Source organism: Mizuhopecten yessoensis, unplaced genomic scaffold, assembly GCF_002113885.1.
Source record: "Mizuhopecten yessoensis strain PY_sf001 unplaced genomic scaffold, ASM211388v2 scaffold3229, whole genome shotgun sequence".
NCBI classification, from domain to species: Eukaryota; Metazoa; Mollusca; class Bivalvia; order Pectinida; family Pectinidae; genus Mizuhopecten; species Mizuhopecten yessoensis.
This window is the reverse complement of record NW_018404940.1, coordinates 2,598,416-2,723,233: the sequence shown is the minus strand read 5'-3', so window position 1 is coordinate 2,723,233 and position 124,818 is coordinate 2,598,416. Positions and strand designations below refer to the sequence as shown.

General features: G+C 35.4%; 3 protein-coding genes across 10 annotated transcripts in view; 1 reads left to right on the top strand and 2 right to left on the bottom strand.

Moving 5' to 3' along the window:
• Nucleotides 1–4,401: 4,401 nt before the first annotated feature.
• LOC110447179 (vascular endothelial growth factor receptor 1-like) lies at nt 4,402–57,975 on the bottom strand. 4 transcript variants are annotated; one of them, XM_021492701.1, is made up of 26 exons: nt 57,673–57,975; nt 41,023–41,216; nt 40,000–40,177; nt 38,509–38,808; nt 37,444–37,592; nt 35,677–35,748; nt 33,915–33,950; nt 27,288–27,474; nt 26,596–26,752; nt 25,535–25,659; nt 24,068–24,364; nt 21,038–21,218; nt 20,037–20,185; nt 19,482–19,674; nt 18,628–18,728; nt 17,965–18,107; nt 17,071–17,200; nt 16,532–16,636; nt 16,032–16,151; nt 13,494–13,777; nt 11,759–11,881; nt 10,581–10,651; nt 10,036–10,076; nt 9,417–9,516; nt 8,620–8,725; nt 4,402–7,608 (listed from the first exon to the last, which is right to left on the bottom strand). In XM_021492701.1, the coding sequence occupies exons 1-26, from the start codon at nt 57,731–57,733 to the stop codon at nt 6,964–6,966; spliced, it is 4,248 nt and encodes a 1,415-aa protein (XP_021348376.1). In that variant the 5' UTR covers nt 57,734–57,975; the 3' UTR covers nt 4,402–6,963. The 4 variants fall into 4 exon arrangements, with proteins under 4 accessions (XP_021348376.1, XP_021348377.1, XP_021348378.1 ...); XM_021492702.1 differs by lacking the exon at nt 33,915–33,950; XM_021492703.1 differs by lacking the exons at nt 33,915–33,950; nt 35,677–35,748.
• Nucleotides 57,976–58,205: 230 nt separating this feature from the next.
• LOC110447180 (proteasome maturation protein-like) lies at nt 58,206–65,214 on the top strand. The gene is made up of 6 exons (XM_021492706.1): nt 58,206–58,295; nt 59,988–60,085; nt 61,072–61,132; nt 62,082–62,183; nt 62,987–63,080; nt 65,050–65,214. The coding sequence occupies exons 1-6, from the start codon at nt 58,230–58,232 to the stop codon at nt 65,115–65,117; spliced, it is 489 nt and encodes a 162-aa protein (XP_021348381.1). The 5' UTR covers nt 58,206–58,229; the 3' UTR covers nt 65,118–65,214.
• A 1,735-nt stretch (nt 65,215–66,949) lies between these two features.
• Nucleotides 66,950–124,818, bottom strand: part of LOC110447174 (neurobeachin-like) — a 294,693-nt gene continuing 236,824 nt past the window's right edge. For 4 of the 5 annotated variants that reach the window (XM_021492692.1, XM_021492695.1, XM_021492693.1 and 1 more), the window contains 19 exons: nt 84,616–84,733; nt 83,623–83,725; nt 83,092–83,207; nt 82,324–82,436; nt 81,806–81,946; nt 81,361–81,480; nt 80,873–81,025; nt 80,517–80,589; nt 79,940–80,034; nt 78,756–78,845; nt 78,312–78,353; nt 76,605–76,782; nt 76,197–76,277; nt 75,153–75,308; nt 74,500–74,667; nt 73,952–74,056; nt 72,412–72,608; nt 71,827–71,978; nt 66,950–70,708 (listed from right to left, as the gene is read on the bottom strand). In XM_021492692.1, coding sequence (XP_021348367.1) covers nt 70,618–70,708; nt 71,827–71,978; nt 72,412–72,608; nt 73,952–74,056; nt 74,500–74,667; nt 75,153–75,308; nt 76,197–76,277; nt 76,605–76,782; nt 78,312–78,353; nt 78,756–78,845; nt 79,940–80,034; nt 80,517–80,589; nt 80,873–81,025; nt 81,361–81,480; nt 81,806–81,946; nt 82,324–82,436; nt 83,092–83,207; nt 83,623–83,725; nt 84,616–84,733 — 2,292 coding nt within the window. In that variant the 3' untranslated portion in view covers nt 66,950–70,617. The remainder of the gene's footprint in view (nt 70,709–71,826; nt 71,979–72,411; nt 72,609–73,951; nt 74,057–74,499; nt 74,668–75,152; nt 75,309–76,196; nt 76,278–76,604; nt 76,783–78,311; nt 78,354–78,755; nt 78,846–79,939; nt 80,035–80,516; nt 80,590–80,872; nt 81,026–81,360; nt 81,481–81,805; nt 81,947–82,323; nt 82,437–83,091; nt 83,208–83,622; nt 83,726–84,615; nt 84,734–124,818) is intronic. The other variant, XM_021492694.1, reaches the window with a different exon arrangement.

Sequence of the window (124,818 nt, the reverse complement as noted above, 5' to 3'; positions counted from 1 at the left end):
AAAAAAAAAAAAAAAAAATACAGCTACAGGCAGAATATCAGTGTTTGATTAATAAGAACCTATTAAAAGGTTTAAACATATGACCTTGAATGTCGAACAAGGACATTGGGTTGAACAGAGTTTAGTCCTCCAACCCAGCATGCTTTTGGGAAAATATCAGTACCCTGGACCTTTTGGTTATACAGAACAAGTCATTTAAAGATTTAAACATATATTGACCACTGTGACCTTGAATATGGGCGAAGGTTATTCATTTGAACAAACTTGGTAGTCCTTCATCCCAGCATGTTAATGGCCAAATATCATTACCCTTGGCCTTTTGCTTATTGAGAAGTTGTTAAAAGGTTTTACACAAAGTTGACCCATGTGACCTTGAATATATGTCAAGGTCATTCATTTGAACAAACTTGGTAGTCCTTCATCCCAGCATGTTACTGGCCAAATATCATGCTCCAAGGCCTTTGAGAAGAAGTTTTTTTGAAGATTTGAAGACAGTTGACTTCTGTGATCTTGAAAGTGGGTCAAGGTCATTCATTTGAACAAACTTGGTAACCCTTCATCCCAGCATGATACAGGCCCAATTTCAGTACCCTGGGCCTTTTGGTTATTGAGAAGAAGACGTTTGAAGATTTTAACATATTTGATCCGTGTGACCTTGAAAGTGGGTCAAGGTCATTCATTTGAACAATCTTGGTAGCCCTTCATCCCAGCATGATACAGGCCCAATTTCAGTACCCTGGGCCTTTTGGTTATTGAGAAGAAGACGTTTGAAGATTTTAACACATTTGACTCCTGTGACCTTGGGAGTGGGTCAAGGTCATTTAATTGAACAAACTTGGTAGCCTTCATCCCAGCATGCTACAGGCATAATATCAGTACCCTGGGCCTTTTGGTTATTGTGAAGAAGTTGCTTAAAGATTTTAAGACATTTGACCTCTGTGACCTTGAAAGTGGATCAAGGTCATTCATTTGAACAAACTTGGTAGCCCTTCATCCCAACATGCTAAAGCCCAATATCAGTACCCTGGGACTTTTGGTTGTTGAGAAGAAGTCGTTTTAATGGAAAAATTGACGACAGACGGACGACAGCCAGATGGACGCCGCACCACAGCATAAGCTCACTTGCCCTTCGGGCAGGTGAGCTAATAATGCTCCTTGACAAGAGAATCATTCTACCTTTACAAGAGAATCATTCTACCTTTACAAGAAAATCATTCTACCTTTACAAGAGAATAATTCTACCTTTACAAGAGAATCATTCTACCTTTACAAGAAAATCATTCTACCTTTACAAGAGAATCATTCTACCTTTACTAGAGAATCATTTTACCTTTGCAAGAGAATCATTCTACCTTTACAAGTGAATCATTCTACCTTTACAAGAGAATCATTCTACCTTGCATAAAAACAGAAAATAATTACAACAAGTGGTAGTTTGGACACGTGAAATACTAAAGTATTTAGATATTGTCAACACAATATTTTCAATTCTCTGGACAGCCTATCTGATACTTTGTATGTGTATAGTGATACAAAAAATACAATTTATTACACAATAACAACACTGTCAACTCCAGCAACAGAACAAAAGTACAAAGATATATATATACACTTTATATCAGTTTAACAGATTGCAGGTGTAAATGAAATTTTGGACATTTTAGTTAATTTCTTGCATAAAAGTGTTGCATAAATAGAATTTAGGAATTCAGAGAAACTTTTCTGTAAAAGCCCCATTCCACCCTAAAAATGAACTTTATATAAAAAAAAAATGGAAAAAAAACAAAAAAAAACTTGCATATCTCCACTTCGCTACAAAAAATGGAATCAATCCCATGATACAGATTTAGAGACAGCATCAGCCATTCTTCGAAGCTTATAATGTTTGATCAAGTTTTTTTTTTATCAATATTTGACAGGGGGAGGGGAGGAGGGAGGGAATAACCACTCATCCAACTTATTTCATGACAACACAAAGCTATTGAAGCTATTTGGGGCCATTGTAGGGCTCCAACTCCTTGATCAAAGGTACAGATCCTGTGAGGAGTAGTGGGAGGGGGTGTCTAGGGTCAAAGGATGGACAGGAACATTCAAAGACATCGTATATCAAGTTGGATGAGCTCATTTATATGTTAACCCTTGATATAACGGCCATCCTTGTTTCCTCTACCGCTTTATAGTGTAAAAATTTCTCTCGAAAAATGGTGGCAGTACATTAATTTTCTTTCAATTTCAATATAATTCATCACCATTTAGAAAGGTCTGAGTTTCAGCAAGTTTTACTTTATGAAATATTTTTAAAGAATGAAGATTAATGATTCAAATGAATTAGAAGATTTCAGTATGTACGTATGTATAAACTACTTTTGAACATCTTCTCAATTAATATATACATACATGAACGTAAACTCACAAGAATTCGTAACAAACACAATCTAATTTTAAATAAATTAAACATTGATACAAATTTGGCACAGATTTCTTAAAATTTCCAAAATATACTTGATCTGAATGTTGAAATGACCACTTCTCGTTTCTGAAATTTCACAAATTTTGAATGAGGTAGACTGGTTATATATTATATTAACTAACATCTGACCGAATAAACATCGTAACTTAATATTGTAACTTGTAAATACAAAAATAAATTTGAGGACTTACAGAGAAACATAACTATGGTCAGAAAAAGATCTAGTATTTTCATTGAATAAATTCTGTAAGATTGTTTTTGATTTTTTTTCTCTTATTTTTTTTTTAAAGGAATTTTGGATTTTAGTAACAATAGTGTATAGTGCTACATGTACCAGGATCGGTCAGCTGAGAGGTCTCAACTATTTAACCCCCGTGTGCTGGTAAGCATGCACGGATTAAACAGCCAGCATCGGGCAAAATTGTAATAGACCTCTAAACCAGACCTTAAAATAATTGTATAGATATCATTTAAGGGCAGTGCGTTGAGAAAATATCAATTGCTCACATCAAATTTCACCTTATAAGTTTGCATGTGATATAAAATATGAAACAGTTAGAGAGATAAGTCTTGTGAAGTCACTGATTCAAATAGTTACATGTTATGAAAAAGAGAAAAAAGAAAAAGGAAAAACATGAAAGAGGTTCATTCAATAATTGGTGTATATAACGGCTGCAAGGATATATCATGTGACCATATATCGCAATATTTTGAATACGGTACGATGCACAATATTTTTTGGGAGGTTACGATACACCTGCAATGTTTTCCGGATTTTGTTTTTTCTGAGTTTAGTCTTCATATATCCGTTCCAACATGGCAAGTGACAGCTCCAGCTCCGCAAGCAAGTTCAAAGATGTGAAACTTCAAAGCCATGGCCAGTCTGTTTCCAGTTGTCATATCGCCATTAAAAATTTGTAACATATCTTTTCTCTTTGCTTGATTGATTGATAGGTTTTACATCCACTTCACTACCACGTAGTTTGGTTATCCAGCAGATCGAAGAAAAGACGGGAAAATGAGTAGCAGGGATAAAGTATGGAGTGAAGGAGAAGAAAAGGGATACAGAGGAGAGAAGGAGCAACTGTTACTATATGTATAGTGATACGTATCATATCGTGACCACAGTATAGTGATACGTACCATATCGTGACCACAGTATAGTGATACGTACCATATCGTGACCAGAGTATCGTGATACGTACCATATCGTGACCACAGTATAGTGATACGTATCATATCGTGACCACAGTATAGTGATACGTATCATATCGTGACCACAGTATAGTGATACGGATCGTATCGTGACCACAGTATCGTGATAAGTATCATATCGTGACCACATTATCGTGAAACGTATCGTATCGTGACCCCATTATCGTGATACGTATCGTATCGTGACCACATTATCCTGAAACGTATCGTATCGTGACCAGTTTATCGTGATACGTATCGTATCGTGACCACAGTATAGTGATACGGATCGTATAGTGACCACAGTATCGTGATAAGTATCATATCGTGACCACATTATCGTGAAACGTATCGTATCGTGACCAGTTTATCGTGATACGTATCGTATCGTGACCACAGTATCGAGATTTGTATCGTATACTATCGTCATGTTGATGTATTGTTGCAGCCCTAGTGTATATAACAGGATTACAAAAAGTATGTGTAACATTTAGAAGATATTTTCTCACACAATTGCATAGATAATAAATAATCAAACCAGTCGGTTGCGACCTTCGAGGAGAGTTCAAATAAGGGAGGCTACTGATGCAGGTCATAGATAAAGGTTAAACATTTATTAGGGAAGACAGCTATAGGGTCATAGAAGACAGGTGGTCCCTTAAAACAGGTGGTTCCTAAGGACAGGTGGTTACTGCAGAAGAAAACTTACCTACTTACGAAGAAGGCTTTAGAACAAATCTTGTTAATATATTTATTCGAGACATAAAAAATATCTTCAATATTTACAGACCAAGCTGGTAAATTCACTCATGATTGTCAAGTAATAAAATTTAAAATAAAAAGATATTAAATAATGACATATCTTTCATTTGATAATTTTGGCAGAATAATATTTAAACACATAAAACCACCAATATGGCTCGGTGACTATAAGTGATGATGTATGGACCGGTACATGGGGTATACAGTGAATGCTGTAATAACTGACTTCAATACTGATTTCCAGACTTAATAAATTATGGCAAATTCATTTTTAACTTCACAACCAAAGTGTCGCTGGCAAGTTCTTCATAGGCAAGTTGTGAAGGCGATTGACTGTGGCTAGCAAATCTATCCTTGTCAACATATGAACACAATACTATTATCTTATTATATATATATAATAAGCCAGGGAGAATTTCTTTTTAGCTCATTTGGAAGAGCTTCAGACTAGTAAACCAGAAGTCCTGGGTTTGTCCACTAGAAGAGTCATTGAAAAAAATATATAACATCTTGATATAGGTGCCTAGAAAAAATTGAGAAAATTACTTGAAGATGCATGTACTTTCACAAGAATCGCTATAACCCTTGTTAAGGACATTTACAATATTTTTTTGATAAACATTTTTTTTTTTACCAGAAGTCAAGATCGGTAAAAAGTCTGTATTGTTTATCCAGAAATTTGCTAATCCAGACATTTGCCCGTAGAATCAAAGTGTCCAGATTAACGAGGTTCGACAGTAAAAGGTAACAGGGATTTAAAAATTAAGCGTGCTCTCATGTCTGGACAATTATTTTCTTTTTGCAATTGATTTTTCTATAAAAAAATAATAGTAACGACAAGTACTAGGGCTATGTTTTACACAATCTCCATGGTGATGTAAACAAGACAAACAGAAACTACAGTACAATGTATATTATTTGGTCAACACTGTTATCCCTATCATTACGGTCAAGGTTGACTGGTCAAACTGTACAACTCAAATCAGCAAAAATTATGATAAAACTTAAACAACACTTTCTGTACACAAGTTATAACATGTAATAGAAAAATCATAATAAAATAAAAGTTCTAAATGCTGGAATGAAGTAAAGCATTTAATCCTTGGCAAATTATAACAAAAAGAAATTGTTAAAACTTAAAATAAAAACAATATTACAGAACTGCAAGTACTACAAAACCCTAACCAATATGTTCACAAAAATATTTTTCTATTCAGTATGTGGTACAATGTTTTCTTCTAAAATCAAACTATTCAGTTTTTACAGTTACGATAACTTTCCTACATGACAAATTATCTACCTTAAAATTTATTTTACATGATTACTTGGCATGCTTTGAATAATCTTTTTTGTGTGTTATAAGTTCATTTTTGTAAAAAAAGGTTTGGTCCCAACTATAATCAGTAAGTAAAATATCAGTGCTTTTTTAATGTCTTTCAAACTTGATAACATATTTCTTAAAAAGCATCAACAAAAAAGTTACAAAATCAAAAAAAAATATCAAACAGAAATCAAATTATAAAAAATGAGCAATTCATATGACTAGTGTCCAGTTTGAATTCAAAATTGAAATCGATGACCATGATAGATTTGGGTATAACAACCATCCTAGTGAAAGAGATTACATTCCTTTTTTAGTCCACATAACACATCAAACAATACTGTTCCTTACAGGTGTACTGCAAGCATTTGTGTGAACGAGATATTTTATAATCTAATAATCATACAACCAGGATATTAAATACTTTTACAATTAAATTCAATATGGTGGTACTGCAAGCAGCCCCGTAATAAAGATTTAAGGATAGATATATACCTTCTTTAAAAATAATTCCCCTAAAAAACCCTGAAAAACCTCTTTGTGATTGGTTATTTGGACATGTTTGCAGTGATACCATATCTGATTCACCAGGATGCTGAACTAATATCACCCAGAAAAGGTTTGATTATTAGATGACACGCATTACAATAATTTAAAGGGACATAACTCTAACACAAACCACAATTTATAATGAATATGATAGCATATACCTTAAATTCCATATTAAAGAAATTTGGGACACAATAACAATTAACAAAATAATTACAAAATAGTTTGTTAAACACAAGGCAACTGTGGTGAGGGTACGACAAATTAGATTACACCAATTACAATCTACAATCCATATCATACAATACTTTAAACCTACATTAATTAAAGTAAGAAATAAATTGTACAAAATATTCCTATGAAACTAAATTTTTTAGTTAATAAATGGACAACATAAAAAGAAACATTTTTTACAACAATAATACAACAGATCTGAAATGCCATTAATTTTAACTATGATGTGAATTTGAGTAAAATTGGAGAAAATCCCTGATTGCTCCTTAATTTCTTTATAAGTCATTAATTAGTACATGGCAAGAGTTGTTAATGTAAAATTAACCTGAAAACCCATATAATGTATTTAATGCTATCATTTTTCATAAAAATAAATGAACAACAACACAGATGTACACACGCCTTTGATATAATGAGACAGCCCTGGTTTTACCTACACTACCACGTCCCCGTCTTGTATCACGGCTGAGTAAGTCGGAGGAGGACGATCCCGGTAGTTATAATCAGAGTTCACTCCACTTGAATCCTCCTCCTTTTTTGTTTTTTTGGGTTCAACAAATTGTGTACCATCTGGTCCTGTTTTTGGTACAAGATAACCGTCCACACCGATATCGGGTGATGTTCCCGGAGCGTAAGTACTAGAATGTCCGCTGTCGGTGTCGTCAGACCGATGCACCTCTGCCCTCGTGTTTAACAGTGGTGGAGATTCGTCCCCTGGGTTTGCCTTATTCATCTTTCTCCTTAGCCTCACCTCCTCAGACTCATCCCCATCCTCACCGAGGTTGTCATCCTCAATTATAAGAGGCACAAGCTCCATTTCCTTAGCATTTTCCTTCTTTTTATCTGTCCGCCATTTGTTTGCATTAACATATCTCTCGTCCTCAATAGAAGCCTTGTCCAAGGGAATAGGAGGCGCTGGGGACATTTTAGTGTAGTCCGAGTGAAGTTTGTTTTTGGTCTCCCCATTCATCTTGTAGTAGCCTTCCTGGTCAGCAGAGCTTCCACAAGCTCCCTCGGACATCCCTGATTTTTCCAGGTCCTTCATTTTGATATATGGCTCGTTGAGGTCCAAATAATACTGAAATAGGACAGATGAAATGTTACGGTGAATTTAGGAAAATGGTTGTAATATTCTAAATATTCAGGGTAAAATAAGTCAGCACAATATTCAAAATAGTGCTTTTAAATCTGTTAAATCCTGAAACCTGTATCATCTACAGTCCAGTTGTTCAAAACCTTGCAACTTCATAAAGAAGTTAATGCAAATCTGTCTGTGTCATCTTTTATATGTTCAAATAGAAAATGTCTGTGAAATATAAATGCCCCTGCCGCCATGTGAAACTAGTTACAGTGTTTGATAATGTTCTATTAATAGTTACAACAACTTTCTATATATACTGGTAGCAACAGTGACCTTGGCCTTGACCTTGGAACCCTAACACACACAGATGTCAGAGGCATTCTCATACTTAAACCTAAACACACACTCATCTGATGTATTTGCATACTTTTGACATTTGTCAAAGAATGAAGTTGCTGAACTGTTTACATTGAATGATGAGTAGACGAACATGGACAACACTATATGCTCCTCATCTCCCCTCCATTTTATGGCAGGAACATAAAAGTATTGAAAGTAAATGAATGGGGAGTTAGTATAATCACCTGAAGACAACCAACAGAACAGACACATTTGTGAAACTAACGTTTTTCAAAAATCATATTTCAAATATCACAATTGTTTCATGCTAATGAGGCCATGATCAAGCGAGTAAGATTCTTTAACTAGGTCTAAATGTTCACATATTTACGTAAGCTTAACCCCTATGATCTTTGTTCCCTGTGATATTTTCGATATGGACAGTCCGACTGTACTAGACAGAAAACATTTAATTCGACAAAATGTTAACAGCTCAAATACATAATTCCAAGCTAAACACATATGTATTCTGACATTATTATAAGTGGATTTTTTTTCCAAGACTAAAAATACACTTCAAGTTATTGAAATTATGAACATCATGAATAAAATTCTATTATTATTGGTTCTTTTTGTTTCTTGTACGTGTCTGAAAACTTTGCTGATCACCTGTTTAACGTTAGCCTCGAGAAAGTCGCCCATGAGTGAGGCGAGTCCTGAGAACGAAGGTCGATCATCTGGGTCGTGTCTCCATGTGGCCTTCATTACCTTGTACCTGTCAACACAAAATTATTGTATAAAAGTTCTTAAGAAGTGAAACATTTATTTCACCTGATTAGCCAACACTTATCAAATTAATGAGACCAAAACAGTAAAACCTGTCTTAAAAGCTGTTTTTTAACAACCATTAGAGTGAAGCCTGTCTTGACGGACCTTTTTTCCTTAATCTATAAAAATGATTTGAAAACTGTGAAATCTTATTTTATGATAGTCTTATAATCTCTTTTCTTTATTTTTCCTATTGAAATGACTACAGTAAAACTTGTCTTGAGAGATCACCTCTTTGTAAGACCACTGCTGTTACAGTAAAACCTGTCTTGATAAACCATCTCTTTGTAAGACCACTACTGTTACAGTAAAACCTGTCTTGATAGACCACCTCTTTGTAAGACCACTGCTGTTACAGTAAAACTTGTCTTGAGAGACCACCTCTTTGTAAGACCACTGCTGCTACAGTAAAACCTGTCTTGAGAGACCACCTCTTTGTAAGACCACTGCTGTTACAGTAAAACCTGTCTTGATAAACCACCTCTTTGTAAGACCACTACTGTTCCAGTAAAACCTGTCTTGAGAGACCACCTCTTTATAAGACCACTACTGTTACAGTAAAAACCTGTCTTGGGAGACCACCTCTGTGTGATATCACTACAGTAAAATCTTCATTGTGGTGCCACTTTTTTGCTTACATTTCATCGGAGGCATAGTATGGCTTGTCCATGATATAACCACTCTTGACAAGGTCAATGAATTTTTCGTTGATCTCCACTCCTGGATAAGGGCTTCCTCCTGTATTTGGAAAAAAGTTCCAATTACTTTACCTTCTGATGGTGAGTTTAAATTTGAGATAAGAGATATGTCCCTCCTTAAGGTTCTGCAGTATTTTTGTAATTTGGACTTGGTTAATTAATTGATGCCAAATTTGATATATAAAAAAGAACTGATGATGCTAATGAAAGGTATACAAAAATTGATGACAAATTTGAAAGGTACACAAGAATTGATGACTCACTGGAAAAGTACATAAAAAGTGATGACCCATGGGAAAGGTACTCATGAATACATACATTGAAAACACTCAGACAATTCTGAATAATTAGGTAATGAAAATAATTCTAAGGGAGATAACTATGACATTTATCACAGGTGTAAAGTATCATACAGCCTTAAATAATTCTTGTGAAGTTTTCCCCCCAACCAATAGGATCATCATTATACAATAATTATACTATTCATAAGTGATGAATCTCAAATACATTTTCATTGAAATGCTGATTTAACAATGTACTTTTTCTGAAAATATCTTACCTAGGGAAAACAGCTCCCATAGAAATATCCCATAGGACCACCTGTGAATATAGAGAAACTTTATGTACCTGGTCATATACAGGTAAGTTGTATGTACCTATAGCACTATCATAACATGGGGAATAAATCAATTTCAATTACATTTGGGCGATTTTTCATTGATACAGGTATCCATATGTGTAAAATTGGAAAATTCAGCACATTCTGGAGAGGTGCTAAAATTCAGTGTAATGGCTTTTTGCAATAAATAATTTGGAAAACAATTATGTGTGACATAATAGCTATATACAACACACTAGTAACTGTATTATTGAAAGTACATTGGAGACATGTTTATGTTAGATATATATATATATCTTTGTCCTGATACTATTCAATATCTTTTAGATTACACAAAAAATTACCTTTTGACAAATAACGTAAGTGAAACATTCTCCTCATGTTTCTCCTAATGGACATGACAAAAAAGTCTCACTAATGAGACAGCATAGGGGATATTTCTAATGTTTGCTGCAAGAAAAAAAGAACAATAATTTGGTACTTACACATCACTCTTGGTGGTGTAGAGGCGATGAGTTAGGGACTCTATAGCCATCCATTTTACCGGCACAGGGCCCTGAAACACATATATAAAACTATTTATAGCCATCTATTTTACCGGCACAGGGCCCTGAAAAACAGATTTACAAACTATCTATAGCCATCCATTTTACCTGCACAAGGCCCTGAAAAACAGATTTATAAACTATCTATAGCCATCCATTTTACCGGCACAAGGCCCTGACACACAGATATACAAACAATCTATAGCCATCCATTTTACCTGCACAAGGCCCTGAAAAACAGATTTCTAAACTATCTATAGCCATCCATTTTACCGGCACAAGGCCCTGACACACAGATATACAAACAATCTAAAGCTATCTTTTTTACTGGCACAGGACCCTGAACACAGATATATACAAATAATTCATAGCCACCCATTTTACCGATACAGGGTCCTGTAACATAGATATACAAACAATCTATAGCCATCCATTTAATGGCACAGGGCTCTGAAACAGAAAGACTTTGGTAAAAATTTGTCCAAAATATTGCTCTCCCATTTCTACTGTCTTTATCTTCCTCTTTTGCTTCAATCAAGAAAGTCTAAAACATTTCATGTTTGACTAAGCATATGTAGACAGACATGATGTACATACAAGAGGCCAAGGGGTCTGAAGAAACTCACCTGATTTTATATGTGACCTTTGTTTTTAAAATTTCTAGCACTCCATGCCAACAAGCTACTAGCAAATTGTCGTTATCCTAAGCCTATGAGAAGGCAAATGTTGTTATGAGACTATAACAACATTTGCTATTGTTACATCACCATTCTCTATTGTGACATCATCAATTTCATTGTTGTCAAGACTTAATTTGCTGTTTGAAATAACTCAATAAAGCGTAACTACTCCATCAAAATGTAAATATAAATAATGAATATTTTAGCAAATATTGTTATGGTCCTATAACACACATTTCTATTGCTGACAAACTTAAATAAAGCCCTGCCAGGCTTTATTAAGTTTGTCATCAATAGCAATGTGTGTTACAGGACCATAAAAACATTTACTAAAACATTCATTGCTTAATTACTTTGATAATTTTGTTGTAACTTTTGTTTTGTTCAGGCCTAAATAATATGTCAAATGCATCTTTCCCAATTCAACGCCGTACTTACATCGCCCTTCTTGAAGTACTCTGGGTTTTTGTAGCAGTCTTTAGCGAGCCCAAAATCACATATCTTAACCACATTGTCCTCAGCCAATAGAATGTTCCTGGCTGCCAAGTCTCGATGAATGTACTACACAAAAAAATAATCATACATTAATTTGAATTCAAAACTACAGTTTAATGCATGATTAAAAGCATGTTTTTTTCCCATTCTAAAACAGATACTGCTCATTATTTACTAAACAGCTCTTTACAAATTCAATTTGTATTAATTTTGCTCATAAAGAATATAATTCTTAGAGTTTGAAAACTATGCATGTTCTATGCTGTTGCTTTGAGGACCTATTCACTTAAATAAAATAAAGGTAAGGGACAGCTTATAGTACCAGCATTTAAAACACATTAAAAGGAAGTTCAAAATTAATTGTACAAATAAAATAAGTAATCTCCAAGTAGGCATTGGTGAAAGTACCGATAGGGATTTTCTGTGTGCCAATTTCTGTTATGCGAGTGAACATGAAAAAATAATAAATGAAGAGCAATACAAAATATATCTTTTGGAATTTGCCACTGGTTTCTTGAAGAAAAGCATTATGAACTGTATTTACCTTTTAACTTTATACAGGGCAATGAAATAGCATTTGTTATAATTTCTACAGAACTATGTCTGTCATAGGTGGGCTTATTACCGGGCATGGGCTTATTGTCGAACGAATACAGTACTAACTGTTAGTCACTTGTACTCTCAGGGTCTGTTCTTCTTAAATAAAGAAAACAAAATAAACTGTACACTTAACGTACTGTACACTTAACGTACTGTACACTTGACATACTGTACACTTAACGTACTGTACACTTAATGTACTGTACCCTTAACGTACTGTACCCTTGACGTACTGTACACTTAACATACTTTACACTTAACGTATTATACACTTAACATACTGTACACTTCATGTACTGTACACTTAACATACTTTACACTTAACGTATTATACACTTAACATACTGTACACGTTAAGTGTACAGTACGTTGAGTGTACAGTATGTCAAGTTTACAGCACGTTAAGGGTACAGTACGTTAAGTGTACATTACGTTAAGTGTACAGTATGTTAAGAGTACAGTACGTTAAGTGTACATTACGTTAAGTGTACAGTATGTTAAGAGTACAGTACGTTAAGTGTACATTACGTTAAGTGTACAGTATGTAGGGTGTACAGTACGTTAAGTGTACAGATTGTTAAGTGTACAGTACGTTAAGAGTACAGTACATTAAGTGTACAGTATTTTAAGTGTACAGTACATTAAGTGGACAGTACGTTAAGTGTACAGTTTGTTAAGTGTACAGTATGTTAAGCGTACAGTACATTAAGTGTACAGTATGTTAAGAGTACAGTATGTTAAGCGTACAGTACATTAAGTGTACAGTATGTTAAGGGTACAGTATGTTAAGTGTACAGAATGTTAAGTGTACAGTATGTTAAGTGAACAGTACATTAAGTGTATAGTATGTTAAGTGTACAGTACGTTAACTCTACACTTAACGTACTGTACACTTGACGTACTGTACACTTAACGTACTATACACTTGACGTACTGTACACTTACCGTACGGTACACTTAACGTACTGTTCACTTAACATACTGTACACTTAACGTACTGTACACTTAACGTACTGTACACTTAACGCGACAATTATTTTGCTCCCACGTTGTAGAAAGACCACCTTGATAAACTGACCTTCTTGGAGGACAGATATTCCATCCCTCTTGCCGTTTGAAATGCCCAGCAGATAAGATTTTTCGTTGTTAGGGAGGGACCAATCAGGTCAGCAGAATGATCCTTCAGAGCTTTATTGACATAATATGGTTTTGAAGCTGCGGCTTCCTTTGCAGCTTCTCGTTTCTTCTCCTCCACAGGGTCGATGTAATCATCCATGACATCCTTGAATGTGTTTTTGTTCTTTAACATGTAGTTACGGAGATTTCCAAAGTGAGCATATTCCACGATGACATAGAGCTCCCCTACAAAGATAAAATACATACCTCAGTCAAACCTGTATTGAGAGACCACCCTCGGGAAGTCCAAAACTAACACAGATGGTCTCTTTATGGAGTTGGTCGCATGAGCAGGTTTCACAGTATACACAAACTGGCAATGGGTCGAACATTTCATATACCTGGAATTCTCTGTAGTGTTTGCAATGCAGATTTCGGAAATGGAATCCATTTCAAATAAAATAGGGTTCTTATGCAAAACTTGTAGTTCTCTTTGATCAGTGGCCAACTTTTTGGCATAATACTTGTTATGTCATAGAAAATATGATCTCATATAATAATCAGAAAATCAAAACATGTAACCTCAATATTGGTGCATATTTCACAAAACTTGGAAAAGATGGAAAATAGTGCTTCCTGGACCTAAAAAATCAGTAGCCAAAATAGTAGCCAGGTGTGAATTTCAGTGGCCAATTTTGTTTAAAAATAAGAATATGGAAAATGTGGTAAAAATGCAAATTCTGCCCCATTTTCTTTGAAAGTTTTAATGTCTTTCATCCCAGCTCCCAGTCCATCACCCCTCCCTCACCCCCGTCAATTTATTCTGTAAAGCAGGAAACTTTTGTCCAGACAAACATCCGCCCTTCAAGAGTAAATAAAATCTATATTCGCTCAGTGTAAATTTCGTCCCTTCCAAGGTAGTTACTATATAGGGTATGCTGCGTAGTTATATATGCTCTCATGATAAATTTGCCATTATTGCTGAAAATTAAACTGCTGATTTTTTTCTTCTGATATATTAGGTATATCTTATTTATCATGTTTATGCTACATTATACTACCTACTGGTAGCATGATAAATTCATTATTATGGGTTGTCCATATGAGAATACTCAACAAGAGTACCGCTGGGCGGCCCACTATACGCCTGTTGAATGCCATATAGTGTTATATACTTTCTTACAATGAAATAAGATCTGCATCATTCTAAGAGTGGTTAGCTGACATACTATAAAAAATGTAGGAGAAAATCTCTGGATAAAAAAAAAATAATAATACTGAAATGAACAAATGGCAATAACTTTTGCAAAAATCTTTGAATCAAAATTCTGTTAATGGAGACACAATTTCATATCATGATTATAATGTAAACCAAGTTTCAAAGAGATCTGTTGAAAAATGTAGGAGGATATTGCTGGACAAAAATCAAATACTGAAATAAACAAAGGGCAATAACTTTTGCAAAAATTGTTGAATCAAAATTCTTTTCAAGGAAACAAAACAACATATCATGATTATTTAGCCTACTAAGTTTCAAAGAAATCTGTCAAAAAAAGTAGGAGAAGATTGCCGGACAAAAAATCAAATACTGAAATGAACGAAGAGCAATTACTTTTGGAAAAATTGTCGAATTAAAATTCTTTTAAGGGAGACACAACTTCATATCATGATTATAATGTAAACCAAGTTTCAAAGAGATCCGTTGAAAAATGTAGGAGGAGATTGCCGGACAAACAAAAGTTTAAGCCGGAAAGACGGACGCTGTCATACCTGTCAAATTTGATGGGCATATAAAAAGTGTGATGGTCTCTTGATTTTATCCACGTACTTGTAATGAAAAAATTGTTCTCATCACAAACTCTGAAAATGCAGTGTGATAATTCTATAATTTCTATATCACAGCTCTAGGAAGGTTATCTCCCTTACTCACCATATCTGATGTCCTTCGTCACAGCTTTGGAAGGTTATCTCCCTTACTCACCATATCTGATGTCCTGCGTCACAGCTCTCGGAAGGTTTTCTCCCTTACTCACCATATCTGATGTCCTTGGTCACAGCTCTCGGAAGGTTATCTCCCTTACTCACCATATCTGATGTCCTGCGTCACCGCTCTCGGAAGGTTTTCTCCCTTCCTCACCATATCTGATGTCCTTCGTCCCAGCTCTAGGAAGGTTTTCTCCCTTACTCACCATATCTGATGTCCTTCGTCACAGCTCTCCGAAGGTTTTCTCCCTTACTCACCATATCTGATGTCCTTCGTCACATCTCTAGGAAGGTTTTCTCCCTTACTCACCATATCTGATGTCCTTTGTCACAGCTCTAGGAAGGTTTTCTCCCTTACTCACCATATCTGATGTCCTTCGTCAAAGCTCTCGGAAGGTTATCTCCCTTACTCACCATATCTGATGTCCTTCGTCACAGCTCTCGGAAGGTTTTTCCGTTACTCACCATATCTGATGTCCTTCGTCCCAGCTCTAGGAAGGTTTTCTCCCTTACTCACCATATCTGATGTCCTTCGTCACAGCTCCCAGTAAGTTGACTATGTTTAGATGTTGACCCACATGGATGAGAATCTTGAGTTCCGAGAGTAGAGCCTCCATCTGGTCGCGGTCCGTACAGTCTGTGAAACAATAAATATCCAACTTTAAAACACTGACATCAACTCAAGAAACATGGGGAAAGATCTAGGCTGTTTTCGTTGAAATGGTTGAACCGGTCGGACCACAGTTGCTCGTTTATTAAATAAGGTTTGACACAGTAATCTGATGCTACTTTCAGGCGAGCCTTGACAAAGCCTTGCAAGGCCTGCATAAACATTTGCAGGTCCAAGATTTATACCCGAAAATGTTACATTTTAAAACGGACAAACCGGTTGTTCCGCATAAACAAACTGGCCACTACGGACTGATTACACAAGGGAGGTAGCTCTGCCTTGTAATTTTACAGAATAATTTGATTCATCTTATGATTCCAAATGTGAAGAATCAGAGATGTACCAACCTTTCACCATTTTGACCGCCACAATTGTGACATCCTCGTGCTCCACAATGCCGATGGCTTCAGCCTTTATCACTCGACCAAAGGCACCCTGTCCCAAGATCATTCCTAATCAAAACAGGAAATACTGACACACTTAAAGAATTTTTTAATGAATTGTATTTTTCTGTTATAAAGATATTTACAATTAACTGCTATTCATTATTATAACAGCAGTAATGTGATTGGATCATCACAAGAGGTTCATGGGCTTCAGTCACTCATGATGTATGTTCAAATTTAAACATAGTTGATGCCTGTGACCATAAAGCAAGTCAAGCCCATTCAAACTAAGGAACTTGATAAACTCTTTCTAAGCAAGCTGCAAGAAAATTATCACGGCCCTAAGTTGCATTGCATGTTCTATATTCATTTGAAGTTTTGTTTAACATATTTGACCTCTGTGACCTTGAAAGTAGGTCAAGGTAATTTCAATTGAACCAATCCTTGACAGCTTTTAACCCAGAGAGGTACAGGACTAATTAACAGCCTTCTTTTAATACCTTGTCGCAGCCTCTTTTTGGGAAACTCCCACTTAGGATCGTAGGGGATGCAGGTGGTTTGTTCATCAATGGGGAGGTCTGGGTTGTAATCCTTCACTGGGTGAATGAGAGACTGCTCCAGTTCTTTGTGCTGAAGAGAACAGATGGAAAAGGTTTGAAATGTCATTCAAGTATTTAATCATCTGCTGAGGAGTTGTGGTCTGGCGTCGAAAGGTTAAAAGATGAAAGGGCAAAATAATACGATAATACATCTGTACTATGAAACCTGTCTACACTGAACAATCAAGGCAGAAACAGTTTGGTTCTGAAAGAAACAGGTATTCTGATTTCATCGGCAGTATTCTGAACTGAGGAATAACGCTATCACACATTTTAACAAGCTTTAATCAAAATATTTGATTTGGTTCTGAATAAAAAGGTATTCCAATCTCATCTGCAGTATTTTGAACTAAGGGATAACGCTATCACATATAATGACCAGGTTTCATCAAAATATTAGATTTTTACTAGTTTTGTTGGTAAAATATAGAAAATGAACAATGCCATTATGATAATGCATGTACTGTATGTCGGAAATACAACCTGCGCCAGAATTATCCCTATTTGCCCAGTGTTAATTTCGCCCTTCACTTTTAATTACTGCACATATTATGCTGTTTATTAATGTTCGCTGTATTGCTAAATACACATTCATTACAGCGGGCAAAAAAGGCTAAAAATTATACTGCAGCAAAAACTTCCCGGTATACAATATAGTTTTTATAACTTCTCACAATGAGATGTATGGACATGCAAAAAATGATATTTCCTAACATTTTTCACAGATCAATATCACATTTAGAAGCTTCTTCCAATCACATTCAATATCATCTTCAGAAGTTAACCTTGACTTACTAAGATGGCCGATCGTCGCCGGTATAGACATATGAGAACCACTAACACCACGACGAGAACGACTGTTGCTATGACAACAACTGCGATGATTACACTGGGATTCTGACTTCCTTGATACACTGGTGCAGGCTTGAACAACTCTCCTGTCAATTGAAATGTATAAATCGTGATGAATACTTCTGTAAAAAACTGTTTTCAGGGCTTTGCTGTTATTAAAACTATCCTCTAATGGATAATCTGCGAATTCAAAATGATAATTTTCACATTTTCTTTACCCTTCAACTATTCGGAAACTACAAATTTAACTTTGCCCGATAATATTCAACATTAATATGAAAACATAATTATAGACATATGCAGCAGTGTTGATTCTAAATGCTCCTAACGTCCCTAAGCTGTCTAATTTACTTTTGACTCATTCACCCCTGAAGACACATTGGAACTCTTCCAATTCAAAGGTTGGAATAGTTCATCATGAAATTTCAGGGGTATATGTCAATTAATCACACGTTTTATATTTTTACATGAAATATTTGAGGGAAATAACTCTTGAGTTAAAATATCTTCTGCAAAGTTCATTCAGACTCAATTCAAAATAAAATAGCTAATATTGAAACATTTTTGACTATTTAAAATCTTGAGAGATAAATAAGTTTTGCATACCTAAGTAGAGCGACCAGTTACCGTAGATTACTCCTCCCCTGTTTTCTGCCTCACACAGATATTCTCCCTCGTGGACCTTAGATGTTTTCTTGATAGTCAAACTGTAATAAAAACCAATGAGTGTACTGTGCTGGATTGTGTTCTTTGGAAAACTCACTATTTTTTGAATGGGTCAACTCAAATAATATATTTTCATTACATGTAATCTCAATTTTCACGACAAGGATCCCTGTCCCACTCCACTGTGTTTTTTTGTATATACAGTAACCTCCCCTTAACTTCTGTTTGGATATAACTATAGGACAGATGGTCCCAGACATTTCAGTTGACTACATGCAGGTAGCTAAGAGCAATAGTATAATAGTCTAAAGTCCTGGATTCCGATCCCAGTCTAGCCCCGTTAAAGTTTTACATTAAAAACACTGTTGTTGATAGTTTGTTTACTTCATCTACATTATTCCTCATAAATGTCCTACAAAGGTATGGTTTTCTTTTCAGATATGATTTATCAAAGCTACAGAATCCAGGAACAAACTTACAAAACATACACAAAAAAGACATAACTCTACCCTGATATGGAGATTAAATATTACAAGGGAGATAACTCTCTCTTTTTTCTTTCAGAAAATAAAATTCAACATAAATTTGCGAATAATTGAAAAAAATATCAGTTGATAATAATGAATCTCAATTTGCAAGATCATCATATATTTGAATGATTTTAAAACATGCACAGAAGTGAAGGTAGAAATAAGAAGTCTATGTGTAAATCATTATATTGCTAAATGGTGTCATTAAAAATGTATGCCATTTTTTCATAAAATTATTTAGCACAAATATCTCTACAACTATACCTTTTATTATCATTGCTGATGACAAAACCAAAAGTGTTATTGCTCAGATCTATCAGGGCCCCGTCTTTAAACCATTTTATCGTTGGTCTTGGAACACCACTGACATCACATTCGGGAAGTTGGAATTTGATACCGATACGAGTTGGTATTTTGCCTTGATCACTTTCTTGTTGAAATGTTGGCGGTTCGATATCTGTAAACGTGATTAGATTGAAAGCAAAGATTAATCAAAATTCATAATAAGACTTTTGAAACAAAAAGAGATATCTGAGTAATAAAGGTAAAGGGTACCGTACAATCCACCAGAAATAATCAAGGACATTTTCATCTCAGAGCTGCTTTTTTATACTTGAAATATCAAAGCATACAGAATCAAGCAACTTGGAATTCAAGGTCACTGTGACACAATAACAGTGCACTTCACACTTAATGCAGTACCAGTGATAATACACTTGAATATAGCTATCACTTTTCATGATGTCACAATTCAGCGTGCACTGTTTCTGGCTAAACGAGAGACACACCTGTGAAGGGTAAGAGATATTAATATCATACCTCTAACTTCCAGTCTCTTCTCAACAGTCACATTGTCAGTAGAAGCATTTTGGGCAGTAGATAGCCGCACAGCAACGCATACGTAGCTACCTTCGTCTGACTTCTCTATTGGCTCAAAATCAACATGAACCACAGATGAATAAGCCGTTCTGAAACAAAAATCAGCATTAACCGAAATACATACTGTTTTCACAAGTACAAAGAAATATCAGTATACTTTGCCATATGTATAAATCATATGATATGGTGATTGACAGGAAAACTATTACATTTTTTTATTTACAACAAAACAAACATCTTGCTGCATCAAAACAGGTTGAATATAGCAGTGTAACCTTTGACCCCTATTTTAATGACGTTACACTTAATAACGTATAGGTAGACTCAAATTTCGACAAACCGATCCTACTGGCCCTGTATAATCAGACCTTAGATATTTTTTTCTTTGATTTGTTTGGTACAACAATTTTTATGGCAATTTTTATTGCCCTGGCGTGTTGGAAGCATTAATATTTCTGGAAATATAATCTCATCTTAAGGATTTATGCTACCTTATAAGTCCATTTACTGTACATGTATATCGTGAAATTTTCACCGCAATTAAATTTTTCGCTGTCTGAAATAAGGGCGAATTAATCATTAGTTATTACTTAAATGTGAAAAGCAAAATAAACACTGAGAATATTTGGATTTCACAAACAAAGGGTGAAAGTTTGATTGGGTGATAATTTCACTGATGGTATAACGTACCTCCTTTTTCAAAAGAGTTCTATGCTAAGAAATTTTTGCAGCAATTGTCATAAACAGCTATTTGGAATTATTAATCAAATCACACTTGATAAACACAGTTATGTATGTGATGATGATAGTTATGTGATTCTGAATTAGCAGATAGCTCTAATAAGTTATCAAGGGAGAGGACTCTAACACAAATCACTGGCAAAATGTGTAAAGTAGCATACATCCTTAAAGATAGGTTAAGTGGTAAAACATTAGCTCACCTGTTGTAGGACACGTAGGTGGTGTTAGTAGTTGCCAGTCTGGTCTGAGTAGAGTTACCAAACCTCCTGTAGTAAAGACTGACTGACTGGTATTCCCACACACTGGCATAACACGAGATCTGTACCAGGTCCCCCTCAATGGTCACAGGGGGCATCACAATCCCCAACCCATCTGCTACCTCTGCGTAAAAAGTGAAATTGTGATAAAATATGGGCCATACAGGGGTGCAAAAAAGTGACAGAGGTCATAATGGGGGCAGCAATGGTCAAACAGGCAGAAGTATAGTAGACAAAGAGGGTGGAATATATGACAGGTCATAAATGGGTAACTAATGTCATACAGGTTACATAGATTATACACACAACATTAGAGTATAGTAGACAAAGATGGTCGAATATGTGACAGGTCATACATGGGTACCTAATGTCATACAGGTTACATAGATTATACCTGCGTAAAAAGTGAAATTGTGATAAAATATGGGCCATACAGGGGTGCAAAAAAGTGACAGAGGTCACAATGGGGGCAGCAATGGTCAAACAGGCAGAGGTATAGTAGACAAAGAGGGTGGAATCTATGACAGGTCATACATGGGTAACTAATATCATACAGGTTACATAGATTATACAGTCAACATTAGAGTATAGTAGACAAAGAGAGTCGAATATGGGACAGGTCATACATGGGTAACTAATATCATACAGGTTACATAGATTATACAGTCAACATTAGAGTATAGTAGACAAAGATGGTCGAATATGTGACAGGTCATACATGGGTCACTAATGTCACACAGGTTACATAGATTATACAGACAACATTGGAGTATAGTAGACAAGGAGGGTCGAATATGTGACAGGTCATACATGGGTCACTAATGTCACACAGGTTACATAGATTATTCAGTCAACATTAGAGTATAGTAGACAAAGATGGTCGAATATGTGACAGGTCATACATGGGTACCTAATGTCATACAGGTTACATAGATTATACCTGCGTAAAAAGTGAAATTGTGATAAAATATGGGCCATACAGGGGTGCAAAAAAGTGACAGAGGTCACAATGGGGGCAGCAATGGTCAAACAGGCAGAAGTATAGTAGACAAAGAGGGCGGAATATGTGACAGGTCATACATGGGTACCTAATGTCATACAGGTTACATAGATTATTTAGACAACATTAGAGTGCATACAGTAGAGTGAGTAGACAGGTTAAACTAGAGGCAACAAGCAAATTCGGGGAATGTATATCCCCTGCTTTCAGGACGTATTATAGGTAAACATTATTGAGGTTAGGTTTAAACATGTAAGTATCGTGCTGTTGAGACATAATGTATAGCTTGAAACTCGAGAAAAAAAAGCCTTATCCAATATTTGCTAGAGTTATTAAGCGGAAACAGCAGATAATAGATTATACAGACAACATTAGAGGATAGTAGACAAAGAGAGTCGAATATGTGACAGGTCATACATGGGGAACTAATGTCATACAGGTTACATAGATTATACACACAACATTAGAGTATAGTAGACAAAGATGGTCGAATATGTGACAGGTCATACATGGGTCACTAATGTCACACAGGTTACATAGATTATTCAGTCAACATTAGAGTATAGTAGACAAAGAGGGTGGAATCTATGACAGGTCATACATGGGTAACTAATATCATACAGGTTACATAGATTATACAGTCAACATTAGAGTATAGTAGACAAAGAGGGTAGAATATGTGACAGGTCATACATGGGTCACTAATGTCACACAGGTTACATAGATTATTCAGTCAACATTAGAGTATAGTAGACAAAGATGGTCGAATATGTGACAGGTCATACATGGGTAACTAATGTCATACAGGTTACATAGATTATTCAGACAACATTAGAGTGCATACAGTAGAGTGAGTAGACAGGTTAAACTAGAGGCAACAAGCAAATTCGTGGAATGTATATCCCCTGCTTTCAGGACATATTATAGGTAAACATTATTGAGGTTAGGTTTAAACATGTGAGTATCGTGCTGTTGAGACATAATGTATAGCTTGAAACTCGAGAAAAAAAAGCCTTATCCAATATTTGCTAGAGTTATTAAGCGGAAACAGCAGATAATGACTCTGCCAAATGGAGTCGGATTAAAGTGATTGACAAACTTGTCTGAGCCCTTAATGCGTTGAACCCTGTTACTAAGATTAAAGACAATCGGATAACATCTGTTGCAGTTATTGCACGAAAACGGCAGATAATGACGTTTTTGGTTATTAAAGGGGCCATAACTCCGCCAAATGGGGTCAAACTTAGCTGAGCCCTTAAGACATTTAACCCTGTGACCAAATTTGAAGAAAATCGGTTAACTTTTGTTGTAGGTTTTTTGCACGGAAACGAAACGCAGCAGATATTTACATTTTTCATTATTTGAGGGGCCATGACTCCGTCAAATGGGGTCCGCTGAAAGTGGCCATCGAACTTGGTCGAGCCCTTAAGGCATTTAACCCTGTGACCAAGTTTGACAGACCCAAATTAATATCCCTCGTTTCGGTGAAAGCGGGGGATAAAAACAGATGAGGTCAAACAGAGGTCACAATGGGGGCAGCAGAAGTCAAACAGGGACCAACTCAGGTCATACTGGAGGCAACAGTAATCAAACAAAAGGTAAAATCTAACAACGATGGCCATACACATGTGGAAATAATAAGTTGTTATTATGTAAGTTCCATCAAATATTTTTACCATAAGCTATCTCTACATATAGACTTCACCGACCAAGAACAAATGTTGTTTCTTCAAGATAAATATCAACATCCAAATATCAATTTTTTTACTTTATACACAAACAACGTACGTATTAAACATGTCAAAATGTTTCAAGATCGACTGGTCCCTTTGTCAAGCTATGACATTGTGAAACGTTTAATACGTACATTGTTTGTGTATAAAGTAAAACTTTGATATTACTCAAAATATTACTCTAAAGCTCTTTCACACAAAAACTGATCAAATTGCTAATGAAAACATATCCTAACAAACCTGAGATTTTGAATTCGATTTGAGTCGAGCTGGTCCCCAATCTGTTAGTAGCTTGACAGCGAATGATTCCAGCCTCTGTTGCGACATGCTGTAGAGAGCTTCGCCGGTCAGTGATGATGTCCGAATCGTTGTGGTACGCCAGTGTTTTCCAGTTGTCCTGATGAGAGCGCCACTCCCACATTATGATGCTGACCGGAGGGATGGACACAGGGTTACAGGACACACTGTAGGTGTCACCTAGCACCATATACTGACGACTGGAAGGAGGCTTGACCGTGATGGACACCACAGGCTTATCTGTAAACATCAACACCAACAACAAGTTTGAATATTGTAACAAGGGCACCTCAAAAGCGGAACATAATAAGTCTGTCATACAATGAATGAGCAGTTGTCTGTATGGTTGTACATAAAGGGCCATTACTCCATATATTACGGTTGGACAATGGTAGCTATCAAACTTGTCTGAGCTATCATGATAATGAACCTTCCTATTAAGTTTGAAGTTAATTTGTTGAAACCTACTGGAGATCTCAAGCGGACAACGTTTTGAATAAAGGGCCATAACTCCGTAAATTACAGTAAATTATACTCGGACATGTTAATAATTGCGGTTATCAAACTTGTCCGAGTTATCATGATAATAAACCTTCCTATGATGTTTGAAGTTGCTCCGTGGAAACTACTCGAGATATTGAGCGGACAATGTTTGGGCAAATGAGTATCCTGGTAGTCATTGGTTGTAAGAATCTACAATGGAAACCTAACGATATTCACTAGCGCTTCATCAAGGCAGATAAACACAAACAATAGGGCAGATGGAGCAACAACATCAAGGTTCTGTGGTTTATTTACCATTTACATGTTTCGGCTGGTTCTGATGACACCTGCATGGCCAGCCAGCCAGCCAGTTAAACCCTTAATAAACAACAGATCTGGATATTGTTGCTCTTTCGGTCCTATGTATTAATTTTGAATATTGTTATAATATTTTTTCAAGATTGCAAGGATGCTATTTTCACAGTAACCATGTTTTGCTGTATTTTCGTATGACTAGAATGCTTTAAAAATTTCAGTGTTTTGGAAAATTATGCTTTGAAAGATCATAATAACACGACTATTAAATAGAAATTTCCATTTAAAAAATATTTTTTTTAGACATTGATACTGTATCGAAATTGAATTCAAGTAAAACACGATAGTGAAAAAAACCAAAAAATTAACAGCATTTACTTTTATTCTTGTCTGAAGTACAAAAAGTAATATCAATAATAAAATGAATAGCGTCATCTCTATCACAAATTCAAATATTCACGAACAAAACCAACAGGCATAGTTTGTCAAAAAAGTAAACACAAGTAAACAGGACTTGTATATAGAGTACAATCGTGAGTTAATGCCAGCCTCCATGTTGCCTTGTCCTCCAAACTAGAGCGCCCTGGGATAGTTATCGTGCATTTCACTTACATGCTACGACCAGCTCGACCTTTGCTGATTCTGACAGATAACTGTTCTCGACGATGACCTTGTAAACTCCGGCATCACTTTTTGACACGTTTGTTATGATGTACTGGGTGGCATCCTCAACCGTTCTGAAAACAAGCAAAAACATTAAATGTAGTCTTCATCAACTAGCAACACAGATAGAAAAATAATCATTATCATAATTCGAGGTTATTATATACCGCTTTATCACACCCTAGGTCCTAGGTCGTCTCAAATCAGTTCAAAAATTAATATCCCTGGTTATAGGGCCTTTGCAACCAGCCAATATCTTTCTCAACTCCCTGGGGAGCATACAGCCAGAGCTGCCATTTAGGCGCTCACAGCTAGCATTCAACAATTCAAGCATTGTCCAACCACGTACTCATTTACAGCTGAGTAGACTGAAACAAGCAGAGTAAAGTATCTTGTACATAGACCGTGACATGACTTGAACCCGCAACCATTTGGTCACGAGTCTGGCGTCCTACCACTATACTATCTTGCCTCCTGAACTTATTATTATATTTCTAGGTAGTATGGAATTTTGAAGTGGATCCTAGGGGGCTTCTTTAGGGGTCGGGATATTTCAATAACAACAATTATAATATTCACTGAATCAATCAAAATCCTGTGATGAAATTGGTTTCTGTCTTAAATTCAAAATTCTAAATCCACATCAGTGATGTTTCATCACAGTTTGAGGTTTATATACAGCATCTTGCCATAATTATTTCTGATTTTTCCTGATTCACTCTATGTTTGATGCATTTCATGCAAGTCAATAATTGTTCAATTGTTCAACCTGAAAGAGACCTGACCGGTACTTTTCTGACATTATTTTCATTTTTTCCCCTTGGAATGAATTGCAAGATGTCATAATAATATTCAGTGACAGGAAATTAGAACAATTAAGGGTAAACACACATAAAATGTAGAATAATTCTGGACAAATCGCGAAAATGTTTGACGCGATGCTGAACAACATTTCATGACAGCTGGTAAGCTTTGGAGTTTACAGAGTCACCTCCCTTAGACCGACTTACTCGACATTCGAAGGCAGCAGAAAGTCTTCCTTGTACCATTTGACCGTGAAGTCGTCTGGGTGACAGTTGATGGCGAAGGCCAGTCGTATGTATTTCTCGAACTCATCTACTTCTATAACGTGCTTCTCTCCCAATACATGTACATGGCAGTATGGTTCTACAATGATCAGAACATGTTAGATTTACAATTAAATTCTCAATAAGAATTCAGGAGACACCAAAACAAGGGATCAATATCGTAAAACTAAAAAAAATAAACGGAGATGAAACACAGTCCTCCGAAAGGGTATGCATTCCTTGCAATGTATTTTTCATCTATCAAAATATCTTCCATTAAATCCATGAAATCAAGACAAAGGAATGAAATATTTTATCTCCCTCATTCTGCATTTCCATTGAGTTAGAAAGTGCATGAAACACGACAGAAACTGCTTTGCTCAATTTAATCTTTCCCATTTTATGTATCAAAATAATTGTCCATTTGGTTCAGACTCACCTGTTATGATCATGACACACGCCCTGCACTAACTAGGAGATCATTTTACCACAGGAAGTAGATTTTGATTTTGTTTGTGTTTGGACTTGGATGAGTTTCGAGGGAGATTGGTAAATTTTGAGGGGGGTCTCCCTCCTAATGTGGGAGGGTTGATAGATGTAATTTTTAGAGGGGTAACAATATGGCCCTTCGGTACCTCTGATGTAGATATCTTTGGAGGCAGTCTTTTGCTGTTTGTCGTGTGTCGTAATTTGACAGGTGTATACTCCTTCGTCTTTTAGTTGTACGTTACGCACAATCAGCAACGTCCTGATGATGTCATAGTTATAAATATCACTCATATGTTTGACTGTCGGTGCTGTGTATCTCACTCGATCCGAAACCTATCAGGAAACAAAATTCATTGAAATAAAAATTTGAGTGAGACTTTAGAAATAAATTTAGATATATAAATATTAATATATTCACCCCTGGATTTTCACAGTAAACTGTCCAATTCATGGTCTTGGAGGAGTCTAAATTTAACTTCAGGGGTCAAAGGATTAATGGCATCGTTCTAAGAATTTCAATAGTGAAAACACTAAATCAATACATATATATCTTATATCAAAGTATCAGCAGATACACCGATACAATTTTTAACACGGGGAATCAAGTACTAATTCAAAAATAGACAAAGATGCTTTAAAAAGCCTAATAAGTGTTGCTGGGCTTATAAATGTGAAAACAGACAAAAGTTTATTCCGTCTTTGCGTATTGCAGAGTTATCTTCCTTTGAGAGCAGGTATTGATTGTTACGTCATTGGTTTGTGTGAGAAAATAAAGTCATTTTCTCAAAAATTGATGACATTACTCTCACAGACAAATGACATAACAATCAATACCTGCTCTCAAGAGCAGATAACACTCTGCAATACGCAAAGACGGAATAGATGGTGCACAGAAAAAACAATCTTACTTATTTACTTATGAGTGGAAGTTTTCAAGACAAACTGAAATTTAAACTAACATTTTAACATGGATTTAATGGAAAATTACACTTGCCAGAACAGTGAAGCCGTTATATCTGTTTGAGACAGTGAGTTATGTATTTTTGCTTAGTGGTATTATTCAGATGATACATGTAAATGGTATAATGGAAAATGGCTAACCACCTTAGGTCTTTGATAAAAAGATAAAGATGGCTAACATTATTTTCAAAGGGAAATTGCTAAAACTATGTTCTATGGGCATTGGCTAATGCTATGATCTCTAAAATATGGCTAATTGTATAGTCTATGGGAATGTCCAATAATATGGCCTGTTGAATTAATAACACTATGATCTATGGGAATAGTATATGGGATATGATTTGGTCTGTAATTCTTTGATAGTGTTCAGTGACATTTTTTTTTTAAATCTTGAGTGGTACAGTACTCAACAGTGTAAACTGATGACAGATAAATGTACCGGTAGCTCTAAATACTCTTGGAAAGTCATTATATAGATATTTATATTCACGAATAAAGAAAAATCGTAATTTATAATTCAATTGAATCAATTTTTAAATTACATATATGTTCTGTTTGCAAAAATTCTTTTTAAATATTTGCAGATAATTTCTGTATATTCATTTAGGACACGATTCATGCAGATTTGTTTTCACATTTATTTGTAAAAGTTAAAATCAACACAGTGTTGAACTTAAGGCTTTATAAATGTAAGATTTCATCGCCTGGGTTATAAATAAAAATTTAAAACTTCCTGGTATAGTTCATGTATTTGCGGAATTATCTCATGGTTGAAAGAGCGTTGTATAGATTAAATTATTTCACTCTCAGTCACATGAAATAAATTTAAACCCTGAAAATAATATATGTATATAAAAATCATTATATGAAATTGTGTATTCAAACAACTTTGATATGGTGGAATAATATTGATATACAATGAATGTATATATATATGCTTTGTGATAAATGATTAATTCAAAATAATACACAATCTTTAATATTACGAAAGATTGATAAATGTATGAATACATTTGGAAGGGTCTGCAATAAAAGATATTTAAGTGTTAAAAGTATCTGCTAAACATTCCTTATCATGAGAGTTTAGCCCGAGTCATGAATCACCTTTTGATGTTAGAATATTAACCTCGATACACAATTGTCTATTCTTGTACAATTTCTATCTTCACATTTTGTTTTTATTGGAAATAATGTTCAAACTCAAATAATTTTACTTTTATTTTATTTCCTATTGGTGATAATCTGAGTCACAATCCCAAAGAAGTATCGTTCTCAGCATTGCCATCCTTAATATAGTTATCTCCCTTATTTTATCATCCTTGTTCAAATATCAAAGATTTTTCTCTTTTCATTGATAGATTTATGATTTAAAAGATATATTTACAGTAAGTGCATAGACATATGTTCATATCAAAAATATCTTATATTATAAAAAATACATTTTCAAATACAACAGAACATGCTTTAAGAATTATTATATTTGCTAGAATACATACAGATTAAAAATTCAGAATGAAAAACATACTAGTAAGGTTATTCACTGAACATCGGTAAAAGTTAATTATGGCAATTTACATTCCAAATCCATTCCATCGGTGTGTTCTAGAATTACTAGTGTAGACATACGTTATACATTACAGTGAAACCTGTCTAAACCGGACATGACTGGGACTGATATATTTGGCTGATTTAATTATACAGAGTCTGGAAAATACCAATTATTTTGACCAATTTATATAAAGCCTGGTTTGTACTGAAATATTTGACAGATTTATACAGTCAGGCTTAAAAAGAGAAGACAGGGTATGGATTAAATATGGTAGACAAATTATAACTTAGGAAAATAAATACCAGAATTTAATATTAAAGCCACAATAAACAAGTGTCCAAATCAGACAGGGTTCGTCTAGACAGATTTTACTGTATATCGAAAGAAAAAATCAAAATGCATTATACAATGTTATGATATATTGTTAGAAACTCGGAAAATTCAAAATGCTTTTAACAATCTAACAAAATATTGAGAAAAAAACCCCAATCAAAATTAAAATTGGTTGTATTAAAGAAAATAAAGATACTAAAAGAAAAAATATATTTTTTTTACATTGAAGTAAGGACATCCTCCATTTGTGTATTCTGTAAGAGCTTATTTCAAGCACTTTTCAAAAATAATGTGTAACATGAGATAATTTTACACAAACAGTAATGTATTACTGCAGTAATGCTACATTTCAGTATCAACCGATACCTCTGTCAAAGGTGCTGTTAAGGACAACTCAACTAAGTGGCGTTACGGCGTAGTGCACACATTACAAGAAGAAAGCTTACACAAGGTATGAAACTAAATGTAGATCGAAGTACTGAGAAATTTCTTAAGAGTTTCTTACAGTATTTTTCTTCTTTTTCTGTCACATTTTTTTTTCAATTATTTGTAAATCATGCAAAAACAACAAAATTAAAATTCCACAGTTAACCACACACTCATGCAAAACCAAAAGCATATGGCTTTCATAAGCAATATGTCCAGTCACTGTTAATAATTTTTATTTACAGTAATGGAAATACATATCCTATTAGGAATCTGATGTCATCTTAGACATAAAATGTATGTTAGTATTATCTCTCCCTACTCATTTCATTTATTTATTTATTTTTTCAAATAACACATGTGATATTCAGAAAAGCTTGAGTTTTTCTCATAGGCACAACTTTTTTGAACTAATTGACATCAATTAATTATAGCCAAGTCTAAATTACTATTAGAAACAGATATTTGACATCTTTCATGCAGCAGAACTCTCTAGGTAAGGAGATGGAAATATGTATCCATACAGCCTTTACAAATACATAATGACCCTGGAATATTTAAACAAAATATTTGCATCAAGTTTCAATGCTTTGGCTTACAATGATTCATGTGAAGATCTTGTTTTCAGCAAAATTAGAAAAAAACTAATTTTTACAAACATTTATTAAAAGCAAAATTTAGTTTTACAATCTATTTTTATAATACATTAATAAATATATATGTACAATGACTATTTGTTAATCCCATCCACAGGAATCTTTTACTATTTTTTTTGGGGGGGGGGGGGGGGGTGTTAAAATATGTTTACTAGTTTTTTGTAAACAGTGAGAAACTATTTGTAGGAGATAAAACACGCTTCTTTTAAGGATCCCTGTCCCACTGCACTCTGGTTTTCCAATATACAGTAACCTCTCCTTAACTCTTTCACCCCTAGGTAACTTGAGTAGACTCTACCATACATTCATCTGGAAGAGTCTAATATGGTCTACAGTGATGAAAGGGTTAATTTCCACTTGGATATAACAGTAGTACTTCCCCTGACCAGGCAGCTCAATCAGTTAGAGTGACAGTATGTTTTACTTCCCCTGACCAGACAGCTCAATCAGTTAGAGTGACAGTATGTTTATCTGAAGTCTAGGGTTCAAATCCTGGTCTAGCCCCGCCCAAGTTTTACACTCAGAAACTGTTGTTAATTATATATTGTTTAGTTCATGTTCATTATTTTTCATAAAAGTCCTGCAAGGTATGATTTCTTTTCACTATGATTTATCAAAGCTATAGCGGTAATAATGAAAAAAGTTTCCAAAATTTAATAGTTTTTTGAAAGTGGTTTGGGGATCCTTAAGAATTTTTTTTATTACAATCCTCTGACCTCAGGCAGGGCATTTAGGATTATGATAGAAGAAGAAAAAACCTGTTTGATACGACATCAAGTGTCGACCCCTGGTCCTCTTGGGCCTGAAAATCACTGCTGCCAGAGACTTGAGATTCTCATACAATGTTCCAGTGATTGACGCTGATCCAAAGATTAATTTATTATAATATTATTGGCTGAAAGTTGTAATTTTTTTTCAAAAAAGCAGTAAGATAACAGCAAAGTCCAAATAAACAGCAAAAACAAAAAAACTACATCATATGCCAAGACAGCAGGAATACAGAAATCTGAAGCAACAAGAGGCCCATGGGCCTTAACGGTCACCTGAGTCTATAGTATTTATTTTTGTTGTTGAAATATGTACCAATTTGAGTAAAAAATAGTATAATGTTAACTTAACTTTGTCAGGACCATGAGCTGATCATTCCTAGACCAATTTTAAGTGAGATCGGCCTATTAGAACTTAGTAGCAAAATAGCGGCCATGGCAGCCAAATTGTATTTCTGATTGACCCGAAAAATAACAACACTTTGTCAGGACCATGATTCGATCATTCCTACAAAGTTTCAGTTCAATCGGCCAAGTAGATCTTTACTTTAAGTTTGAAATAGTTTACCAAAATGGCAGCTGTGGTGGCCATATTGGATTTCTGATCGACCTGAAAAATAACAACACTTTGTCAGGACCATGAGTCAATCATTCCTACAAAGTTTCAGTTCAATCGGCCTAGCAGAACTTGACTTTAAGTTTGAAATATGTTTTCAAAATGGTGGCCGTGGCGGCCATATTGGATTTATGATTGACCTGAAAAATAACAACACTTTGTCAGGACCATGAGTCGATCATTCCTACAAACTTTAAGTTCAATCGGTCCAGCAGAACTTGACTTTAAGTTTGAAATAGGTTTTCAAAATGGCGGCCGTGGTGGCCATATTGGATTTCTGATCGACCCAAAAAATAACAACACTTTGTCAGGACCATGAGGCGATCATTCCTACCAACTTTCAGTTCAATCGGTCCAGCAGAACTTGACTTTAAGTTTGAAATAGGTTTTCAAAATGGTGGCCGTGGCGGCCATATTGGATTTCTGATCGACCCGAAAAATAACAACACTTTGTCAGGACCATGAGGCGATCATTCCTACCAACTTTCAGTTCAATCGGTCCAGCAGAACTTGACTTTAAGTTTGAAATAGGTTTTCAAAATGGCGGCCGTGGCGGCCATATTGGATTTCTGATCGACCCGAAAAATAACAACACTTTGTCAGGACCATGAGGCGATCATTCCTACCAACTTTCAGTTCAATCGGTCCAGCAGAACTTGACTTTAAGTTTGAAATAGGTTTTCAAAATGGCGGCCGTGGCGGCCATATTGGATTTCTGATCGACCCGAAAAATAACAACACTTTGTCAGGACCATGAGGCGATCATTCCTACCAACTTTCAGTTCAATCGGTCCAGCAGAACTTGACTTTAAGTTTGAAATAGGTTTTCAAAATGGCGGCCGTGGCGGCCATATTGGATTTCTGATCGACCCGAAAAATAACAACACTTTGTCAGGACCATGAGGCGATCATTCCTACCAACTTTCAGTTCAATCGGTCCAGCAGAACTTGACTTTAAGTTTGAAATAGGTTTTCAAAATGGCGGCCGTGGCGGCCATATTGGATTTCTGATCGACCCGAAAAATAACAACACTTTGTCAGGACCATGAGGCGATCATTCCTATCAACTTTCAGTTCAATCGGCCCAGCAGAACTTGACTTTAAGTTTGAAATGTAAAATGTTAACGGACGACGGACGACGGACGACGGACGACGGACGACGACGGACGAAAACGGATAGCAATAGGTCACTTGAGCTAAAGCTCAGGTGACCTAAAAAGCTGAAACAAAATATTAATAATAACTAAAACCTTAAAGATACTTTTATTGTTTTTACGCTGCCAAAACTGAATCTTTCAATCATGGGGGAAAAAAGGATGAAATAAAATACATTCATATGAAATGTAAAATTGTGCAATGTAGTATATAATCAGTGTTGCATGCATGCAGGTGAAAAAAGATTCCTGGAGTGGAGATAATAGCTCCGTAGGCAATACAACCAGGCTACATGCGTGATGCATGCTTACCGGTGCTGGGGCTGCAATTTCAACAGCAACACCCGTCTACAAAGGAAATCATGGTCAATATATGTAAGAATGTGTCATTCCTGAGGAAGGGACTGCTGGGTTGCAGGGGTAGGGGTGGGGGCATGTCTTTTCCACTTTTGTTTGTTTGTATTAGCATCACAACAAATAAACAACATACATGCACTCTAGTAGATTATATTACTACAATCAGTAATAACAGTGCGATTTTTTAATTTTATTTTTGTAAATTTTATTTTTGATGAAATTCATTTATAACTGTCAAATCTATACACACGTATTGCCAGTGTTGTAGATCCTTTTCTTCAAGATTCACAACTGTGTACAAAGAAAATCAATTGATCATTCCTGTAACTAGTTCATGTCGGAGTCACTAGAGGGCACCAGATGTTGATATTTGATTCCTATATACTGTATGCTAATTTATGTACTGGTATCATTTTGATTTGAAACTGATCATGGGGCTGAAAGTTTAAAATATCAACAGAGTATTTGACATTACCGGGTATATCATATTATATGTATTAGTCATGAGCTGGACACATGAGATACAGGATTTGTAAGTATAGGGGCGGCCAGTATTTTTATTATTTATATAAAGAAAGGGACATAATGGTTGGATAGCAAAATAAATACCCCACCCTCCTACCATACAGCATTTCTCTGCCAAATTCTACACAATTTTACAATTTTCTATACAAATGTTCTTTGCAGATAATGTATCTGCAGAATGCATTGCAGCTTAAACTATATCCACAATTTGCTTTCATTCATCTGCTAAATTGCATTGGTGTTATATAATTTTCAAGTAATCACATAAATAATTTCCATAAATTGCAAATCTTACAAAATTTGGTTTGCATCAACACATTTCAAACACATTCACGGTTCTGAGAATCAACCTCACACACCTTGCCAGAAAAACCCATGCAAACTCTGTAACAGTATCACCAATTCGCCTGAAGTCTGCACTCAGATCTACCAGAATACATCAGCCATTTTCAAAATTAATGTCTTGATCACCTAGATGTTTGAAAGGAAAAGGGTCATCTTGCAATTGGTCTCCTAGACATTTGAAAGGACCATTAAATAGGTCAATATCCAATTTCCCTTTCCATACATATACAATGTAATTAATTCTGTATTGCCCTTATATTAACATGAACCTATATCTCATGTGCACAGCCCCAGTGGTAATAGTTTTAATCAATTAAGGATCATTTAAAATAAACCTCAACTATCTAGTTAACTCTGGACAGAAGCACTCAAAGCTTTCTAATAAAATAAAACCAAATTCTATCAAGCAATCTCTTTATATTTTTCCTTTTTTCATCAAACTTGGTTTCTTATTCTGATATTACCTAGGACTAGCTTAAAGTCAGATACCACCGTATTGATGGAATCAAAGTCTTGGTAGAGGAATTTGATTGCAACAAAAAATTGATATATTTTAATGTTAGAAGCATTCTTAATGTTTATTAGTGTTTCAACTGATTTTATGTTCTAATATAGCAACAAAAATCTAGCATCTAAAGCAAATATTTAAAAATTTATCAGAACAATAAATTAAAATAAAAAATAATTATTTAAATTAATTTTTAAATAATAAACAATCACTAAAAAAAAGTAAAAATATTTTTAATAAAAGTTAAATCTTCATGCTGTTAATTTTTTCAATTTTTAAAACCCAGAAACCAAATAGATTACCAATTACTTACTGCATGCGCAGGTTATTTTTACGTACCTCTGTGTCGTTATTGACGGCTGACAAATCAGGGGAGACAAAGTCAGTGGAGAGATCAATATCCTCCAAGGTCTACACAAACAAGAGTGGTTTATACAAACATCTACGAAGTAAACACAGGGTTACTGAACTTCAACAAACATGCATCACAGGAGCTTCCCATATTTAGCTCATGGCAGACACGAATTCCTACATCTTACATCATACGGCACATCTCTTATGAATTTCTGGTAGAGGACCTTTAAAAATTTAACGTGGCAGATTTCTATGGCATTAATTAACATACCAAAAGAAAGAATTATTGTGACAAGGTGAAAACATTTTGCCAGGACTTTCTTTTCTTGTAGAAAAATTTCTTAAAAATCAGATTCTGTGAAAGTTGCTCTTGACAAAGTTATTTTTTTCTTGATTGAACCATTTCAAAGCGAAATGTGTATTATGATGATAAATGAAATAATACACTTTTTCTTTTACTACTTGGGGTAGAAAGTTCTTTGAAATTTCAGCAAAATAAATAGGCATACATTTTTAAATAGGCCTAGGATTTTTTTGACTCGAGATATCTCATATATATAGAGAAGAATAATTTTCTCTGAAACTCCTACGAAACCAAGTTAACTTGTTCCTTCTGCAAAGCATCAGAAACAGTTCCTATAAGTATAAGGGGAATAAGTGTAGCCTTAAGAGTGGTAGAAATGTTAGATACACGAATTTAAATATAAATTGGACATTACAATTTAAAAGATATACCCATTATCAAGAGTTAAACTAAGTCAAAGCAGATTATCCATAATGACAGAGTCTATGGTTCATTTGACCTTGGTCGACCTTGACCGCCATGTGATGGCGAAACATGACAAGACAACACAGGGACACAAAACAATATGGCTGCCGTGTAATGACACAGACAGAAGGGAATATATTAATTGGATTTCAGAAGTCATGACCGGGTACGTACAAGCATATTGTTGGTCAAACTATTTTGAAAATAAGTAAGGAACAGCCACAGGATGTTGTCTTTTATTGATGGAAGACAAACTTAAGGGGGGTAGGATGGAAGTACAATAAAGAGGGAGTTTGGTATAGAAGGCAGTTGGTATTGGCTAGTATTAACATGCTCTGATCAACACTAACTTATAAAGAAAACACTAAGTTGTGTTTCAAAATCATTTTTTTTGTGAATAAACCTAATTAAAGTTGTCATGTATAAAAATCAGAAAGGTTACAGCTAATCTAAATTGGTTTAGTAAAAAAGAAATTGTCAGTAAGACAGAAACATTTCTGCTACAAATGTTGCTAATCATTCTCTTTCTGAAAAAGAAATTTTGAGAGCCACGATCTATGGCATTAATAAACATACCACAAGAAAGAATTATTGTTACAAGGTGAAAACATTTTGTAAACAAAAGATAAAAAATTGAAATGCAGTTTTTTCATCAATTTAAAAGATTTTAAAGACAGGGATCCAGTATATCAGACAAAAAAAATATTACCGAAGTTGTGCTTAATAAACAAACAGTTATGTAATAAATGTGTCGTAAAGTTTTGAGACTGACTGGTCCATTTGTCAAGCTATGACTGAGTGAGCGATTTACATTGTTTACAGTGTATAACAATGTGACAAAATTGTAAATTTCATATGTCATTGACTCGGGATGTTTTGCCTATCGACAGAGTGTTCAGACACGTCAATTTAATACTTTCAATATCAATTCAGAAACATTAGTTTTATTTTGTCGATGTCAGTTTCCTGGTGTTGTCACCTACCTCCTTTGACGTATAAATCCATTTCATGAAAATGACGTAGCCTGGATCGACCTTGACCTCACATTGAAGTGTAAAATTGGAACCCTTCTCCAGGATATAGTCTTTGTCTGATCCAATGAGTACGGGTGTCGGAGCTGACCGACTTCTCCCTGTATCAATTATAACAAGTTCTATACATTCTTATTTAAAAACAAAATAGTTAGGTAAATTGCTTCCTTATATATTTATCACATTAAAAAAACATCTAACAATATGTTGAATTCATCACTCAGGGCTATAGTTTTCAATATAGATATCTTGGGCAGTAAATGTAAATTTTCATGCAGCGAATATAAAAGCACATGATAAGAGCAATAACTCTCACTGACCATAAATTTAAAACTGAGATTTAACTCATTAACCCGTGCAGACTCATTTGAATTCCTCCAATTCAAAGGTTGGAATAGTTCTTTATGAAAATATCAGGGGTGAGTGAGTTAATTTCCTTTGAATTATATCTATGGTTTGTCGTATCATCAATGCTATATATTTACTGGTTTTAGGCAGGTACAACATAAAACGTATATAGATAAAAATAAACCAGGAGATGAATGCATTTAAAGTTCATTTCAAAGAACTAACGTAATTTCTTCGATTTCATTTGCGTGTATGTTATTATTTTGACACAAGCTTATATCTGGGCCCGTATTTATGAAACTGTTCAATATTCAGATTCTGTGCTCAAGCCCAATTTCTTGTTCAAGTGTTCAATTAGTAAAAATTCACATTCTGTCAAAATGATTCACAAGAGTTTTGGTGAGGTTTAAAGGCAAATACTGTTTTCACTGTTTACACTGAAGTTAAAATGTGTCACAAAAATTCAAGTTACAGGAACTAATTAAGGCTTAAGCACAGAATCCATACTTGAGTGTGAAAACGGTTTCACGATTACCAGCCCTGATCTCAGAAGGCTACATCAAATGAAGTATGCATTCATCAGTTCTGGTACATGTTTTCTGCTTCAACTCAGAAAGCTGGAAATGATAACATTACGGCTGAGACAGTTGTTTTTTCGTGTAGACTTACCAAGGTAGTTGAGATATATTTGTTTCGTATCTGTGTAGTTACTGTAGTTGGATCGACAGGCAAACATTCCAATGAAGTAAGCATTCGGATAATCCAAGACAAAACCTTTTTGTGGATCATAGTAAACAGCGTTTGCATCTCCGGTCTCAATAAGTTCGTCGGGGTACAATTTATACAGATCCACCTGGATTTCAGGGTGCGTAACTCTGCACGGAATGTATGTCTTCTGATAGTGATAAATTGCCAAACTGACAAATCTGTTGTTTTCCATTTTTAAAGGTGTGAGTAAATGGTCAGGATCTGAAATCATTAACAGAAATGTTTGTCAACTTAAGGTTCCCCGAACCACTGCCAGAAAATGAAACTATGCATTCAAAACTTTCATTTTTTCCGGCATGACTACAATTCTTATAAATCGTTTTTGAAAGAAAAGAAAACCTTGTGGTACTTTTATTAAAACATGATGGAGTTGTAACAAACGATATATATCCAACAAACGTATTCTGAGTACAAAATGTTCTGCGGGGCTAGACCTAGATTCGAACTCTTGACTTCAGATTGTTATACCATTGCTGAAGCCAACTGAGCTACCTGGACATTTGAAGTTTATGAGCCTGCATGTGCTACAGTTATATCCAAATGAAATCTAAGGGGAGGTTTCTCTACATTGGAAAAACGACAGTGCAGTGGGACAGGAATCCTTAAGGGGAGGTTTCTCTACATAGGAAAAACGACAGTGCAGTGGGACAGGGATCCTTAAGGAAATTTGTACCACAAATGGTACTACAAACTTTCTTTTTCTCAAATTTTATTCCATTCACTTATCAGTAAACGTTTAGCCTGTGTGCAATATGGAAAACCAATGACCATGATCATGACCTTTCAACTCCTTAAAAGGTTAAAACAGCGTTATGTATTAAACAAATAAAATTCACTTTTTACTTGGATCTTAAAGTGACTTTGACCATTGGCCAGAGGAAGGGGATACTATAAGCTAGAACATACAAAGTGGGTCAAAAATGTGTCACCTTGACCTTTTGGTTGAGGTGAACATTGTACTAAAAACGTCAACATAAAAATGATCACGAATCATAAAAATATTCATCAAATTTTACCCAATTATCTCCTGCATCACAAAGCTTATAATTATGACTGACAAAAGTGGGAGTGAAACAATATTCATAGCAGGTATGACCTTTAAACTCTGACGGTTGACCTCAAAAATTCAATCTCCACTACTTCTGTTGATAAGACCTTATTTTGACACTCCTCTTTTTAAAAATGCATTTTAGCAAAATGGTGGTTAATTAAGTGCAACAGCAACAAACTTATGCTGCTGACAAATTTTGGTATACAAATGAATGAATGGCAATATATTTGTACAAAGTGGGTCATCATATCTTATTTAAGTATGAAACACACTGGGGCATACAAATACCTTTTTTTTTTAAATTTAAAACTATATTAGATATATAATGCACGTATACTTACCAAATACATAGACATAAATACTGCTAAACAGATCGTCTCTGAATTCGTCGACATATAAACAAGTGTATTCTCCTGTATAGAGGTAAGTTATATTGCTCACAGTAAAGTTGGCTGCCGAGTTGTTGACACTTTGTAATAATCGATGCTCTTCAATATTTAGACCTGTGTAAGGCGAGTTCTGTAATGGCAACAGACAGAAGTCAATTTTAAGGTAAAAAGTATAATCAAGGTAAAATATATTATAACCACTAGTACCAACATGAGTTTTTTTTTTTCATTTTATTTTTATGGAAGTATTCAATATAAAACACAATGAGTGATGCACTCTACAGAATTAAAGTTGTTCGAAATCTGAATATTTGACATAAAGAAAAAAGAAAAGAAAAAAACACAAACAAAAATCCATGGTTCAAACTCAGGACATATCCACTGGCCTGCCTGGGCTTAATGGTCAATAATTATGAAAACAGTATTTCTTTCAGCCCAAGAAATCTAAAAAAAATCTTAAGTTTTAGAATATTGTTTATTCTTGAAATGCTATATTTCCTCATTAGGTAGCTGAAATAGTAAAATATAGATGAATTTATGCTAGAAAGTGAGGACCAGTTACCTGAATTGGATGAAATGCAGGAAATCAAAGTCAGAAAATATGAAAGGAATATTGGAAATTTAAGAATATTAGTGTTAAAATGTTTCTAGAATTTTTCTGATATCAAGCCTTGACAAGGCCAGGGCCTGTAATCATGAAACCATTCTCATGCTCGTGCATGGTTTTAGTGCTCAAGCCTAATTTCTGGTTCCAGTTATAAATTAACAATAAAAATCTTACTGTGTCAATTATTTGGAAAAAAAAATGAAGAGATTTAAAGCTGAATACTGTTTTGAATGTTTTCATCTGACTTTATGATCGTTTGACAAACATGATTTAAAGTGAGTTACAAGAAAGTTGGTTTGAGCACATCATCCATGCTTGAGCAATGGGAACAGTTCATGAATATGAGCCCTGGTTTCTGGTGTGCTTACCAATATATGGAAACTCCTTGTTAATCTCATGGTCACGTTGTAGACGCCCCGACACTCAATTGTAAAGGTTTGCTCCGGCGACAGGATGACGTCAGCTGCCTCCCTACCCCAAAGATCAGACCCCATATCTTCTGTGGAGTTGTCTCTATGGTCAGTGTAGATACGGATTGTAGGGCGCGGGTTGTTCTGTTTAGCTGAAAAATCAGGAACACTAATATAGAGTACCCAGGGTAATTTCCTTATATATATAACTTCTTTACATTTCGTTCACATGGGAGAATATATCAATATTTTTCATTTACTCTTCATTTTGCAAATGTAAAATATACTATCTATATTGTTTAATATTTGTTATATTTATTTTATTCGAATGACATCATACACATTATACCTCCAGTTTGTGTTGGAGTTATCTCCCTTACACATTATACCATCAGTTTGTGTTGGAGTTATCTCCCTTACATATTATACCTCCAGTTTGTGTTAGAGTTATCTCCTTTACACATTATACCTTCAGTTTGAGTTGGAGTTATCTCCCTTACACATTATACCTTCAGTTTGTGTTGGAGTTATCTCCCTTACACATTATACCTCCGGTAGCAGTGTACAGTAGAAATGGCTTGACCCTAAATATAAAGGGCATGTCTCACATAAACATGGATAGTGAATTCAACCTTCACAACACACCTACATATATATACATATTTATTACAGGGGTTATTCATTGTATAACAATATCACCCATGGCCATTGTACGCTACTGTACACTACTACCTCCAGTCTTTTCTCCCTTACATATTATACTTCCAGTCTGTGTTGGAGTTATCTCCCTTAAACATTATACCTCCAGGTAGCAGTGTACAGTAGCGTACAATGGCCATGGGTGATTTTTTTTTTATACAATGAATAACCCCTGTAATATAACATGTATCAAAATTCAAAAAACTAGAATAATGTCAGTGTGACATTAAAGCTGCTCACCACTTTAAATTTAATTGCTTCAGTAACACGTTGAGCATCAATATCTATTATAATACCTCAGACCTCAATCCGAGTTGCTAAAATGCTCAAACCCAGTTCACGAATTTCACCACCACAACACTCGAAGAATGCACCGGATATAAACATTTTGTTTTCAGCAATTATTTAAAGTATGGATGATGATTATTTGGAGAAGAGTATCAAAAGACTTTATGTAACCCACAGGTGAGTGTCAGAGACTCTACTTTCTATGATAACGAAACTATATAGCGGAAGCCAATCTGATTAAAATCATATCCTACATTCTCTACGTATCACGTGATACGTAGAGAACGTAGGATATGATTTTAATCAGATTGAGTGGAAGCATGCAAGAATGAATTATGCGCACACACCCCGAACGGAAGTGGGTCCGTCATTTCGTTCTTTGGACAGAATTTTTTTGGTTAAAAATTATGAGTTTTTGCATATTTTGGCGTTTTTTGACTGTACACTACTACCTTATACACATAGAAATTTATTTTTTCTGAAAAAATGCCTTTTTATGCTTGATTCAGCTTCACTTTCATTCATTATTGCTTAAAACTACACAAAAACTTTTAAAAAGCTACATATATAGGTCAATATATAGGTCACCTGTAGGATGTATGAATGGGGGTAACTCGCTCTTTTCACAGGCACTTCACAATTCATCACATATGTGTCAATAGTGTAATTTGTAAAGTTGATACCAAACAACAAATAATTCACAGGCTATCTCCTGATGCATTCAGATTAGATTACAGTCTATTTCACTCAGTTCAGCACATGGTATCCATGGTAACTAATACATGAAGTTGTATTTATTGAAAATGGGTAAAATATCTGTTCTCATTCTAATTACACTATTTTATATGTTTTTTTCCACTTGATTCAGCATACAGATTATATTAGCAAAGTCAATAATGTCAATAAATTATATTTCCATAATTACAGCTGAAGAAAACAATTTTGTTTCTAGTGAAATATGATAAATGAACAATGTCTGGGGTCACTGTCAAATCTAGTCGAAGAAAGTAAACAATGGTTGCTATGGTGTCATTTGTCTGATGTTTCAGAATATCTGACATTTTTGTGCTGTTCATCGGTTACAGGAAGTGTGTCTGTTGCTTGTTTGTTGTTGTGATGAGTTTCCTGGTATTCGTTTTGATATCAGTGAGCCTTGATGATGTCATAGATGCCCATTGATGACGTCATAGTTATGATGACATCAAAGTAACTATGACATCATCAAACAAGACAGAAACATGATAGTATCACTGTACTATTTTATTTTTCACATGCACATGATCTTAAAGCATCATATATAACCAAAAATGAAATTTTATCCATGAAAACTACAAACCTATTCAGGTTTTCATTTTTCAGATTACCTCCCTTTGTTGGTAGTTTGAGAGCAGAATTGGTAAAAATTCACCCGTCAGGAGAATTCATATTACACGGTCACTATTATAGTGAGAAAGGAAACGGATACATCGTTTTGGTTATTGTGTCATCTTCTAGACATTTAAAAGGTTTTAATTAAATTTTGGGAAAAAGAAAGAGATGCATAAGGTAGCAGTGTACAGTAGCGTACGATGGCCCTGGGTGATATTTTTATACAATGAATAACCCCTGTAATATAACATGTATCAAAATTAAAAAAAAAAAATCAGCACTAAAATTGGCATATACATGATGAAGTGGACTATAAGGGCTTTTTCAAAAAAAATAGTTGAATTTGTTGTGAGACTACAGTTTTGGGCATTTACAAATCTGTTATCTGTTCTGTTACCGAGTAGGCGATATTTAATTTCAGGCAGGTTTTAAGGATATACTCTTCTGAGGTTTCAATCACGTTCAAGTCTCGTTTTGATCTGGTATAACAGGTTTTTGTAATATAAAACAAATTATGATCAAGTTTATTAGCAAACACGCATCTGAAAAATATGTCAAACAAGAGGCCCAGGGGGCCTGTATCGCTCACCTGGTTATTTAAGCAATCATGGCACAATATTTACATTTGCTCTGTCATGCCAATTTGTAACCACTTCAGACATCATCATGTCACATGTAGGGTAAGAACTTGGAAGCGTTACTATGGAGACTTTATAATTCATAAAGAATTAAGGTTGTTATATATACTATTACTAGCACATTAGTTGGGTTGGAGATAAAAAGTATGTGATGGCTGTTCATTTGTCGAATTATCTTTTAAATTTTGCTCCTTAATGCTCAATAACAAATGTTAAAGATATAAAGTGAAAGCTCAGTAACTGATGAAGATTTCAATATTTTTGGATTATGTCTATTGATCATAAGACTACATGTAGATATGCGAAGTTGTGCAGTTTGTACCAGTGTGAGAAATTGGACTTTATTCTATCATACCCTGCAGGTAGGGCGTTAGAATTGTACCTGCTGCCCCCATTGCATGATCGTAAGAGTTGACTGAATTTGGGACACAAATATACTGCAGCCCCCCAAAACACACACTCACTCACAACATGCATGCATCTCGCACACAGGGGAGGCCATCCTTAATGGTCCACAGGCGCCTGAAGACCCTATTCTATGGGACGATCGTTTCTTCTTTTTTTAATAACATCCTCATTAATTCACAATAGTTCTAAAACTTCCTGTGGTGCGCAATTATTGGATTTCCTTATAAAATCAAATATGGAAGATCTTGCCCATTATATTTATTTACTATATAAACAATACCAAATGTTACCCCCTCCCCAAAGGCAAACGAGGGACCTGGGGCACATGAAAATCACAAAGTATATAAACTATTCGAAGACCTTTACAACTATGAGTAATATTTGATACTAGCATTTCTGGAACTGCAGAAGAAGATTTTTGAAATTTGCCTCCTTTTTCACCCCAAACCCAGCCCTCTAGGGGGTCAGGGTCACAAACATTATACCAGCAGACCTTCCTCCCCTAACAAGTATTTCTGTCAAATATGTACAAATTATTTTCAAAACTATGGAAGATATGGCCCGTCATGTCTATTTCCTATATAAACTATACTAAATTTTACCCCCTACTCAGGAGCAAAGGGGGCCCTGGGAGACATGAAAATCACAAATTGTATAAACCACCCATATGCCTTTACAGCTATGGGTAGTATTTGATCCTAGCGTTTTTATAACTAAAGAAGAAGATTTTAAAATTTTCCCAAATTCCCCCCCCCCCCTTTTTAGCCCCTAACTCAGCCCCCTAGGGGGGCAGGCTCACAAAATGTATACCAGCAGACCCTCCTCCCCTATCAAGTATTTCTCTCAAATATGAACAAATTATTTTCAAAACAATGGAAGATATGGCCTGTCCTGTCTATTTCCTATATAAACTATACTAAATTTCACCCCCTCCTCAGGGGCAAACGTGGGCCCTGGGAGACATAAAAATCACAAATTTTATAAACCACCCAAATGCCATTACAGCTATGGGTAGTATTTGATCCTAGCATTTTTATAACTAAATAACAAGATTTTTGAACCCCCCCCCCTTTTAGGCCCCTAACTCAGCCCCCTAGGAGACATGAAAATCACAATTTTTATAAACCACCCAAAGGTCTTTACAACTATGAGTAGTATTTGGTTTTAGCATTTCTGGAAATGGAGAAGAAGATTTTTTATTTTTTTCTCAATTTCCCCCTTTTTGGCCCCTAACTAAACCCCCTAGGGGGCCACCCCCTTATTTCATAAATGCATTGAGCCCCTGGTCCCAAGGATGCTTCATATCAAATTTAGTTAAAATCCAATCAGTCGTTCAGGAGATAAAGGCTTTTAAAGGGAAAAGTTGACGCCAGACGCTGCAGTACGGTATAAGCTCACTTGCCATTCAAAGTTTACAATGTGATACCGTCATCCACCAAAGATGATTCTGACCAAGTAAAAATAATTTCCAACAGAAAATTGTCAAAATATACCCAAAAGTGTTGTTTCCCTATATAAACTATAGTAAACTTTACCCCCTCCCCAAGGGAGAATGGATAGCTCGGGGGTCCTGAAATTTACAATTTAAATAAAGCCTCTGATGATCTTTCCATCCATGCAGACCATGCAGAGAAAATGACTGTAGTATAGGACTCTGAGTCTGGGGAAAAAGATTTTTGAAAAATTGGTTAATTTTCCCGTTGGGGCCCCGCCCTGGCCCCTAGGGTTGGGGTAGGAATCCCAATTTTACAATTTAAAACCAACTTCCTCCTCCAAGGATAATTCTCACCAAGTAAAAATAATTTCCAACAGAAAATTGTCAAAATATACCCAAAAGTGTTGTTTCCCTATATACACTATAGTAAACTTTACCCCCTCCCCAAGGGAGAACGGATAGCTCGGGGGTCCAGAAATTTACAATTTAAATAAAGCCTCGGATGATCTTTCTATCCATGCAGAGAAAATGACTGTAGTATAGGCCTCATCTACCAAGGATGATTCTGACCAAGTTTGAAAAAGTTCCATCCACTGGTTCTTGAGAAGAAGTTGATAATGTAAAAAGTTTACGCACGACGGACAACGATGGACGGAAAGTGATTGGAATAGGTCACTTGAGCAAAGCTCAGGTGACCTGAAAAGGATATTTCACACCGGTAAAAGTGTGGATACACCTGTCCAGGGTAAGAGAAAAAGAGAATTCTTGCTAGCCATAAGTCCATAAAAAGAAACAAGTGTTTTACCAGAGTGACAAACTTATATATACATGTATATCATCAATAAACAATCATGAATCAACGCATGTGGAAGTCAACATTTGTACATGTCACACAGGTGAAATTTCTCAAATCTGTTTTGAAATCTAAATAAATAAAATGTTTCTATATATAAAACAGTAAAACTTTATGAAGGATATAAAGTTTATGTGTCATAACCTATAAAACGTACTTGTACAATATTTATGACAGTATTCTCGAACGACTGTTTTATCATTTTAGTAGCCTGGCCCTACCATAGTCTTCTATTTATCGTACGTCTTCTATGTTACATGGGGACAAACATTACACATTACCGTTACACATACCCACATTACATTTTTGCACATTACTTATACACTTTAACTGACCCATTGTGAAATAAGATTTTAAACAGCAGACACGGCACCATTGTGAAGTCACAGTAAAGACAATCAGATAGCTCAATTTAACCCTTTCACCCCTATGTAACTTTAGTAGAATCTACCATGCATTGATCTGGATGAGTCCATTATGGTCTACAGTGGTGAAAGGGTTAAGCTATAGTGCCATGATTATGAGGTCCAGGGTTGGAATTATTGTCTGTCCCTGTTGCATATATTTACACTAGAACAGTTGTTGTTTTCATATATTAACTCTATCAGGGGTTTTTTCAGAAATAATTTATCAAACCTTAAGTAATGTAGGATAAATCTTTCCAAATTGCATAGTCGCAGTTTTTGACTGTGTTATTGAGATCATTAAGAGGGCCACCCAAGGGAAGGCTAAACTGAGTGCTTACTTATTATTATACAGTTAAGTGCCATTAGTGTTTGCTGTCTTTCACGTTACATCATTTTCCAATTAGATTCTACATGTTAACTTTTGAAAAATTGTTCTCCTGACTTCATTTTTTGTGAAAAATTGATGAAATTCAGAGCAAAGCTAGAGAATTTATAATAATCTAGCACTTCACTTGGTAATATCAACATACTTATTCCTTTCATAGAATTCTTATCATGATGGATTACTTGGCAAAAATAATATTTACGGAAAATTAAACATTGTGTCTATGGGAATGACGTTAAAGAATAAATTTTTATGCAGGGATGAACATTTAGGTGATATCTCAATAACACAGACATTGGTAATAAAATAAATACTACCAGAAGAAAAAACAGATAATTTTCTAATAGGCTGTTAAATTTTATCAAAATTGGACGTAAAACAAAGTCACAAATTTTGTTTTTAAAGTACATTAACATAGAATCCAATGGAGAAACACACTTAAGGCACATCAGTGTACATCAAAATGCTTTGTGGGGATGAGAAAATGGTGGTCTTTCTGAGAGGTGGTATTATATATGACTAAATAGGGATGGTCTCTTGAGCAGATTCAACTACAACTGTTTCTTTGTAAACAAGTGTATTTATACACACTATACTGTATACTCAACAGCCAGAGGGCAAGATGTATGATTCTATTGGTAACCTATTTTGCATTCAGCATCTCTGGGATAAATAAAATGAATATATATATATAGACTTTAATTGTATAGCTTTTTCTTTACAAGGCAAATATTCTTAATTCAGGTCAACACTATGTGTTTCTGTAAGTTGACTTTATACACTTAATGGACGACCAGAGGGACAAATATAGTTGTATATTGGCAACAGATTTACAATTCAGGATCCCCTGGGGTGAAAAGGCCCGTATATAATTAGTGGTTGAGGGGGCTATAACAATGTATGGTCTCGACCCAAACACTTGCCTTCTTCATCTCCAACGGAAATTAAAAGTGCATTATAATGAGACACTATTGTCCAGACTGGAGAATTAGTCGAAACTTGACCTCGGTCACTTCCTGTTTTAGTGGAATATATTTATTTACTTAAATTCTTAGGCTGTTATCCTTTCTAGTATAATTAACCAACCTACCCCTCCACCTAATCCGTTCCACTTAACATCTGTGTACAGAAAACCTGCAGAAGTGATAAATACGTTAGAGCTATAACACATTTCGTGACCAACACGCTACCTAAAACTTGTAAATACATCTATTTTAATACAAGCTAGCTAGGTGAAGTGGATCTCCAGACTTACATAAATCTTGTGCATACTGAAACTGACCGTTTTAGATCATTTAAACAAACTGCGTAAAGATCAGATAAAAATCATGAGGGTTTCCATAAGCCTCAAGTGGAAAAGTCTGATAATTACAAAAGATCAGGTTAAGAGATCAGGCTAAACTTTAAAGACCAAATGTTTTGAGGAGGATCTTCATTTTATCTGTGTGAAGTTAAATATTAATAATATGATGTTTGCTGACCATTCAATCGTGATCATTACATCCTGTTTACAGCTTTATAAACTGACCTTTGGTCAACCGAATCTCTAAACCTTGCTATGCTGACCCAGTGGTCACTATAATATCCCACCATGGGGTATATATGATTATTTGAATTAGCTCTACCCATCTTTTGGCCACAGGACATACTTATCTTATTAGTACTAAGATGATTTTACTATCCTGATTGTGCAATGATTTGGATGTAAAAATAGCTTTCCTGCTGCTCCCCCCATGGCCTGGTCGTGAATTTAAACTGCATTCCACCTTTTATTCCTTAAAAAACTTCAATGATTTTTTAAAAACAATTATAAAGCAATATCTCAACCCTATCCCTACCCTATTCTTTCTTTTAACATCTGTTAATAATCTTTGGAATTTGTTTGAGTACAAATATAAATTTCTATGACCTCAACTTATATTCCTACTGTCCTAATATAAGCACAACGAATAGTCCTCGCACAAAATGTTTGTTTTTAACAAATAACTACATGTCATTTCAGAGTTCGAATATTTTTTTGATGTAGTTGCATAGCTATGTAATCCAATTTAATTGTACCACTGTAAAACATTGATTAACTGTGTGCATGTGAACACATTTAAGAATTGAAAATCTCTTTTTGTGAAAAGCGATCCATTTTGCAAAAGCTACTTATCTGATATATATGGACCTTTCTCCTTGCATGTACACCCAGAAAAATTAAAGTAGACATTATAACATTGAAGAGGGATTCCTGAACAACTGTACATCATAATTAATATACGAATCACTCGTGTTTCATGAATCTATATCTTCACATTTATTTGTGAAATGCAAAGCTGAATCGCATGAATATAGAAATAAATCTCGAAAAACACATCAGTCAGGAAAATATACACTCCTGAAAATACAAATACCTTCAGTATGTGAGTACAGTAGCTGCCTTTTTAATTTTACAACGTGCCACTAAGTACACTCTATTTTAAACATCCATGAGGAACAACCTGCTGGGAGATTGATGTGGTAACGGAATGTCTACCACTGATGTAAACAAACGTAACATCAATTAACTTTGTATACACTGTGTATGCACATCCTGCTGCAGTGTATTTGATGAGGGAGGGAGAAGTTGGAGGTGTCTAATTTTATAACTGATTCATGTGTATCACTGCCATTGTAGATTGATGAGAAATCCGACTTGAGGTTAGAGATGAGAGGGAGACCTGAGGGCAGGGGTAAAGGGGTAACTTAAGCTTGAGGAAAGGAGCAATGTATAGCCCAGTTGACTTGATCGAGGATAGCTGTGACTTGAGGGTAAAGAGGATGACTTGAGGACAGAGGTAACAGTGTGACTTGAGGACACTGGTAAAGGGGTAACTTAAGCTTGAAGAAAGGAGTAATGGATAACCCAGTTGACTTGATCGAGGACAGCTGTGACTTGAGGGTAAAGAGGATGACTTGAGGACAGAGGTAACAGTGTGACTTGAGTACAGGGGTAAAGGGGTAACTTAAGCTTGAAGAAAGGAGTAATGGATAACCTAGTTGACTTGATTGAGGATAGTTGTGACTTGAGGGTAAAGAGGATGACTTGAGGACAGAGGTAACAGCGTGACTTGAGGACACTGGTAAAGGCTGACTTGAGGGCAGGGCTATACATGTAACTTGAGGGAAGGAATTAGGGGTTGACATGACAACAGGAATAAAATTGAGGACAGCGGTAAGGAGTGACATGAAGGTAGCTTAAAGGTGTAAGGGGGTAAATTGAGGGTCAGAGCAAGAGTGTGATTTAAGGGTAGAAGTAAAGTGTCATTTGAGGAAAGACTTAAAAGGTGACTTGAGGGCAGGAGTAAAGCGCAAAGGTACATTTTGTAAGAAGGTGACTTGAGGATAGAAGTAAAAAGAGTGACTTGATGGTAGCTATAAAGGTAAGCAAGGTGACTTGAGAATGGAGTTAAGTGATCATGAGTCGACTTTAAACAGAAGTAAAAAGAAATTGCAAGAAACCACATGGCCAAACTTTTCAAGAAAGTAAAGATCAGGATCCAACCTTAAATATTGTTAGCACTGTTACTGCTGATTACAATATAAAACAGGTGCCAACCCTAAATATTGTTAGCACTGTTACTGCTGATTCCAATATAAAACAGGTGCCAACCCTAAATATTGTTAGCACTGTTACTGCTGATTACAATATAAAACAGGTGCCAACCCTAAATATTGTTAGCACTGTTACTGCTGATTACAATATAAAACAGGTGCCAACCCTAAATATTGTTAGCACTGTTACTGCTGATTACAATATAAAACAGGTGCCAACCCTAAATATTGTTAGCACTGTTACTGCTGATTACAATATAAAACAGGTGCCAACCCTAAATATTGTTAGCACTGTTACTGCTGATTACAATATAAAACAGGTGCCAACCCTAAATATTGTTAGCACTGTTACTGCTGATTACAATATAAAACAGGTGCCAACCCTAAATATTGTTAGCACTGTTACTGCTGATTACAATATAAAACAGGTGCCAACCCTAAATATTGTTAGCACTGTTACTGCTGATTACAATATAAAACAGGTGCCAACCCTAAATATTGTTAGCACTGTTACTGCTGATTACAATATAAAACAGGTGCCAACCCTAAATATTGTTAGCACTGTTACTGCTGATTACAATATAAAACAGGTGCCAACCCTAAATATTGTTAGCACTGTTACTGCTGATTACAATATAAAACAGGTGCCAACCCTAAATATTGTTAGCACTGTTACTGCTGATTACAATATAAAACAGGTGCCAACCCTAAATATTGTTAGCACTGTTACTGCTGATTACAATATAAAACAGGTGCCAACCTTAAATATTGTTAGCACTGTTACTGCTGATTACAATATAAAACAGGTGCCAACCCTAAATATTGTTAGCACTGTTACTGCTGATTACAATATAAAACAGGTGCCAACCTTAAATATTGTTAGCACTGTTACTGCTGATTACAATATAAAACAGGTGCCAACCCTAAATATTGTTAGCACTGTTACTGCTGATTACAATATAAAACAGGTGCCAACCTTAAATATTGTTAGCACTGTTACTGCTGATTACAATATAAAACAGGTGCCAACCCTAAATATTGTTAGCACTGTTACTGCTGATTACAATATAAAACAGGTGCCAACCTTAAATATTGTTAGCACTGTTACCGCTGATTACAATATAAAACAGGTGCCAACCTTAAATATTGTTAGCACTGTTACTGCTGATTCCAATATAAAACACTTTATGTCATAATCACATTTAGCAAGAAGTGTAAACAAAACATCAGCATGACTGGAGATGGGCCAAACAAAACAATTGGGCCAATTTTTGTTTTTGGCTCCTAAATTTAAACAATATGGGTAGATAAAAGTAACGTTCGATCTGCAAGAGAGTGATCATTTAGGCAATCCTATACCATGTATGTTACCACATGACACTTAACACTGTAAATAACAGTTATTTAAAGACAAGGCAAGCACCCAGGTTAAGAGACTGAAATTTTGAAAATATCAAAGGTTATTTGAGAACCTATCCAATATGATATTTTTGGAAGCTGGAGGGCCAAATTCAATTATTGTCTAACACTGCATGGACAGTGCAGTGTGTTCTGAGTGAAACGTAAACCATGTAATGAAGCCAAACGAGAATTTGAATCCCGGACCTGTGATGATTACTCTGCCGCTCTAACATACGGAGCAACCTGGGCAACTGTACAACCCTGGTCTGGTTATATTAACAAGAGGCCCAATTGCAAGGTCACCTGAGTTATATCATAGATACTGGTAGCTTTATTTTATTGTTTAGATGTGATGTGGAAATCAGCATGTAAACTAAGTGAAATACAATACTTGTCATGTCATCAAAGGATAAGAATTTTAAAATATTGGTAAATTTTCCCTTTGGGGCCCCGCCCTAGCCTCTGGGGATTGGGCAGAAATCCTAATTTTACAATGTAATACCCTCATTCACCAAAGATGATTCTGACTAAGTCTGACCCCTTTGGGGCCCCATGGTTTGGGGTAGGAATCCCATGTAAAAAGTTTACCCACGACGGACGACGATGGACGGAAAGCGATTAGAATAGGTCACTTGAGCAAAGCTCAGGTGACCTAAAAAAGAATTGAATGGGAGGTTACTTCATATACGAAAAACTGTAGTGGAATTCTCTAGTGTTTTAACCTACAATTAGACAGCTGGGATCCTTTGAAGGAAAAGACAATTTTACAGAAAGAATGCAATCTGGGGCTGTGCAAATTGGGTGTACCTAAATTATTTGATGTAATAAGGGCACATAATCGAGTAACTATGTCCCCAGTGATTGAACAATTTAATTTGAAAGGTTTTCATTTTTTTTCTCCCCATTTTGGATTTTGTAAGTATGCTGAATAAAAAGAAAAGTGAAGAGGAATAATATCTGCCAATATTGTGACCAATGCAACCTGTCAGAATGATGCACCTCATCTCTTGTTATAGGGGAATTCTACTTTGGAATGGGATAAAGATATTACAGTATCTCTCTCATGATTGGAAAATAGTCAAATATTAGGTATGCTATTAAGGAAATTTTAAAGGTGCCCCATTAGTCATTAAGTGATTAACCTGCACCAGCTGGTGCCCATATTAGGTCAAGTACAGTATAAATTGTAACTATGAACTTATTCACCCCTGAAATTTCATAATAAACTATACAAACCTTTGAATTGGAAGAGTTCAAATGTGTCTTCAGGGGTGAATTAGTTAACTGTATACATGTACATGTATACGTAATAGGTCTATTGCAGCGGTCAACAATTGAACTGCACGCTACATGTATAAAAGTTCTGTGCATTATGTGTGTCACCACTTTATTAATGGTTTATGTTTGATATACACATATAGGTCAGGGATGTTTATATCATAAATGTATGTCACTTTAATCATCAAGTGTCGCATCACTCAGTTGTTGAAAGGCTTGTTCAACTTAACAGGAAACAAACATGTTTTTTTTCCGGTTATATGTCTGAAAAAATTAGGGTAGGTAGAAGGTTTATATATAAATTTAGAAACAGTGATCATGACTTTAACATGGCTTTCTTGAAAATTGCTAAAACAGTTAAGGTTAGGCACAAAAGACATGAAGGTATGAAAGATGAAACAACGAAACAACACAAATCTGCATCTGTAAGTTTCTGTTATTTCATTCAGCATCATGAGCACAAGTAGCTGTAAACTAAATCACAGCTCTTTAGTCTTCAGTCTATATCCAGTAAATACTTAAGCTGCAAAGGTGTAATAGGAAAATAACAAGGCAAAGTATTGCAAGGCAATCGATAGTCCCCCACCGGTGATGATTTCTATATTTAACGAAGAGTACATTTATGTCAGGAAGCATAGATCACAGTGAGGCCATAGTGACTTACTTCTTGCACTCCGTCATCCCAAGATGTCCATGTACACCAAATCTGGTTACTCCAGGTGAAAGAGTATAGAAGATATGCCCCCAACAAAACTTTTTGAAAATTAAAGGTCAAAGTTCAAAGGTCTAATCATACTTCAGTGACCTAATTCTTGCACTCTGCCATCCCAAGATGTCCTTGTACACCAAAACTGGATACTCCAGGTGATATAGTAGAGAAGATATGTCCTGGACAAACACTTTTAAAAAGTGAAGGTCAAAGGTCAAGTCATAGGTCACAGTGACCTTCTTGCAATCTGCACTCCATCATACCAAGATGTCATTGTACACTAAATCTGGTTACTCTAGGTGAAATTGTATAGAAGATTAGCCACAGACAAACATTTTCAAAGGTGAAGGTTAAAGGTCAAGTCATAAGTCACAGTGACCTAATTCTTGCACTCTGTACTCTGTCACCCCAAGATATCCTTGTGCACCAAATCTGGCTACCCCAGGTGAAATAGTATAGAAGAAATGCTCCGGATAAACATTTTCAAAAGTAAAGATCAAAGGTCAAGCCATAGGTCACAGTGACCTAATTCTTGCACTCTGCACTACGCTATCCCAAGATGTCCTTGTACACCAAATCTGGTTACTCCAAGTTAAATAGGACAGAAGATATGTCCCGGACAAACTTTTTCAAAAGTTAAGGTCAAAGCATAGGTCACACTGAGGTCATAAAGACCTTTTTCTTAAACTCTGCACCCCGCCATCCCAAGATGTCCTTGTATACCAAATCTGGTTACTCCAGGTGAAATAGTATAGAAAATATGCCCCGGGCAAACTTCTCGGACGGATGGAAAGACGGAAGGAAGGATGGACGGAGTGCAAACCTATAATCACCCCAGCTGGGGGACTAATAAAGACAAGCAAATTCGTGGAATTTATATCTCCCGCTTGCAGGACATATTGTAGGTAAACATTATTGAGGTTAGGTTGAAACATATGAGCATCGTGCTGATGAGTCATAATGTATAGCTTGCAACTCGAAGAAAAAAAAAAGCCTTATACAGAAGTTAGACTTTTTATTGAACATGTATGTATTACAGTGTAAATGAATTGTTTAATACATCAGATTTTACTAACCTCATTAATAATCTGTAAATATGCACAAATCACATCGGTTGGCAAACTTAGCATGAGTCGGATGTGCATACGGAATTTGGTTGAAATATCTGTACAATATCTACAGCAATTATCACACGAAAACCAAACAGTGCCCGAGATGGGTGGAAAGACAGAGAAACACAAACATTGTTATCAAGTTTGAAGGAATTTGACTAATATTTGCTAGAGTTATTAAGCGGAAACTGCAGATAATGTTCTTCGTTACTCAAGGGGCCATAACTCTGCCAAATGGAGTCTGATTTAAGTGGTTGTCAAATTTAGCTGACCTCTTAATGCGTTGAACCCTGTTACTAAGTTTGAAGACAATTGAATACTATTTGCGAGAGTTAATGAACAGAAACGGCAGATAATGATGTTTTTCGTTATTCAAGGGGCCAAACTCTGCCAAATAAAGTTCGCTGAAAGTGGTCATTGAACTTGGCCGAGCCCTTAAGGCATTTAACCCTGTTACTAAGTTGGAAGAAAATCGGTTAACATTTGTTGCAGTTATTGCACGGAAACGAAGCGTGACAGACAGACTGACAGACGGACATACCCAAATTAATATCCCACATTTCGGTGAAAGCGGGGGATAAAAAGGATACACACTGTATATGTTGAGGATCAAACCCACAACCCCATACATTGTAGTTGGACACTCTACCACTAAACCGAAGCTCTAAGTAAGGTAACTTTGACATCTCCATGTACATTAATGCATTTAGAAGTATTAGAGATAATGCAGTCTCATTTGTTTAAAGCTAAATTAGACTCATTTACATAACAAAGCAGTTAAAAGATGAGATCATCATAATAAATTAGATAAGAAAACAGATCTACATATTGATGATTTTTTTTAAATGGTTTAATTACTGACATCACTTTTAAATTTAGTTAAGCAATTATAAAAATATGAATAAGAAGCATGGATGATTCTCAAGTACTTATTTCCTGTCAGATTATTTTTATATATTCAATAGTTCCTGTATTACTTTGTATATGTAGATTGACATAATGCGATGGTTTGCCAGAATTCATGTCCAGCTGTATTCATGAAACTGTTCTAATGATGGTAAAGCATGAATTCAGTGCTAAAACAAACTTTTTGTATTGATGTATCTTGCTAAAATGAAATCATTTGATTGATTATAAAAGTAATAGAGCTAACATCAGTTGTAGGTTTGTAAGTTGATCAGTGGGGTACTTCAATTCACTCTAAAATCATAAGTCATATATGATGCGACAGTCAAAAAGTAAAGTCTAGACACAATGAGTGGTCAGAACTTGTGTTTGAGAATCAGAACAGTTTCTTGAATACTGGTCCTGAACCATGTAGGGTGCAGGTGTGGCAGGATGTGGTGGGGTAGCTAGGGAGAGGCAAGGTGACCAGGTGAAAATGGTGAGAGAAAAAAAAAGAGTTCTAAAAAGCAAGATTTTTTATTTAAAAAAATTATGGAGAGCAGGCCACAAGATCAATTTTAGGGAAAATTTAATTACTTACATTAATTACAGATCATTTAAAATAACTTTTTCCAATTTTTGGTGTTAGTATAATGAGAGGTGGTTTTACTCCGCATAGGTCCCTCAGTGCAACAATTACATGTATACGATAGAGAGGCAAACCTGTCTGGCACTGGTCTTCGGGGGACTTGATCTGGGTTAATTATTGATAATTGACGATTTAATTGACAACTACATGTACTTTCTGTATGGTTGTCAGATCTAAATCATTTATAATCCCTTTCTCCAATCACTATTACACACTTTCGAATAATTATTCATACCGTACATACAGATGCAATATATTTTATATACTGGTGTTAAGAACCCAGAACTGCAATAATGGGACATTTTTGCCAGTTGAACCAGCTCTGATTTTAATCTGTTATGAATACAAAATATTATAAACAGATAAATTCTGATATCATATCTATCTCATTCATAATGTTAAATAAAAAACGCTACATGTATATAAATATATATATATGCATATCTGATAGAAGTTCCTGAAGCTTTTATAAAGTCATCAATGATCACTTACAGTTTAGTATGTATTGTATACTTACGTATCTGGGCCGATGAAAACACCAGAAGGAGTTCTATAAACAGCCAACGGAAGCCTTCCATTACTCTAAAGTTGATAGGATAATGTATCCACAAGATGGAGATCGCAGTCTAAGATTCAGCTATCTAAAAAACTTCGAAAGAAAATTCCAAATAAGTGATATTATGTCTGATCACTTGATATATCCATTGTAAAGTCGCTTTCCAGTGGTATTCGATATCCCATGTTTGAATCTGACTCAGGCGACTTTAAAATAACTTTTATGACAAGGCTCAGAAGGTAAAGGTACTTGACATAGTTTGAGGGGGAGTTCCTGTGTTGTAGTACGGCTGTTCCATCAACTTAACAACCCACTGAAAATGAAAAGAAAGTGCATGCAAACTTTAACTTTGTTTGCATTATCACCTGTCAACTTTATAAATAAACACACATTCATGCATAACCTATCTTATGTGACAAGAAAATAAATGTCAGTGTGGTTTAAATGATTTCATTTGTTTTCTAAAAACACGAAGGTAAAAATAACATCAAGGGAATCCCCTGTACACGTCATTTCTCATGCCGGATGTGTTTCCATTCGTTTCTGCGCAAGATCGGTTTTACAGGAAAATCATGGCGAACACAGTGAGTTGACAAAATAAACCGGTTGCAAATTATGTTATTTATTCCGATTTAAAATTTAAAATTAACAAATTGATTAGCATGGATTCTTTTAACAACAATAGTATTTTTCAAGAATTTGCTGTAACGTTAGTAAATAGTTCTAAACACCAAGAGATTATAGTTTGTTGATAGGCATAGCCGATCATAACATGACAGTAATATTTTTTAGAGACAATCACATGGTGTATTGAAAACGTGTGTAAAGGATTTGCATTGATAAAATGGCCGATGTTAATAAAGGTATAATGAGAGTAGTGTCTATGTATCTATGGAAGATTAGTGTCTGCAGGCAAAATAATGTAGAAAAATCAAAATCGTTGGTAATGATACATGGGGGGGGGGGGGGGGGGGGGGNNNNCATTAACATTTCATACTTGCCAACTCTCCCTATTTTGGAGAAAGACTCCCGATTTTTGACTTTAAGATTGAGTTTTTTCAACCAATGAATTAGCTGAAATATCTTTGTTTCTTAAGATCTGATGATTACATTGGAAAGAATAAAGGTCAAAAGCTCAATTTAATAGTGTTAGTTTTTCTCTAGGTGTACAGTATATTCACACTTTTATTTTAGCCCGAGTTTCTGCTGGCCCAGTGATACTAGACTTACACATTTTGACAGATAGATGTCTTTTGAGCCCAAGTTTCCTCTGGCCCTGACACTAGACTTAGACATTTTGACAGATAGATGTCTGTTGTGGGGCCATCCAGAGCGCAATACTATATGAAAATGACAAATTCTCTGACAACGTTTGGTATCAGAGAATTTTGAGGTGCTGACATCAAAATCTATTAGCTACGACACAACACATACCTCATATTTATCGATAAATTGATTATTTATTGATCCAAACGATTAATCTGCCCTTATTTTCACCAACACTCTGTTGAGCGAACACCATTTTGTAGGTCATTGCAGTGGCTAATAAACAAACCGTACTGATCCGGACCGAAAACTGGAAATATTATTCTTGTTTAGAATATTTCTATTGTCTTTTTGTTGATTTGTCAACTAGTGATATATTATATATAATAATATAGAGACCAGATATCAAATGTAGGAACTTTGAACTCTTGAGGGTCACTCAGTTAGTCAACATTGTAGCATCCCATCCCAACCACAACCTGAGTGGCCTCTATATCTCTTTTTTTGAAGTGGAATTATGCTAGCGATCTCTGAATTATAGATTGACATTCTAACCACTTGTATGAACTAGTCGTAAGTGTCCTGACAGTAGCTAATCCTATAGGTCCGGTCCTTATACACATTTCACTTATAAGGATCTGGGCCAAGGTTAATGTTTGAACCAGGGGCCTCCAAACTCTCTAAACTTAGAGGTTAACAAATCAGTCTGATGCTTTAACCAACTATCTGATCACTAGAGGTTACCTGGCACAGGTCTGTTAGCATATAGGTTGACAATGTATGGAATTATCATGATGACTAAATATTACAAATGACCAATCATGTCCACAGTTGGTACATCACAGTATTATTTTAAAGTTGATGTAATATGTAGATATGTATAAATAAAAATGTAAAAAGTTCAACATCTAATGATGGCATTATGATTTGTTGGCACCTCCTGTAGTGCTGTTAAAAACAATTCTAACAGTATTAAAATCCAATGAACATGAAATGTATTTCCCTTCCAGCATATTTCATACCCGGCAGTCCGCCCCAAACCTGATGGGTCACAGAGGGTGGAGGTTCCAGTGGGGAATTATGGCGTCCCAGAAATGATGAAACATGGGTAAGATGTGATGTTAATCTGTAAAATGATAATATTTTTTATCTCTTAGTACGTAGTAGGTTGAATTTGGTGTGGAAAAGTTGAATCCCTAAGGGAATGCAACATTACAGCTTTCACAAAAAATATATCCATGTCTCAGTTTAGAAAGCCTTTCATTATAATGTAAATTTTATAGTCCATTAATGCACCCAAATTCAGTGCATTCTTGACTTTTAATAAATTAGTACATTTGGGAATTGGTGCATCCTGAAAATATGCAATAGAGAACAATAAATAAGAACTACAATTGGCACATTCATAATTTAGTACAATCTTTGAAGTGTTTAAAGCACCAAACGTAATTAAAAGACTAATATAAGTAATAAAATGTGTCTGCCTAAAACTAACCTAGGATTAAAGTCTGAATAGGGAAATATTTTATTTAAGAAATGTAACTCTTGGTACTGGTTTTAAAAAAATCTTTAAAAGTATGTTTTGATTTGTTGTATGCTGCACGTCGATATTTATGTAAAATATGTACACTGGCAGAAATGCAATAATCAGCACAACAGTCGACTGAATAATTAATTTAAGTTTCCAGAATTTAAAACGGTACTAAAGATGAAATTCAATATTTCATTTTTTGAAATAAATAACTTTTTTACCTGGGTTGATCAGATTTAGGTAATGTTTCTTTTCTTTTTCTGCCTCAGCATGATGGAGAATTCATTTTGGAATAAAATGTTTTAATGTATGTATGTTTAATGTTAATGATTTTCCCATTCCTTTTTATAGATTAACAGTGTTGTTTGACATTGCCACTGTTTAAGGAAATTGACAAAAACATTTATGATATGACATAATTTTGGGTATGCCTAGCTTATAAAGCTAGTAAAATAAACTGTCATTCTAAATTTTGTGAGTTATTGATATCATTTACCAGTAAATTATAGATTTCAAGAACGTAGTTTGTATTGTAAGAGTCAGTTTTATTGTTTTCCAATTAGATTTGACAAGAATGACTCCATCTCCAAACCAGTGCATCCCTTAGAACAGTCCGAGAAACAGGTAATACTTCTATTTGTCATATGTAAAATTACATCTTGACTGATCTCATGATTTGTTATTGATCTGCACTTTTAATTGCAATTCATATGTAAATAAAGTTCTTGAAAAAAATGATAGAAATCTACTCTGTTACATTATACAACTTGAAACGAGTGTTAGCACTTTATATGAATTAAAGTTGACTACATATTAAAAACAAAACGCATCTTTTTTGAAAATTTCATGAGTTTTGAAAACCTATGAAATACTGAAAGACAGCTTGTGAACTGGTCAAAGTATTTGTAGGTCCCTTTCAAGAGTGTCTTCTATCGTGATATTGAAATGAAGAAATTTTGATCTGTACTAAGGTGACAGGACCCAAATCAGATCAGTACCCAAATCAGATCACTTTTTGCAAAAATACTTTTAAATCAATAAATATGTCAACAGATCAGTTATAACCATGATGTAACCTTAGAATAGATAGCCATGCACCATTTTTTGTCTACAGATGATTAGTTTTTAAAACGTAATTCAAACTCTAAAGTCAGTGTTTTGTTTACGTTCTTAGAAAATGGCGCGTGCGACGACGATGCATTCTGTTTTGGACTATATAAATAAATTCACTCTAAAGAAAAACTTGTTTTCATATAAATTCCAAAGGTCATCATAAAATGTTAATATGCTGACAAAAACTATTTATTTGAAGTGTAAGATACTTTTTTGTAAGAACACCCATCAATATTTTTCCTTCGATACAACCATAATGAATATAATTCATCGTCAGTATTTTCAATGAGTGATTAACATGATAGTTTGGTGATCCAATTTGGGTACTGTCGTCTTAGATTCAAACAATTTCTTTTTATGAACTGCAATGATTTGCATATTTACATGATAAAAACCCCTCACCTAACACATGTTTCTATTGAATTGCATTCTATATGTCATATTCTTGGAAACTTTGCAGTGGAATGGGAACAAAATGAAGATGGACTTTGCCATGCTACGAAAGACAGAAGGCATCCATGCCCCTCTGAGACTACAAATGGAATTCAGAGTCGCCCAAAGGGTCAGTTTGTATAATGGTCGATTTGAAAGATGGACAGGGTCTTTAGGACAGACCCACAAACTGATTGTTCTAATACCTCCTCTAGCTAGGGTATCAACTAATTAAAGTATTTTATTTTCCTTTTTTACCTGCTGGCCCACAAATTGCTATTTTCAAACTGAAACATTCGTACGAGTCATTATATATTTTCAGGAGTACATACCAGTATATATTATTTTTATGTCGCCGACAGATATGGAGAGGGATGGGGACATATCTATATAGTGTTACGCAGGTCCGTCAAAGTCATGTCCAGAAGGGGTCCCTCAGTAGGTTGATTTTACAGAATTGGAAAATTAATCTAGTCTTCCACTGGAAGACAAAGTTTGATTAAAATTCTGTAAAATCAACCTACTGAACCCTCCCTCTATACATTATATATATAGCTATGTATCTTTGGTTATTGATCCAGATTTAGTGTCATTGCTCTAGTGACTTATTTAGTAATAAATATTGATCAATCTTTATACAAAGGTCAAGTATGAGAACATCTTGAATGAGTTCCGTGTTTCAGGGTTCAAAGGTCCAGACTAAGGTCACTGTTACTACTTATAGAAGTCTGTCAAACAATGACATGGGAGGTGGACATACATGTCTTACAGACATTTCCAAGTTGGTAGATATTGTTTACCACCTGCTGTTAATTTTATCTGGATTCAAACCCCATTACTTGCCATTTCCTAAATATTGTGTATATATGGTTAATTGATCATAAACTGAACTACTCAGAGAGGATTTTCTGTAATACCAAAGATTTGTTCCAGGAATTACGACTACCGGGACTAAAAAGCTCAGGTTTGATGATGGACATTTTAACAGGCAGGGATGAGATGATTGACTTTGATGATATCCTTAACAGTAAGTACAAAAATACTCATTGTGTCACGATAAATCTAACAATATTCTCTACAATTTACTGCTGAAATTGGCGATGTTATCGCCTTTGGTTACATCCTTTTGCCGTTAATACATATTTTTGGATCTGCTCTTGAATCATGTACGCAGTTGACCCGTTATTTGACACCGCGTCATCCCCTTTCGATCGAGATCTCTGACACTCGGTTTAGATAAGGATCACAGACAATGTTAAGGCTTTCCTCTATGAGAGCGTATAGAACTAATTAAATGTTCTCCATCAAATAAGTTCCATAATGATAACAGTTCGGGATTTGAAACACTGGGGCATCTCGGGGGAGAAATCACATACTTAAAGGAACAGCAATTTTGTTTGAAAATTCTTTGACAAAAGAGTAATTAAAATAAATAATTTTATATGTCATTCTTCAAAAAAATATTTAGCAAAGAATAAATTAGAACTTAAGTTATCAAATTTATTTTTAGGGGTATAAATGTAATTTTTTGTAAGAGGTTTTTGTTTCCCTTGTGATGACCTCAGAAAGCATGGAGACTGCTATGGCTGAGAGGCTAAGTACCTACTTCCGTAGATTGGGGAAGGAGTACGTTTCCTGTTACACGCTAATACGTTTGTAGGTCACCGGCTCTGGGTCTGACAGGACAGTCACACAAACATTCAGTAGCTTGTTGGTATATTAATAACTTTTCAATAAAATTATAAATGATGGTTTTTGTCCCCCGCCATGAACATAGTTTCAACTTATTGTCGGGCAGGTGGCCCCCATACCTTTTCACATACATTCACAGAATTGAATTTGACAGCCCATGTGCAGTACATGGTATATTTGTACTCTTCAACATAGATTATGCCAATTGTGAGAAAATAATCTTCACAATATGTTGTATTAATCCTGCACAAGCAGCATTATGTAATAAACATGCAAAAAAAACAAATGCCCAAAAAAATATGTTTCTTCTTTGATTGAATCCAAATGTTATGTTAAAATTATGTAAGGACTGTGTATTTGACATTGTGTCATCAGTGCGCTGGTGGGAGCTGGTTTAATTCTGGAATTGATCCTTTGCTTGAGGGCAACATGTGTCAGAATTCTGTTCAGGAGCGTCAAATAATTGTACAGACATCGGATAAATCTAGGCATCATTTGGTGAAAGCATCAATTGTCCATGTGAAATAATGGAGTGTTATGTGTTTGTATGTGAAGTGAAATAAATGTGCATTTTAATATGAGAGAAAGCTTCAAAAGTTGCTGCTGTTCAAAAGAAGTGAATAGGGCTTGTATGCATTGTAACATTGTTTTAGGCAAGTAATCTTTCCACAACACACTTAAAACTTGTCAAGTGTTTTTGTTCATTGTGTAGACGTACATGTATACTCCATCTAAATTCTACTCGTTTGAGGAAAGCAGGTTAAGTCGTATACACTTGACTTCGTGGGTTAGAAATCATTCACAAGTTCACGCTGACTTGGTCATCTGGATTGTTCCTTTATATGGTTAAATCTATGCATGTGTAGTACATGACTCGTCATGAAAGCATTTACACGTATGACTGGCCACCTCTTCAACAGAAGATGTGACACAGCTTCCATCATGAGTGTACTGTATATATACACATAATCATCCTGTGTTAAAGTAAATCAGATAAAATAATTCTATTACTTGTATAAACCAGGAACCTGTATAAACAAGACACCTGTGTAACTCTCAACTTTGTGTAAGCATGATATCAGTATAAATCAGTCTACAAGTTACAACCTGTATTAACCAGAAACCTGTATAAACAAAACACCTTTGTAATTCTACAACCTGTTTTAACCAGAAACCACACATATATAAAGCAGACCTTTGGATTTTTTTTGAAACAGAAATATTGGTCATGTTGGTTTTATAGTACATTAGATTTAGATACAAATATGTAATAAAAAAATAATGATTTCTTTTTTCTGTTGTAGATCCTTATGAATCGGAGACGATTGTTGATCATCACGGTCTGATGGAGAAGAGGCTCAACATACTATAGTGCCACCTGGTGGTGGATGTTATTTAATGGACTCTTCATATCATTATCTGTCGTGCTACTCATTTTTGTCAGAATTAAATTCACATTTTTCATGTCATCTGTTGGTTGTGTTGTATTTACCTTTGCATCGAAGAGCTGCCTTCCATTCAAAAGATTTTCCTGAAACTTCGGATATGTTTGTCTAGGACATACCTTTGCTAATATCAAGAATGGCTGTAATTGGGTCCTGTACACCAATACTTAAAAGTAATGAAAAAGAATTACGAAATTGTTTTTCAGGACTGATATAAGTATTTCAAAGGCAGAGTATTCTATTTGGTATCATCAATCCAAAGTTCAGAGGTATCAGGTTCATATTCCAGTCTGGCTGTTCCATTTTGGTGCCCAATTACACACCCCCACTGAAAGTACTAGAGTCTGATGTGTCTTTTTGTTGGAGGAATGTAGAGGAACTGGACTGGGTTGATTACTGGTGACCAGGTAGCTCAATTGGTTACAGCATTTGTACAGAGGTCTCGGATTCAAATCTAGATCTGGACCATTGTATATTTTCTTTCCTGTTACAGTCTGAAGGAAACTATAGGCCTGTTGGTCTATGCTAACAATCAGTACATCCGGTTTTAAATGTAACATTTTTGGTTATAAATCCTGGCGGACCTGCAAAAGTTTATGCAGGCCTTACAAGGCTTGGTCAAGCCTCGCCTGAAAGCAGCATCAGATTACTGGGTCAGACCTTATTTCAGAAACGAAACTCTGGTTCAACCGTTTGGATCGCAATAAACGAAAATGGCCCATGTGAATTTTCACAAAATCCAAGATGACCACTTGCCACGGGTGACCAAGTTTATGAAATATGCCCCAGACAGTGCAGAATCAAGTACTTACCATGACAATCTGATGGAATTGTACAATAACTGAAGGTCAAACCTTGATTTAGGAGGCACGGTAGTCTAGTGGTACGACGCTGGGCTCGTGGGTTCGAGTTACGGCACAGCTCTGTGTTGTATCTTTGAGCAAGATACTTTACTCTGCTTGTTCCAGTCTACTCAGCTGTAAATGAGTATGTGGTTGGGCAGTGCTAGAATTGTTGAATGCTAGTTGTTAGCGCCGAAATGGCAGCTCCGGCTGTATGCTCCCCAGGGAGTTGATTAAAGATATTGACTGGTTGCAAAGGCCCTATAACCAAGGATAATAATTTGTGAAACACTTTGAGACGACCTACGAACTAAAATGTGATAAAGCGGTATATAAGAACCTCAAACTATTATTATCATTATTAAAAGTGCTCACTCATTCTTTTTGCAAATAGCAGCAGTATAACAAGGTTTCCATTTATTAATGATATGTAGAAACATTACTTTGAGAAACCGTGCACAGACGCAGTGGCCGAGTGGTTAAGGTGCCTGACCACTATAACTCTTTATCACTGGGTCGAGGCCTACATGGGGCAGTGGTTTTCCCTTGGAACTCCAGCTTTCCTTCACCACCAACGACCAAAGCTGTTAAAAGGACTAACAAACAAACAAAATGAAGTGTATTTTGATGAATCCTTCTTTCCTGTGTAGTTAATTATATATGTTCACAAGCTCGACAAAGTGATCAGAAAATTCCATTGATTGAAAGTATAACAGTGGGACATAGTACATCTTGGCACTTTGATTTCTGACAAAATAATAGTAAATTTTGCAGATTAAAGAAATTGAATATTAAATTAAATGAAACAAAACTCCATTCAGTTCCCGGATACCTGCATGCATTTTGAATGGAAGTTTTGGGTGTGCAGATTGTTGAGGTTCCACAGTTTTATCAAAAACAAAGAATCAAAACAGACAGACCTGACTCAAAACTTTTATTAAGTGTGGCTATTGCTACCATACCAATCTCTGACCCGGTCAGTGTGGATGCTGGTCAGTATCAACGTGTCACATATAAATACACCAAACTCAGTAAAAGCTGCTCTATATCACAAACACAAGTAACAAATTCATCAAAGAAAAGAATAATTAAGAGTTTTGATATGTTTTGTTCATGAAATAATGAATTTGATATATTATCATCCAAAATAATATGTATAAATAGCCTCTCTAAAAACAAATCTGGTTAGCGATGAATACATACGTACCTGGTAACGTACACATATACACACAAATAACAATATACATAAATATATCTATAAACCATGTAATTACCTATAAGGATGGACAAATGCCCCATAGGTAAAAGCTTCCTCATTTTAAGATATTAAAACGTTGGATACAAAGACATTTTTTGTAATCATCTATCCTAAGAATTGAGATAATGACCATTGCCTTTCAAATGCAGTTATCTTTAATTTCACGTAAAATAATTTTTAATTACTGAATTCTAATTTTGAATTTCTTAATTAATTTTTTATCTTCTCGTTGCCCATCTAAGTGTTTTTCTCATCCATTACTTACTAAAGGAAATGCATACAGGAACAAATTTGGGCATTAACTGTACATTAAATTTTTCCTTTAATAAAATAAACGAAGAAAAAAATAGCAAAAGTCAAGTCTTTCAAAGCTAGAGAGGATTTAACTACAGACATCAGCATGCAAGTGAATGATTAATGAGAATCAATTCCTGAAGACTCCCCGTCCCCTTCCCCTTTGGTTAAGAATGTCCCTCACTCTATTCCTAATTAGGTACCTGTCCACAGAAAAAAACGAGATAAGTGCCTGCCCAATTTTAGGCAATTTCAAATCAGGGTACATAAAAAAACCACTTCCATTTAATGGAAGAAACTTCCATGGTGGGAATCTTTTCTTAAAATTTTCTATTTACATTAATATATAACTATATAGTATATACACCGACAACATGTCATAATCATGTTGTCTACCTCAAACAGTTAACACGAAATTGTGTTTACATCCTCACCATAATCTTGCATCATCAATACTTGAAGTGGACCCCAGTAAATTATAAAGAGGAGCAAGGCATTAAACTACCAGAGAGAAGATATATAATGTCAATCATACTATCTCTAAACTACACAATGCATAGTGCTCCATTGAGATGTTGGACTGCAAGCGTTATATCTTCTTAAAAGAATACAAAGTGATCCAAGCGTAATATTGTTTTAAAAGAATACAAAGTGATACAAGCGTAATATTGTTTTAAAAGAATACCAAGTGGAATACTTTATTTAGTAATAACAGCATACATCAACCCATTTTATGTTAGGATGCTGAAAACATGACTGTGCCAAGCTATTTTCTTGATCAACTTTTGACCAATCATTTTACAACCTACCTAAAAGTGTATGATAAACACACTTATGAAAAAATATAAAAAATCAATTTCAAAGTATTTCAACCAAGTAATAGGAATGTGATTAAAATCTTATATAAAGCATCCTATCACCTTTGAATTAATTCAAATTCAAATTCAGAGTTTGAGAGTATCCTACATACATATATTATCAAAACACTATCCTATGGTAATAAGTACCTAGTGAACAAATAAATCTCAAATTTTATAGCAAGTAAAAAATAACATCTTTACAGACTTTCCTGCTTTATAACTTTTTTTTAATTATAAAAAAGAATACAGAATGTTTCTAACATTAAGTTTTTATCAGGGTTTTTTCAACATTCATCCTCTGTCATCAGTACTGTGAATTATGAGTAAATTTTCACATCCTTTTTTGCTCCAGTGAATTAATTATCAGAAGATTATACTATTGATCCAGAGATTTTGCTTTGAGGGCAAACAGAGTATTGAAACTTTCCCCATTCACAATAGTTTTAATCTTCTGGATTTAGATCAGAGAACTCGTGCAATGTTGATCACCTACCAGTTTGCTTAGGTCATCAATGACACCAGGTGACCTTTAGACTGAGAATTGATCAAATACAACAGTACATAATTTAAACTTGAACAAATCATAAAAACACCAGTTACGTAACCACAATAACACAGAACATAACAAATTGTCGGTATAAATGTAAAATAAACAGGAGATACCACAGTCAGTAACTCTGGAATGGTAGCGGACATTTTACTGAGCATACATCTCGGAGCCACTGTTAAACTGTTGACATGAGTGTAAAGTGTTATGTACACATATGTAAACTTCATAGAATAAACCGCACATCATGCATTGGGTTTTGTTAAATCAGCAAAATGATGTCACATACTTAAGTACGTAATTTTACATCAGTATAACAGCAACGTCGTGGGAATGGATTAAATCCATGTCACAATCAAAGTAGCTTTTTATTGCAGGATAGTTTAAAAGACAAACTTTTAATTATTAAATAAGATAAATTAGTATGCACATAGCTTTTGAGTTGGTCAATATTGATTCAGACAAACGACGAAAAATAAATTTCAAATAGTATTAAAATAGTCGTCAGTAAATTTTAATATAGACTAGTGGTTATCAAGTTTTAAACATGTAACATTTGGACACCCTAACAAGGTTTAAAGGCATCTTAAGAGAACTACAAAGGGACAAAAAATCCCTCTTGTCAAACATTCACTAGCTTAATCTAATTTGCAGGCAATTTATAACTTGCTGAGTTCTTACACTATTTGTATGCTATCATATAAATAAGTGCAAATTTAAAAAAAAATTGTCTCAACCAAGTGAAAGATGCAATGAATCTGACTATAAGCTTCAGTTCATAATATTCAACAGCTATTGCCCTACAGAGCCATATGTGATAGTAAATTTGTCACAAAGAAGTAAGATTATTACAGCAGCTGTACCACAACTGGCACTGTAGGGCAATAAACTATATTGGCAGTGCCACAAATAGGGCAATAGGTTTTAGTGGCAGTGCCACAAGGGCAACAGGTTGTACAACTCCCTGTTGGCCAACAAGCGGTATAATTATCCCTGTGGGGCAATAAATAAGATTTCTTTAGAGGTTGTGTGCCATAACTTGCTCAACAAGGCAATAATTACAAGCTAGTGAGCAGAGTTACTGAAACTCATCCTACAGATCAAAAGCTTTAGTGGCAGTGTCGCATTGCAACTTGTCCTTAAGAGTAATGATTCAGCTTAAGCTGTCGTGCCATATCTTGCCCTACTTGACACGCTTTTTTTTAGTGATTCTAAATCAGCTACAATTAGTTCTGTACATTGAAAACTGTCTTAATGCATCACACAAGTCTTGGAGAAGTGTTATCCTGCAGACAGATAAATATTATCAATACAGGTGTGAAGCTGACCATCACTAGATTGCCCCTCACACACACACCAGTCTAGTGTCCAGACACACAACACACACACATGCCAAAAGGTTGCCAGCACATTGTCCCTCAGCGCCATAGTAGTCCTCAATACCACTCCTGGTCCTCATTGTGTACACAAACCACTCAAATCTGCTCCTGGACCTCATTGGTTCCACATCTTTCAGTACTGGTACTTGTGGTGCCAACAAACTACTCCTGAGTACCAATCCTGGTATACAGGATGCCAACAGACTCTTCACTACCATTTCTGATCCTCATAGTGTCCACAAACTCCTCAGTACCGTTCCTGGTACTCATGGTGCCACTTATTGAAATCAATGTTGAACACCAACAGACATCCTGTTCCTAGTCCCGCTAGTAAAAACCTGCAAATATTTCAACAAATATTGAAAAGAAACTATATTAAAATTTGAGCTAGCCAACAGTCCCCAGATGAAAACAAACTAGTTGTATGCTCGCCCTAAGATAGAAATAGAAATGCTGATGAGTTTTACTAATTTACATCTAAATTAAAATTTGACAGAAATGTTAAGAACAAACTTGTACAGAACAAACAATAAACAAACTGATATCCTTTAAGCTGGATTGTGGTGTGGCCCATCACAAAATACCATAAAACATGGCAAAACATTGACCAACTGATCTCATGGTAGCCTCAGGGAACTCTTCAGTGATCAGTTTGATGTCTAGGAAATATGTATTCAGAAACGTAATCCCCAATTCCCTGATCATATCTAGAACATTCCACTACCCTCTACTACAAGTCACCTACAACTGAACTCATACAGTTAGGATTGCCAGCACACAACAGTCCAACCTTGTTCATATGATCTTCACCCAACTTAACAACTTTCCTCTGTATCATATTTATGCTCCAATAATCACAGTAACACCTCTCTGAAAAAGTAGGGTGGTGGGCTTAATCCAGGACAATGAAATTGCATTTGTTAGCAACTTAACTGAACTTTGGTGGGCTAATTATATATATATATAATTACTAGGGCTGTCACAATACGCCAAGCGTGTAACATGATATATTGCAATACAGAATGAATATATTGCGATATGTATCCCGATTATTGTCATAGGAAGGATGTGCTCAATTTCAAAATAAGTTGTGGTCAGAATGTTATCAAACTTAATCATATATATGGATTACATAGATTTAAGATTTTTGTCAAACCAACTATCGATTTCAAAATGTTGAAATATTACAAGCCTGCTTTAAGCTTTAAATTGGCATATCTGTTAGAATATGTAGTAATTTGCAAAGTTAAAACACCAAGCAGATACTTAAAAATATGCTTTTGAAAAATATTGCGATACAGCAATATTTTTACTCTGTATTGTGGTACGATAAGGTATACCCGTGTATTGCGATATACCTGTTTTCTGATATATTGTGACAACCCTACTTATTACCAGGCATTGGTTAATTACCGGATTATTACAGTATTTTATTGATGTAGCTATCAGTACTTACTTGTGATCATGAGTGAGAGCGAGCGACCTGATCTCACTATCACAGGGCGGGTAGGCATACAGCAGGGTGAGGTCGTGTGAGCGCCACACCTCCACCACTCCATTGGAACCGCCCAACATCATGTACTGGCCGTCACGACTCAAGATCATTGACTGCAAAAACAAAGAAAACATATATCTTTCCTACCTATCAGTACCTGGTTTGTATGTGGCCATGTGCACGTGCTACACAGAGATATTATCTATATATCTCAGAACATCATATTTAAGGGCTACTCTAGAAATAAATATATATGGCAGAGCAGAAAGACACTTTTTGTGTCTCTCATCCCCTACAACCTTACCTTCAGTTTTAAATTTTTTAAAGCTAACCATTATCTTTATTATATATTAATCTTCAACATTTTTAATACAATGATAATGACAGACTCAATTACATAGTACATAAAGGAAACCAAAGTATATAAAGGATATTGCTTTGAACTTTGCTTTTGCTCTTCCCAAACAGATAGATTCAAATTAATGTTAACAATCCTACAGTACATTCCTAACATCAGTCCATATTAAATTCACTTGTGATACTCACCTGGATGTTATCCTTGTGTCGGACATTGAGAAGTAAGCGACCATTGATGCTGAAGTTGCATATATGACCCTCGTCAAACTTGACGAGGACAAAGGACTCTCTAGACATAGTGATGAGCTGAGGTGTTTGACAGCCCTCGGGGGCCTCCAGTGACCGCAGCAGATCCCCACTCAGGGTGTGCACCAGACATGGACCGTCTGAGGGCAAACACAAATATTTGATTAAGAACTTTATGTCTCAGGAATTTGTCGGTGTCACCAAATATGTTCATTATGACATTTTGTTCTAGTTTTCAATCATCAACAATTTTACCCAGAATTTGTTCTGAAATCCTTTTAAATAGACAAGCCAGTTTAAACATTCTCGCTAGCTAAGTGTTACAATCTGTAGTATGTATACCAGATCATAACCCTTGGCTAGCGAAGACGCAGTTTAAAGCACTATTCTGTGAATTTTCTACTTGATGAATTATGCTGAACTAAAAGAAACATCAACCCATTTCTATCTGATGCCTATAAGTTATAGCAAAATAATCAAATACTGAATAGAAACCACCAGTTTAAGAATATAATTTAAGTTATGTTCTCAGACATCAGGCCACCCGTCTTCCTGTCTTATTGACAGGCTGTTTTCTGAAAGGGACCTATTTTGAAAGGTAATTTTCCACTATATAACCTTAGTTTTGTATCAACTCTGACAGACAGTTTTGTAAAATTAGTTATAATATCAACATTTTGGACAGGGACATTTGAAATTCTGGCTAAAAGCCTGTCTGACATGAATCTCCTTTCAGAAAGAAATTTACAAAGCATTTTGTTATAAATGTTACTTTGGGCTTGGTCAATCAATGAGTAATAGAAAGGTGCACAAGTATACAAGCCATGATAACACTAGGGCCCCTTTCGCATAAACACAAACATATCTGGTTCAACCAGTTGAAACGGTCAAGCCTGTAAAGAAAATGACAGGTGCTGATCTGAACCGAGGCTGAATAAGGAATATTCGGCACAAGTATATGGAAGGGTTCAGACATTCGTGGCTGAAACTAAAAGCTGACTGTCGACTGTCGCTAGTTTGCATTATGTCTATATAAAACAAGGTTAATCCACAAGTATGTTTTAAGATACGTTTTATAATTACGTGGACGTGTGAACGAAGGACATAATCCACAAGTATGTTTTAAGATACGATATATAATTACGTGGACGTGTGAACGAAGAACATAATCCACAAGTATGTTTTAAGATACGTTATATAATTAAGTGGACGTGTGAACGAAGGACACATTATTAACAATATATTATTATAATTTATTCTCAAAAACTGTGCATTTTTTTTAACTCTGCCTATAGTTCGGTCCAAGTGCCTTCGTTTATCGTCGAATATTTCTGCGCCACCTGAACTGTTTCAAGCGAGATATATGAATGCGACCTAGGTAATTCTGAATCAGTGCCCGAGGTTTCTTTATTGAATGTATAATAATGTGTAAAGTAGCTACCAACTTTAACAGACTGATAACCATGTCTGTACGACCACTTACTTTGTGATCCACTCATGACTAGGCCAAGTTCAGCTAGGACGGCGACACAGGTAACCTCAGACTCATGGCCAGTCAATGTGGCCTTGGGGGTGGGGTGCTCCAGACCTAAATGTTAAACATTATGCTATAAAATGACATTTGAGAAAAAATAAATACACTTATAAATAATTACATGTACAGAGAAGCAGAAACAGTATGCAAGATGTAGTACAGATTAGCGCAGTGTAGTCTAACAATCAGTTAGTGCTCTGATCGTATCAGTACCTCCAATTCCTCAAGTATAAAACATTCTAATATCATCCAAATATTATTCACAAGACAAGGACTAAAACAATTTCAGTATTTAGACCTGTCATCCAATAGAACTTGAATGTCAGATGCCTTAACCAATTGGCCAACACGGCCCCATTTTTCCACTCTCTGCAGATTTAGCAGTGTTTGTCATCATATATTTCGAATAACACAATTATCAGGAAATATTTTCACAGACCGACAGAATTTCACCTAAAACTGTTTCACACAACAGTTGAGTAGCTGTGGTAACTTACTGCCATTGTCACCGATAATAGCCATGTTGCGGGCGGTGAACATCCAAACCATCACAGTACAGTCCTTGGAGCCGGTGATGATGTAGCAGTCCTGATTTAGGTTACACTCTGAGCGAGTCAGGCATGTCACCACGTCAAAGTGGCCATGTACCACTTGTAAGATTTTGGCTGAAAACATAGACAACAACATTCAGGTTTACTGGAAAGCAGTAGTCACTCTTAGCTTCTACATTATACAAGAGGAACAATGGGTCGTAAGCTAACAAACAGTCATTTCCTTTATTCTAGTTGACTTTAGGCAATTATTTAAATAAAATATTTTTAATACACATCTTTTTTCCACAACCATTATATATGAAATTTTGCCATGATTTTAACTGATCTCTCACTTAAATTTCAGTTCCTGTAATGCATAACAAGGCATAAAATTTAAACTCTTATTCTTTCCCCAAAAATATAATAACTAACCATAGGCACTCAAGTATTTAAATCAAGTTACACAGATGGTGATTTTCGTTTTTCCTTTAGTACTTTATCAAATGAAATGTTTTTGTTCCTGATACTAACAACAAATCAACAGATCAAAATTTTAGTCAGCAGACTTTTTGTGCTATCTATCAATAAACAACAATGTAAGAAATGGCACATTTTACCTGTTTCAGTAGAAAATAGACGGAAGCTTTTGTCCCAAAATCCACAGGCGAAGATGAAGCGGTTGTCAGCAGATGTGGTAAAAGAGGAGTTTTGTGCCTTCAGCCTCTCGTCAAAGTTATCCCCTAGGGTGCGCCTCTGTAGGCCTGTGTTGAGGGCTGCAACACAACCAGTCAATGTAAACATTGGTATGGTGATAAATGGGAATTTGTCCATTAAAGAATTTGTGAACCAAGCAAACAACACTAACTTGATATGTTGACTTATTCATAAGTCCAGAATTGTACATTAAATTTGAGCTGTTTGTCAGAAACTCGAATAAATGATTTTCTTATTTTTGTCCAACTCTGTTCAAGCAAAACTACCTGACCCTATTTATTTTCTATTGTTGGAATGATTCATCTACCTGTTAACACAACCATTTTGTAAACAAACCAAGTTGATCTACAATTTAACTACAGAGCAGAAAAGCCTTAACTGAAGCCCTTAATAAATATCTTTCTGACCATCAGGTCCTTTCGTATTTCTTAACTGAACAAATGCCAATCATATTTATAACAAGAGATCCCAGAGGGATCTTGGCGCCCACCATTGTACCATCTTCATTAGTTCTTTGTCAGTTCGATCTTTTCTCTTCTTTTCTCTAATCTGTTTGATCGAGTCATATTAACAGTAAATTCACCTTGAGGTAACTTTTGATCTTAACTTAATACTGCTGTGTATAAAAGACAACCTTCGAAGTGAGTTTGTCATTTCACATATTAACTAGTACAGTACTTTGCAATATGAGAAAGATCTGTTTAGTTCTTTCTTCAGGCATTTGTTTTTATGATCAGTCTCAAAATATAACATGCACAACGAGGGATCAAGAGGAACCTACATATCAAATTTGAGAAAGATCCCACAAGTTATTCCTGAGAAATAGCACAAAATGTCAAAAATTGAAGATGGCCGCCATCAGATGATGATGGGCTAATAAGGAGCCCTAGTAACAGTTTCACTGTTAAGAGACACCAATACAGTAAGTTCCCCTCTCGCAAACCTACCGAGCAGCTGGTCCATTGACAGGGGCAGGTTTGCCTGAGTTTCTGGCTTCTCTGAAGAAAAGCTTGTTGGTGTGCCTTGTTCTATAAAAACAACAAAAGGAAGTTCACAATATTGAAAGGAAATTCATGAAATTGAAAGGCACTTTGGTTCAATAACTTGGAAGAAACTTAGCTCACAATTTTTAAGTGAAAATCACTCTACACAGCGGAAGGGAAGTGTACTTCATAAAACTAAAAGTACAAGTGATACATTCTGAAAGTAATTGTCAATATGCAGTGTAAAGTTTTTAGTCAAAGCTTTGACTACATAAATCTGTACCTAGATGCACAAATGGCAAAGTACACTTGTACAAACTTAAAAAAATTTAAAAAATTGTGCGTGATGTGGTTATCTTTTGTGAGACATACGCTGGTAGCTGGGGTTCCACTTATTGATGGCGAAGTTGTGGCTACAGGAGATGGTTGTGACGGCGGGTACAGGGACGGCAGGGTGAGAGTTGGCAGCCACGTAAGTCACTGGCGAGTTGGACAGGAACTTCATAATCATACACACATCGTCCTGTACGGTCGAGAACATCATTGGAGTCTGCAAAACAAACATATCTCATTGTAAGGATGATTTCAAAAACATAATTCAATGCATAATTCAAGGATATTCAGAAAACAGGAAATTTCAGACTTATCAAACTTAGCACATAATAGGAATCTATCATAAGCAAGCAACCTCAATGGTAGTTTATGTTGTATATGAATTTGACAAGCAACCTGACTGTTAAAAGTATGTTAAAATAATGAAAATGCAACTTTAAAAATACATGAATCTAACATTTAACACTTGAATTTTATTGGTTACAAACTATATGATTTGAGGCAGGAGTCATTAGTACATTTCAAAATGTTTCATGTTGACAAGGTATATGTAACAGCTATAGCTTAAAATTGCAGGGCTTGTCCTATATCTAACAATGACATGACCAGCAATTAAGCTCTACAATTATAGCTGATCAAATTCTTAAAACAATTCATTTATTTTGTGCTCACAACCACCACAAAGATAAATTTTATGTTTACTGTGGAAAGAAAATAACAAATTATAAAGATGCTAATTGTTGATAAACCATTCCATCTCTGATAAATGCAAAAGAAAGCAGCACCTCTGAACTGAGACTAAAAAGAGAAAAAATTGTGGGTAAGGACATTTTCAACTAGAAAATGTCTGTTAGACATTAATGCCCTCTCTTGGATGGGACGCGACGCGACAGGGTGGGACATGATGGGACTGACATGGGCAACACTATATGCCCCCCCCCCCCCATTTTATGGCGGGGGCATAATTAAACAAGAGACACATGGGGTCTGTTCTGGTGTTCTCTACAACACTAATAAAGGAAATTGACCAATCCCTAAACCCATTTTATAACTCGATCATTTCGTTTTGTCCCTTTTTTGACAGCAAATCCTGGATGTCAAATAAGCGTCAATTTACATTCCAAGGACAGCAAGCTGTTAACTACATCAAATATTCTGAGCCCATGTTCAGTATATAAATATAAGGTAGCATTCTAGCCAGACCATCACCTGTTTGCATAGAGGGTCACAACACAAGCATAAACAAAGAATGGGAAAGGAGGAGAGGTAACCACAAGCTCTCATATCGGCCTACTGTAAACAAACAACCTAACCATGATTGGAAGTCATTCCATTCCACTAATGATAAATTAATCAATCAATAGAACATCAAAAAGATCCACCATAAAATATAACACTGTTAAATAGTCTGAGATACAAATCTCAAATTATTTGAATTTTTCATTCCTTTGGGTCAAGCCTACCTGCTTCCCCAACCGAGTTTGACACTGCCATCAGGGCTATTGTGGTTAAAAATCTACCCAACAATAAATCACTACTATCCACAGCTGGGTTTCCTGTCTATTACTTAAATGTGGTACCCATGACCCATATAAAAATTTCGTGAGAAGACAAGAGAGAACATTGGTTTGCCGAATACCAGATCTACTTATGAAATTATAGTCTGTAGCATATTTTGTTTCGATGCAAGTACCACAACCACTTTCACAACAAAGAGAAAGAGATGGATAGGATAAGAAACAAGACCTTATGTAATATACTCCTTGTTTTTTTGTATTTTTCAGTAGCCTGCAATAAAATTCGGTCAAAATGTTTCATAATTTCATAAACACCAATTTCATTTCCATTTAAACAAGCTAAAACCAGATATATATTACTTTTTATTCTTCATGACCACACTTTTCTACTTATTTTGGACTTGAAGATAAAGAGATACCAAATATACAAAACAATGTATTACAGCATTTAAAAGACTTGAAATTTTAAGAACATTAACCTGAACTTCGTCAATAATCATGGACTTGGGTTTAATATTAATTGGAGATATACATGAAAGAGGTATTAAAAGATTGACAAGTAAATTAGTTTTAAAACCATAACAAATGAGGCCTGATGTCAAGGTTAGTAAAAGCTATGTATGGTTGATTAAATCAAAAACATTAGAATAAAAAGGAATGTAAAAGATCATACCAGGTGCATCACAGAGCTCCTTGGGGGGTGAGGTTCCGTCAGTAGCTGAGTGGGCGTCTGGCCAAAACTACGTATCTGGTTCTCAATTGCCTGAAATAATATGGAACACAATCGGATCAAGTACAGTTAAATCTGTCTATAAAAGTCGCCATGGCAAGAGGTATAAATATTTGTAGAAAATTGATGCCCATTAGTATTTGACATAATGTATTCAAAAGTATTGATAGCTTGTTTTAACATACTTTTTAAATGTACCATTTTCGAGTGTAAATCCTGGTGGACCTGCAAATGCTTATGCAGGCCTCGTAACGCTTTGTCAAGATTCGCCTGAAAGCAGCATCAGATTGATGGGTCCGACCTTATTTCATAAACGAACAACGTTAGTCCAACCGGTTCAACCGTTTGAATTGCAATAAACGAAAACGGCCCATATCTCTTCTTCTAAACAATTAATGCACTTATACTTAAAACATTTGTAGAAGTTTTTCTATAAATTGACATAAATTTTAGGGTATCAAATTTAAACAGATTTAGCACATTGATAAATTGGTGCACTCACAATGTATGCAATAGGAAACAAAATACAGACACTTCAATTTAGCGCAATTGTAATTTAGCACCATATTTGAAAATTCTTTAATGTTTACAATATCAGGATTTTATTTGTTAGCCATACCTCTTTCATGACAAGCTGAGCCATTGATTGGAGGTCCTTTTATAAGAAGTTGTAGATCAAAACGAGATCTAGACTTTTTTGGTTTGGTTTAATTTTATATTGTGTATTTCCTATAAGGAATGTGCCTCCATGTGTGTTGTGTATGCATGCATGCGATTATGTGTGCTGGAGACAGGGTATGTTGGTGTAATTGCCTTCTTGTGATAGCACAGATCTGATGCCGACTTTATAGTGCTATCTCACTGAAATACCCTGCCGAAAGCACCTAGCACAGCATTTTTCCCGGTCACATTATACTGACAACAGGTGAACCAGTTGTTGCCATTCCCCTAAATGCTGAGCGTTAAGCAGCGATCAACAACTATCATTTTTAAGGACTTTGGTATGTCCCAGTGTGGGGACAGAACCATTCAACATGTTACCACCCACTTTAATGACTGTGTCGGTCACTGACAGTACAATCAACATTTGTTCATGAGAAGATCCGTAATTTTGTGGACGAACATACCTCTTTCATGACAGGGTCTGTCATTGATTCCAGGTCTACACTGCCCTCGTACGTCAGGTAATAAAATACATTGGTGGATCTCACTGCCTCGGGTCCTGTCAACACATCACACAAACAAGAGATTAGATATACTGTGAAATTTCAGATTTCTCCCTGCGAGATTTTCTACTTTTAGATAATTCCAAAGACATTGCCCTAGTGGTGAATTCCCTCTCCTAATGTTGACTTAACTTAGTACAGTAAAAGTACAAAATTTTAAGCAGATGTTTTTGCCAATATCACATTTACAAAATTGCAGTGAAACAAAACTTGCATAAAAAATCTCCATTTTCACAGTTTAGTAGCATTCCTCAATTTGTTTATGAGTTGAAATTGCCCACTTGATCAAGGATAAATGACAATAAAAGGATGCTTTAAAGCAAATCTGGTTGATTAATCATTTCTATGTATGGACCAGAATCTAAATCCCCAGGGAAAAGGCACATAGTGCCAGGCAAGCTAAAAAGTTCAAAATTATTAACAGGTAAAAATTATTGTTTTACATGATGTCTGATAGAACAATATGAAATAGGTGTACCTCTTTGTTTGTATCCAAATATCAGGTCAATCCAGTGGTGTAGTTGACAGGACACAAACTCAGATTCCAGGGCCTGAAACATTCAACCAGAATGAGTTAGAGATTCTGAAAGTCATTTTCTACAGGATGTACTTTCTCGAGAAAAGACAGCGATACCTGAAACTATAGACCACCAATGGGAGTCCAAAAGTGTTTGGGAAAATGAAAACTTAGAGACTAGTTTCACGATTATCATTTAAAATGGAAATTTGTATTAGATCTTATAATGAATATATCATTTTTACCTTCAAACAGCAGAAAATTTATTTCTGTACATAAATATGACATAATGTTGATATTCAAACAAGATTTCTCACCATCCTGTTGGTCCTGATGAAGTCCTCAGGACTCTTCGCCCAGGGCGGCATGATGACATCCTTCACTTCCAGTCCGTCATCCTGTGTGCCGAGATTGAAGCCATTCTCGTTGACCAACATCTCAGGGAGGAAGAAGTGCTCCGGAATCAACTCCTGTGTACACAATAAAAATAACATCTATCGATTTAGATTGAAATCATCCTTATCTACAACTTTCAAGTTTGATCTATGGTCACAATAATGTTATTACCCTTGCACATACAATAGAAATTTAATTAATTAGCATATTTAAATGACTTTCAAATTTCTGCGATTCAAAGAACCTGTCAAGTTTATTTTTAAATACATAGTCAAAATCAAGAAAAATGAGTTGTTTACTCCTATTTCAATATTTGTGACTAAATGAATAATCACTCATGATGGAACACAACTACTGATGTTATAGGTGTGGAGAAGTCAAGCCGACAACAGATAGTTTCAAATCATACCTTGACATCCGAGGTATCACGCTGGCAGTTCTTCCAAGCTTGGGCAACAGAGAAAAATGTCCGGTTTGCATGATCAAACTTGCCTCCTTGCATATTCAAAAATATTGTTGTAAACGGCTCCTATGATAACAGAAACTAAAGTTATATTGGGTGAAAAATGGGAGAAAAGCACAATTTTAACTCGGTAGTAATAAAACATTTTTTTCCATTTAATTACTGACATGTCAAGAATAATACTGCACTGAGTGAAATTTTCGGAGTGATTCAAATTAATATGAAATATGATGCAGACAATACACAAATGTTTGTATTTTTTTCTCTAAAGAAAACAGCAGTTAAATTTGTTTTTCCCCTTTCAAGAGACCAAAGCTATAAAATATAAATTTATACTAATTTTGTTAATTTGTTCACAACATTGCCAAGATCTTTGTGTAAGAGGACGCACCACTCTAATGAGCCAATTGAGAGTGAACGCTGCCGTAGAGAAGTGTGTTCCATAGTGGAAAGGTGGAATCTGGTCATGTTCCCATGTCTCATATCGCTCATCAAAAAACTCCTTCCTCGTGGGATTCAGCGCCCCAACAGGCTGAATTAGAAAAGCATCATTGCAAATTTAGCATGAATTTCTCAAGTTCAGTATTTCGATGGGCTACGGCAGGCAGGAACAATTCGTATAGCATGTATCACTAGTCCATCAACAGAACATATCATTCTTTTTTTTATATTTTACTACAGCCAAAGGCGTTTAGCACGCCCATAGTCAAAGATCGATTATAACACCTTTAATACAGTGACATTTTTTCAGTAAAATTATAATTTGTTAATCAAGACAAATTAGTATCGGATAAAAATAAACACCAAACAGGCTAATAAAGGGATATTTATTAAATCCTGGAATACAAGTATCCATACAGCAACTTTAATGGATTTAATGTACTAAAAGTCTGATCTCAACTGGCCTACCTTGGACAAATCCCTGAAGTTGTTTGGTTGACCCAGATCTAGTTCCTCTGATTCGTAATTAACTATCACCCAGGGAAAGACTGCATACTGGTTCAAATCATTGTAAGTACGTCCTGTAACAGTTATGTAAGACATGCAGTAAAAATGTAAAGCACTGAATACAGTCAGACCTTGTTACTGTCTCCCAAAAATGTTGTTTAGGTATTTCAGTTTATTCCTAAGCAATTTAATTTATATATTTCAAACATCAATGACCTTGATGTAATAAGGTTTGACAGTATATATATATAACAGAAATGTTCAGACAGCATGAAAACATTGATACAAATAATAATGTCTGTTATATGTATTTTGAATTAACCTTTTCACCACTGTAGACCACAATGGACTCATCCATATAAATACATGGTAGAGTCTACTAAAATTACATAGGGGTGAAAGGGTTAAGTCTTATCAATTTTACAAGCGGTAGAATGAATAGTTGCCTCCCCTTAACTGTGACATCAACTTGCACATGTGACCTTACAACTTTTGCTGCTATTTTCTCATTATTCAGTTTAACATAACCACATATACAAAGACTTTTGTCAGAAACAATTTATCTCATAATTATCCTACATTTTGTCAGACACCTTGCCTCACTAACGTATTGGACTTTGTCAAGAGACAACTGCAATCACCAACTGGTTACAGGTGAAGTGGTAAGCAATTAAGTCTTTGCACACCTATAAACTATTAATATTATTCATAATTTATTCTTATACTCACCCGCTATTGTGTTTAGGTACATAAGGTAATCAAAGTTTGAAATCTCCCGTCTCTGCCATTTCTGGGTCATACATGAAAGTTTGAACAGCTGCTTTCCTGATGCTAGGGACATTCGCCTGTATTTTAAAATCGACACCATGCAAGACACTCTTCCATAATAATTTGTATTAATGATGAATGAACAGTAAAAACTTGCCTGCATCTCTATTCTTTTCCAGCTGACATAAAGCACAATTTCTCAACAAATCTATACATCTGAATGAATTGCTTCTTTTCTAAATAAATATTATATTTTAATATAATTATACACCCATTCATATACTTTTTCCACAAATCTATTTGTTTAAGTGTTTAAAATAATATTTTCAACAGGTCTTCCCCCTTTCTCACTACAGTTACGATGGTGTACTGAAAATTGCCACTCCCCCTAAAATTAGAAAAGTGCTAGTCTAACTAGATTCCCAGAGTTGTCTACCTTTGCCCAGTAGCTGAAGCTTTTCCCAGTGGCTGATTCTATCTTGTACTACCTACCTGGCCTGAGGGAGTCCGTATTTGACCCCCACTCCCACACGAGGTAGTGCATTGATGACCTTTTTGACTGTAGCATGGTCAGGGAAGGCAAACATGACTGCCGCTGTAAATTAGACAGAAAACTTTGAGAATACGACACCAATAGTTAATACAGGTCAAATTTTGTTGAAACATATTTCTGTTATTTTGATACTATTGCAAATAATGATTCTTTTATGTAATAAATGTAATGCCAATTGAATTCAAGACCTTGCCATAGATGACTGTCATGTAATGAATTAATTGTTATAATTGTTACTCTGCTATATACTGTAATTATAACTGATATGAAATAAGTACAATATCCATCTTACAATTTCTCTGTATAGAATTCAAATCCAAAATGGCCACACCCAGACGTGCTTAACGGAAACACCATACAAGTTTCAAGTTTTTCTTTTGACTAGCAGGTCATGTACTTACATCCATAAAGCAGACAATGCAGAGTTCAGAGAAATAGATTTCACATAGAAATGGGTTTTTTGGCAATGTATAAGAGATTGATCTGAAATTTTAAAGCACCTGTTCGATTTCGCACTTACCATGGTTTGGAAAATATGTTAATGGTTTATATTCATATATCCAAACTATGATATCTACAAAATCCAAACTGGTGCTTTCAAATTCCATCAGTTCAACTACTGCAACTTTGTTAAAAGATCCAAACTTTTGTAAATTTACATCTTTGAACTTAAGTCAGATATATGTTGATCATTGATCACAGTACAATGTCTAAAATTTGTTATGGAAAGAAAAACAAACATGAAAACTTGTGGGGGTGTTGCCATTAATCGAGTCTGGTTGTGACAGAGTCGGATCTGTCTAAACAAATATCTACCGCCATATTTTCCATACAGTGAACTCTGTATCCTTCCAACAACATACAAGTAATACAGCATACGACATAAACATACAAACCAAATGCTATATATCTCTACTGGAACTGTTGCTTACTTCTATTTGCCATGAAGATTTCAATAGCCACATTCTGTAGGAGATATTGGCGTGAAAATATTGCTCGTACTTCGTTGAAATGCCACCGTCCATGGAGATGTTCCACATAGGACAAAACCTGAATACAGACACATTGAAACTTACTGATGCTTCCAAAGCCAACACAAGATATCATTTAAGACAATTTTATCTCATACAAACTTAAGCCGTTTTCCAGCTTATTTAATAAATAATCAATTTTCAAACTCTACTTAACAGTCAATGTTCATTAAACTGAAAATTTCATGATTTCTTATTTTATCAAAGAAATACATGTTGTTATGCCATATTATTTAAATACATTATGCACATGTATCATAATAAGAATGCAACTTATTCAGTTTAATCTAGAAGGCATAATTCATTATCTAATATTTAGATAATTTGATGAAACTACTATATAAATGCATAGTCATGTTTAAAACAATATTTCAATTCATCAAATTGACGTGGACAGAACGGCACAAGGACAAACACAGGACACCACCGATACAAAGCATGTTATTATGTTTACACCAAGGAATTCAACATCTCTAATCAACCATCAATGTATCATCAACAATATTCATAAAAATCTCAAAATTCAGTTATTGAATAAGCAAATATCAATCAATGAAAAATTAAACAACAATCATCATATATAAATTCAATATTCAAATCAATGAAAATTATACAACAGTCGATGAATCATCATATATAAAATTGCAGAGACCTAAAAAAAGAAACAATATGTATCATTAATATTACTGATTTATATTATGTGACACAAGAGATTATTCTGAGCAAACAAATGTAAATAACACATAATTAAACAAAGTGTATAGTGCCACAGCTGTTTGGGTGACAGATACACCCGCGAGTGTACGAGGTAGTATACATTACATTGATGATGAGTCAACCTCCTCCTCCATGATAAATATCTGAAATGACCAAGAAAAAGACACCAATAATAGAGAATTTATACAACAAAGTAGACCATAGTAAATTAATGTCATTAAAATATAGAGAACTGACACAACAAAGTAGTCCCATGAAAAATAATGGCAATATCAATAACAATTTACATGTAACTGATCAATACAACATTATCAATTTCCTTTTTTATCAAATTCATTTGACATAATTGCGAGTCACAGAGGGGCCTGGACTTAAAAACTCTGTGTAATCAAGACTAAGACAACCTTGTTTTCCTGGTATAAATGGTCTGAAATTGTTATTGTATCTTTTCAGAAAGAAATATCTTCTTTTCTGGGCTATGAGTTAATAAATGTACAAATTTAAAATATAACTGATAATGCATCACAACACTGAATCATAATAAAGATCCTAATATGTATGGACATGTCATTGTTAACATGCCAAAGTTGAAGTGCATTGTATCTGGACCTGTATCAACATTCAGACACAGTGATCTGTCTACTTTTATTTCTACTCTGCCTTACAGTGATGAGGTTCGAAACCTATAAAATCTGTTATAATATCACAAACCTTGGGCCATTTCAATACTGTACAAAGAAGAACAGTTAAACAAGTATGTAGCTTGGAATCTGAGTAAGTTTCAACATATATCTTACAAAAATAAAATTCCTCCTTGTCCATTACATTTTACCAGAGAAGAAACAGTTTTTTTTTTTATTAAATCCTTGAAAAACAGATAGAATCATTTTCAACCAATGGTATCCTATATAATAACACATCAAACTATAAAACATCAATAATAACAGAGCAGACGTCTAGATGGCACCAAATCATCATACATTATCCTAACAATACTGGTAATCTACAATCCCACCAGACAGCGGCTCCTGCATCAAATCATTATAAAATTGTCCCAGCAAAGCATCAACTATCAATCATGTCTTTACCCTGGTAAAATAAACTAATGCCACTAAATGCAGCACTTTCTGCTTAACCTTCCGCTGGCAAACCCCCCGAACAATCATCATCATTTTTCGCTTTTATAAATCAATTTTGTGTAGTCTAATCAATTTTATGCAGGAGGCTGCCAGTAAAACTGCAGCTATGTAACGTTCATGAACCGTGGCTGCATCCCCAGGCCAGTTTTCCGAGAAATGAAACAGTGGCGATATCGCCTGCCATAACATGTACATTGACGGAGGCCGGATCCACCCTAATCAAATAATCCCACACTAATTAGATTGTAAACAGGATCTCCTCTACGATCCTCTCCAAACAAAGTCACATGGGCATAGAGAAATAATAGGTTCCATTATTACCCTGCGATGACTAGAGCAGGTCTGTAATTAAATATTAAAAAGCCTTTTGTTCGCCAAACACTGATGGCCAGTTTGTGGCTCCAGATCTGTAGAACAATGGCACACGCTCAATATAGGCACAACTTTACAGCCAGATTGATAGAATGCCTAGATATTTACTCTGGAAATATCCCTGACCCATAAAACACTATATGAATAACTTCCTCTGTGAGAAACTTTTCATATTATCAATTTTTTTCAATTAATTACATAGCAGGGAAATTCCTGGAATTTGAGAGCAACACACCATTATCAATATTTTTCAGTAAATACCTATCAAATTTAAGAGTGGGCATTCTATGTAAAATTCAAGTTGGAACATGGAGGGGTCAATTTCAGTTTTGAGGGGTCAATGGCTCAATGGCCCCTCCAGGATTATCCCTGACATAAGATTAATTTTCAATAAAATTATATTTGTGTTTAAATCAATGCACTATCATTCCATGAACTACGTATTTTGGTAAATATTATGTAAGCCAATATATGTATATATTTTTTAATATCAAGACACATTTCCAATTCTTACCAATTTGGTAAAACAAAAGGCTAATACTGGTGCTAGCTGTACTTCTTCTACCACTCCAGGTCCAGATGTTTTCTTCTGGTAAACACTGCATCATGACCCCACTGAAAAGACACGTAAATTGTACAAACGTTTAGTAAACTAATTATGTGAATGTTTAACTAATTATGTGAATTTGCAATAGTTAATCAGATATTCAATAACAGGCAGCTGAGGCTTGGACAATATTTTGTCTGAAATGCGGTAAAATGCATACTTGGTACTACCATGCAGGTATTGTACATATTTTAGACTTTTATTCTGTAATTGCTTTCAGTGTTTGTGGAAGCTTTTTTTAAAAGCTGGGTCCCATGCAATATCATAATAGGAATACAACACACCTTTGAAATGTTATGGAGTTCCCTGTAATATTTTGGTTTATTTAACACGTGAACATTATCAACAAAAAACACCTTTAAACTACACAGTGCAAATCAGGTTAAATGTTTTTTTTTTTATATAATCTGTCTTTGCTAGATTTTTGTATGTACCCGATTCTAGTACCCTGTACCCCGTAAACTGTATTTTCACAGCACAATACATTTGATACCATGTGTATCTTGATAGACATATCCGACTTTAAAGTCAGTTTCACAATACATGTAGCTTTACGATGTAAATAGTGAATACAGTTCAAATATATCTTTTTTTTTTGAGCTGTCGTACGTTTTTGTATCACTGCACAGTGGATAACATCGTTTCTGGTGTTTAAAAAAAGAATCAGTGAGCTCACAAATCAAATTTATTTAAACTTTGATTGATAAAACCCGAAATGAAAGTGTATTTCCTTATGCAAGCAAACAAATTGTTTTGCTACAATACACAACAAAGTCTTGCGAATCTTAACGATTCAATGAATTGTTTCAGTATACGCTGTACCCTGTACCCCTGTACCCCGATTCTTTTTTTACATATACCAAAACAAATCTTTGTACTAATAATGATTGCATTACAAAATCATAACAGAACCATTTCCAGCATATGATTTTAAATTCCAAAACCAATTCTGTTCTGCAAGGTCTGCCTGTATAGTGAAAACTACATTAACATAGACAGGTCCCTGTGGTCATAAATCTCCTCGCGCAGAAATAAATTTTCTATGAGAACAAATACCAGTAAAGTATAAGACTATACTGCTCCAGCAGTGTTACGCTTTAATTAATAGTCACAGCAAATTCTGAAAATCGATCAATGTTCTCTTGGGATGTATGAAATCTAATTATGGACATCCTCACCGAGATCTGTTTCATAAAAAGTGGAAAATGACTAACAAATTCTGACACATCTCAAATTTATGGAAAATTCTTCCGTGTGTGTGAACGGATTCAGCATAAAAACAAACACGTACCCAATGAACCAGTATATTTTGTGTCTTCATGCTATAAATCATTAATGTACTCGACACGAAGAACCATTTCATGATTATCCAATTACATATCTGCCATTTGATTAACATTGTCAAATTATGCTCAGATTAATATTTGTAACAACCCATTACTGTTATGTTTATAAATTTCTTAAACCTGTCTTAAAGTATACATACAAATAAATAATTTATGCATGAGATATCAATTATGCATGTACTGCATAGTAATATTCTTAATCAGAGCAAATTTAAAATACATGGCTAGTTTCCCCTTCTTTCAAGGTGGGGGATTTTTTCCTATATTATGGTAAGAATTCGCCAATAAATCTTAAATTTAGTTATTTTAAAGTTAGCTTGGGAGCATGGGAGTTTACGACATACATATCAAGACATGTAATGACTATTACAATGAACCAATGACCTGCCTCCACAACTATTGTCACCAGGCTAGACATTAACGTCTTGGAAAGACACCAGCTATGGAGGTCCGTAGATAACCTGAAATGTGTGTACACTTGTTTCCAGACTTTGTCTGTGAAAGTCAGACGCATCTGTTACACCAGCACCTCAGGTATCACTGCTACAGGTGCACGACCTCACAGAGAAAATAGGAAAACTTATGTCTGGTCCCTGTGCAGGACCCTCTCCCATAATGCCCCAAAACAATTAAGCCACAAACATTTTCAATCATCTTAACTCAGGTGTATCAAATTAACTTTATTCATAAATGAGGAAACAATGTCAGCATATTATATTATCAATGTTTTAATTCAAATTACAATAAATCAACTTATAATCTTTAAAAAAACAAATGCTTTGTTTATTATAAATCAGCAACAATTTCAAAAGGTATTATGTAATATAAAATGCAAGTTATATATATTTTTTTTATATGTTTCAACTGTTGGATTAATGACTAAAGAAAAAAAACACCACAAAATTGAAGAATTTTAGAATTGAAAAAACACTTTATTTTTGAAATTGGAATACAAATGATACTGATGGTAAACAGGCTACCAGATACAAGAAATAACAGATCTTCACCTATGCTTTACAGAACCATCCGCATATTTGATTGACAGCTATGACTTAGCACTCCCTGTTTAACACATGAAACTTGGCACAATCGCACATGATGCAGGGCTGGAGCCATTTCTCTAGAGAAGGTGTAACATCCAGTCTAAAATTTCATCTAAATCCTTTCGCTGTCAACAGAGAATGCAATACCCCTCCTGAATGGTGACATGCTTTTACACCTAGCGGAGAAAACCTTGTTACTCTGTGCATGTTAATGGGGCAGAATTATGGCAGTGTTGCAACTACCATCTGGTGCCAAGTTCTTCAACGGACAACGGCCACACCAAAACAAATATTTGGCTTCAGTATCAGATCAGGTCAATAGCATTGTAACAAATGAGTTGTGTATATTTTCACTGATGTTTTTTTCAGGACAGCCGTTTAGTCCTGCTTTTGCACTTTGTTATGTTAAGGGTTGAAATGAATCTTATTTTGCTTTGCTAAAATCTTATGTTGTTCAATATTTCTAGCTGGAAGCAAATTAAATAGGAGACTTACTGTAGACTATCAAGGAGAAATATTTGTGTAAGTTGTGTTTGTTGATAAAAAACCCAAGTTTCGGCAAAGATTAGCAGATTAAGTCTCAAAAAATAAAATGGTATACGCAATTACATAGGGAAGAACAAGATTTCAGAAGGCATTTTAATATTAGCATATCAACTCTTAAACTAAGACAACCGGTTCTCCATTATTCAAATTTTTTTTTTCTTGTTTTAGGATTTTCAAGTACTATCTTAACATTGATACTGAACAGAACCTTGGGTCCTCCTACTTAGCTGATATTGAACTTGAACCTGATTGTATATTATTTTAATTTCTTAAGCTCGTGCTGTCTTTAACATTTGAAATGACCTTCAATTCAAGGTTTTGTTTGGTTAGTAATGGTTAGGTAGAATATTATATAAAACATTATTGGATCAGTTGGAAATCTCAAATATCATGTGTTTTCTTTCATAGACCCACGACTGCCTTAAAAAACTTACACGAGCATTTTGTAAAATCTAAAAAAAAAAGGGCATTTGAATACAAACTGCAATTACAACATATATGTCAGTTCAAGGTTATTTCATAAACCGAACATTTTTTCTATATAGCCTTTTGAAAATTATGTATCCTTTCATTAAAAATATGATTGGTTTATGTTTGCATCTGTGGTTTATTAATAGAACTAGCAGCAGTAATGAGTATGATGATTTTGTATAATTTTTACACATCCGATGAAAGTGCTATTCCAGTTGAAAATGTCAAGCTCATCTGTAAGTGAATAAAATATTGTGAAACAATTAACATACCTAATCTTCTTCTAATTAACCAGAGACTTTCAGAAAATAATGGATATTTCTAATTTAAACTGATTAAAAATGAACAATGTCGTAAATTTAAATCCATGAATGGAGCTATTTTTTTCTATCTAATTCCCTTGACCAATTTACTAGTACAGACAAAAGGAGAATTCAAATGCCAAAGGCACATCAATTCTTTCATTACCAGTGTATTAGGAATGAAATTACCAGCATCTGCAAAAATACCCGCCACTAAAAATCCATGATTTTTTTTAACAATGCTGGTATACTTTAATCAAATTTCATTCCCTGAATAGGTCAACATAGAGTTATCTAGAAACATGTTTCGGTGACTCTTAGCGAACGCGTATTTTGCGATGAGGTATATATATAGTGCAGTACGGTACACTACACTAAACAGAACAAAGGTACCACACTTAAGATTGTTTTGGTTGAACAGATCTCAATGTTGAAACAGTAGTGTCCACAGGGGTACGTAACTATATAATAATCTCAATCAGTCATCTTCTAGCTTTGGGGGGGGGNTAACATCCTACTGAAGAAGCTTTAAAGTTCAACAATTTACAGAACTGGCAATGCAAGTACACATCAAATCTAGTGTTAGCCATAGCCGTTTCAAATTTGTTCACAATTAGGCAGTTATATTGATAACATATATAGGAATAATTTCCCTTTCAAATATTTTGAGTCCCTGCAATATTTAGGTTGATATAGGAATGGGCTGATGGCATCAACACCTATTCCAATGAAAAATGAGGCCCATGGCCTGGCCAGTGTGTGTTTCTTAAGCCTGTTTCCTTCAGCAAAGATATATAAATATGTCCACCAATGTTGAAACAACTCCAAGCGATTTTAAAATCAAATTATATACACTACCTCACTAACATATGACACAGATTGGACATAGGAAAACAGTACATAAACTTAAGCATCATCATCACAGGGACACTTGCTAGGCTGATAGCCACACCAATTTGACAAAAGGTTTGGTTTGTTTGTGTTTATGTCCTATTAACAGGTGTGGTCATTTAATTTGAAAAACGGCGGACCAGCTGTGCCTATGTATATTCCCCTAGAGAAAAGAGCGATAAAAGAGAAATAACAGATATATCACAATAAAATGTCAATGGTAAATTGAAGTTTCTTATAACAACTTATGTATTATAAGTAAATTAAAGAGACCATAACCAACAACCCGCAACCCCTCTCCCCCCTGACTGGTTTCTCCAATGTCCCAAACTTCTGCTGCATGGGGAAGCCCAACTTAGTTGCTTCATACAATCATGTGGTGGGAAACATGTTTATTCTTTATTTGGGTCAACATATCACGTTTAGATTTTTACAATTCACAATTCAATTGGGTGGTCGGGTGGTGCAGTGGATAGCGCACTTGCCTTTCACCAAGGCGACCAGGGTTCGATTCCCCGATCAGACTTGAAAAGGTTGGGGTCACCTGCCCGACCACATGGGTTTTCTCCGGGTACTCCGGTTTCCTCCCACACTAACACCCCCCACGCACTAACATCCGGGCCAACAAGAGTGATTAGTATAAGTTGAAATAACTTGTTTCATAATTGTTGTTAAATAAAAAAAGTTACAACCAGCAGATATCTGACATTGTTGGAAATGAGAAATTAAAATAAATCATTATGTTAACTGATTATTATTATATCAATCAATCAATCAACGATTAAATTATATCAATCATTCATCATAAAACTCCGGTTGATTCCAATTACTCATCATTTATACATTTATTTTATTATATTTTTGCCAGTGAATGTCAGAAATTACCAATTGGATAAAAAAAACATATACTTAGCTACATACCCTTAGGCCTACAGTGAATATATGTGAGTCAAAATGTTACATTTTCACAAGTGATGATATAAGGTATTGGCATTAATTTTCTAGTGACAACCACCACTTAATTCACTTTGCACATTCGAAGCAGTTTTTTTTTGTGATAGATGAAGAGAGGCTTCGGGAGGCGCAGTAGTCTTAGTGATAGGACGCCAGCCTCATAACCGAAGGGTTGCGGGTTCGAGTCAAGGCACAGCACTGTGTTGTATCTTTAAGCAAGATACTTTACTCCAATTGTTCCAGTCTACTCAGCTGTAAATGGGTATGTGGTTTGGCAGTGCTAGAATTGTTGAATGCTAGCTGTGAGCGCCGAAATGGCAGCACTGGCTGTATGTTCCCCAGGGAGTTGAGAAAGATATTGGCTGGTTGCAAAGGCCCTATAACCAAGGATAATAATTTATGAACTGCTTTGAGACAACCTATGAACTAGGTTGTGATAAAGCGGTATATAAGAACCTCGAATTATTATTATTAAGAGACAGTAAAAAAGTGTGTTTTTGTATATTTTTGCACAAAGTTATTGGCATATTTTATGTTTTATGCAATAACAATTTCATTTTTGCACAAATCTAATGATAATTTGAAAAATTATTTTACCACTGAATGCCATACTCAATATATTTCCATGTGTACGGAGTATGCAATTGGCAGAACATATTTTTTATATACCTTGGTACCAACATTTTCAATTCTGCTTCACATTCAGAACAAATATCTGTCACTTTGTAACATGAGTGAACTATGTATTTATTCATGGTCCTGATGGTATGTCACCTATGATTGTAAAGAACATTTCTTCTTCTTTAGTATACCCACTCAAACTATTATTTAATAGAACTTTATCTATTGGAGTAATACCTGATGTACTAAAAACGGCTAATGTTACTGCTCTCTATAAAGGTAAAGGAGATATCAGTGATCTCAATAATTATAGACCTATTGCTATTGCATCTATTTTTATCAAAATGTTAGAAAAAAATATTTGTAAATATACGTTTTATTATATTTCAAGTCACAATATGTTAAGTGTACATCAGTCAGGATTTCAACCCAAAGACTCCACTACTAATCAACTAGCTGATATCTATAATACTATAAGTGGCAATTTAGACCAAGGTAAAGATTTGCGTTTTGTTTTCTGTGACATAAGTAAAGCATTTGATCGAGTATGGCATTTGGGCCTATTATATAAACTAAAAACATATGGTATTAAAGGTAAATTATATAATTGGTTTAAAGCTTACTTATCTGACAGAAAACAAAGGGTTATCTTTGAAGGTTATAAATCTAGTACCAAACCTATTTCTTCAGGGGTTCCTCAAGGATCTGTCCTTGGTCCCTTCCTCTTTCTTCTTTTTATTAATGATATTACTAACAATGTAACTTCTCATATAAAACTATTTGCAGATGATACCTCTCTCTATGTAATAGTAAAAAATAACAATGACCTTACAACACCTACTAACATGCTTAATGATGATCTTGACTCAATCTCTGAATGGTTAAAGCAATGGCAGATCCTATACAATCCGAATAAGACTGTAGCTATTAACTTCTCTCGTAGACACATTAACAATCATCCTCAACTGCTATTTAACAATACTTCAATTGCACAACATGAACACCATACTCACTTAGGACTAACATTTAACAGTAAAGCGACATGGTCAGATCACATTTCAAATATTTATAAAAAAGTGAACTCTAGACTAAGTATTCTTAGAATTTTAAAAACTACAGTTGATAGGAATACATTAAAAACATTATCTGTCTCTTATATAAGACCTGTGCTAGAATATTCTGATATAGTATGGGATAATTGTACCAAATCTGAATCAGATCTTTTAGAATCAGTTCAACTAGAAGCTATGCGATTAATTACTGGCCTCAGACGAGGTACATCTCATCACATTGTGTATACTGAAACACAACTTGAAACATTACACACACGAAGACAAAAATCATAAACTAACATTAATGTATAAGATTCTTAATAATTACACTCCTACTTATCTCGATAATATCATTCAACCATTTCTAAATGTAAATAATAACTATACCTTCAGAAATAACAGATTCTTTATTATACCACAGACAAGAACTACTACTTACATGAATAGCTTCTTCCCTTCTACAATGGTAAAATGGAATGCACTTGATAGCACTGTAAGAGACTCCATCTCAATTTCATCTTTTAAAAAGAAACTTAAAAAAACCTTTCATACATCTGTCTCAGAAACTTTTATTAACTGTGTTCCGAGGAAACTTAACATCATTTTATGTCAGCTAAGAAATTTTAAAAGTGATCTTAACTTTGATAAGTTACAAGACCATCCGATTGATGATGCTTCCTGTGTATGTGGTGTACAGAGGGAAGATCTAATTTTTATTTTTTTTCAATGTCCTCTGTATTCAAATATTAGGCATCATATTTTCACTATTTATAATCTATTAGGATATTTAAATCTGCACTGTTTAGTATATGGTATTAGTAATGCATCGGACCAATTAAATAAAACTACTCTTATACATGTTGACTCTTATATTAAATCATCAAAACGTTTCGTTACTTATACGTGCTAGATAATTTCCAAATGAATATTCATGTATTGTTATTATTATTATTCAGGCAAGTTTTGTCCCTTAAATAACGAGTATTAGACATAAGCTGGTGTGGGTGTGCATGTGTGTGAGATGAAAACGAATTACAACATTTATATATTTAAGCATTGTACATAGCTACCGGGAATAGAAGAAGACTGATATAGGCAAAGCCTGTTGTCTTATTCTTTTGTCAATACTTTTCTAATATCATCTTTATATATTTGTTGTATTTAAGTGGAAACTGTTTTTTCTCCACGTAACAAAAATCATTATTTTAAAATAATTTAACTGTGTTTGAGAATTCCACATCTCAGTGTCGTGTCCGAGGCCTCTCACCAAACAGCTAACTTGTGTGGTCAAAATGGTAATGAAGACGACGCACGTTTATCAAGACCCTGTGCTAATGCTGCGTATAATATGCAAAGTCGCCTATTAAACGCCAGTTGGAGTATGGATTTGTGACGAAAAATAATCAAAATCCCTTTAACAGTAACTTTTGCAATAAATTATTAAAATTCGCATTTATTTACGACAAGGTAAACAATATTTTGCTTAAAGATGTTTACTGAAAGCGTTGGCTACTCAGAGACTTGTTGTAACTCTACCAGAAGTATTGCATCTATTTTTGGTACTTTTCTACATGGAAAAAAGTTTATATTTGCATTTGTATGATGTTTCATGACTAAATAAATGCGACTTGGACAAACAATTTGAAAAAGTTATGATTAGGGTGATTTTGACTATTTTTAGTAATAAATCCATAGGCTACCGCAATTGACGTATTATAGGCGAGATAACGTATTATACGCAAGTTTGCTGGATAACCGAACTATCCGAACTACTCGGTAGTGAAGTGGACGTAAAACCTATCAATCAATCATTTTACGCAAGTTAGTGGTTTTCCTCGACCTGATGAAGGGGTGGGAGTTCCGGGTTGTTGTCTGCCTTTTAGCAAACGGGAAATCGAAAAAAAGAATCTATATAATACCGCATGACTCCCTGAAAATAGAATATTATATAAGTTGCATCTTAAATAGACAAGGAATACAGTAAACATGTAAACAACGGAATTCCACGTCACAGATTATCAGCAGTCACGGCAGTAGAGCAGAAGGCTGCCTGTCGGCACCTGCAAGAAACATGTTTTTGATGGCACAGTTCGCGCATACATCGACTGTTAGTGACAATCAAAGTTAAAAGATATCGTTGCAAACAACAGAATGACATTTACGTGGAAATTGACATGTAGGTACCTCAAATTCGAGTTATATTTGTGTGTAATCATCTGTCTTCTCGGCCAAAATGAAAATGGCGATGTGTATTCCAGAACGCCACCTGCTGGATATGTCATTAACAAAAGTTAGATAACTCGCCCTTTTCTCCGAGTGTTCCAAAAATGAGAAGATTAAAGAAATGTTAAATGCTAATAAACGCAATACGATTTTTTTTTAAATAAATGCATATGAATTTAACCCCAATTACTCATATACGTAGAGTAGCTAGACTTTCGTTTTACTCTACTCTTTTTCTTTATTGAACTAGGGTCCCTATAAAATTCACTTCAAATTCCTATTTAAGTGCAGTGCATTCTATTTAATATCACATTCTTTTATGTCATATTTAGGTTGATATGTAATGTTTTCAATTAACAAATTCCCTCCTAATATGCAATTACGTTTGTTTAATATCATGTGATTTGATTTGAACTCCTCTTAATATCATGATATATTTTTTAGTTACCTAATATATTATCAATACCACGGACTTAGATACTCTAATTCCGTGTCAATACAAACTACATGCACTTCAAACTTTAGAAGACAACGGCGAGTATTGGTCCGTTTATTTTTTCATATATGATTAATTTCGATAATATTTTGATCACGATCTAAAAAAAATATGATAATCTAAAAAATGAAAATAGATAAAATTCCTCAGAAAGCTTGATAGACAATTGTTTGGTGAGACACCGCCATACACCATGTTGTACAATTTCGCCTTTATACATATCCCTCACCCCAGGCCCTAAATACAGCTATTATGCTTTGGAAAATGGCCATTATTAATTTGCTGCACGCGCATTCACGTGTACCCCCTACCGGAGAGGAAGGGAACTTGAACGTTTCATTATCACTGTTGATAATTAATAAAGACTGCCCCCTCCCCATCCCAGAATTAACAGAAGCGGACACAGTCATAAACAGGGAAATATATATACCGTCCCGTCTGTGGAGAGTGATGATTTGCGGGTCATATTAGTTAAGCAGAGACGTATATACTACTGGCTTTATATGTCTCTGAGTTAAGTAAAATACTTACACTATCTTGTACTCTTATCACAGAGGGTAGAGCTATCTTGTAAATTAAGTTCCTCCCCAACAGATAAATCCCGCATCTGCAATATTTTTATAATTCGAATATATTTTATAAATGAAATTGCTTTAAAAATGCGTGTCTGCCTAAATAGTTTTATAGGTTGACTAAATAATGTATTAATTAGTAACATAGCCTGCCTCTAAATCAACGTCTTTACCCTGGGTATCCTTGTTGTCAATACAAATTCACCTTCCATGGATATAACTTTATTACTATGTGAGGAGAAGCCACATCTTCAACCGAGTTACCCGTGTTTTGTGTACGGAGTGGTTACCTTGGATAACCGTATTTTCATATATGAAAACAATTATCATATTTACCTTAGATATCATATTTATGTATAGTGAAATCGACATCTTTACAGTGGAAACTTGTGTTTTAGTGTGAAGAAGTAAATACATCGGGCACCTGTGCTATTATGTTTTGAGAAAACAATATCTTTTCATTCGAGAACTGTGTTTTTATATATGGAAATATCCATATATCTTCACTTTGGTGTTTTTACGCCCTATTAACAGCTACGGCCATTTAAGGAACTGCCAGGTTTTGGTGGCAGAGGAAAACTGGAGTACCCGGAGAAAAAACACTGGCCTGCGTCCACTACCTGGCGACTGCCCCACGTAGGCCTCGGACCTACGACCCAGTGGTGGAGGGTGATCATAGATGGTGTATTATTATACAACTCTCGGCCGCCGCTATCCCCTTCATTGTGGCTTATTGGTTTAACAAAAATATCCGTATCTTTACCGATAAAGCCTTTCAGGGACCTTGGATTTTACAGAGTAATTGTTAATTTTTCATGACAATGATAACTCGTGTTTTATTTAGGAAAAAACCCAAACACTATACACAAATACATGACGGTGATGTATCTGTTTGTATACAAAATCCGGAGCATTGCCATTTTTTCGGAAAATGCGTTTATCCTTATAGAACTCAAAGATATAAAGAAACTTGAAATAAGCTTTTAGAAAATCCCTTTTTCTGACCTTTCTCAAAACTTGATAGCCTCAAATACTGGTTTCAATGTTGAGTATACATTGTGAAATTAACACTGTGAAGTGTACATTGTCTGTTTACAATGTGAGTAGTATACACTGCGAAGTGAACATTGTGAAATGTACATAGTGAAGTGTGCAATATGAAATGTATAATGTGAAATGCACAATGTGAAATGTACCTTGTGAAGTTTACATTGTGAAATGTACCTTGTGAAATGTACCTTGTGAAGTGTGCAATATGTGAAATGTACATTGTGAAGTGTACAATGTTAAGTTTACTGTGAAGTGTACAATATGAAATGTATAATGTGAAGTGTACAATGTGAAATATACCTTGTGAAATGTACATTGTGAAGTGTACAATATGAAATGTACATTGTGAAGCGTACATTGTGAAGTGTACAATGTGAAATGTACCTTGTGAAATGTACATTGTGAAGTGTACAATATGAAATGTATAATGTTAAGTGTACATTGTGAAGTGTACAATGTGAAATATACCTTGTGAAATGTACATTGTGAAGTGGGCAATATAAATGTATAATGTGAAATGTACATTGTGAAGTGTACAATGTTAAGTTTACCGTGAAGTGTACATTGTGAAGTTTACAATATGAAATGTATAATGTGAAGTGTACAATGTGAAATGTATAATGTGAAATGTACCTTGTGAAGTGTACAATATGAAGTGTACATTGTGAAGTTTACAGTGAAATGTACATTGTAAAGTGTTTGTGAAGTGTACATTTTTTTTTGTACTTTACATTCTATTAACAACTATTGTCATTTAAGGATGGCCAGGCTTTGATGGTGGAGGAAAGTCGGAGTTTTCTGAGAAAAACCACCGACCTACGGCCAGTACCTGGCGACTGCCCCACGTAGGTCTCAACCCGCAACCCAGTGATGGAGGGCTAATGTTGATAGATTTTCAAATGTAAGATCAATTTGGAAAATCCATATATTTTCTGAATTTCGACTTTTTAATTATCAAAAACTGAAGTACCGGTGACGTTTCCTTCATACACGGACTATGATATAATGATATAGCACTGTCTTTTTCCCCCAAAATAATCAAAATAATGATTAATTGGCCTAAACAAATCTTTAAATGTGTAGATGAACATAATTCAAATGAGATTGATGAATGATTTGCTTTATTTAAAAAAAACACGAAATAATACCACCCAGGTTATTTTCTGTGTCTGAGTAATCTTATTGATACATATATGTATCTGACACTGATAGAAAAAGAGGATTGTTTTCTCACCGTCAATGCTAAAGAGACAGATCTTTAAACCATTACGTGTGTGCTGGTTAATTTTTATGACGGTAAAAAACGTATTCATGAATCTGTTTTTTTTAGATCATTACGTAATCTAATACCGGATTCAAAATTGAATTTAACTCGATTAAGAAAACATCTATTTGAAACCTTTTAATAAGTGAACGAAGCATTAATAGGTATTTTCTGGACAGTGTCAAGTGAAAGAGAAATGTGGGATCACATGTCTTGGGAATTTTATCAAACGGTCCATACTGCATTGTGAGGAAGTGATTCTAATGGTATTTGAGGAATGATAAATCATTAAAAAAATACACTTAATTCATAAAAAATATTCGTTGTTGAACCTTAATAAAACAAATATACATATTACATCATTGAAAATAAATAAAACTCCTTTAATTTTTCTCCCGACTGATCCGAAATGTTTTGTTGTTTTTGTGCCGTTGAAATGTACACACCCCGTCATCACTCATACTTGAAATGGAAACCACGCGAGCAAGGCGGTACCACCCTGACTCCGTCACATATGTCTCAAGCCTGACAGAAAAAAGCGGCTTCTAGTATCAGATGCAATATCGGATATGGGTGCTGATATCCCAGATAACATTCCCCGATCATTACCATGCAATTAATTATGAGTTTGAAAGGGCTGATGTCTTCTGAAGTGCCAAACAAGGATAGAGGGTGTTATGGTTCATTGTATATGGCAGAGGGGTTTCTTCAATTTCCGTAATTGAAAACTGTAATTTTGGTGTTAAATTTGAGATAGAATAAATAAAATAAGGTATTTTGATACATCTCTTGAAAATGCAAATTTAAGGGTTTGTGGTAAATATTGTATTCGTGTTTAATTTCATTATGCATTCTTCATAATACTTGAAAAACACCTGTTTCTCACTGTTTTGTTGAGGAAAACGTAGCGTAGCTTATCTCGTCCTTCAGAGAACATAATATGTCATTAGTTTAGAATATTTAAACAATAAAAAGTAATCTACATGCTGAACGGTCATTCCCTTAACTTCCATTTTGAAATAACGGTTGCAATATTGCGACAGGACATTTCTGTTGACTAGACAGCTAAATCGGTTAGAGCGATAGTACATGTACATCAATCAAGCTGAAGTCCAGGGCTCGAATACTGGTCTAACCCTCGCTGATTATTTTACAATCAGATCACTGCTGTTGATTATATTTGTTAAATTTCATCTTTATTATTTCTCATAAAAGTCCCACAACTATGGTATGTTTTTCTTTTCATAAAAGATTTATCAAATCTATAGTCATGCCGGAAAAAAACCAACGATTTCTAAGCCTTAGTTAAGTTTTTGGTAGTGGTACGGTGATGTTCATCTCTCATGGTGCAACTCTATGCTTTCCATTTATTTCCCAAGATGCAATGCGAAACCCAAGGCTTTCTCTATTTTTCTTCAAAGGCGAAATGTTGCGCCCTGCACCCTTTTCCCAATGTGAGTGCAATGCGTATTTTTTGCCGCCTCCCCCCACCCCTCATGTTCTCTTTTAATTTCCCATGATGCAAAGATATAAAAATGTTCTCCTGAATATCCCAAGGCACAATGCGAAGTTCATCATCTACCATGATGAAATGCGGTGCCATACTTTATCTCTAATGCAACAAGTTGTCCATTTATTTACCAAGAAGTAGTGCGATACTCTTCATTCAATTCCCATGATCCTTTTCGATGCTCTCCATCTTTCTCAAGTATTGTAGATTAGTTTTTTTTTATCTGTTCACGACTTATTTCTTAGGTATTTGTGCAATTTGCTCATTTTCTAAGATGCAAATGCACCATTGCGATGTTTTTCATTGACCTCCCAGGGTTTCATACAATATTCCCCATGATGCAATGCGATGCTAACTATTTTATCTCCAAGGATTCAAAACGATTTATTTCCTTTATTATCCATGATTTAATGTGTTACTCTCTGTTTAGTTCCCATAGTTCAATGCGTTGATATTCGTTTTCCATTCAGTCCAAAATACACACTGGAGGATAGATATCGCATAGAACCCTGGGAAGCATTGGACATTGTTGCTTAACATTTTAAAGAGCTTTGATGATGTTGAATACAGATTGCTTGCGTGCTCTGATCTGGTGAATGTTTGTCACTGACACCAATAATTCTACTGTCTATTTAGAGGTAGACCATCAAACGCTAGGTTTCGTAACGTCTCACACAACATTGAAAACCTTGTAAGAATGTCTTTGATTACTGACGTATAAGTAATTAGTCGACAATTACTGTTAGCAATACTGCAGAGTGTGTGCACAAGTAGATTAGCCGATCCCTATCTGTACACTGTAGCCCGTGCGGTGTATGTATACCGACCAAAAGTGGTCCCCGTCGTCCTATCAGATTACATGAAAATCATGGCAAAGATAATGAACACACATGGGACGGACTATCTACTAATTACAAATCAAAAGAGTTCGGATATTTGTGTACATAGACCAGACTTGCTAATTGGGCCTGTGTATATATGATACACTGGTTCACGAGTTCACGAAGGACGGAGCAGTATTTAGATGTATTCAGGGAGAATCATGCGTTGATTAATGCAGCCCACCGGGCAGAAACTATATTTATGTCTTTACCAAACGGAAAAGACAGATTACATTTCTATATAGTATGTGTACTTTATAATGATGACATTTATTTTACTTTCGCCGTTATCTATTTTTGAAATATTCTGTAAAAAATCTCTGTTTGATTTTCGCAATGAATATTTAAACAATGTTAAAAAGAGATTAACCACAAGAAATTTAATTTGCAAAATGTACAATAAAATACATTGAATATTCCTATGGTTTGTTCACGGCATCCATACGCATTTTAACAGTGCAATTGTTATGAAATATTCAGCACAAGAGCAATTCAACCGACAGTGTGGAATCCGAAAGAAATAAGAATAATATAGAGAGGAAAAAAAGAAGAAAAAACAACATAACAATGATAACGGAAATTAGAAATAAAAAAATCAATGTATCAACGAAAATAATAGAGGAAACACGAATGACCTCAACAGAGACAATGGGAAAACCACAAATTACAAGAACAATTAAATAGTGACAATCGCAGAACCGCCAAAAACAAAAACAATTCAACTTCCGGAAACAATGCATCAGTGACATTATGAACATTATTTATTTGAACAATTCGACAGTGATAAAAAGAAACACGGAAACTAAAGCAGCAATTCAACATTAGCGATGAAATCATGATAAACAAGAAGAATTCAACATTGACGATGGAATCACGATAAACAAAAACAATTCAACATTGACGATGGAATCACGATAAACAAGAACAATTCAACATTGGCCATGGAATCACGATAAACAAGAACAATTCACCATTGGCGATGGAATCACGAAAACAAAAACAATTGAACATTGGCGATGGAATCACGATAAACAAAAACAGTTCAACATTGGCGATGGAATCACGAAAACAAAAACAATTCAACATTGGCGATGGAATCACGATAAACAAGAACAATTCAACATTGGCAATGGAATCACGATAAACAAAAACAATTCAACATTGGCAATGGAATCACGAAAACAAAAACAATTGAACATTGGCGATGGAATCACGATAAACAAGAACAATTCAACATTGGCAATGGAATCACAATAAACAAGACCAATTCAACATTGGCGATTGAATTACGATAAACAAGAACAATTCAACATTGGCGATGGAATCACGAAAACAAAAACAATTGAACATTGGCGATGGAATCACGATAAACAAGAACAATTCAACATTGGCAATGGAATCACGATAAACAAGAACAATTTAACCAACATTGGAAATGGAAGCACGAAAAACAAAAGCAATTCAACATTGGAAATGGAATCACGAAAAACAAAAACAATTCAACATTGGAAATGGAATCACGAAAAACAAAAACAATTCAACATTGGAAATGGAATCACGAAAAACAAGAACAATTCCATATGGCAATGGAATCACAATAAATAAGAACAATTCACCAATGATGGCAGAAACACGAAATATAGAAACGACTCAATAACCTTAATCGAAATAAGAAATCGTTAAACAACGAAACAATGCATCAGTGACAATTTGAACACGATTTATAAGCACGACTGAAAAGTGGAAATTTAAATATCCAATAAAAGAACTCAATATTTTGAGATCGAATTCAAAGAACAATCCCACAACAAAAACAATTAAAGAGGAAACATGAAAAAAAGAACAAATCAACAATTACAATGGTGGAAAATTAAAAACAAGAACAATTAAACAATGACAATGAAACCACGAAAAACAAGAACAATTGAACAATGATGTAACATGCGGGCGGTCACCCATCCAACTACTGACCACGCTCGATGTTGCTGAACTAGTGATATGGTCCTTGGGTTATATCGCAAGCCTGGAAAAGCTAGCTTGCCAGTAAAGCAGTATTTTCCTCTCATATTCCTTAGGTGTTACACCATTTCCCCCTCCTAGAAGTCTCGTCCTGAGACTAGGCCTGGGGAATCCTCCCGTAGGTCCTCTCTGTGTACCAATGCACCTTCCCTAACCACCGGGAACTGGCCTAACATGACCACACAGAATCCCACCGCTGCCACCAAATGTAACTTGCGGGCGGTCACCCATCCCCCGACGTTGCTGAACTAGTGAGTAGGTCATCGGGTAATACCACATGACTGGAAAAGCTAACTTGCCAGTAAGGCAGTATCCCCCCCCCCCCCCCCCCTCCCTNCAACAATAAAACAATGACAATGAAAACACGAAAAACAACAACAATAAAACAATGACAATGAAAACACGAAAAACAACAACAATAAAACAATGACAATGAAAACACGAAAAACAACAACAATAAAACAATGACAATGAAAACACGAAAAACAACATCAATAAAACAATGACTATGAAAACACGAAAAACAACAACAATAAAACAATGACAATGAAAGAAACACACACACACAAAATAACAATTCAACAACGAATGTGACAATTTTGACTCGAAGAAGAATTCAGCAATATTGACACAAAATCCGAGAGCAGTATCAATGACAACGGAACCAAAACGTGACATTCAAGTACAGAAACCATGTCGACACGTAGACTTGTAGTAAATATAGCCTTACCTTTAGCTTCATTGTTACGCGGACAACATTTGATTAATGGTTTGTAACGGTCCATTTTTTTGCCGTTTCCCAGTAAACAAGGGACTTAATTGCCATGTGATTTGATACGACAAACATTAAGTCAGCATGCCATACCTTTCATATATAACCGTCATTTACGATGGTCATGACTATAAATTCGTTTGATTTTTTTATGACGTTGAGTTTCGTTTTTAATGACATTCCGTATTTTTGTCCCGCGCTGACACAACGACGGCGGCAAGGTGTCACTCCATAGAAACGGCAACCATCTTACGCCGGGGTTATTGGAGGGTCACAGCAAGGTCAAACCGCGGGGTCACGACGCCGTGACGTATACACTGGTTCATCCATCATGCCAATCAGATCCAAAAGGGTCACGTGACTTCAGATTTTTTTGCTACTGTTTTCCTCTGTAATGTTCTTTCCACTTTGCGGTTATATACACTGAAAGCATTCTGATGTAACGCTGACAGACAAACTGATATTTTCGCTTTGTTACATCGTCGGTAACATGTGTGAATATAACCCCTGCTTATCTGTAAATGATTTAAAAAACTGAAAATTATCATGTTAATACAAAGAAAATTTCATGTAGGATCACAAAAAAAGGCTAAATACCAGTTCAAATTATTCGAATATAAAGTTTATTTCCAACTTGAATTTTGCCTTCTATGAAGCAACCATGTAATATTGGACCATACAGTTAAATCATAAAACCTGTTTTCTTATTATGTTCATTATATATGGTATAAAATGGTTGGTTTTTGTAAACGTTTTGCGTTCGAATGACTTCTATTTTATGCGTTTTGTTCTCATATTTCATGTTTAAACTGATTTTACTGCATACTAGTCAATATTTATAGCATCTATTAGTTATTTCTAGTGCAGACTGAAAAGTATATATTTAATCTAAAATAAACAAATAAACGCAAGGAAGAAATTATTTCCAAAGAGATTAAAATATATTATATTAATTTCATTTGATTGATAAAGAAATAAAAAAAAATATGTGAAGTTTTGTATCCTTTTTAAAATGGTGGTTTTCTATTTTGTTGTTGTGATTTTAAGTTATTTAAGCGAAATTCGTATTAAATTTTTTAAATTTACTAAGATGCTTATTATCATTACGTAAGTATTATTCATCTCTTCATCGAAATATATAACATTCATGTTTTGAAATCACAGGTATTCTACAATATAAATATTAATTTGCGTAATCTTTAATCGTATGGATTGTTATTTGTGTCTAACATAAACATAATGACGATTAAATAGTTTTTAATGAACCGACTTCATTATTCTTACCGTCGAAAATCGGAATTTTAATGGTGTGATTTCAATTACATGTACGTATATCTAAACGGAAAAATTTCGTAAAAAATCGAAGGTGGAATTTACATTTAAAAAAAAAAGATTTTGTTAAATTGTGGCGAAAACTAGGAGCATCTCATCAAGCAGAAATGACAAAGTGTTGTTTTACGTCAAATAGTGGCACGTTTTTTATACACCGATATTAGTACAGCGTATTTTGGTACATGACACAATATTTTTTATTTTTATTCAAATTTTATTTATTATATTTGACAGGACAAGCATTTAGCTGAGATTTTCCCAAGACACGGTCAAGTTAAAATAAGTGCCATGTTTCCGTGTCACGAACGAATATATAAACTATTTAATTTGTGATAAGTAAAGGCAGGTGTGTTTAAGTTGGCGGTGATAGTGACGTGTTTGTTCAGTACATCTCACGTGCCAAATTACTTCATTACGACAGCTCGGACATTATAACGGATTGACCAGTCCGGCTTCATTAATACAATCTCCCTGACAACGTGAAACTTAGTCCGGATTGGTCAGTTGCAGAGAAATTGGATACTAGAAATTGATAACGTCAATTTCATTTATATCATCCCAAGCATAACGTTTATTTTAATAGCTAAAATTGACGCTCTGGATTTAAATGAAATGTTTCATTCCAATTAATACAGGCACAGGCATACCTATACTCGATACGGTATTTTGATAAGAATGGTCCAAATTACACATACATAATTTGTCTTATTAATTCAAATTTATCAAAGGTGGAATTGCGACTCTCTAGTAAACCAGTTGCATTGGTCACAGTTATTTTTATTTCGTTTCTATTTTGTTAAATACTGTATAAATTTATTTTTCATAACCATCAGGATAAGAAACTAATAGAAAGATGTGGAAAAAGTGTATGAAATCGAGTAAAATATATATATTTGGACAGGAAAGCTGTATGTCCGCCATTTTTCGGCAATATATTATTTTTTGAAAAGATATAAAGCATAATATTTATTTTTCAGTAACAATGAAATTTTGAGTTTTCCATAAATAAAGCTAGTGACGTCAATTTAAAAAAAATACCCGCATTATTTATAAATATACAAACTTGTCATTTTACAACAATCTTGATATAAACTTTTCTAACTTAATTTAATAACAGTGTTGTTTTGTATTTAACATGAGCTCGCGCCGTCGTAGGTGCGATTGGTCGAAACTATTTTACCTGTAGCTATATTTTAAGCGGTTCATTCGATTTGCTAATCTAACGTATGGTTGTGTATAGACTGAATCCGTCAAGATGTAGGTAAATCCTGATTCCATTTTTTATCAGCTGGAACCGTCATGTATCAACACAAACCAACAGCATGGCCATGGTACAGCTTATTATCGAAATTCGAACATGATGCAAATAATGTTTGAAACGGACCAAAACGCGAGTATATATTCTCTTATGTCGTACTTTTAGTATAATTTTTAGCAATTTTTAATTCCTAATAATATGATAAATAACGCTTTTTTTTTTCTTTTTTTTTTTACCAGGACCGCTGGTCAACACGCTGTCATAATAATGTTACCGTACGGGGGGTTATGCTGCCTTGTCCAGCTTGTGCTATACCGTGCGGGTGTCTAATTGAGATGGCGTTATGGGTGACCTCATTATCTGTAAATAGCGTGTTCAATATGACATTATCTATTACACCGTAACAAACAAGAAAACCAGCAAACAATTCATGCCAAAAACGAATTGAAAAAAAAGATGATATGGCCTTTGCCTTTCTCAACTCCATGGGGAGCATACAGCCAGAGCTGCCTTTTCAGCGCTAACAGCTAGCATTCAACAATTCTAGCACTGCCCAAACACGTACTCATTTACAGCTGAGTAGACTGGAACAAGCGGAGTAAAGTATCTTGCTCAAAGATACAACACATTGCCGTGCCGTGGCGCGAACACTTCGGTCACGAGCCCGGCGTCCTACCACTGGACTACCGTGCCTTTAATAATTAGAGTTTGTTAAATGAAGAACAGAGTTGTATACAATAAAAACATTCTGTATTGGGTATGCCAATTTTGTATTTCTCATACATGTTACTAACTAGGTCTTGATATTAAAGCAAGAAACAACCTGTTAGGATATGTTAAAATCCACTTTCTATTTTTTTTTCAATTTCTCTGCAAATGACCTGCACGACGGCTTGTTTTGTTTTTATTTTGTTTTTGTTTTTTAAAGCTTCTTCAAAAATAGATGTTCAGAGGTCAATTGAAACACGAATAGTCGTGGGTTTACAATAAATATAAATAATAAGAATTTATGCCGAAAAGAATACGGACACCAATCTCATGAATGATGGTCACTTCGGTTTATCTTCACTGTCAATTAGTCGACACTGACCGGTCCACAGCTGGACGTACGATATGGTCAGTAACAGATGACCGCTGTCCACCAGTAATCTTATTCTAATTGACTTCTTAATTGACACCGACGGATAGCTTCATTTGGAAATACATTATCCCGTGGAATAGGTTATTGGGGAAAATTGAAAGATTCAGATTGTTATGTATTAGAACTGAAAAAAATGGTTATTGTATGAAATTGAAGGAGATCTGCAGTTCAACCTCGATATAATGCCCCTCGATCGCCTGTAAAAAAGTCTACATTACAACTTCAATATAATGCCCTTCAGTCGCTTTGTTTTTCAATGATCAATTTTGATCAAGCTCTTTTATATTGCTCGACGACTACTGACATTTTTTTTTTAAAAATACAATTTATTGCAAAAGAAAATAAGCTAGAAAATATATATAAAGAAAGTTTATTTTTTATTTTGAAAGGACCGAATAAGCAATGGAAATTACAATACGATCTTAAGGGGTAAATCGAGAAAGAATTAAAGACAAGAGTCTGAGATATCAAAATTTATAATCTTCTGTTATCTTACGATAAAGAAACAATTTCCCCCGGCTTATACTAATATTAATTGTAGGCATGGACAGAAGCGCACAGGAGGAATAAAACGAGTACCCGGAGAAAAATCACGTGACACATTGGCACACTGAAGTGTATTTCTATTATTATTGGGTTTCTTCTTGAAAAAACTTGCATTTTATTAAGAATGTTTAATGTCTGCAGTTGGTAATTTTCAATCTCAATGCCATTTGAGATGTTAACGAGAGATTATAATATGTCATATCTGTCATGGAGTATACGTCTGTATGGTAAGTAGCGTAAGTGAGTTAGACATTAATTATCAGTATAGCACCAGGAATATTTTGACACTAACGATTTTGAGAGGAAATATTTATATTAATATGGTTCTAATCTGCTGCTCATTTTCCAAAATGGCCACAGCAATTACCGCGAGATCTGACACGTGATTTGGATAACCATTGGTCATCAATTACACATTATCATCATGCTCAGCCCTGTCTTGTGCGGCCAGCGGTGTCCATCCGATTGTTTATTTGTTTGTTGTGTGTCGTATTAGGCGAAATAGATACTTGTTTATCTGTCGATGACCAATTGCAATGATCAAGACTGACCGGTCATGATCAAAGTCTGGGTTGCTTAACGGCATCTGCGGAAAATAGCTACGTCGTTTTTTATAACTTGTTCATCGTTTTCCTTTATAGTTTTAAGTTCATGCTTGAGACAACATTTATGCATACTTACAATGAGATCTTAATATCAACAATATCCATATTTGCCTAAACTTAAAAACCATAGTACATGAATGCATTTTTAGACTCATTAAGCTAGCAAATAATTTCACATTTCTCTCAGCAGAGCAAAGATAGTGTACAAGTACTTAAACACGTGGCATGTCAGTTATTGATGAACGGTATAAGTGACCAGTAAGTGACAACTGTCCAGTGCCAACTAAGATGACCAGTATAACAGGTGGATAAGTATAACAGTATCTTCACGGATGAATTGATGTATAAATACCTAACACAAGTGTGCAACACTGAACTTTTAAAATTGATATGACTCCCCACGGCTTGTTGCGGTGTTCATGACTAACAGCTACACACCCAATACTCTAACGATTGTGGTTATGAGTTCGAACCCACCTGTTCCTAGTCACCATCACCTGGGGAAACAGTCCCTTAAATACGGTAATTAGTCCTTTGTTTAAGCATGTCACAGATATGTCCGCCCTAACCTCAGCCTAGCATCGCCCAAAGGACATTTCCTGTGTATGACATTTAGTCCAAGCACCATACACACCGGATTTTCTAGGAAAATTCTAAGTACTCCTTCGTATACTAAAACGTCTATGCATTCTAAACATACTATAAGGTTTGTTTATGAGCCAGTTGGTCAATATACCCAGTATAGCCTAACTTATATAACCTCCTTCGTTCCTTATAGTGCAGCGGCTAAGGACCATAATTCGATGGTATTGTGCACTTTGTGAAGAAAGCACCATTTTTTGTGTACATATAGATTATTGTATTGTGGATTTTTTCAGATATGGAGCCATCGCGAATTTTACCTCATAGCCGCCATTTTCCAAGATGGCCGCCAAGATGGCCTCCAAAAATGCATACTTTTATAAATACCCTATATATGTCAAAAATACACATACAAACCTAGAGTAAACAACTGCATATATTTTTCAGAACCCACACAATTGATTTATATTAGTTTTGGTCTTCTCATGTGCTTCAAATTCAAGATGGCGACTTAAAATGGCCGCCAAAATGCTATTTTTGCGATAAATTTGCAAGTATTTTAGTTCTAATTGTCATACAAAAAAATCACGCAATTATACATAATTCGATACCTGGATGGCATTCATGTTATAAAGATAAGTAACACTGTGTTTCAATGTAGCATGTGTTCAGTATGACGTCACCAAGATGGCCGCCATTATAAATGTACAAGAAAATGAAATAATCACAAGAGTTGTATTACTCAACCAAATTAGACCAGTAAGGTATCAAAATGACCGTTTTATAATCAGGAACACATGTTAATAGTAATATATTTAATCTGAAGCAGCAGATGAGAGACAACATCATTTGTATTTAATTTTGGTGTCAAAATGCTAGCTTTTCACCAATATTAACCAATATATTAACTATTGTTAATTGGGCAAAATGACATTATTACTACAGTTTTTAAGTATATCAAATATCTATTTCAATACTGATACTAGACTCATTCTTTGTTACTAATTGGCCATAAATAAAAAATAAATATACATCTAATATGTCAATTTCATATATGTTTCAGGTAGTAAACAGCGAAACAGCGATTCGTGATTTGAGAAGGTCCTGAATTCACCCTCGTCATATAAACAATGTCACAGAAATTCAAAGTAGCCGATACTACTGCAGCTTCCACAGCAGTGGCAGACTTAATCAATTGGGAACAGTGTGTTATTTGTCAAGACAGAAAAAATGAAGTTTTGCAATGTCCCGCCAATTTATTGAGAGCAGATGTTGGCAGCGGTTACAAGTCCTTGGCTGAAAATCTTGTAAAGTTTAGAGATCTCGGACAGCTGCCCAAAACCATTTCGTTGAGCGCACTGGATGATGGACAGGGAATTGCATCGACGATGCTTGATCACAAGGCCAAGTGGCACAAATCATGTGCCTTGCGCTACAATAATACAAAGTTGAAAAGAGCTTCCACTAAAAGAAAGACACCAGATGATGATTCTGGCAGCAGTAGTGTGATGGAAGGAGCCGCAAGAGTTAGAAGACGCTCATCATCGTGTGAATCTACTGAAGCCGTCTGTATTTTCTGCGGACAATCAAAGAATGATGGACTGCTACACCAAGTATTAACCATGGAAATGGATAGCCATGTAAGAGCCAGTGCAATACTAGTAGAGGACAATGAGCTATTGGGCAAGCTATCGTTAGGTGACATGGTTGCACTGGAACACAAGTACCATAAGAACTGTTTGAGTCGCCTGCACAATCGTGCGCGATCAGCAAAGAGAGACACACCGAACGATACAGATAATGACCGCACAGTGTCTGGAATTGTATTTGCAGAGTTGGTAATGTACATAGAAGACAAGCGCATGGAAGAAGGTACTGCTCCCGTTTTCAAGTTGACTAATCTTGCAGACATGTATGGGTCGAGGATAAAACAACTGGGAGGTGTAATCAACACAAAAGTACACACTACACGATTGAAGCTACGATTGCTAGCCCAATTTCCTGATCTGCAAGCACATTTAAAGGGTACAGATATTCTCCTGGCATTTCAAGATGACATTGGTCCTGCACTTGCCAAAGCATGTGAAAAAGACATGGACAATGATGCAGTGCATCTTGCACGTGCAGCACAGATCGTTCGCCGACATATATTTGATCAATCAACACCCTTCAATGGATCATTTCAGGAGAACTGCCAAGAGAACTCCGTGCCAAAGCTTCTACTAGCACTAGTTAATATGATTCTAGAGGGACCAAACATCAAAGATCAATCCCGTGAAGCCATGACACCAGCAGCTCTTTCAATTGCACAGCTGTTCAAATACCAAAGTAGGCCCACGCATAGACGTAAACAAAAGGATGCCGTGCAATATGTCAGACACAACACCGACCAGGAAACACCTCTTCCTATTTATGTTGGACTCATGTTACACGCACAAACCAGGAAGCGAGAGCTGGTCGACCGACTATTCAACCTCGGTCTCAGCATTCCATACGACAGAGTGCTCCGTCTTTCTGCAGATATGGGAAACAGTGTTTGCCAACGGTTTGAAAATGAACAGGTTGTCTGTCCACCAAGTCTGAGAGGCAAGGTATTTACTACAGCGGCAGTGGATAACATCGACCACAACCCCAGCTCCACCACTGCAAAAGATTCTTTCCATGGAACTGGTATCTCACTTATACAGCATGCCAATGCTGACGATGATGGTGTTGATCGTGGAATCGTTGTTATTGAAGGTGACTCTGTCTCCAAAACCATCAGTCACCTGCCACACTACTATACTGATGTGCCTCCAGTGGAATCAAGCATCAAAGGCACACCAATTCCAGCTACACGCCTGACATCACTTAAGCGGAACAACTTTCAGCAACATAGGGATGACGAGTATGGATGGATGGAGAATTCCAGAGTGGTTCTCGAGGGCACAGCAGAAGATACTCCACAGAACATCTCCTGGGCCGCATACCATGCGAATAAGCAACAACAAGATGAGCACCATATCACGCCAACATCCCTGCTACCACTGTTCCACGAGAGTGCTCACACAGTTGCGATGATACGACATTCAATGAATGTTGTGAAAATTGCCGTTGAACATCTGAATGAAGGACAAGTGCCTGTTCTCGTCTTCGACCAACCGTTGTATGCCATCGCCAAACAGATTCAATGGAAGTGGCCTGCACAATACTCAGAAGACAAGTTTGTGATTATGTTTGGTGGTCTCCACATTGAACTGGCTGCTCTCAAAACCGCAGGTGACTGGTTGCAAGGAAGTGGATGGCCGCAAGTGCTGGAACAGGCAGGAATTGCAACAGCTGGAACAGCTGATTCCTTTCTTCGAGCAACTCATATCACACGTACACGTCGAGCACACCAAGTTACAGCTGCTGCTCTGTACATCCTGCAACGTCGTGCTTTTGATCGCCACTGTCAGACACTCACAGAAACCGGACAGGACCTTCCCAGCTTTGACAACTGGTGTCACAATGCAGCGAAGAGCATTCCCCAGTTCCAATACTGGGCGACCGTGATGGCACTTGAAATTTGCATTCTGGTTTATGTGCGGTCATTACGGGAGGCAAACTTCACTATGTACTTGGACGCCCTAACAGAACTGATCCCGTGGTTCTTTGCATTGGACCATACGCATTACTCTCGGTGGATTGCTGTGCACTTGCTAGATATGTCGGAACTACATCTCAAGCATCCAGAAGTATACGCAGAATTCTGTGCGGGTCACTTCACAGTGCAAAAGAGCAAGAATGTATTCTCGGCTATTCCTATAGACCAGGCACATGAGCAGAACAATGCTTGTATCAAGGGAGACGGTGGCGCGGTTGGTTTGACTGACAATCCAAATGCCCTGCGTCGATGGATGGTGGCCGGACCCGAGGTTTCCAGAGTCATTGGTGAGTTTGACGATGCACAGCAATACAAGAAGAAGCAAACTGACACACGGCACCATGACCAAACAGCTGGAGTCCAGAAGGCATATGCGAAAGATGTGACCTCACTTGTGGCTGTGCTTGAGGAACTTGGAAACCCATTTGAAGAAGAAAGCAAGGATGACCTGATAGTGCTTGACACGAAGGAAATGGCAGCGCCTGCCGTAGTGGAAACTGTCCGAAATGCCCTGAAGATTGGAAAAGATCAGTTTGAATTATTTACGAAAGACCGCTTGATAGACCGATCCAAATCGCTCCATGATGTCATCAGCCGGAACAAGCTACCTCTATTCAACACACCCACCATCAAGCCTGTACCAAAAAGCAAGCAAGCTCTCACTACAATGAAGGGTGATATGGAGCTATTCTCACGAATGTACATTGGATGCCAGACGCGTGATGGGAATCTGGATGACTTTTTTCAACATGAGAACCGTGCTTATCCTCCATCATTATCAGAAGGAGGGAATCTTCGTCTTGGCAGCAAGAGCGATCTACTGAATTGCATGGAAGAACTTTCCAAGGCTAAATCAGATGCACCAGTTGTCACCAGTGTCATCCTGGATGGAGCAGCTATCGTACAAATGATGAAACCGGGCACCACAAGGACATTTGACGAATATGCCAATGTGATCTTCAAACCGTACATATCCTCACAGCTGCAGCGTGCCAGACGGCTGGACTTGGTATGGGACAGTTATGTGACAGACAGCCTCAAATCAACCGCCAGAGCAAAACGTGGAATGGGCGTTCGTAGACGCGTCGTTGGATCTGCCACGACACCAGCTAACTGGCAGAATTTCCTCCGAGTCGACAGCAACAAAACGGAGCTTTTCCAGTTCCTTTCGATGGTCCTCGTTGAATCGATCTTTGAGCATGGAAAAGAGCTAGTAGTCACTGTTGGCGAAAACGTTGAGAGCACTCCACTACAAGAGGACCTGGAATCACTTGGTCCATGCAATCATGAAGAGGCTGATAGTCGGATGTTCCTGCATGTAGCACATGCGTCGAGACATGGACATGAGAAGATTCTCGTTCGTACTGTTGACACAGATGTTGTTGTCTTGGCAGTAGCTGTAGCACAAACTCTTCCTGCTGATTCTGAACTGTGGCTGGCTTTTGGTACAGGAACCAGTTTCCGGTATTTGGCAGCACATGAACTTGCCGTTAGTCTAGGACCAGACAAGTCACGAGCTCTCCCGATGTTTCATGCGCTGACTGGATGCGATACGGTCTCGGCATTCCTTGGACATGGCAAAAGGACAGCTTGGGCTACTTGGAAGGCGATGCCGGAGCTCACAAACACTCTCTTGGACCTGTCTAGTGCTCCAGATGATGTCCCCGATGACGGTATGCGTGTCATTGAACGATTTGTCATTTTAATGTACGACCGTACAAGTACCAGTCATGATGTCAACCTTGCACGGAAGAAAATCTTTGGGAGGAAGAACTCAGTGCAAAGCATTCCACCAACCCGAGCAGCTCTGGAGCAGCATGTGAAGAGGGCAGTATATCAGGGAGGCCACGTTTGGGGACAGCTCTTGTTACCCCAGCAAGTACTGCCTTCACCAACAAGGTGGGGATGGGTCCGCAGTGATGACAACCAGTATCAGCCCTTCTGGACCACCCTTCCAGAAGCTTCACGGATCTGTTACGAGTTGGTATCATGTGGCTGCAAGAAAGGCTGCAACAACCGATGCAAGTGCAAAAAAGCAGCTCTGAAATGTTCAGGTCTCTGTTGGTGCGAAGGAGAGTGTGTCAAGAGCTAAGTGACCAATGTGCATTGTGATTACAGTTAGGAACCAGTGGTAAAGACTGGTATTGGGGTGACTGTGCTTGTAACCTCTCCCCCTAGATAGCATATACAGACAATTTGACTGATCACACATATCTTGGCAAATCTATAAGCCCTATATTGGGTTTTAACGTGTACGGTATTATAGCACTGTGAATTCCAAGCTGATCGAAACATATTTTGTGTTAGTATTTGCAAGACCAAAGTCTTATACAGATATTTGGAGTAGCTATGCTTTACTTGTGACAGAAACAGTTGAGTTGTGTGAATATTACTATACATGTCCCATGTGTTGTTATCACATATTTGAATTGCTTTATTTGAGTTTTATTTGACGAAATTCTGCTAATTGAACTACAATACAAAATGTATTTCGATTAAAAACTAGCATTTTGACACCAAATAGCTAATTATTTTCTGTTGTCTCTCCTCTGCTGTTTAAGATTGAATATATTGCTATCCACTATATGTGTTCCTGATACTAATACGGTCATTTTGATACCTCACATGTCTAATTTGGTTGAGTAATACAACTCTTGTGATTATTTCATTTTCTTGTACATTTATAATGGCGGCCATCTTGGTGACGTCATACTGAACACATGCTACATTGAAACACAGTGTTACTTATCTTTATAACATGAATGCCATCCAGGTATCGAATTATGTATAATTGCGTGATTTTTTTGTAGAAATTATAACACTTGAATGACAATTAGACCTAAAATACTTGCAGATATATCGCAAAAATAGCATTTTGGCGGCCATTTTAAGTCGCCATCTTGAATTTGAAGCACATGAGAAGACCAAAACTATTATAAATCAATTGTGTGGGTTCTGAAACATATATGCAGTTGTTTACTCTAGGTTTGTATGTGTATTTTTGACATATATAGGGTATTTGTAAAAGTATGATTTTTTTTAGGCCATCTTGGCGGCCATCTTGGAAAATGGCGGCTCAGAGGTAAAATTCGCGATGGCTCCATATCTGAAAAAATCCACAATACAATAATCTATATGTACACAAAAAATGGTGCTTTCTTCACAAAGTGCACAATAAATGTTCTTAGCCGCTGCACTATTACAATGATGGTTGTATTTTGAGACGGCTGGATACTGTAAAAAATAGAAATTCTCGCGTACAGAAATATCGCAGTGGCAGTGGTTCTGAGATCAATGTATGTAAATCTATATTTTAGCGCTTATTTTCTCAACACGAAAACCGCGAACATTTCCACACCGCGAAAATTCCTACTTTAACAGTAACAGTCCGATCTGTTCCAAAAACCTCTGGCTGAGTAGTGGGACAACTGGATTATTAACGACTGTATATATACTTATATAATACAGATGACACGGCCTGGTGATCATTTTTATTGCAAGAAGAATATTCTTTTCGTGACCTAAGTTGTAGTAAAATAGAACAGAATACCACACCGCCAAAACACAAAGTCGATTCAATGGATGTTGGAAAAATATTCACCAGAACTCTGATGATTCACGGTTTGAAACCTGCGTTTTTGTCCCTTGACAGGCAGATTCATGTCTGACTTAACTCCAGCGCTTTTACTGGTCAGTTTCTGCTTACAGCATTCCTTGCCTAACTAACTGACCAGTGCTGACCATCAAACGCCACAGAGATGTAATCGTTCTGGTCAGTTAATTTACCTTACACGGGGCCGATCGTATCGCCCTGTTTGTTGTGGTCAAGACTAACGACTCCGGAGGGACCGCGGTCGTTGTATCTGTTACACCAATTACGGCGATATGGGTGATCCTTATTGGATCCACCGGTAATACTAATTACTTACTCCCCTGGGACCAGGTTTCATACGACCTGCTTGTCAGTCGATATATAGCGCAGAGTTTACATTACTTTGATTTGCATTGTAAAATGCCAACGCTAATAACGGGAAACAACCATCAACGTTATATGTGACTATTTCTTATCCTACTTCGTATATCAAATCTATTGATTTCAGTTTACTGGATTAAAATACAGTAAAAATACATTGCCATGCAATTGGGAAAAATAATTTTCAGACAATTTTTGTGGTGTCTGTTTACAAAGTCCTGCTTAGAGGACACTACAGGAGATAAAATTTGATTAATCGATTTAATCTATTTCAAGTTAAAAACTATTCAAATGAAAAATCGATAAATATTAAAAAAAAAAACAAAAAAAACCCAACGAGTGCCTCTGTCTTATCTTAAGACATAACATATATGTTTTAACGCCTATACACAACAGGTTAAAGATTTTTACCAGAAATAAAGTTATGGAAAAGTGAAAAGGATATAGTCGAATCTTGACGGGGTAAGTAGCAGACGACAGGGCACTCTTTTGTTACATCGGCTGTCCCAAGGAAGTGGTATAATCCAAGGCGTTCACTTTTCACCTTGGCTGTGTATGAGACATGTGACAAGTGGCATGATCGTCGTATTGATAATGTTCTCTTGTCTGCTATTTTGTTGACATTTAATTGTCGTCTTGTTAATGGAATATGGCAAGGCGTTCGCCTGTCTCCTTGGTAATTGATTATGACAAGGTACTCACTTGTCGCCTTGGTAATGGAAAAAGACACAGTACTCACCTGTCTCACTGGTAATGGAATAAGACAAGTTGCTCAATTGTTTCCTGCTTTGTTGTGCCATACGACTAGAAATATAGCAAGAAGAGCACATGTCTCTTTGGTAAGGGAATACGACAAAGCGTTCACTGGTCCCATTAAAAATATCATATCACAAGCCGCTAAATAGTCTCCCACCATGGTACAATGTATGAATAGACATTTAAACGTAGTTGTCTTTTTTGTTGTTTCGAATCAGAGGATACAACAAGGGTCTTCTTCTTCTCCTTTATTCATAATTGATTCAATATTTTTTTTTTTTATTATAATTTTATATCAAATGCTAAACTCGAAATACACGAACATATCTTGTTCATCTCTTTTTAACCTTAACGTGAGAGTGGAATTTTGGTACTCGAATTATTTTATTGCATTTTCGTTTCAAAATGAAAATATTTTGCTTCATTTTCTATTTTTGAAACTTAATTATTTTGAGCGTTTTTATCAGTAAATGTTAAAAGTAGCAAAGTACATTATACACATTTTAATTGATGTCTATTAAATCAAGACTTCAAACAAATAAATGGAAATCAAACATGTACATCTTTACGATTGGAAACTTATGTTAAAATATAATCATAATTTTGCAAAAGAGAAACAAACGCAGTTCGATGGTAAAAAATAATCGACTAAATATTTGCTTCATGAAATATATATAAATTTAGAAAGAGTTTTGATAATTGCAAGAAAACCCCCAGACAGAAACCATGCTTGTTCAGGGTTGGGTCCTCGCAAACAACTCAAATGAAAACGGGTGTTAAATTAAAAAAGATATTGTTAGACTTTTTGCGTATTTTTGTTAATGCAAGCTTTTACGGCGTGGCAACGTTTACATTATATGACGAAAAATTTCAAAAGACAAATAATTTTGATATTTATTATAGTAGAGAGCAACCCCCCCCCCCCCCCCACACACACACACACACACACACATAAGTTGCCTCTCACGATTTCCAATTATAATATTCAGAATTTTAATTAAAAATTGTTAATGCTGTATATGTCTTTGTACTGACATTAAGATAAACCATCCACATGTTGTTGTTTATAGGACATTATGACATAAGGATGTGTTTGTGTGTCTAGCAATTAGGTGCCTCTGCCTTTTGAACTGACACAAACATTGTGTTTTGTGTCATTATCTAGAATTTAATATTAAGACTGTCACATTCTAGTCGCGAAGACATTTATAAGGAAATACTTTTATCAGATGCTAAATTTCTTCATTCTATTTTGAAAGAAAATTAATCAACGCTTGCTACAGCTAGTGTCTGACTTGAACGGTTGTTTTCCAAGCAAAAGAGAAGAAAAATCCACTAAAAGTATCCCCTAAAACCCCCAAAAAGGAAGCAGTTATTTTAAAATGTAGAAGTTTATGTTTAGTATGTCGATATGCCAAGATATAGTCATGCAGTCATCTAGGACTCATCAGTGATGCTAAAGGTCAAAAGAATAAATATCCATGTCTAACATGTCCCGAAACACGTAGACATACATGTACAGTGCAAGGAGAAAGGCGCCTATGAAACCCTTGATAACGTCAGAAATAACGGCGTTTTTTTCAATTTCATACCGTCATGAACATTGAAAAATGCCGTTCAATCCCTATATTAACATTCTAAATAATTAGTTTTATTAACCTAAATATATTCGATATTGAAGTGTCTATGTCGTCAGCGCAAACAGGATTACTGGAACAGCCTAACGTCACCAAAATGTTTGATTCTAATGGTTGTCTCATGTTAATCGAGGCGGTAGTAGAAGATTCGAAATAACACTGATCGAATTGCGTTCATAGCTCAATGAACGCATTTTCTCCTTAATCTATTTGATAAATAGATAATCTACTCTTAAAATTGTATTTTGGGTTATCCATGGCGGAATAAATTCCTGCTAAGAGGCAACGGCCATCATCAGGCACTGATAGTACAACAGACTTATCACGTAAAAGGATCACTGGAAATATGAAGAAGGAAGTACCTTTTTATAATTCAATATGTCTATGCAGAGAGCCAAATATATACCGAAGCTCAAATTAACTGTCACCAAAATCGCGGAGGAATAATAGATGTTGTAGAAGGATTAGATTCAGAGTAACTTTTATAACCACATGATCTCTTTTGAGTAATGGTACGATTCATAATATGTTCACTTTACTGATGGTTAGTTTGAAATTAATCAGTATTCCTTCTGAAAGTTGAAATTTATGTTTTTAAACATAGTTTCTGCTTCAACAGTTGTTTACATCAATTTAAGAGTTTCCGTCTTTTTTTTGGTCTCTAGCGTTACCGCTGAGTTCCAGAAGCACGGAACAGCTGTGTGATGCAATGTCATTCATTTTTGGCACACAGAATCTATCACCAAATTATTTAGGTGCAAGCATGTGTTTGTCTTACGGTCACAAAACCACATTTGGCACCTATTAATTCTGCCTTCAAATCCAGAAAGGTACTAAGCACCTAACGAACTTACACATTTCAAACAAGTCTTTAAGCATGATTGAAACTTAATAGTTCGAAATCATGTCATTATAACAACCTGACTTGCAGCGTAGTTTACAGCGCATCTGACAGAAACCTTTACTAGGAATTTCAATCGGCAAAAGTGTCCAAGCAAGTTTTTAGTAAGTATATTTTCATTCTGTTTAAAAAAATAGCTTTTTCATAGATCTGTTGTAATTAAGATCATCATCTTTTGGAATCAAATATTTAGTTAACTGGCAGGTAACCTTGACGTTTTCTTTCTTATCTTTCTCCTTCTTGTATCTTTAAATATTTCATCCAGTATGCGTTTCAAAGCTCGCATCCATTTTAGGAACTAATGGGTCCCTGATTAAACACAGCAGTTATGTAGAACTGTTGTCATACTAGTTTCTAATTAACTTAGTGTTCATTGCAGTTCTGTAATGTTAATTATGACAAGGGCAAATAATAGGTCAAATGTATCCTGCTGTTTATACGTATGCGGCCCTTGTAGATTAGGGGGCTTTTTTCTTGTCTTCTGCTAAATATTTACATTTATACAGAACTTGGACTCAATATACCTACTTAACATGTTAAAGGTTATGTTTCAATGAACTTTTCAGTTGGCGTATGAATAGATCAGAATATTATCAACCTGATTACTCTATAATTCCGCGGAGCGCGGGAAGTAGTTCTATCAATAGATTATTTTCATTTTCATTTTTTTTGTCAGAAGTCAAAAGTTTTCAATTGAATTAAAAAATACTAATTTACATAGATCTAAATTATTTTTTTCGTTGTAATCAATGCAAACAAGTTATTCATCTTACCAGGACGACGTCTTACAGTGAGTGATGACGTCATAAGCTTCCGTAGTGTTAGACTTGCACAGGACCGATATTTTAAAAATTATCCAAAAAAATAATCTATATTGCACTGAATGTAAATATAAGGATATAATCCTGTTTTGTTGAGGTTTATGGGTAATACACCTCAATATACCCCATCAACCTTAATGGGTCTTGAGACACACTTTATGAACTGAGAAAACAGAATTCAATCCTTAAATGAACATCGCAGATATGGAAACTGAACTGCTGCACCCATGCCGTACTTGTCCTTTTGTTTCTACGTACGCTTCCTTTTTGACTGTATGTACAGGGGCATCCGTCTTCATTTGTTCTTACTTGTTCGCAAGGATCAAAACCTCTTCTAATCGTAATGTTACATCGAATTGAAAACATAATTTAGGTTCTATATCATAAATCTTGCAAACTATTGATATTACCTTAAGTGGGTTATTTAACAATAGGGAATGAAAACGAGAGAAAAGAAAAAGCCTTCAATGTAATATTTTTGGATACAGCTCTTTTCTTCCTAACACAGAAATCAATTGTGTTCGCTATCCTACTTCCTTCCTTCCTGCAAAATCATGTTCTGAGCCGCGTGAGAGAAAAAACCCCACAAATTGTTTGTTATCCTTCCTCCAGATGTTCGTGACAACATTTCGACAAAAGATATGACAGTATATATGGTGGCCTACAACTTTTAGTATAAATAACGTTTTTTGTACACATTACAAATTCAAACCAATTCAAAATAAAAATGTCTCTGATATAAAAAAAAACAATATCCTAACATCAACTTCTGCTTAAACACTTAGTAACATACATATCATGATATCATTTTGAGATGAAAGACACTGACATTTGTTTGCGGGGCTGCTATAAGTACAAATATAATTTGACAGAATAAATTATCACATCATAAACACATAAATTTAATCGAATCAGACAAAACGAGGCACTAGACATATCTCCCTCATAAACCAGGAAGTGTAACGGATTCTGGCATGGCACCCATAACACTGCAGTCAAGCATTTCACTGACCAAGATTATACAAAAAAATACCCAGAAACCGTTTCACCGTGATGTATGGAAATGCAGAATGGATGTTGATGTATGGATAATGGCGTCCTGCCGTGAGAGCAATTGGCATTATCAGGATAAACAAGTACCCTGCCGTGTCAGCCCTCTACCAGACCCAGTAAGAAAATGAAAGATACTCAATACCTTCATCCCCGGAGTTAGCAAATTGAGGATGGAGCCGGCGTGTATTAGCGTTCGGTATTCTTGGTGCTGACAGGCGGCGGGTAAAAAAGACTACATCCGGAAAATTATACCGCTGACACTAAACAGTCTTCCACTGGTGTTTTTTAAGTGTTTGTTTTTTTATCCTTTATATTTATTTGGTATTTTGGTTTCGGTATTATAGGAAAACATTATGTGAAGAAAATTTGAAACATTTTGTCGTATCACCGTTTCGGATCTTTATTTTTTTCTTGTTTCCTTTTTCAAACTTGTTTTTATAGTCTAGAACTAATTATTGCTTGATTCCAAGCACACGTGGGGCCAGTCCGTACAACAACATGTATTCTGAGTTTGTCTTTTTAGACGAATGGAGGAAAAGTGCATATTTCAACGAGCCCATAATTGTCTGCCACAAGCTTGACGACTGTGTTCTATGGATATTTAAATAAATAATATTTCCTATTGCTAAGTTTAAATTCAATGCTGGTTTATAGAAAAATACAATTGGAAGATTTAACATTAAAAATGCATTAAATCCCCATTATTGTTTTAATGGATATTGACTTATTTTGTTCTTTTGTGTTTTAAAAGTTACAATATGCTAGTATTTTGTCCTTGTGTGTTGACGCTGTGGTATATTTTGTCCTTGTGTGTTGACGCTGTGGTATATATTTGGCCCTTGTGAGTTGACGCTGCGGCATATTTTGCCCTTGTGAGTTGACGCTGTGGTATATAATGTCCTTGTGTATTGACACTATAATATAATTTACCTGTGTATTGGCGAGTTTTTTTCCGTTATTTTTACTCGATTCCCAAATACAAAGTTCCATAGCCTACAACAACTAGAGTGTTATAATCTTACAACT

Bases quoted from the DNA above. Each gene is read 5' to 3' on its own strand.
- LOC110447179 (XM_021492701.1), bottom strand. From the start codon at position 57,733: ATGGAAGGCTTCCGTTGGCTGTTTATAGAACTCCTTCTGGTGTTTTCA. The intron at 37,593-38,508 runs GTAAGTCTACAC...TAATTGATACAG, and splicing joins AATATATCTCAACTACCTTG to GGAGAAGTCGGTCAGCTCCG. The intron at 16,637-17,070 runs GTATTAAAAGAA...TGTTTTGATTAG, and splicing joins CAAAAAGAGGCTGCGACAAG to GAATGATCTTGGGACAGGGT.
- LOC110447180 (XM_021492706.1), top strand. From the start codon at position 58,230: ATGCCGGATGTGTTTCCATTCGTTTCTGCGCAAGATCGGTTTTACAGG. The intron at 58,296-59,987 runs GTGAGTTGACAA...TTTCCCTTCCAG, and splicing joins GGAAAATCATGGCGAACACA to CATATTTCATACCCGGCAGT. The intron at 61,133-62,081 runs GTAATACTTCTA...GAAACTTTGCAG, and splicing joins TAGAACAGTCCGAGAAACAG to TGGAATGGGAACAAAATGAA.